We start from the raw sequence: 142,218 nt of genomic DNA, 5'->3' as shown, positions 1-142,218 counted from the left end.
TCATTCCTTGTTCCTCTTCCGGCCTCCAGAGGGCGCTGTACTCTCGGAAGGTCATTCCTTGTTCCTCTTCCGGCCTCCAGAGGGCGCTGTACTCTCGGAAGGTCATTCCTTGTTCCTCTTCCGGCCTCCAGAGGGCGCTGTACTCTCGGAAGGTCATTCCTTGTTCCTCTTCCGGCCTCCAGAGGGCGCTGTACTCTCAGAAGGTCATTCCTTGTTCCTCTTCCGGCCTCCAGAGGGCGCTGTACTCTCAGAAGGTCATTCCTTGTTCCTCTTCCGGCCTCCAGAGGGCGCTGTACTCTCAGAAGGTCATTCCTTGTTCCTCTTCCGGCCTCCAGAGGGCGCTGTACTCTCGGCAGGTCATTCCTTGTTCCTCTTCCGGCCTCCAGAGGGCGCTGTACTCTTGGAAGGTCATTCCTTGTTCCTCCTCCGGCCTCCAGAGGGCGCTGTACTCTCAGAAGGTCATTCCTTGTTCCTCTTCCGGCCTCCAGAGGGCGCTGTACTCTCAGAAGGTCATTCCTTTTTCCTCTTCCGGCCTCCAGGGGGCGCTGTACTCTCAGAAGGTCATTCCTTGTTCCTCTTCCGGCCTCCAGAGGGCGCTGTACTCTCAGAAGGTCATTCCTTGTTCCTCTTCCGGACTCCAGAGGGCGCTGTACTCTCAGAAGGTCATTCCTTGTTCCTCTTCCGGCCTCCAGAGGGCGCTGTACTCTTGGAAAGTCATTCCTTGTTCCTCCTCCGGCCTCCAGAGGGCGCTGTACTCTCAGAAGGTCATTCCTTGTTCCTCCTCCGGCCTCCAGAGGGCGCTGTACTCTCAGAAGGTCATTCCTTGTTCCTCTTCCGGCCTCCAGAGGGCGCTGTACTCTCGGAAGGTCATTCCTTGTTCCTCTTCCGGCCTCCAGAGGGCGCTGTACTCTCAGGTCATTCCTTGTTCCTCTTCCAGCCTCCAGAGGGCGCTGTACTCTCAGAAGGTCATTCCTTGTTCCTCTTCCGGCCTCCAGAGGGCGCTGTACTCTCAGAAGGTCATTCCTTGTTCCTCTTCCGGCCTCCAGAGGGCGCTGTACTCTCAGAAGGTCATTCCTTGTTCCTCTTCCGGCCTCCAGAGGGCGCTGTACTCTCAGAAGGTCATTCCTTGTTCCTCTTCCGGCCTCCAGAGGGCGCTGTACTCTCAGAAGGTCATTCCTTGTTCCTCTTCCGGCCTCCAGAGGGCGCTGTACTCTCAGAAGGTCATTCCTTGTTCCTCTTCCGGCCTCCAGAGGGCGCTGTACTCTCAGAAGGTCATTCCTTGTTCCTCTTCCGGCCTCCAGAGGGCGCTGTACTCTTGGAAGGTCATTCCTTGTTCCTCCTCCGGCCTCCAGAGGGCGCTGTACTCTCAGAAGGTCATTCCTTGTTCCTCCTCCGGCCTCCAGAGGGCGCTGTACTCTCAGAAGGTCATTCCTTGTTCCTCTTCCGGCCTCCAGAGGGCGCTGTACTCTCGGAAGGTCATTCCTTGTTCCTCTTCCGGCCTCCAGAGGGCGCTGTACTCTCAGGTCATTCCTTGTTCCTCTTCCAGCCTCCAGAGGGCGCTGTACTCTCAGAAGGTCATTCCTTCTTCCTCTTCCGGCGTCCAGAGGGCGCTGTACTCTCAGAAGGTCATTCCTTGTTCCTCTTCCGGCCTCCAGAGGGCGCTGTACTCTCAGAACGTCATTCCTTGTTCCTCTTCCGGCCTCCAGAGGGCGCTGTACTCTCAGAAGGTCATTCCTTGTTCCTCTTCCGGCCTCCAGAGGGCGCTGTACTCTTGGAAGGTCATTCCTTGTTCCTCCTCCGGCCTCCAGAGGGCGCTGTACTCTCAGAAGGTCATTCCTTGTTCCTCCTCCGGCCTCCAGAGGGCGCTGTACTCTCAGAAGGTCATTTCTTGTTCTTCTTCCGGCCTCCAGAGGGCGCTGTACTCTCGGAAGGTCATTCCTTGTTCCTCTTCCGGCCTCCAGAGGGCGCTGTACTCTCAGGTCATTCCTTGTTCCTCTTCCGGCCTCCAGAGGGCGCTGTACTCTCAGAAGGTCATTCCTTGTTCCTCTTCCGGCCTCCAGAGGGTGCTGTACTCTCAGAAGGTCATTCCTTGTTCCTCTTCCGGCCTCCAGAGGGCGCTGTACTCTCGGAAGGTCATTCCTTGTTCCTCTTCCGGCCTCCAGAGGGCGCTGTACTCTCAGAAGGTCATTCCTTGTTCCTTTTCCGGCCTCCAGAGGGCGCTGTACTCTCAGAAGGTCATTCCTTGTTCCTCTTCCGGCCTCCAGAGGGCGCTGTACTCTCGGAAGGTCATTCCTTGTTCCTCTTCCGGCCTCCAGAGGGCGCTGTACTCTCAGAAGGTCATTCCTTGTTTCTTTTGCGGCCTCCAGAGGGCGCTGTACTCTCAGAAGGCCATTCCTTGTTCCTCTTCCGGCCTCCAGAGGGCGCTGTACTCTCAGAAGGTCATTCGTCCTATGGCCTCCAGAGGGCGCTGTACTCTCAGAAGGTCATTCCTTGTTCCTCTTCCGGCCTCCAGAGGGCGCTGTACTCTCGGAAGGTCATTCCTTGTTCCTCTTCCGGCCTCCAGAGGGCGCTGTACTCTCAGAAGGTCATTCCTTGTTCCTCTTCCGGCCTCCAGAGGGCGCTGTACTCTCAGAAGGTCATTCCTTGTTCCTCTTCCGGCCTCCAGAGGGCACTGTACTCTCAGAAGGCCATTCCTTGTTCCTCTTCCGGCCTCCAGAGGGCGCTGTACTCTCAGAAGGTCATTCTTTGTTCCTCTTCCGGCCTCCAGGGGGCGCTGTACTCTCGGAAGGTCATTCCTTGTTCCTCTTCCGGCCTCCAGAGGGCGCTGTACTCTCAGAAGGTCATTCCTTGTTCCTCCTCCGGCCTCCAGAGGGCGCTGTACTCTCAGAAGGTCATTCCTTGTTCCTCTTCCGGCCTCCAGAGGGCGCTGTACTCTCAGAAGGCCATTCCTTGTTCCTCTTCCGGCCTCCAGAGGGCGCTGTACTCTCAGAAGGTCATTCTTTGTTCCCCTTCCGGCCTCCAGGGGGCGCTGTACTCTCAGAAGGTCATTCCTTGTTCCTCTTCCGGCCTCCAGAGGGCGCTGTACTCTCAGAAGGTCATTCCTTGTTCCTCTTCCGGCCTCCAGAGGGCGCTGTACTCTCGGCAGGTCATTCCTTGTTCCTCTTCCGGCCTCCAGAGGGCGCTGTACTCTCGGAAGGTCATTCCTTGTTCCTCTTCCGGCCTCCAGAGGGCGCTGTACTCTCAGAAGGTCATTCCTTGTTCCTCTTCCGGCCTCCAGAGGGCGCTGTACTCTCAGAAGGTCATTCCTTGTTCCTCTTCCGGCCTCCAGAGGGCGCTGTACTCTCAGAAGGTCATTCCTTGTTCCTCTTCCGGCCTCCAGAGGGCGCTGTACTCTCAGAAGGTCATTCCTTGTTCCTCTTCCGGCCTCCAGAGGGCGCTGTACTCTCAGAAGGTCATTCCTTGTTCCTCTTCCGGACTCCAGAGGGCGCTGTACTCTTGGAAAGTCATTCCTTGTTCCTCCTCCGGCCTCCAGAGGGCGCTGTACTCTCAGAAGGTCATTCCTTGTTCCTCCTCCGGCCTCCAGAGTGCGCTGTACTCTCAGAAGGTCATTCCTTGTTCCTCTTCCGGCCTCCAGAGGGCGCTGTACTCTCGGAAGGTCATTCCTTGTTCCTCTTCCGGCCTCCAGAGGGCGCTGTACTCTCAGGTCATTCCTTGTTCCTCTTCCAGCCTCCAGAGGGCGCTGTACTCTCAGAAGGTCATTCCTTGTTCCTCTTCCGGCCTCCAGAGGGCGCTGTACTCTCAGAAGGTCATTCCTTGTTCCTCTTCCGGCCTCCAGAGGGCGCTGTACTCTCAGAAGGTCATTCCTTGTTCCTCTTCCGGCCTCCAGAGGGCGCTGTACTCTCAGAAGGTCATTCCTTGTTCCTCTTCCGGCCTCCAGAGGGCGCTGTACTCTCAGAAGGTCATTCCTTGTTCCTCTTCCGGCCTCCAGAGGGCGCTGTACTCTCAGAAGGTCATTCCTTGTTCCTCTTCCGGCCTCCAGAGGGCGCTGTACTCTTGGAAGGTCATTCCTTGTTCCTCCTCCGGCCTCCAGAGGGCGCTGTACTCTCAGAAGGTCATTCCTTGTTCCTCCTCCGGCCTCCAGAGGGCGCTGTACTCTCAGAAGGTCATTCCTTGTTCCTCTTCCGGCCTCCAGAGGGCGCTGTACTCTCGGAAGGTCATTCCTTGTTCCTCTTCCGGCCTCCAGAGGGCGCTGTACTCTCAGGTCATTCCTTGTTCCTCTTCCAGCCTCCAGAGGGCGCTGTACTCTCAGAAGGTCATTCCTTGTTCCTCTTCCGGCCTCCAGAGGGCGCTGTACTCTCAGAAGGTCATTCCTTGTTCCTCTTCCGGCCTCCAGAGGGCGCTGTACTCTCAGAAGGTCATTCCTTGTTCCTCTTCCGGCCTCCAGAGGGCGCTGTACTCTCAGAAGGTCATTCCTTGTTCCTCTTCCGGCCTCCAGAGGGCGCTGTACTCTTGGAAGGTCATTCCTTGTTCCTCCTCCGGCCTCCAGAGGGCGCTGTACTCTCAGAAGGTCATTCCTTGTTCCTCCTCCGGCCTCCAGAGGGCGCTGTACTCTCAGAAGGTCATTTCTTGTTCTTCTTCCGGCCTCCAGAGGGCGCTGTACTCTCGGAAGGTCATTCCTTGTTCCTCTTCCGGCCTCCAGAGGGCGCTGTACTCTCAGGTCATTTCTTGTTCCTCTTCCGGCCTCCAGAGGGCGCTGTACTCTCAGAAGGTCATTCCTTGTTCCTCTTCCGGCCTCCAGAGGGTGCTGTACTCTCAGAAGGTCATTCCTTGTTCCTCTTCCGGCCTCCAGAGGGCGCTGTACTCTCGGAAGGTCATTCCTTGTTCCTCTTCCGGCCTCCAGAGGGCGCTGTACTCTCAGAAGGTCATTCCTTGTTCCTTTTCCGGCCTCCAGAGGGCGCTGTACTCTCAGAAGGTCATTCCTTGTTCCTCTTCCGGCCTCCAGAGGGCGCTGTACTCTCGGAAGGTCATTCCTTGTTCCTCTTCCGGCCTCCAGAGGGCGCTGTACTCTCAGAAGGTCATTCCTTGTTTCTTTTGCGGCCTCCAGAGGGCGCTGTACTCTCAGAAGGCCATTCCTTGTTCCTCTTCCGGCCTCCAGAGGGCGCTGTACTCTCAGGTCATTCCTTGTTCCTCTTCCGGCCTCCAGAGGGCGCTGTACTCTCAGAAGGTCATTCGTCCTATGGCCTCCAGAGGGCGCTGTACTCTCAGAAGGTCATTCCTTGTTCCTCTTCCGGCCTCCCGAGGGCGCTGTACTCTCGGAAGGTCATTCCTTGTTCCTCTTCCGGCCTCCAGAGGGCGCTGTACTCTCAGAAGGTCATTCCTTGTTCCTCTTCCGGCCTCCAGAGGGCGCTGTACTCTCAGGTCATTCGTCCTATGGCCTCCAGAGGGCGCTGTACTCTCGGAAGGTCATTCCTTGTTCCTTTTCCGGCCTCCAGAGGGCGCTGTACTCTCGGAAGGTCATTCCTTGTTCCTTTTCCGGCCTCCAGAGGGCGCTGTACTCTCAGAAGGTCATTCCTTGTTCCTCTTCCGGCCTCCAGAGGGCGCTGTACTCTCAGAAGGTCATTCCTTGTTCCTCTTCCGGCCTCCAGAGGGCGCTGTACTCTCAGAAGGTCATTTCTTGTTCCTCTTCCGGCCTCCAGAGGGTGCTGTACTCTCAGGTCATTCCTTGTTCCTCTTCTGGCCTCCAGAGGGCGCTGTACTCTCAGGTCATTCCTTGTTCCTCTTCCGGCCTCCAGAGGGCGCTGTACTCTTAGAAGGTCATTCCTTGTTCCTCTTCCGGCCTCCAGAGGGCGCAGAACTCTCAGAAGGTCATTCCTTGTTCCTCTTCCGGCCTCCAGAGGGTGCTGTACTCTCAGAAGGTCATTCCTTGTTCCTCTTCCGGCCTCCAGAGGGTGCTGTACTCTCAGAAGGTCATTCCTTGTTCCTCTTCCGGCCTCCAGAGGGCGCTGTACTCTCAGCTCATTCGTCCTATGGCCTCCAGAGGGCGCTGTACTCTCAGGTCATTTGTCCTATGGCCTCCAGAGGGCGCTGTACTCTCAGGTCATTCGTCCTATGGCCTCCAGAGGGCGCTGTACTCTCAGAAGGTCATTCCTTGTTCCTCTTCCGGCCTCCAGAGGGCGCTGTACTCTCAGAAGGTCATTCCTTGTTCCTCTTCCGGCCTCCAGAGGGCGCTGTACTCTCAGGTCATTCGTCCTATGGCCTCCAGAGGGCGCTGTACTCTCAGGTCATTCGTCCTATGGCCTCCAGAGGGCGCTGTACTCTCAGGTCATTCCTTGTTCCTCTTCTGGCCTCCAGAGGGCGCTGTACTCTCAGGTCTTTTTTTGTCCCTCTTCCGGCCTCCAGAGGGCGCTGTACTCTTAGAAGGTCATTCCTTGTTCCTCTTCCGGCCTCCAGAGGGCGCTGTACTCTCAGAAGGTCATTCCTTGTTCCTCTTCCGGCCTCCAGAGGGTGCTGTACTCTCAGAAGGTCATTCCTTGTTCCTCTTCCGGCCTCCAGAGGGTGCTGTACTCTCAGAAGGTCATTCCTTGTTCCTCTTCCGGCCTCCAGAGGGTGCTGTACTCTCAGAAGGTCATTCCTTGTTCCTCTTCCGGCCTCCAGAGGGCGCTGTACTCTCAGGTCATTTGTCCTATGGCCTCCAGAGGGCGCTGTACTCTCAGGTCATTCGTCCTATGGCCTCTAGAGGGCGCTGTACTCTCAGAAGGTCATTCCTTGTTCCTCTTCCGGCCTCCAGAGGGCGCTGTACTCTCAGAAGGTCATTCCTTGTTCCTCTTCCGGCCTCCAGAGGGCGCTGTACTCTCAGGTCATTCGTCCTATGGCCTCCAGAGGGCGCTGTACTCTCGGAAGGTCATTCCTTGTTCCTTTTCCGGCCTCCAGAGGGCGCTGTACTCTCGGAAGGTCATTCCTTGTTCCTTTTCCGGCCTCCAGAGGGCGCTGTACTCTCAGAAGGTCATTCCTTGTTCCTCTTCCGGCCTCCAGAGGGCGCTGTACTCTCAGAAGGTCATTCCTTGTTCCTCTTCCGGCCTCCAGAGGGCGCTGTACTCTCAGAAGGTCATTTCTTGTTCCTCTTCCGGCCTCCAGAGGGTGCTGTACTCTCAGGTCATTCCTTGTTCCTCTTCCGGCCTCCAGAGGGCGCTATACTCTCAGAAGGTCATTCCTTGTTCCTCTTCCGGCCTCCAGAGGGCGCTGTACTCTCAGGTCATTCGTCCTATGGCCTCCAGAGGGTGCTGTACTCTCAGGTCATTCCTTGTTCCTCTTTCGGCCTCCAGAGGGTGCTGTACTCTCAGAAGGTCATTCCTTGTTCCTCTTCCGGCCTCCAGAGGGCGCTGTACTCTCAGGTCATTCGTCCTATGGCGTCCAGAGGGCGCTGTACTCTCAGAAGGTCATTAGTCCTATGTCCTACAGAGGGTGCTGTACTCTCAGAAGGTCATTCGTCCTATGGCCTACAGAGGGTGCTGTACTCTCGGAAGGTCATTCCTTGTTCCTCTTCCGGCCTCCAGAGGGTGCTGTACTCTCAGAAGGTCATTCCTTGTTCCTCTTCCGGCCTCCAGAGGGCGCTGTACTCTCGGAAGGTCATTCCTTGTTCCTCTTCCGGCCTCCAGAGGGCGCTGTACTCTCAGGTCATTCCTTGTTCCTCTTCCGGCCTCCAGAGGGCGCTGTACTCTCAGAAGGTCATTCCTTGTTCCTCTTCCGGCGTCCAGAGGGCGCTGTACTCTCAGAAGGTCATTCCTTGTTCCTCTTCCGGCCTCCAGAGGGCGCTGTACTCTCAGAAGGTCATTCCTTGTTCCTCTTCCGGCCTCCAGAGGGCGCTGTACTCTCAGGTCATTCGTCCTATGGCCTCCAGAGGGCGCTGTACTCTCAGGTCATTCGTCCTATAGCCTGCAGAGGGCGCTGTACTCTCGGAAGGTCATTCCTTGTTCCTCTTCCGGCCTCCAGAGGGCGCTGTACTCTCAGAAGGTCATTCCTTGTTCCTCTTCCGGCCTCCAGAGGGCGCTGTACTCTTGGAAGGTCATTCCTTGTTCCTCTTCTGGCCTACAGAGGGCGCTGTACTCTCAGAAGGTCATTCCTTGTTCCTCTTCCGGCCACCAGAGGGCGCTGTACTCTCAAGTCATTCGTCCTATGGCCTCCAGAGGGCGCTGTACTTTCAGAAGGTCATTCCTTGTTCCTCTTCCGGCCTCCAGAGGGCGCTGTACTCTCAGAAGGTCATTCCTTGTTCCTCTTCCGGCCTCCAGAGGGCGCTGTACTCTCAGAAGCTCATTCCTTGTTCCTCTTTCGGCCTCCAGAGGGTGCTGTACTCTCAGAAGGTCATTCCTTGTTCCTCTTCCGGCCACCAGAGGGCGCTGTACTCTCAAGTCATTCGTCCTATGGCCTCCAGAGGGCGCTGTACTCTCAGAAGGTCATTCCTTGTTCCTCTTCCGGCCTCCAGAGGGCGCTGTACTCTCAGAAGGTCATTCCTTGTTCCTCTTCCGGCCTCCAGAGGGTGCTGTACTCTCAGAAGCTCATTCCTTGTTCCTCTTTCGGCCTCCAGAGGGCGCTGTACTCTCAGAAGGTCATTCCTTATTCCTCTTCCGGCCTCCAGAGGGCGCTGTACTCTCAGGTCATTCGTCCTATGGCCTCCAGAGGGCGCTGTACTCTCAGGTCATTCGTCCTATGGCCTCCAGAGGGCGCTGTACTCTCAGGCCATTCCTTGTTCCTCTTCCGGCCTCCAGAGGGCGCTGTACTCTTAGAAGGTCATTCCTTGTTCCTCTTCCGGCCTCCAGAGGGCGCTGTACTCTCAGAAGGTCATTCCTTGTTCCTCTTCCGGCCTCCAGAGGGTGCTGTACTCTCAGAAGGTCATTCCTTGTTCCTCTTCCGGCCTCCAGAGGGTGCTGTACTCTCAGAAGGTCATTCCTTGTTCCTCTTCCGGCCTCCAGAGGGCGCTGTACTCTCAGGTCATTCGTCCTATGGCCTCCAGAGGGCGCTGTACTCTCAGGTCATTTGTCCTATGGCCTCCAGAGGGCGCTGTACTCTCAGGTCATTCGTCCTATGGCCTCCAGAGGGCGCTGTACTCTCAGAAGGTCATTCCTTGTTCCTCTTCCGGCTTCCAGAGGGCGCTGTACTCTCAGAAGGTCATTCCTTGTTCCTCTTCCGGCCTCCAGAGGGCGCTGTACTCTCAGGTCATTCGTCCTATGGCCTCCAGAGGGCGCTGTACTCTCAGAAGGTCATTCCTTGTTCCTTTTCCGGCCTCCAGAGGGCGCTGTACTCTCAGAAGGTCATTCCTTGTTCCTCTTCCGGCCTCCAGAGGGCGCTGTACTCTAAGAAGGTCATTCCTTGTTCCTCTTCCGGCCTCCAGAGGGCGCTGTACTCTCAGAAGGTCATTCCTTGTTCCTCTTTCGGCCTCCAGAGGGCGCTATACTCTCAGGTCATTCCTTGTTCCTCTTCCGGCCTCCAGAGGGCGCTGTACTCTCAGAAGGTCATTCCTTGTTCCTCTTCCGGCCTCCAGAGGGCGCTGTACTCTCAGAAGGTCATTCCTTGTTCCTCTTCCGGCCTCCAGAGGGCGCTGTACTCTCAGAAGGTCATTCCTTGTTCCTCTTCCGGCCTCCAGAGGGCGCTTTACTCTCAGAAGGTCATTCCTTGTTCCTCTTCCGGCCTCCAGAGGGCGGTGTACTCTCAGGTCATTCGTCCTATGGCCTCCAGAGGGCACTGTACTCTCAGATGGTCATTCCTTGTTCCTCTTCCGGCCTCCAGAGGGCGCTGTACTCTCAGAAGGTCATTCCTTGTTCCTCTTCCGGCCTCCAGAGGGCGCTGTACTCTCGGAAGGTCATTCCTTGTTCCTCTTCCGGCCTCCAGAGGGCGCTGTACTCTCGGAAGGTCATTCCTTGTTCCTCTTCCGGTCTCCAGAGGGCGCTGTACTCTCAGAAGGTCATTCCTTGTTCCTCTTCCGGCCTCCAGAGGTTGCTGTACTCTCGGAAGGTCATTCCTTGTTCCTCTTCCGGCCTCCAGAGGGCGCTGTACTCTCAGAAGGTCATTCCTTGTTCCTCTTCCGGCCTCCAGAGGGCGCTGTACTCTCAGAAGGTCATTCCTTGTTCCTCTTCCGGCCTCCAGAGGGCGCTGTACTCTCAGAAGGTCATTCCTTGTTCCTCTTCCGGCCTCCAGAGGGCGCTGTACTCTCGGAAGGTCATTCCTTGTTCCTCTTCCGGCCTCCAGAGGGCGCTGTACTCTCGGAAGGTCATTCCTTGTTCCTCTTTCTGCCTCCAGAGGGCGCTGTACTCTCGGAAGGTCATTCCTTGTTCCTCTTCCGGCCTCCAGAGGGCGCTGTACTCTCAGAAGGTCATTCCTTGTTCCTCTTCCGGCCTCCAGAGGGCGCTGTACTCTCAGAAGGTCATTCCTTCTGCCTCTTCCGGCCTCCAGAGGGCGCTGTACTCTCAGAAGGTCATTCCTTGTTCCTCTTCCGGCCTCCAGAGGGCGCCGTACTCTCAGAAGGTCATTCCTTGTTCCTCTTCCGGCCTCCAGAGGGCGCTGTACTCTCAGAAGGTCATTCCTTGTTTCTCTTCCGGCCTCCAGAGGGCGCTGTACTCTTGGAAGGTCATTCCTTGTTCCTCCTCCGGCCTCCAGAGGGCGCTGTACTCTCAGAAGGTCATTCCTTGTTCCTCCTCCGGCCTCCAGAGGGCGCTGTACTCTCAGAAAGTCATTCCTTGTTCCTCTTCCGGCCTCCAGAGGGCGCTGTACTCTCAGAAGGTCATTCCTTGTTCCTCTTCCGGCCTCCAGATGGCGCTGTACTCTCAGAAGGTCATTCCTTGTTCCTCTTCCGGCCTCCAGAGGGCGCTGTACTCTCAGGTCATTTGTCCTATGGCCTCCAGAGGGCGCTGTACTCTCAGAAGGTCATTCCTTGTTCCTCTTCCGGCCTCCAGAGGGCGCTGTTCTCTCGGAAGGTCATTCCTTGTTCCTCTTCCGGCCTCCAGAGGGCGCTGTACTCTCAGAAGGTCATTCCTTGTTCCTCTTCCGGCCTCCAGAGGGCGCTGTACTCTCAGAAGGTCATTCCTTGTTCCTCTTCCGGCCTCCAGAGGGCGCTGTACTCTCAGAAGGTCATTCCTTGTTCCTCTTCCGGCCTCCAGAGGGTGCTGTACTCTCAGGTCATTCCTTGTTCCTCTTCCGGCCTCCAGAGGGCGCTATACTCTCAGAAGGTCATTCCTTGTTCCTCTTCCGGCCTCCAGAGGGCGCTGTACTGTCAGGTCATTCGTCCTATGGCCTCCAGAGGGCGCTGTACTCTCAGGTCATTCCTTGTTCCTCTTCCGGCCTCCAGAGGGCGCTGTACTCTCAGAAGGACATTCCTTGTTCCTCTTCCGGCCTCCAGAGGGCGCTGTACTCTCAGGTCATTCGTCCTATGGCCTCCAGAGGGCGCTGTACTCTCAGAAGGTCATTCGTCCTATGGCCTACAGAGGGTGCTGTACTCTCAGAAGGTCATTCGTCCTATGGCCTACAGAGGGTGCTGTACTCTCGGAAGGTCATTCCTTGTTCCTCTTCCGGCCTCCAGAGGGCGCTGTACTCTCAGAAGGTCATTCCTTGTTCCTCTTCCGGCCTCCAGAGGGCGCTGTACTCTCAGAAGGTCATTCCTTGTTCCTCTTCCGGCCTCCAGAGGGCGCTGTACTCTCAGGTCATTCCTTGTTCCTCTTCCGGCCTCCAGAGGGCGCTGTACTCTCAGAAGGTCATTCCTTGTTCCTCTTCCGGCCTCCAGAGGGCGCTGTACTCTCAGAAGGTCATTCCTTGTTCCTCTTCCGGCCTCCAGAGGGCGCTGTACTCTCAGAAGGTCATTCCTTGTTCCTCTTCCGGCCTCCAGAGGGCGCTGTACTCTCAGAAGGTCATTCCTTGTTCCTCTTCCGGCCTCCAGAGGGCGCTGTACTCTCAGGTCATTCGTCCTATGGCCTCCAGAGGCCACTGTACTCTCAGAAGGTCATTCCTTGTTCCTCTTCCGGCCTCCAGAGGGCGCTGTACTCTCAGAAGGTCATTCCTTGTTCCTCTTCCGGCCTCCAGAGGGCGCTGTACTCTCGGAAGGTCATTCCTTGTTCCTCTTCCGGCCTCCAGAGGGCGCTGTACTCTAGGAAGGTCATTCCTTGTTCCTCTTCCGGCCTCCAGAGGGCGCTGTACTCTCAGAAGGTCATTCCTTGTTCCTCTTCCGGCCTCCAGAGGGCGCTGTACTCTCGGAAGGTCATTCCTTGTTCCTCTTCCGGCCTCCAGAGGGCGCTGTACTCTCGGAAGGTCATTCCTTGTTCCTCTTCCGGCCTCCAGAGGGCGCTGTACTCTCGGAAGGTCATTCCTTGTTCCTCTTCCGGCCTCCAGAGGGCGCTGTACTCTCAGAAGGTCATTCCTTGTTCCTCTTCCGGCCTCCAGAGGGCGCTGTACTCTCAGAAGGTCATTCCTTGTTCCTCTTCCGGCCTCCAGAGGGCGCTGTACTCTCAGAAGGTCATTCCTTGTTCCTCTTCCGGCCTCCAGAGGGCGCTGTACTCTCGGCAGGTCATTCCTTGTTCCTCTTCCGGCCTCCAGAGGGCGCTGTACTCTTGGAAGGTCATTCCTTGTTCCTCCTCCGGCCTCCAGAGGGCGCTGTACTCTCAGAAGGTCATTCCTTGTTCCTCTTCCGGCCTCCAGAGGGCGCTGTACTCTCAGAAGGTCATTCCTTTTTCCTCTTCCGGCCTCCAGGGGGCGCTGTACTCTCAGAAGGTCATTCCTTGTTCCTCTTCCGGCCTCCAGAGGGCGCTGTACTCTCAGAAGGTCATTCCTTGTTCCTCTTCCGGACTCCAGAGGGCGCTGTACTCTCAGAAGGTCATTCCTTGTTCCTCTTCCGGCCTCCAGAGGGCGCTGTACTCTTGGAAAGTCATTCCTTGTTCCTCCTCCGGCCTCCAGAGGGCGCTGTACTCTCAGAAGGTCATTCCTTGTTCCTCCTCCGGCCTCCAGAGGGCGCTGTACTCTCAGAAGGTCATTCCTTGTTCCTCTTCCGGCCTCCAGAGGGCGCTGTACTCTCGGAAGGTCATTCCTTGTTCCTCTTCCGGCCTCCAGAGGGCGCTGTACTCTCAGGTCATTCCTTGTTCCTCTTCCAGCCTCCAGAGGGCGCTGTACTCTCAGAAGGTCATTCCTTGTTCCTCTTCCGGCCTCCAGAGGGCGCTGTACTCTCAGAAGGTCATTCCTTGTTCCTCTTCCGGCCTCCAGAGGGCGCTGTACTCTCAGAAGGTCATTCCTTGTTCCTCTTCCGGCCTCCAGAGGGCGCTGTACTCTCAGAAGGTCATTCCTTGTTCCTCTTCCGGCCTCCAGAGGGCGCTGTACTCTCAGAAGGTCATTCCTTGTTCCTCTTCCGGCCTCCAGAGGGCGCTGTACTCTCAGAAGGTCATTCCTTGTTCCTCTTCCGGCCTCCAGAGGGCGCTGTACTCTCAGAAGGTCATTCCTTGTTCCTCTTCCGGCCTCCAGAGGGCGCTGTACTCTTGGAAGGTCATTCCTTGTTCCTCCTCCGGCCTCCAGAGGGCGCTGTACTCTCAGAAGGTCATTCCTTGTTCCTCCTCCGGCCTCCAGAGGGCGCTGTACTCTCAGAAGGTCATTCCTTGTTCCTCTTCCGGCCTCCAGAGGGCGCTGTACTCTCGGAAGGTCATTCCTTGTTCCTCTTCCGGCCTCCAGAGGGCGCTGTACTCTCAGGTCATTCCTTGTTCCTCTTCCAGCCTCCAGAGGGCGCTGTACTCTCAGAAGGTCATTCCTTCTTCCTCTTCCGGCGTCCAGAGGGCGCTGTACTCTCAGAAGGTCATTCCTTGTTCCTCTTCCGGCCTCCAGAGGGCGCTGTACTCTCAGAACGTCATTCCTTGTTCCTCTTCCGGCCTCCAGAGGGCGCTGTACTCTCAGAAGGTCATTCCTTGTTCCTCTTCCGGCCTCCAGAGGGCGCTGTACTCTTGGAAGGTCATTCCTTGTTCCTCCTCCGGCCTCCAGAGGGCGCTGTACTCTCAGAAGGTCATTCCTTGTTCCTCCTCCGGCCTCCAGAGGGCGCTGTACTCTCAGAAGGTCATTTCTTGTTCTTCTTCCGGCCTCCAGAGGGCGCTGTACTCTCGGAAGGTCATTCCTTGTTCCTCTTCCGGCCTCCAGAGGGCGCTGTACTCTCAGGTCATTCCTTGTTCCTCTTCCGGCCTCCAGAGGGCGCTGTACTCTCAGAAGGTCATTCCTTGTTCCTCTTCCGGCCTCCAGAGGGTGCTGTACTCTCAGAAGGTCATTCCTTGTTCCTCTTCCGGCCTCCAGAGGGCGCTGTACTCTCGGAAGGTCATTCCTTGTTCCTCTTCCGGCCTCCAGAGGGCGCTGTACTCTCAGAAGGTCATTCCTTGTTCCTTTTCCGGCCTCCAGAGGGCGCTGTACTCTCAGAAGGTCATTCCTTGTTCCTCTTCCGGCCTCCAGAGGGCGCTGTACTCTCGGAAGGTCATTCCTTGTTCCTCTTCCGGCCTCCAGAGGGCGCTGTACTCTCAGAAGGTCATTCCTTGTTTCTTTTGCGGCCTCCAGAGGGCGCTGTACTCTCAGAAGGCCATTCCTTGTTCCTCTTCCGGCCTCCAGAGGGCGCTGTACTCTCAGAAGGTCATTCGTCCTATGGCCTCCAGAGGGCGCTGTACTCTCAGAAGGTCATTCCTTGTTCCTCTTCCGGCCTCCAGAGGGCGCTGTACTCTCGGAAGGTCATTCCTTGTTCCTCTTCCGGCCTCCAGAGGGCGCTGTACTCTCAGAAGGTCATTCCTTGTTCCTCTTCCGGCCTCCAGAGGGCGCTGTACTCTCAGAAGGTCATTCCTTGTTCCTCTTCCGGCCTCCAGAGGGCACTGTACTCTCAGAAGGCCATTCCTTGTTCCTCTTCCGGCCTCCAGAGGGCGCTGTACTCTCAGAAGGTCATTCTTTGTTCCTCTTCCGGCCTCCAGGGGGCGCTGTACTCTCGGAAGGTCATTCCTTGTTCCTCTTCCGGCCTCCAGAGGGCGCTGTACTCTCAGAAGGTCATTCCTTGTTCCTCCTCCGGCCTCCAGAGGGCGCTGTAGTCTCAGAAGGTCATTCCTTGTTCCTCTTCCGGCCTCCAGAGGGCGCTGTACTCTCAGAAGGCCATTCCTTGTTCCTCTTCCGGCCTCCAGAGGGCGCTGTACTCTCAGAAGGTCATTCTTTGTTCCCCTTCCGGCCTCCAGGGGGCGCTGTACTCTCAGAAGGTCATTCCTTGTTCCTCTTCCGGCCTCCAGAGGGCGCTGTACTCTCAGAAGGTCATTCCTTGTTCCTCTTCCGGCCTCCAGAGGGCGCTGTACTCTCGGCAGGTCATTCCTTGTTCCTCTTCCGGCCTCCAGAGGGCGCTGTACTCTCGGAAGGTCATTCCTTGTTCCTCTTCCGGCCTCCAGAGGGCGCTGTACTCTCAGAAGGTCATTCCTTGTTCCTCTTCCGGCCTCCAGAGGGCGCTGTACTCTCAGAAGGTCATTCCTTGTTCCTCTTCCGGCCTCCAGAGGGCGCTGTACTCTCAGAAGGTCATTCCTTGTTCCTCTTCCGGCCTCCAGAGGGCGCTGTACTCTCAGAAGGTCATTCCTTGTTCCTCTTCCGGCCTCCAGAGGGCGCTGTACTCTCAGAAGGTCATTCCTTGTTCCTCTTCCGGACTCCAGAGGGCGCTGTACTCTTGGAAAGTCATTCCTTGTTCCTCCTCCGGCCTCCAGAGGGCGCTGTACTCTCAGAAGGTCATTCCTTGTTCCTCCTCCGGCCTCCAGAGTGCGCTGTACTCTCAGAAGGTCATTCCTTGTTCCTCTTCCGGCCTCCAGAGGGCGCTGTACTCTCGGAAGGTCATTCCTTGTTCCTCTTCCGGCCTCCAGAGGGCGCTGTACTCTCAGGTCATTCCTTGTTCCTCTTCCAGCCTCCAGAGGGCGCTGTACTCTCAGAAGGTCATTCCTTGTTCCTCTTCCGGCCTCCAGAGGGCGCTGTACTCTCAGAAGGTCATTCCTTGTTCCTCTTCCGGCCTCCAGAGGGCGCTGTACTCTCAGAAGGTCATTCCTTGTTCCTCTTCCGGCCTCCAGAGGGCGCTGTACTCTCAGAAGGTCATTCCTTGTTCCTCTTCCGGCCTCCAGAGGGCGCTGTACTCTCAGAAGGTCATTCCTTGTTCCTCTTCCGGCCTCCAGAGGGCGCTGTACTCTCAGAAGGTCATTCCTTGTTCCTCTTCCGGCCTCCAGAGGGCGCTGTACTCTTGGAAGGTCATTCCTTGTTCCTCCTCCGGCCTCCAGAGGGCGCTGTACTCTCAGAAGGTCATTCCTTGTTCCTCCTCCGGCCTCCAGAGGGCGCTGTACTCTCAGAAGGTCATTCCTTGTTCCTCTTCCGGCCTCCAGAGGGCGCTGTACTCTCGGAAGGTCATTCCTTGTTCCTCTTCCGGCCTCCAGAGGGCGCTGTACTCTCAGGTCATTCCTTGTTCCTCTTCCAGCCTCCAGAGGGCGCTGTACTCTCAGAAGGTCATTCCTTGTTCCTCTTCCGGCCTCCAGAGGGCGCTGTACTCTCAGAAGGTCATTCCTTGTTCCTCTTCCGGCCTCCAGAGGGCGCTGTACTCTCAGAAGGTCATTCCTTGTTCCTCTTCCGGCCTCCAGAGGGCGCTGTACTCTCAGAAGGTCATTCCTTGTTCCTCTTCCGGCCTCCAGAGGGCGCTGTACTCTTGGAAGGTCATTCCTTGTTCCTCCTCCGGCCTCCAGAGGGCGCTGTACTCTCAGAAGGTCATTCCTTGTTCCTCCTCCGGCCTCCAGAGGGCGCTGTACTCTCAGAAGGTCATTTCTTGTTCTTCTTCCGGCCTCCAGAGGGCGCTGTACTCTCGGAAGGTCATTCCTTGTTCCTCTTCCGGCCTCCAGAGGGCGCTGTACTCTCAGGTCATTTCTTGTTCCTCTTCCGGCCTCCAGAGGGCGCTGTACTCTCAGAAGGTCATTCCTTGTTCCTCTTCCGGCCTCCAGAGGGTGCTGTACTCTCAGAAGGTCATTCCTTGTTCCTCTTCCGGCCTCCAGAGGGCGCTGTACTCTCGGAAGGTCATTCCTTGTTCCTCTTCCGGCCTCCAGAGGGCGCTGTACTCTCAGAAGGTCATTCCTTGTTCCTTTTCCGGCCTCCAGAGGGCGCTGTACTCTCAGAAGGTCATTCCTTGTTCCTCTTCCGGCCTCCAGAGGGCGCTGTACTCTCGGAAGGTCATTCCTTGTTCCTCTTCCGGCCTCCAGAGGGCGCTGTACTCTCAGAAGGTCATTCCTTGTTTCTTTTGCGGCCTCCAGAGGGCGCTGTACTCTCAGAAGGCCATTCCTTGTTCCTCTTCCGGCCTCCAGAGGGCGCTGTACTCTCAGGTCATTCCTTGTTCCTCTTCCGGCCTCCAGAGGGCGCTGTACTCTCAGAAGGTCATTCGTCCTATGGCCTCCAGAGGGCGCTGTACTCTCAGAAGGTCATTCCTTGTTCCTCTTCCGGCCTCCCGAGGGCGCTGTACTCTCGGAAGGTCATTCCTTGTTCCTCTTCCGGCCTCCAGAGGGCGCTGTACTCTCAGAAGGTCATTCCTTGTTCCTCTTCCGGCCTCCAGAGGGCGCTGTACTCTCAGAAGGTCATTCCTTGTTCCTCTTCCGGCCTCCAGAGGGCACTGTACTCTCAGAAGGCCATTCCTTGTTCCTCTTCCGGCCTCCAGAGGGCGCTGTACTCTCAGAAGGTCATTCTTTGTTCCTCTTCCGGCCTCCAGGGGGCGCTGTACTCTCGGAAGGTCATTCCTTGTTCCTCTTCCGGCCTCCAGAGGGCGCTGTACTCTCAGAAGGTCATTCCTTGTTCCTCCTCCGGCCTCCAGAGGGCGCTGTACTCTCAGAAGGTCATTCCTTGTTCCTCTTCCGGCCTCCAGAGGGCGCTGTACTCTCAGAAGCTCATTCCTTGTTCCTCTTCCGGCCTCCAGAGGGCGCTGTACTCTCGGAAGGTCATTCCTTGTTCCTCTTCCGGCCTCCAGAGGGCGCTGTACTCTCAGAAGGTCATTCCTTGTTCCTCTTCCGGCCTCCAGAGGGTGCTGTACTCTCAGAAGGTCATTCCTTGTTCCTCTTCCGGCCTCCAGAGGGCACTGTACTCTCAGAAGGCCATTCCTTGTTCCTCTTCCGGCCTCCAGAGGGCGCTGTACTCTCAGAAGGTCATTCTTTGTTCCCCTTCCGGCCTCCAGGGGGCGCTGTACTCTCGGAAGGTCATTCCTTGTTCCTCTTCCGGCCTCCAGAGGGCGCTGTACTCTCAGAAGCTCATTCCTTGTTCCTCTTCCGGCCTCCAGAGGGCGCTGTACTCTCGGAAGGTCATTCCTTGTTCCTCTTCCGGCCTCCAGAGGGCGCTGTACTCTCAGAAGGTCATTCTTTGTTCCCCTTCCGGCCTCCAGGGGGCGCTGTACTCTCAGAAGGTCATTCCTTGTTCCTCTTCCGGCCTCCAGAGGGCGCTGTACTCTCAGAAGCTCATTCCTTGTTCCTCTTCCGGCCTCCAGAGGGCGCTGTACTCTCGGAAGGTCATTCCTTGTTCCTCTTCCGGCCTCCAGAGGGCGCTGTACTCTCAGAAGGTCATTCCTTGTTCCTCTTCCGGCCTCCAGAGGGTGCTGTACTCTCAGAAGGTCATTCCTTGTTCCTCTTCCGGCCTCCAGAGGGCGCTGTACTCTCAGAAGCTCATTCCTTGTTCCTCTTCCGGCCTCCAGAGGGCGCTGTACTCTCAGAAGGTCATTCCTTGTTCCTCTTCCGGCCTCCAGAGGGCGCTGTACTCTCAGAAGGTCATTCCTTGTTCCTCTTCCGGCCTCCAGAGGGCGCTGTACTTTCAGAAGGTCATTCCTTGTTCCTCTTCCGGCCTCCAGAGGGCGCTGTACTCTCGGAAGGTCATTCCTTGTTCCTCTTCCGGCCTCCAGAGGGCGCTGTACTCTTAGAAGGTCATTCCTTGTTCCTCTTCCGGCCTCCAGAGGGCGCTGTACTCTCAGAAGGTCATTCCTTGTTCCTCTTCCGGCCTCCAGAGGGCGCTGTACTCTCAGAAGGTCATTCCTTGTTCCTCTTCCGGCCTCCAGAGGGTGCTGTACTCTCAGGTCATTCCTTGTTCCTCTTCCGGCCTCCAGAGGGCGCTATACTCTCAGAAGGTCATTCCTTGTTCCTCTTCCGGCCTCCAGAGGGCGCTGTACTGTCAGGTCATTCGTCCTATGGCCTCCAGAGGGCGCTGTACTCTCAGGTCATTCCTTGTTCCTCTTCCGGCCTCCAGAGGGCGCTGTACTCTCAGAAGGTCATTCCTTGTTCCTCTTCCGGCCTCCAGAGGGCGCTGTACTCTCAGGTCATTCGTCCTATGGCCTCCAGAGGGCGCTGTACTCTCAGAAGGTCATTCGTCCTATGGCCTACAGAGGGTGCTGTACTCTCAGAAGGTCATTCGTCCTATGGCCTACAGAGGGTGCTGTACTCTCGGAAGGTCATTCCTTGTTCCTCTTCCGGCCTCCAGAGGGCGCTGTACTCTCAGAAGGTCATTCCTTGTTCCTCTTCCGGCCTCCAGAGGGCGCTGTACTCTCAGAAGGTCATTCCTTGTTCCTCTTCCGGCCTCCAGAGGGCGCTGTACTCTCAGGTCATTCCTTGTTCCTCTTCCGGCCTCCAGAGGGCGCTGTACTCTCAGAAGGTCATTCCTTGTTCCTCTTCCGGCCTCCAGAGGGCGCTGTACTCTCAGAAGGTCATTCCTTGTTCCTCTTCCGGCCTCCAGAGGGCGCTGTACTCTCAGAAGGTCATTCCTTGTTCCTCTTCCGGCCTCCAGAGGGCGCTGTACTCTCAGAAGGTCATTCCTTGTTCCTCTTCCGGCCTCCAGAGGGCGCTGTACTCTCAGGTCATTCGTCCTATGGCCTCCAGAGGGCACTGTACTCTCAGAAGGTCATTCCTTGTTCCACTTCCGGCCTCCAGAGGGCGCTGTACTCTCAGGTCATTCGTCCTATGGCCTCCAGAGGGCGCTGTACTCTCAGAAGGTCATTCGTCCTATGGCCTACAGAGGGTGCTGTACTCTCAGAAGGTCATTCGTCCTATGGCCTACAGAGGGTGCTGTACTCTCGGAAGGTCATTCCTTGTTCCTCTTCCGGCCTCCAGAGGGCGCTGTACTCTCAGAAGGTCATTCCTTGTTCCTCTTCCGGCCTCCAGAGGGCGCTGTACTCTCAGAAGGTCATTCCTTGTTCCTCTTCCGGCCTCCAGAGGGCGCTGTACTCTCAGGTCATTCCTTGTTCCTCTTCCGGCCTCCAGAGGGCGCTGTACTCTCAGAAGGTCATTCCTTGTTCCTCTTCCGGCCTCCAGAGGGCGCTGTACTCTCAGAAGGTCATTCCTTGTTCCTCTTCCGGCCTCCAGAGGGCGCTGTACTCTCAGAAGGTCATTCCTTGTTCCTCTTCCGGCCTCCAGAGGGCGCTGTACTCTCAGAAGGTCATTCCTTGTTCCTCTTCCGGCCTCCAGAGGGCGCTGTACTCTCAGGTCATTCGTCCTATGGCCTCCAGAGGGCACTGTACTCTCAGAAGGTCATTCCTTGTTCCTCTTCCGGCCTCCAGAGGGCGCTGTACTCTCAGAAGGTCATTCCTTGTTCCTCTTCCGGCCTCCAGAGGGCGCTGTACTCTCGGAAGGTCATTCCTTGTTCCTCTTCCGGCCTCCAGAGGGCGCTGTACTCTCGGAAGGTCATTCCTTGTTCCTCTTCCGGCCTCCAGAGGGCGCTGTACTCTCGGAAGGTCATTCCTTGTTCCTCTTCCGGCCTCCAGAGGGCGCTGTACTCTCGGAAGGTCATTCCTTGTTCCTCTTCCGGCCTCCAGAGGGCGCTGTACTCTCGGAAGGTCATTCCTTGTTCCTCTTCCGGCCTCCAGAGGGCGCTGTACTCTCGGAAGGTCATTCCTTGTTCCTCTTCCGGCCTCCAGAGGGCGCTGTACTCTCAGAAGGTCATTCCTTGTTCCTCTTCCGGCCTCCAGAGGGCGCTGTACTCTCAGAAGGTCATTCCTTGTTCCTCTTCCGGCCTCCAGAGGGCGCTGTACTCTCGGAAGGTCATTCCTTGTTCCTCTTCCGGCCTCCAGAGGGCGCTGTACTCTTGGCAGGTCATTCCTTGTTCCTCTTCCGGCCTCCAGAGGGCGCTGTACTCTCGGCAGGTCATTCCTTGTTCCTCTTCCGGCCTCCAGAGGGCGCTGTACTCTCGGAAGGTCATTCCTTGTTCCTCTTCCGGCCTCCAGAGGGCGCTGTACTCTCAGAAGGTCATTCCTTGTTCCTCTTCCGGCCTCCAGAGGGCGCTGTACTCTCAGAAGGTCATTCCTTGTTCCTCTTCCGGCCTCCAGAGGGCGCTGTACTCTCAGAAGGTCATTCCTTGTTCCTCTTCCGGCCTCCAGAGGGCGCTGTACTCTCAGAAGGTCATTCCTTGTTCCTCTTCCGGACTCCAGAGGGCGCTGTACTCTTGGAAAGTCATTCCTTGTTCCTCTTCCGGACTCCAGAGGGCGCTGTACTCTTGGAAAGTCATTCCTTGTTCCTCCTCCGGCCTCCAGAGGGCGCTGTACTCTCAGAAGGTCATTCCTTGTTCCTCCTCCGGCCTCCAGAGGGCGCTGTACTCTCAGAAGGTCATTCCTTGTTCCTCTTCCGGCCTCCAGAGGGCGCTGTACTCTCGGAAGGTCATTCCTTGTTCCTCTTCCGGCCTCCAGAGGGCGCTGTACTCTCAGGTCATTCCTTGTTCCTCTTCCAGCCTCCAGAGGGCGCTGTACTCTCAGAAGGTCATTCCTTGTTCCTCTTCCGGCCTCCAGAGGGCGCTGTACTCTCAGAAGGTCATTCCTTGTTCCTCTTCCGGCCTCCAGAGGGCGCTGTACTCTCAGAAGGTCATTCCTTGTTCCTCTTCCGGCCTCCAGAGGGCGCTGTACTCTCAGAAGGTCATTCCTTGTTCCTCTTCCGGCCTCCAGAGGGCGCTGTACTCTCAGAAGGTCATTCCTTGTTCCTCTTCCGGCCTCCAGAGGGCGCTGTACTCTCAGAAGGTCATTCCTTGTTCCTCTTCCGGCCTCCAGAGGGCGCTGTACTCTTGGAAGGTCATTCCTTGTTCCTCCTCCGGCCTCCAGAGGGCGCTGTACTCTCAGAAGGTCATTCCTTGTTCCTCCTCCGGCCTCCAGAGGGCGCTGTACTCTCGGAAGGTCATTCCTTGTTCCTCTTCCGGCCTCCAGAGGGCGCTGTACTCTCAGGTCATTCCTTGTTCCTCTTCCAGCCTCCAGAGGGCGCTGTACTCTCAGAAGGTCATTCCTTGTTCCTCTTCCGGCCTCCAGAGGGCGCTGTACTCTCAGAAGGTCATTCCTTGTTCCTCTTCCGGCCTCCAGAGGGCGCTGTACTCTCAGAAGGTCATTCCTTGTTCCTCTTCCGGCCTCCAGAGGGCGCTGTACTCTCAGAAGGTCATTCCTTGTTCCTCTTCCGGCCTCCAGAGGGCGCTGTACTCTTGGAAGGTCATTCCTTGTATCTCCTCCGGCCTCCAGAGGGCGCTGTACTCTCAGAAGGTCATTCCTTGTTCCTCCTCCGGCCTCCAGAGGGCGCTGTACTCTCAGAAGGTCATTTCTTGTTCTTCTTCCGGCCTCCAGAGGGCGCTGTACTCTCGGAAGGTCATTCCTTGTTCCTCTTCCGGCCTCCAGAGGGCGCTGTACTCTCAGGTCATTCCTTGTTCCTCTTCCGGCCTCCAGAGGGCGCTGTACTCTCAGAAGGTCATTCCTTGTTCCTCTTCCGGCCTCCAGAGGGTGCTGTACTCTCAGAAGGTCATTCCTTGTTCCTCTTCCGGCCTCCAGAGGGCGCTGTACTCTCGGAAGGTCATTCCTTGTTCCTCTTCCGGCCTCCAGAGGGCGCTGTACTCTCAGAAGGTCATTCCTTGTTCCTTTTCCGGCCTCCAGAGGGCGCTGTACTCTCAGAAGGTCATTCCTTGTTCCTCTTCCGGCCTCCAGAGGGCGCTGTACTCTCAGAAGGTCATTCGTCCTATGGCCTCCAGAGGGCGCTGTACTCTCAGAAGGTCATTCCTTGTTCCTCTTCCGGCCTCCAGAGGGCGCTGTACTCTCGGAAGGTCATTCCTTGTTCCTCTTCCGGCCTCCAGAGGGCGCTGTACTCTCGGAAGGTCATTCCTTGTTCCTCTTCCGGCCTCCAGAGGGCGCTGTACTCTCAGAAGGTCATTCCTTGTTCCTCTTCCGGCCTCCAGAGGGCGCTGTACTCTCAGAAGGTCATTCCTTGTTCCTCTTCCGGCCTCCAGAGGGCACTGTACTCTCAGAAGGCCATTCCTTGTTCCTCTTCCGGCCTCCAGAGGGCGCTGTACTCTCAGAAGGTCATTCTTTGTTCCTCTTCCGGCCTCCAGGGGGCGCTGTACTCTCGGAAGGTCATTCCTTGTTCCTCTTCCGGCCTCCAGAGGGCGCTGTACTCTCAGAAGGTCATTCCTTGTTCCTCCTCCGGCCTCCAGAGGGCGCTGTACTCTCAGAAGGTCATTCCTTGTTCCTCTTCCGGCCTCCAGAGGGCGCTGTACTCTCAGAAGGCCATTCCTTGTTCCTCTTCCGGCCTCCAGAGGGCGCTGTACTCTCAGAAGGTCATTCTTTGTTCCCCTTCCGGCCTCCAGGGGGCGCTGTACTCTCAGAAGGTCATTCCTTGTTCCTCTTCCGGCCTCCAGAGGGCGCTGTACTCTCAGAAGGTCATTCCTTGTTCCTCTTCCGGCCTCCAGAGGGCGCTGTACTCTCGGCAGGTCATTCCTTGTTCCTCTTCCGGCCTCCAGAGGGCGCTGTACTCTCGGAAGGTCATTCCTTGTTCCTCTTCCGGCCTCCAGAGGGCGCTGTACTCTCAGAAGGTCATTCCTTGTTCCTCTTCCGGCCTCCAGAGGGCGCTGTACTCTCAGAAGATCATTCCTTGTTCCTCTTCCGGCCTCCAGAGGGCGCTGTACTCTCAGAAGGTCATTCCTTGTTCCTCTTCCGGCCTCCAGAGGGCGCTGTACTCTCAGAAGGTCATTCCTTGTTCCTCTTCCGGCCTCCAGAGGGCGCTGTACTCTCAGAAGGTCATTCCTTGTTCCTCTTCCGGACTCCAGAGGGCGCTGTACTCTTGGAAAGTCATTCCTTGTTCCTCCTCCGGCCTCCAGAGGGCGCTGTACTCTCAGAAGGTCATTCCTTGTTCCTCCTCCGGCCTCCAGAGTGCGCTGTACTCTCAGAAGGTCATTCCTTGTTCCTCTTCCGGCCTCCAGAGGGCGCTGTACTCTCGGAAGGTCATTCCTTGTTCCTCTTCCGGCCTCCAGAGGGCGCTGTACTCTCAGGTCATTCCTTGTTCCTCTTCCAGCCTCCAGAGGGCGCTGTACTCTCAGAAGGTCATTCCTTGTTCCTCTTCCGGCCTCCAGAGGGCGCTGTACTCTCAGAAGGTCATTCCTTGTTCCTCTTCCGGCCTCCAGAGGGCGCTGTACTCTCAGAAGGTCATTCCTTGTTCCTCTTCCGGCCTCCAGAGGGCGCTGTACTCTCAGAAGGTCATTCCTTGTTCCTCTTCCGGCCTCCAGAGGGCGCTCTACTCTCAGAAGGTCATTCCTTGTTCCTCTTCCGGCCTCCAGAGGGCGCTGTACTCTCAGAAGGTCATTCCTTGTTCCTCTTCCGGCCTCCAGAGGGCGCTGTACTCTTGGAAGGTCATTCCTTGTTCCTCCTCCGGCCTCCAGAGGGCGCTGTACTCTCAGAAGGTCATTCCTTGTTCCTCCTCCGGCCTCCAGAGGGCGCTGTACTCTCAGAAGGTCATTCCTTGTTCCTCTTCCGGCCTCCAGAGGGCGCTGTACTCTCGGAAGGTCATTCCTTGTTCCTCTTCCGGCCTCCAGAGGGCGCTGTACTCTCAGGTCATTCCTTGTTCCTCTTCCAGCCTCCAGAGGGCGCTGTACTCTCAGAAGGTCATTCCTTGTTCCTCTTCCGGCCTCCAGAGGGCGCTGTACTCTCAGAAGGTCATTCCTTGTTCCTCTTCCGGCCTCCAGAGGGCGCTGTACTCTCAGAAGGTCATTCCTTGTTCCTCTTCCGGCCTCCAGAGGGCGCTGTACTCTCAGAAGGTCATTCCTTGTTCCTCTTCCGGCCTCCAGAGGGCGCTGTACTCTTGGAAGGTCATTCCTTGTTCCTCCTCCGGCCTCCAGAGGGCGCTGTACTCTCAGAAGGTCATTCCTTGTTCCTCCTCCGGCCTCCAGAGGGCGCTGTACTCTCAGAAGGTCATTTCTTGTTCTTCTTCCGGCCTCCAGAGGGCGCTGTACTCTCGGAAGGTCATTCCTTGTTCCTCTTCCGGCCTCCAGAGGGCGCTGTACTCTCAGGTCATTTCTTGTTCCTCTTCCGGCCTCCAGAGGGCGCTGTACTCTCAGAAGGTCATTCCTTGTTCCTCTTCCGGCCTCCAGAGGGTGCTGTACTCTCAGAAGGTCATTCCTTGTTCCTCTTCCGGCCTCCAGAGGGCGCTGTACTCTCGGAAGGTCATTCCTTGTTCCTCTTCCGGCCTCCAGAGGGCGCTGTACTCTCAGAAGGTCATTCCTTGTTCCTTTTCCGGCCTCCAGAGGGCGCTGTACTCTCAGAAGGTCATTCCTTGTTCCTCTTCCGGCCTCCAGAGGGCGCTGTACTCTCGGAAGGTCATTCCTTGTTCCTCTTCCGGCCTCCAGAGGGCGCTGTACTCTCAGAAGGTCATTCCTTGTTTCTTTTGCGGCCTCCAGAGGGCGCTGTACTCTCAGAAGGCCATTCCTTGTTCCTCTTCCGGCCTCCAGAGGGCGCTGTACTCTCAGGTCATTCCTTGTTCCTCTTCCGGCCTCCAGAGGGCGCTGTACTCTCAGAAGGTCATTCGTCCTATGGCCTCCAGAGGGCGCTGTACTCTCAGAAGGTCATTCCTTGTTCCTCTTCCGGCCTCCCGAGGGCGCTGTACTCTCGGAAGGTCATTCCTTGTTCCTCTTCCGGCCTCCAGAGGGCGCTGTACTCTCAGAAGGTCATTCCTTGTTCCTCTTCCGGCCTCCAGAGGGCGCTGTACTCTCAGAAGGTCATTCCTTGTTCCTCTTCCGGCCTCCAGAGGGCACTGTACTCTCAGAAGGCCATTCCTTGTTCCTCTTCCGGCCTCCAGAGGGCGCTGTACTCTCAGAAGGTCATTCTTTGTTCCTCTTCCGGCCTCCAGGGGGCGCTGTACTCTCGGAAGGTCATTCCTTGTTCCTCTTCCGGCCTCCAGAGGGCGCTGTACTCTCAGAAGGTCATTCCTTGTTCCTCCTCCGGCCTCCAGAGGGCGCTGTACTCTCAGAAGGTCATTCCTTGTTCCTCTTCCGGCCTCCAGAGGGCGCTGTACTCTCAGAAGCTCATTCCTTGTTCCTCTTCCGGCCTCCAGAGGGCGCTGTACTCTCGGAAGGTCATTCCTTGTTCCTCTTCCGGCCTCCAGAGGGCGCTGTACTCTCAGAAGGTCATTCCTTGTTCCTCTTCCGGCCTCCAGAGGGTGCTGTACTCTCAGAAGGTCATTCCTTGTTCCTCTTCCGGCCTCCAGAGGGCACTGTACTCTCAGAAGGCCATTCCTTGTTCCTCTTCCGGCCTCCAGAGGGCGCTGTACTCTCAGAAGGTCATTCCTTGTTCCTCTTCCGGCCTCCAGAGGGCGCTGTACTCTCAGAAGGTCATTCCTTGTTCCTCTTCCGGCCTCCAGAGGGTGCTGTACTCTCAGAAGGTCATTCCTTGTTCCTCTTCCGGCCTCCAGAGGGCACTGTACTCTCAGAAGGCCATTCCTTGTTCCTCTTCCGGCCTCCAGAGGGCGCTGTACTCTCAGAAGGTCATTCCTTGTTCCTCTTCCGGCCTCCAGAGGGCACTGTACTCTCAGAAGGCCATTCCTTGTTCCTCTTCCGGCCTCCAGAGGGCGCTGTACTCTCAGAAGGTCATTCTTTGTTCCCCTTCCGGCCTCCAGGGGGCGCTGTACTCTCGGAAGGTCATTCCTTGTTCCTCTTCCGGCCTCCAGAGGGCGCTGTACTCTCAGAAGCTCATTCCTTGTTCCTCTTCCGGCCTCCAGAGGGCGCTGTACTCTCGGAAGGTCATTCCTTGTTCCTCTTCCGGCCTCCAGAGGGCGCTGTACTCTCAGAAGGTCATTCTTTGTTCCCCTTCCGGCCTCCAGGGGGCGCTGTACTCTCAGAAGGTCATTCCTTGTTCCTCTTCCGGCCTCCAGAGGGCGCTGTACTCTCAGAAGCTCATTCCTTGTTCCTCTTCCGGCCTCCAGAGGGCGCTGTACTCTCGGAAGGTCATTCCTTGTTCCTCTTCCGGCCTCCAGAGGGCGCTGTACTCTCAGAAGGTCATTCCTTGTTCCTCTTCCGGCCTCCAGAGGGTGCTGTACTCTCAGAAGGTCATTCCTTGTTCCTCTTCCGGCCTCCAGAGGGCGCTGTACTCTCAGAAGCTCATTCCTTGTTCCTCTTCCGGCCTCCAGAGGGCGCTGTACTCTCAGAAGGTCATTCCTTGTTCCTCTTCCGGCCTCCAGAGGGCGCTGTACTCTCAGAAGGTCATTCCTTGTTCCTCTTCCGGCCTCCAGAGGGCGCTGTACTTTCAGAAGGTCATTCCTTGTTCCTCTTCCGGCCTCCAGAGGGCGCTGTACTCTCGGAAGGTCATTCCTTGTTCCTCTTCCGGCCTCCAGAGGGCGCTGTACTCTTAGAAGGTCATTCCTTGTTCCTCTTCCGGCCTCCAGAGGGCGCTGTACTCTCAGAAGGTCATTCCTTGTTCCTCTTCCGGCCTCCAGAGGGCGCTGTACTCTCAGAAGGTCATTCCTTGTTCCTCTTCCGGCCTCCAGAGGGTGCTGTACTCTCAGGTCATTCCTTGTTCCTCTTCCGGCCTCCAGAGGGCGCTATACTCTCAGAAGGTCATTCCTTGTTCCTCTTCCGGCCTCCAGAGGGCGCTGTACTGTCAGGTCATTCGTCCTATGGCCTCCAGAGGGCGCTGTACTCTCAGGTCATTCCTTGTTCCTCTTCCGGCCTCCAGAGGGCGCTGTACTCTCAGAAGGTCATTCCTTGTTCCTCTTCCGGCCTCCAGAGGGCGCTGTACTCTCAGGTCATTCGTCCTATGGCCTCCAGAGGGCGCTGTACTCTCAGAAGGTCATTCGTCCTATGGCCTACAGAGGGTGCTGTACTCTCAGAAGGTCATTCGTCCTATGGCCTACAGAGGGTGCTGTACTCTCGGAAGGTCATTCCTTGTTCCTCTTCCGGCCTCCAGAGGGCGCTGTACTCTCAGAAGGTCATTCCTTGTTCCTCTTCCGGCCTCCAGAGGGCGCTGTACTCTCAGAAGGTCATTCCTTGTTCCTCTTCCGGCCTCCAGAGGGAGCTGTACTCTCAGGTCATTCCTTGTTCCTCTTCCGGCCTCCAGAGGGCGCTGTACTCTCAGAAGGTCATTCCTTGTTCCTCTTCCGGCCTCCAGAGGGCGCTGTACTCTCAGAAGGTCATTCCTTGTTCCTCTTCCGGCCTCCAGAGGGCGCTGTACTCTCAGAAGGTCATTCCTTGTTCCTCTTCCGGCCTCCAGAGGGCGCTGTACTCTCAGAAGGTCATTCCTTGTTCCTCTTCCGGCCTCCAGAGGGCGCTGTACTCTCAGGTCATTCGTCCTATGGCCTCCAGAGGGCACTGTACTCTCAGAAGGTCATTCCTTGTTCCACTTCCGGCCTCCAGAGGGCGCTGTACTCTCAGGTCATTCGTCCTATGGCCTCCAGAGGGCGCTGTACTCTCAGAAGGTCATTCGTCCTATGGCCTACAGAGGGTGCTGTACTCTCAGAAGGTCATTCGTCCTATGGCCTACAGAGGGTGCTGTACTCTCGGAAGGTCATTCCTTGTTCCTCTTCCGGCCTCCAGAGGGCGCTGTACTCTCAGAAGGTCATTCCTTGTTCCTCTTCCGGCCTCCAGAGGGCGCTGTACTCTCAGAAGGTCATTCCTTGTTCCTCTTCCGGCCTCCAGAGGGCGCTGTACTCTCAGAAGCTCATTCCTTGTTCCTCTTCCGGCCTCCAGAGGGCGCTGTACTCTCAGAAGGTCATTCCTTGTTCCTCTTCCGGCCTCCAGAGGGCGCTGTACTCTCAGAAGGTCATTCCTTGTTCCTCTTCCGGCCTCCAGAGGGCGCTGTACTTTCAGAAGGTCATTCCTTGTTCCTCTTCCGGCCTCCAGAGGGCGCTGTACTCTCGGAAGGTCATTCCTTGTTCCTCTTCCGGCCTCCAGAGGGCGCTGTACTCTTAGAAGGTCATTCCTTGTTCCTCTTCCGGCCTCCAGAGGGCGCTGTACTCTCAGAAGGTCATTCCTTGTTCCTCTTCCGGCCTCCAGAGGGCGCTGTACTCTCAGAAGGTCATTCCTTGTTCCTCTTCCGGCCTCCAGAGGGCGCTGTACTCTCAGGTCATTCGTCCTATGGCCTCCAGAGGGCACTGTACTCTCAGAAGGTCATTCCTTGTTCCACTTCCGGCCTCCAGAGGGCGCTGTACTCTCAGGTCATTCGTCCTATGGCCTCCAGAGGGCGCTGTACTCTCAGAAGGTCATTCGTCCTATGGCCTACAGAGGGTGCTGTACTCTCAGAAGGTCATTCGTCCTATGGCCTACAGAGGGTGCTGTACTCTCGGAAGGTCATTCCTTGTTCCTCTTCCGGCCTCCAGAGGGCGCTGTACTCTCAGAAGGTCATTCCTTGTTCCTCTTCCGGCCTCCAGAGGGCGCTGTACTCTCAGAAGGTCATTCCTTGTTCCTCTTCCGGCCTCCAGAGGGCGCTGTACTCTCAGAAGCTCATTCCTTGTTCCTCTTCCGGCCTCCAGAGGGCGCTGTACTCTCAGAAGGTCATTCCTTGTTCCTCTTCCGGCCTCCAGAGGGCGCTGTACTCTCAGAAGGTCATTCCTTGTTCCTCTTCCGGCCTCCAGAGGGCGCTGTACTTTCAGAAGGTCATTCCTTGTTCCTCTTCCGGCCTCCAGAGGGCGCTGTACTCTCGGAAGGTCATTCCTTGTTCCTCTTCCGGCCTCCAGAGGGCGCTGTACTCTTAGAAGGTCATTCCTTGTTCCTCTTCCGGCCTCCAGAGGGCGCTGTACTCTCAGAAGGTCATTCCTTGTTCCTCTTCCGGCCTCCAGAGGGCGCTGTACTCTCAGAAGGTCATTCCTTGTTCCTCTTCCGGCCTCCAGAGGGTGCTGTACTCTCAGGTCATTCCTTGTTCCTCTTCCGGCCTCCAGAGGGCGCTATACTCTCAGAAGGTCATTCCTTGTTCCTCTTCCGGCCTCCAGAGGGCGCTGTACTGTCAGGTCATTCGTCCTATGGCCTCCAGAGGGCGCTGTACTCTCAGGTCATTCCTTGTTCCTCTTCCGGCCTCCAGAGGGCGCTGTACTCTCAGAAGGTCATTCCTTGTTCCTCTTCCGGCCTCCAGAGGGCGCTGTACTCTCAGGTCATTCGTCCTATGGCCTCCAGAGGGCGCTGTACTCTCAGAAGGTCATTCGTCCTATGGCCTACAGAGGGTGCTGTACTCTCAGAAGGTCATTCGTCCTATGGCCTACAGAGGGTGCTGTACTCTCGGAAGGTCATTCCTTGTTCCTCTTCCGGCCTCCAGAGGGCGCTGTACTCTCAGAAGGTCATTCCTTGTTCCTCTTCCGGCCTCCAGAGGGCGCTGTACTCTCAGAAGGTCATTCCTTGTTCCTCTTCCGGCCTCCAGAGGGCGCTGTACTCTCAGGTCATTCCTTGTTCCTCTTCCGGCCTCCAGAGGGCGCTGTACTCTCAGAAGGTCATTCCTTGTTCCTCTTCCGGCCTCCAGAGGGCGCTGTACTCTCAGAAGGTCATTCCTTGTTCCTCTTCCGGCCTCCAGAGGGCGCTGTACTCTCAGAAGGTCATTCCTTGTTCCTCTTCCGGCCTCCAGAGGGCGCTGTACTCTCAGAAGGTCATTCCTTGTTCCTCTTCCGGCCTCCAGAGGGCGCTGTACTCTCAGGTCATTCGTCCTATGGCCTCCAGAGGGCACTGTACTCTCAGAAGGTCATTCCTTGTTCCACTTCCGGCCTCCAGAGGGCGCTGTACTCTCAGGTCATTCGTCCTATGGCCTCCAGAGGGCGCTGTACTCTCAGAAGGTCATTCGTCCTATGGCCTACAGAGGGTGCTGTACTCTCAGAAGGTCATTCGTCCTATGGCCTACAGAGGGTGCTGTACTCTCGGAAGGTCATTCCTTGTTCCTCTTCCGGCCTCCAGAGGGCGCTGTACTCTCAGAAGGTCATTCCTTGTTCCTCTTCCGGCCTCCAGAGGGCGCTGTACTCTCAGAAGGTCATTCCTTGTTCCTCTTCCGGCCTCCAGAGGGCGCTGTACTCTCAGGTCATTCCTTGTTCCTCTTCCGGCCTCCAGAGGGCGCTGTACTCTCAGAAGGTCATTCCTTGTTCCTCTTCCGGCCTCCAGAGGGCGCTGTACTCTCAGAAGGTCATTCCTTGTTCCTCTTCCGGCCTCCAGAGGGCGCTGTACTCTCAGAAGGTCATTCCTTGTTCCTCTTCCGGCCTCCAGAGGGCGCTGTACTCTCAGAAGGTCATTCCTTGTTCCTCTTCCGGCCTCCAGAGGGCGCTGTACTCTCAGGTCATTCGTCCTATGGCCTCCAGAGGGCACTGTACTCTCAGAAGGTCATTCCTTGTTCCTCTTCCGGCCTCCAGAGGGCGCTGTACTCTCAGAAGGTCATTCCTTGTTCCTCTTCCGGCCTCCAGAGGGCGCTGTACTCTCGGAAGGTCATTCCTTGTTCCTCTTCCGGCCTCCAGAGGGCGCTGTACTCTCGGAAGGTCATTCCTTGTTCCTCTTCCGGCCTCCAGAGGGCGCTGTACTCTCGGAAGGTCATTCCTTGTTCCTCTTCCGGCCTCCAGAGGGCGCTGTACTCTCGGAAGGTCATTCCTTGTTCCTCTTCCGGCCTCCAGAGGGCGCTGTACTCTCGGAAGGTCATTCCTTGTTCCTCTTCCGGCCTCCAGAGGGCGCTGTACTCTCGGAAGGTCATTCCTTGTTCCTCTTCCGGCCTCCAGAGGGCGCTGTACTCTCAGAAGGTCATTCCTTGTTCCTCTTCCGGCCTCCAGAGGGCGCTGTACTCTCAGAAGGTCATTCCTTGTTCCTCTTCCGGCCTCCAGAGGGCGCTGTACTCTCGGAAGGTCATTCCTTGTTCCTCTTCCGGCCTCCAGAGGGCGCTGTACTCTTGGCAGGTCATTCCTTGTTCCTCTTCCGGCCTCCAGAGGGCGCTGTACTCTCGGCAGGTCATTCCTTGTTCCTCTTCCGGCCTCCAGAGGGCGCTGTACTCTCGGAAGGTCATTCCTTGTTCCTCTTCCGGCCTCCAGAGGGCGCTGTACTCTCAGAAGGTCATTCCTTGTTCCTCTTCCGGCCTCCAGAGGGCGCTGTACTCTCAGAAGGTCATTCCTTGTTCCTCTTCCGGCCTCCAGAGGGCGCTGTACTCTCAGAAGGTCATTCCTTGTTCCTCTTCCGGCCTCCAGAGGGCGCTGTACTCTCAGAAGGTCATTCCTTGTTCCTCTTCCGGACTCCAGAGGGCGCTGTACTCTTGGAAAGTCATTCCTTGTTCCTCTTCCGGACTCCAGAGGGCGCTGTACTCTTGGAAAGTCATTCCTTGTTCCTCCTCCGGCCTCCAGAGGGCGCTGTACTCTCAGAAGGTCATTCCTTGTTCCTCCTCCGGCCTCCAGAGGGCGCTGTACTCTCAGAAGGTCATTCCTTGTTCCTCTTCCGGCCTCCAGAGGGCGCTGTACTCTCGGAAGGTCATTCCTTGTTCCTCTTCCGGCCTCCAGAGGGCGCTGTACTCTCAGGTCATTCCTTGTTCCTCTTCCAGCCTCCAGAGGGCGCTGTACTCTCAGAAGGTCATTCCTTGTTCCTCTTCCGGCCTCCAGAGGGCGCTGTACTCTCAGAAGGTCATTCCTTGTTCCTCTTCCGGCCTCCAGAGGGCGCTGTACTCTCAGAAGGTCATTCCTTGTTCCTCTTCCGGCCTCCAGAGGGCGCTGTACTCTCAGAAGGTCATTCCTTGTTCCTCTTCCGGCCTCCAGAGGGCGCTGTACTCTCAGAAGGTCATTCCTTGTTCCTCTTCCGGCCTCCAGAGGGCGCTGTACTCTCAGAAGGTCATTCCTTGTTCCTCTTCCGGCCTCCAGAGGGCGCTGTACTCTTGGAAGGTCATTCCTTGTTCCTCCTCCGGCCTCCAGAGGGCGCTGTACTCTCAGAAGGTCATTCCTTGTTCCTCCTCCGGCCTCCAGAGGGCGCTGTACTCTCGGAAGGTCATTCCTTGTTCCTCTTCCGGCCTCCAGAGGGCGCTGTACTCTCAGGTCATTCCTTGTTCCTCTTCCAGCCTCCAGAGGGCGCTGTACTCTCAGAAGGTCATTCCTTGTTCCTCTTCCGGCCTCCAGAGGGCGCTGTACTCTCAGAAGGTCATTCCTTGTTCCTCTTCCGGCCTCCAGAGGGCGCTGTACTCTCAGAAGGTCATTCCTTGTTCCTCTTCCGGCCTCCAGAGGGCGCTGTACTCTCAGAAGGTCATTCCTTGTTCCTCTTCCGGCCTCCAGAGGGCGCTGTACTCTTGGAAGGTCATTCCTTGTATCTCCTCCGGCCTCCAGAGGGCGCTGTACTCTCAGAAGGTCATTCCTTGTTCCTCCTCCGGCCTCCAGAGGGCGCTGTACTCTCAGAAGGTCATTTCTTGTTCTTCTTCCGGCCTCCAGAGGGCGCTGTACTCTCGGAAGGTCATTCCTTGTTCCTCTTCCGGCCTCCAGAGGGCGCTGTACTCTCAGGTCATTCCTTGTTCCTCTTCCGGCCTCCAGAGGGCGCTGTACTCTCAGAAGGTCATTCCTTGTTCCTCTTCCGGCCTCCAGAGGGTGCTGTACTCTCAGAAGGTCATTCCTTGTTCCTCTTCCGGCCTCCAGAGGGCGCTGTACTCTCGGAAGGTCATTCCTTGTTCCTCTTCCGGCCTCCAGAGGGCGCTGTACTCTCAGAAGGTCATTCCTTGTTCCTTTTCCGGCCTCCAGAGGGCGCTGTACTCTCAGAAGGTCATTCCTTGTTCCTCTTCCGGCCTCCAGAGGGCGCTGTACTCTCAGAAGGTCATTCGTCCTATGGCCTCCAGAGGGCGCTGTACTCTCAGAAGGTCATTCCTTGTTCCTCTTCCGGCCTCCAGAGGGCGCTGTACTCTCGGAAGGTCATTCCTTGTTCCTCTTCCGGCCTCCAGAGGGCGCTGTACTCTCGGAAGGTCATTCCTTGTTCCTCTTCCGGCCTCCAGAGGGCGCTGTACTCTCAGAAGGTCATTCCTTGTTCCTCTTCCGGCCTCCAGAGGGCGCTGTACTCTCAGAAGGTCATTCCTTGTTCCTCTTCCGGCCTCCAGAGGGCACTGTACTCTCAGAAGGCCATTCCTTGTTCCTCTTCCGGCCTCCAGAGGGCGCTGTACTCTCAGAAGGTCATTCTTTGTTCCTCTTCCGGCCTCCAGGGGGCGCTGTACTCTCGGAAGGTCATTCCTTGTTCCTCTTCCGGCCTCCAGAGGGCGCTGTACTCTCAGAAGGTCATTCCTTGTTCCTCCTCCGGCCTCCAGAGGGCGCTGTACTCTCAGAAGGTCATTCCTTGTTCCTCTTCCGGCCTCCAGAGGGCGCTGTACTCTCAGAAGGCCATTCCTTGTTCCTCTTCCGGCCTCCAGAGGGCGCTGTACTCTCAGAAGGTCATTCTTTGTTCCCCTTCCGGCCTCCAGGGGGCGCTGTACTCTCAGAAGGTCATTCCTTGTTCCTCTTCCGGCCTCCAGAGGGCGCTGTACTCTCAGAAGGTCATTCCTTGTTCCTCTTCCGGCCTCCAGAGGGCGCTGTACTCTCGGCAGGTCATTCCTTGTTCCTCTTCCGGCCTCCAGAGGGCGCTGTACTCTCGGAAGGTCATTCCTTGTTCCTCTTCCGGCCTCCAGAGGGCGCTGTACTCTCAGAAGGTCATTCCTTGTTCCTCTTCCGGCCTCCAGAGGGCGCTGTACTCTCAGAAGATCATTCCTTGTTCCTCTTCCGGCCTCCAGAGGGCGCTGTACTCTCAGAAGGTCATTCCTTGTTCCTCTTCCGGCCTCCAGAGGGCGCTGTACTCTCAGAAGGTCATTCCTTGTTCCTCTTCCGGCCTCCAGAGGGCGCTGTACTCTCAGAAGGTCATTCCTTGTTCCTCTTCCGGACTCCAGAGGGCGCTGTACTCTTGGAAAGTCATTCCTTGTTCCTCCTCCGGCCTCCAGAGGGCGCTGTACTCTCAGAAGGTCATTCCTTGTTCCTCCTCCGGCCTCCAGAGTGCGCTGTACTCTCAGAAGGTCATTCCTTGTTCCTCTTCCGGCCTCCAGAGGGCGCTGTACTCTCGGAAGGTCATTCCTTGTTCCTCTTCCGGCCTCCAGAGGGCGCTGTACTCTCAGGTCATTCCTTGTTCCTCTTCCAGCCTCCAGAGGGCGCTGTACTCTCAGAAGGTCATTCCTTGTTCCTCTTCCGGCCTCCAGAGGGCGCTGTACTCTCAGAAGGTCATTCCTTGTTCCTCTTCCGGCCTCCAGAGGGCGCTGTACTCTCAGAAGGTCATTCCTTGTTCCTCTTCCGGCCTCCAGAGGGCGCTGTACTCTCAGAAGGTCATTCCTTGTTCCTCTTCCGGCCTCCAGAGGGCGCTCTACTCTCAGAAGGTCATTCCTTGTTCCTCTTCCGGCCTCCAGAGGGCGCTGTACTCTCAGAAGGTCATTCCTTGTTCCTCTTCCGGCCTCCAGAGGGCGCTGTACTCTTGGAAGGTCATTCCTTGTTCCTCCTCCGGCCTCCAGAGGGCGCTGTACTCTCAGAAGGTCATTCCTTGTTCCTCCTCCGGCCTCCAGAGGGCGCTGTACTCTCAGAAGGTCATTCCTTGTTCCTCTTCCGGCCTCCAGAGGGCGCTGTACTCTCGGAAGGTCATTCCTTGTTCCTCTTCCGGCCTCCAGAGGGCGCTGTACTCTCAGGTCATTCCTTGTTCCTCTTCCAGCCTCCAGAGGGCGCTGTACTCTCAGAAGGTCATTCCTTGTTCCTCTTCCGGCCTCCAGAGGGCGCTGTACTCTCAGAAGGTCATTCCTTGTTCCTCTTCCGGCCTCCAGAGGGCGCTGTACTCTCAGAAGGTCATTCCTTGTTCCTCTTCCGGCCTCCAGAGGGCGCTGTACTCTCAGAAGGTCATTCCTTGTTCCTCTTCCGGCCTCCAGAGGGCGCTGTACTCTTGGAAGGTCATTCCTTGTTCCTCCTCCGGCCTCCAGAGGGCGCTGTACTCTCAGAAGGTCATTCCTTGTTCCTCCTCCGGCCTCCAGAGGGCGCTGTACTCTCAGAAGGTCATTTCTTGTTCTTCTTCCGGCCTCCAGAGGGCGCTGTACTCTCGGAAGGTCATTCCTTGTTCCTCTTCCGGCCTCCAGAGGGCGCTGTACTCTCAGGTCATTTCTTGTTCCTCTTCCGGCCTCCAGAGGGCGCTGTACTCTCAGAAGGTCATTCCTTGTTCCTCTTCCGGCCTCCAGAGGGTGCTGTACTCTCAGAAGGTCATTCCTTGTTCCTCTTCCGGCCTCCAGAGGGCGCTGTACTCTCGGAAGGTCATTCCTTGTTCCTCTTCCGGCCTCCAGAGGGCGCTGTACTCTCAGAAGGTCATTCCTTGTTCCTTTTCCGGCCTCCAGAGGGCGCTGTACTCTCAGAAGGTCATTCCTTGTTCCTCTTCCGGCCTCCAGAGGGCGCTGTACTCTCGGAAGGTCATTCCTTGTTCCTCTTCCGGCCTCCAGAGGGCGCTGTACTCTCAGAAGGTCATTCCTTGTTTCTTTTGCGGCCTCCAGAGGGCGCTGTACTCTCAGAAGGCCATTCCTTGTTCCTCTTCCGGCCTCCAGAGGGCGCTGTACTCTCAGGTCATTCCTTGTTCCTCTTCCGGCCTCCAGAGGGCGCTGTACTCTCAGAAGGTCATTCGTCCTATGGCCTCCAGAGGGCGCTGTACTCTCAGAAGGTCATTCCTTGTTCCTCTTCCGGCCTCCCGAGGGCGCTGTACTCTCGGAAGGTCATTCCTTGTTCCTCTTCCGGCCTCCAGAGGGCGCTGTACTCTCAGAAGGTCATTCCTTGTTCCTCTTCCGGCCTCCAGAGGGCGCTGTACTCTCAGAAGGTCATTCCTTGTTCCTCTTCCGGCCTCCAGAGGGCACTGTACTCTCAGAAGGCCATTCCTTGTTCCTCTTCCGGCCTCCAGAGGGCGCTGTACTCTCAGAAGGTCATTCTTTGTTCCTCTTCCGGCCTCCAGGGGGCGCTGTACTCTCGGAAGGTCATTCCTTGTTCCTCTTCCGGCCTCCAGAGGGCGCTGTACTCTCAGAAGGTCATTCCTTGTTCCTCCTCCGGCCTCCAGAGGGCGCTGTACTCTCAGAAGGTCATTCCTTGTTCCTCTTCCGGCCTCCAGAGGGCGCTGTACTCTCAGAAGCTCATTCCTTGTTCCTCTTCCGGCCTCCAGAGGGCGCTGTACTCTCGGAAGGTCATTCCTTGTTCCTCTTCCGGCCTCCAGAGGGCGCTGTACTCTCAGAAGGTCATTCCTTGTTCCTCTTCCGGCCTCCAGAGGGTGCTGTACTCTCAGAAGGTCATTCCTTGTTCCTCTTCCGGCCTCCAGAGGGCACTGTACTCTCAGAAGGCCATTCCTTGTTCCTCTTCCGGCCTCCAGAGGGCGCTGTACTCTCAGAAGGTCATTCCTTGTTCCTCTTCCGGCCTCCAGAGGGCGCTGTACTCTCAGAAGGTCATTCCTTGTTCCTCTTCCGGCCTCCAGAGGGTGCTGTACTCTCAGAAGGTCATTCCTTGTTCCTCTTCCGGCCTCCAGAGGGCACTGTACTCTCAGAAGGCCATTCCTTGTTCCTCTTCCGGCCTCCAGAGGGCGCTGTACTCTCAGAAGGTCATTCCTTGTTCCTCTTCCGGCCTCCAGAGGGCACTGTACTCTCAGAAGGCCATTCCTTGTTCCTCTTCCGGCCTCCAGAGGGCGCTGTACTCTCAGAAGGTCATTCTTTGTTCCCCTTCCGGCCTCCAGGGGGCGCTGTACTCTCGGAAGGTCATTCCTTGTTCCTCTTCCGGCCTCCAGAGGGCGCTGTACTCTCAGAAGCTCATTCCTTGTTCCTCTTCCGGCCTCCAGAGGGCGCTGTACTCTCGGAAGGTCATTCCTTGTTCCTCTTCCGGCCTCCAGAGGGCGCTGTACTCTCAGAAGGTCATTCTTTGTTCCCCTTCCGGCCTCCAGGGGGCGCTGTACTCTCAGAAGGTCATTCCTTGTTCCTCTTCCGGCCTCCAGAGGGCGCTGTACTCTCAGAAGCTCATTCCTTGTTCCTCTTCCGGCCTCCAGAGGGCGCTGTACTCTCGGAAGGTCATTCCTTGTTCCTCTTCCGGCCTCCAGAGGGCGCTGTACTCTCAGAAGGTCATTCCTTGTTCCTCTTCCGGCCTCCAGAGGGTGCTGTACTCTCAGAAGGTCATTCCTTGTTCCTCTTCCGGCCTCCAGAGGGCGCTGTACTCTCAGAAGCTCATTCCTTGTTCCTCTTCCGGCCTCCAGAGGGCGCTGTACTCTCAGAAGGTCATTCCTTGTTCCTCTTCCGGCCTCCAGAGGGCGCTGTACTCTCAGAAGGTCATTCCTTGTTCCTCTTCCGGCCTCCAGAGGGCGCTGTACTTTCAGAAGGTCATTCCTTGTTCCTCTTCCGGCCTCCAGAGGGCGCTGTACTCTCGGAAGGTCATTCCTTGTTCCTCTTCCGGCCTCCAGAGGGCGCTGTACTCTTAGAAGGTCATTCCTTGTTCCTCTTCCGGCCTCCAGAGGGCGCTGTACTCTCAGAAGGTCATTCCTTGTTCCTCTTCCGGCCTCCAGAGGGCGCTGTACTCTCAGAAGGTCATTCCTTGTTCCTCTTCCGGCCTCCAGAGGGTGCTGTACTCTCAGGTCATTCCTTGTTCCTCTTCCGGCCTCCAGAGGGCGCTATACTCTCAGAAGGTCATTCCTTGTTCCTCTTCCGGCCTCCAGAGGGCGCTGTACTGTCAGGTCATTCGTCCTATGGCCTCCAGAGGGCGCTGTACTCTCAGGTCATTCCTTGTTCCTCTTCCGGCCTCCAGAGGGCGCTGTACTCTCAGAAGGTCATTCCTTGTTCCTCTTCCGGCCTCCAGAGGGCGCTGTACTCTCAGGTCATTCGTCCTATGGCCTCCAGAGGGCGCTGTACTCTCAGAAGGTCATTCGTCCTATGGCCTACAGAGGGTGCTGTACTCTCAGAAGGTCATTCGTCCTATGGCCTACAGAGGGTGCTGTACTCTCGGAAGGTCATTCCTTGTTCCTCTTCCGGCCTCCAGAGGGCGCTGTACTCTCAGAAGGTCATTCCTTGTTCCTCTTCCGGCCTCCAGAGGGCGCTGTACTCTCAGAAGGTCATTCCTTGTTCCTCTTCCGGCCTCCAGAGGGCGCTGTACTCTCAGGTCATTCCTTGTTCCTCTTCCGGCCTCCAGAGGGCGCTGTACTCTCAGAAGGTCATTCCTTGTTCCTCTTCCGGCCTCCAGAGGGCGCTGTACTCTCAGAAGGTCATTCCTTGTTCCTCTTCCGGCCTCCAGAGGGCGCTGTACTCTCAGAAGGTCATTCCTTGTTCCTCTTCCGGCCTCCAGAGGGCGCTGTACTCTCAGAAGGTCATTCCTTGTTCCTCTTCCGGCCTCCAGAGGGCGCTGTACTCTCAGGTCATTCGTCCTATGGCCTCCAGAGGGCACTGTACTCTCAGAAGGTCATTCCTTGTTCCACTTCCGGCCTCCAGAGGGCGCTGTACTCTCAGGTCATTCGTCCTATGGCCTCCAGAGGGCGCTGTACTCTCAGAAGGTCATTCGTCCTATGGCCTACAGAGGGTGCTGTACTCTCAGAAGGTCATTCGTCCTATGGCCTACAGAGGGTGCTGTACTCTCGGAAGGTCATTCCTTGTTCCTCTTCCGGCCTCCAGAGGGCGCTGTACTCTCTGAAGGTCATTCCTTGTTCCTCTTCCGGCCTCCAGAGGGCGCTGTACTCTCAGAAGGTCATTCCTTGTTCCTCTTCCGGCCTCCAGAGGGCGCTGTACTCTCAGGTCATTCCTTGTTCCTCTTCCGGCCTCCAGAGGGCGCTGTACTCTCAGAAGGTCATTCCTTGTTCCTCTTCCGGCCTCCAGAGGGCGCTGTACTCTCAGAAGGTCATTCCTTGTTCCTCTTCCGGCCTCCAGAGGGCGCTGTACTCTCAGAAGGTCATTCCTTGTTCCTCTTCCGGCCTCCAGAGGGCGCTGTACTCTCAGAAGGTCATTCCTTGTTCCTCTTCCGGCCTCCAGAGGGCGCTGTACTCTCAGGTCATTCGTCCTATGGCCTCCAGAGGGCACTGTACTCTCAGAAGGTCATTCCTTGTTCCTCTTCCGGCCTCCAGAGGGCGCTGTACTCTCAGAAGGTCATTCCTTGTTCCTCTTCCGGCCTCCAGAGGGCGCTGTACTCTCGGAAGGTCATTCCTTGTTCCTCTTCCGGCCTCCAGAGGGCGCTGTACTCTCGGAAGGTCATTCCTTGTTCCTCTTCCGGCCTCGAGAGGGCGCTGTACTCTCGGAAGGTCATTCCTTGTTCCTCTTCCGGCCTCCAGAGGGCGCTGTACTCTCGGAAGGTCATTCCTTGTTCCTCTTCCGGCCTCCAGAGGGCGCTGTACTCTCGGAAGGTCATTCCTTGTTCCTCTTCCGGCCTCCAGAGGGCGCTGTACTCTCGGAAGGTCATTCCTTGTTCCTCTTCCGGCCTCCAGAGGGCGCTGTACTCTCAGAAGGTCATTCCTTGTTCCTCTTCCGGCCTCCAGAGGGCGCTGTACTCTCAGAAGGTCATTCCTTGTTCCTCTTCCGGCCTCCAGAGGGCGCTGTACTCTCGGAAGGTCATTCCTTGTTCCTCTTCCGGCCTCCAGAGGGCGCTGTACTCTCGGCAGGTCATTCCTTGTTCCTCTTCCGGCCTCCAGAGGGCGCTGTACTCTCGGCAGGTCATTCCTTGTTCCTCTTCCGGCCTCCAGAGGGCGCTGTACTCTCGGAAGGTCATTCCTTGTTCCTCTTCCGGCCTCCAGAGGGCGCTGTACTCTCAGAAGGTCATTCCTTGTTCCTCTTCCGGCCTCCAGAGGGCGCTGTACTCTCAGAAGGTCATTCCTTGTTCCTCTTCCGGCCTCCAGAGGGCGCTGTACTCTCAGAAGGTCATTCCTTGTTCCTCTTCCGGCCTCCAGAGGGCGCTGTACTCTCAGAAGGTCATTCCTTGTTCCTCTTCCGGACTCCAGAGGGCGCTGTACTCTTGGAAAGTCATTCCTTGTTCCTCTTCCGGACTCCAGAGGGCGCTGTACTCTTGGAAAGTCATTCCTTGTTCCTCCTCCGGCCTCCAGAGGGCGCTGTACTCTCAGAAGGTCATTCCTTGTTCCTCCTCCGGCCTCCAGAGGGCGCTGTACTCTCAGAAGGTCATTCCTTGTTCCTCTTCCGGCCTCCAGAGGGCGCTGTACTCTCGGAAGGTCATTCCTTGTTCCTCTTCCGGCCTCCAGAGGGCGCTGTACTCTCAGGTCATTCCTTGTTCCTCTTCCAGCCTCCAGAGGGCGCTGTACTCTCAGAAGGTCATTCCTTGTTCCTCTTCCGGCCTCCAGAGGGCGCTGTACTCTCAGAAGGTCATTCCTTGTTCCTCTTCCGGCCTCCAGAGGGCGCTGTACTCTCAGAAGGTCATTCCTTGTTCCTCTTCCGGCCTCCAGAGGGCGCTGTACTCTCAGAAGGTCATTCCTTGTTCCTCTTCCGGCCTCCAGAGGGCGCTGTACTCTCAGAAGGTCATTCCTTGTTCCTCTTCCGGCCTCCAGAGGGCGCTGTACTCTCAGAAGGTCATTCCTTGTTCCTCTTCCGGCCTCCAGAGGGCGCTGTACTCTTGGAAGGTCATTCCTTGTTCCTCCTCCGGCCTCCAGAGGGTGCTGTACTCTCAGAAGGTCATTCCTTGTTCCTCCTCCGGCCTCCAGAGGGCGCTGTACTCTCGGAAGGTCATTCCTTGTTCCTCTTCCGGCCTCCAGAGGGCGCTGTACTCTCAGGTCATTCCTTGTTCCTCTTCCAGCCTCCAGAGGGCGCTGTACTCTCAGAAGGTCATTCCTTGTTCCTCTTCCGGCCTCCAGAGGGCGCTGTACTCTCAGAAGGTCATTCCTTGTTCCTCTTCCGGCCTCCAGAGGGCGCTGTACTCTCAGAAGGTCATTCCTTGTTCCTCTTCCGGCCTCCAGAGGGCGCTGTACTCTCAGAAGGTCATTCCTTGTTCCTCTTCCGGCCTCCAGAGGGCGCTGTACTCTTGGAAGGTCATTCCTTGTATCTACTCCGGCCTCCAGAGGGCGCTGTACTCTCAGAAGGTCATTCCTTGTTCCTCCTCCGGCCTCCAGAGGGCGCTGTACTCTCAGAAGGTCATTTCTTGTTCTTCTTCCGGCCTCCAGAGGGCGCTGTACTCTCGGAAGGTCATTCCTTGTTCCTCTTCCGGCCTCCAGAGGGCGCTGTACTCTCAGGTCATTCCTTGTTCCTCTTCCGGCCTCCAGAGGGCGCTGTACTCTCAGAAGGTCATTCCTTGTTCCTCTTCCGGCCTCCAGAGGTTGCTGTACTCTCAGAAGGTCATTCCTTGTTCCTCTTCCGGCCTCCAGAGGGCGCTGTACTCTCGGAAGGTCATTCCTTGTTCCTCTTCCGGCCTCCAGAGGGCGCTGTACTCTCAGAAGGTCATTCCTTGTTCCTTTTCCGGCCTCCAGAGGGCGCTGTACTCTCAGAAGGTCATTCCTTGTTCCTCTTCCGGCCTCCAGAGGGCGCTGTACTCTCGGAAGGTCATTCCTTGTTCCTCTTCCGGCCTCCAGAGGGCGCTGTACTCTCAGAAGGTCATTCCTTGTTTCTTTTCCGGCCTCCAGAGGGCGCTGTACTCTCAGAAGGCCATTCCTTGTTCCTCTTCCGGCCTCCAGAGGGCGCTGTACTCTCAGAAGGTCATTCGTCCTATGGCCTCCAGAGGGCGCTGTACTCTCAGAAGGTCATTCCTTGTTCCTCTTCCGGCCTCCAGAGGGCGCTGTACTCTCGGAAGGTCATTCCTTGTTCCTCTTCCGGCCTCCAGAGGGCGCTGTACTCTCAGAAGGTCATTCCTTGTTCCTCTTCCGGCCTCCAGAGGGCGCTGTACTCTCAGAAGGCCATTCCTTGTTCCTCTTCCGGCCTCCAGAGGGCGCTGTACTCTCAGAAGGTCATTCTTTGTTCCTCTTCCGGCCTCCAGGGGGCGCTGTACTCTCGGAAGGTCATTCCTTGTTCCTCTTCCGGCCTCCAGAGGGCGCTGTACTCTCAGAAGGTCATTCCTTGTTCCTCCTCCGGCCTCCAGAGGGCGCTGTACTCTCAGAAGGTCATTCCTTGTTCCTCTTCCGGCCTCCAGAGGGCGCTGTACTCTCAGAAGCTCATTCCTTGTTCCTCTTCCGGCCTCCAGAGGGCGCTGTACTCTCGGAAGGTCATTCCTTGTTCCTCTTCCGGCCTCCAGAGGGCGCTGTACTCTCAGAAGGTCATTCCTTGTTCCTCTTCCGGCCTCCAGAGGGTGCTGTACTCTCAGAAGGTCATTCCTTGTTCCTCTTCCGGCCTCCAGAGGGCACTGTACTCTCAGAAGGCCATTCCTTGTTCCTCTTCCGGCCTCCAGAGGGCGCTGTACTCTCAGAAGGTCATTCTTTGTTCCCCTTCTGGCTTCCAGGGGGCGCTGTACTCTCGGAAGGTCATTCCTTGTTCCTCTTCCGGCCTCCAGAGGGCGCTGTACTCTCAGAAGCTCATTCCTTGTTCCTCTTCTGGCCTCCAGAGGGCACTGTACTCTCGGAAGGTCATTCCTTGTTCCTCTTCCGGCCTCCAGAGGGCGCTGTACTCTCAGAAGGTCATTCCTTGTTCCTCTTCCGGCCTCCAGAGGGCGCTGTACTCTCAGAAGGTCATTCCTTGTTCCTCTTCCGGCCTCCAGAGGGTGCTGTACTCTCAGAAGGTCATTCCTTGTTCCTCTTCCGGCCTCCAGAGGGCGCTGTACTCTCAGAAGGTCATTCCTTGTTCCTCTTCCGGCCTCCAGAGGGCGCTGTACTCTCAGAAGGTCATTCCTTGTTCCTCTTCTGGCCTCCAGAGGGCGCTGTACTCTCGGAAGGTCATTCCTTGTTCCTCTTCCGGCCTCCAGAGGGCGCTGTACTCTCAGAAGGTCATTCCTTGTTCCTCTTCCGGCCTCCAGAGGGCGCTGTACTCTCAGAAGGTCATTCCTTGTTCCTCTTCCGGCCTCCAGAGGGCGCTGTACTCTCAGAAGGTCATTCCTTGTTCCTCTTCCGGCCTCCAGAGGGCGCTGTACTCTCAGGTCATTCTTTGTTCCTCTTCCGGCCTCCAGGGGGTGCTGTACTCTCAGAAGGTCATTCCTTGTTCCTCTTCCGGCCTCCAGAGGGCGCTGTACTCTCAGAAGGTCATTCTTTGTTCCCCTTCCGGCCTCCAGGGGGCGCTGTACTCTCAGGAGGTCATTCCTTGTGCCTCTTCCGGCCTCCAGAGGGCGCTGTACTCTCAGAAGGTCATTCCTTGTTCCTCTTCCGGCCTCCAGGGGGTGCTGTACTCTCAGAAGGTCATTCCTTGTTCCTCTTCCGGCCTCCAGAGGGCGCTGTACTCTCAGAAGGTCATTCTTTGTTCCCCTTCCGGCCTCCAGGGGGCGCTGTACTCTCAGGAGGTCATTCCTTGTGCCTCTTCCGGCCTCCAGAGGGCGCTGTACTCTCAGAAGGTCATTCCTTGTTCCTCTTCCGGCCTCCAGAGGGCGCTGTACTCTCAGAAGGTCATTCCTTGTTCCTCTTCCGGCCTCCAGAGGGCGCTGTACTCTCAGAAGGTCATTCCTTGTTCCTCTACCGGCCTCCAGAGGGCGCTGTACTCTCAGGAGGTCATTCCTTGTGCCTCTTCCGGCCTCCAGAGGGCACTGTACTCTCAGAAGGTCAGTCCTTGTTCCTCTTCCGGCCTCCAGAGGGCGCTGTACTCTCAGAAGGTCATTCCTTGTTCCTCTTCCGGCCTCCAGAGGGCGCTGTACTCTCAGAAGGTCATTCCTTGTTCCTCTACCGGCCTCCAGAGGGCGCTGTACTCTCAGGAGGTCATTCCTTGTGCCTCTTCCGGCCTCCAGAGGGCGCTGTACTCTCGGAAGGTCAGTCCTTGTTCCTCTTCCGGCCTCCAGAGGGCGCTGTACTCTCGGAAGGTCATTCCTTGTTCCTCTTCCGGCCTCCAGAGGGTGCTGTACTTTCGGAAGGTCATTCCTTGTTCCTCTTCCGGCCTCCAGAGAGCGCTGTACTCTCAGAAGGTCATTCCTTGTTCCTCTTCCGGCCTCCAGAGGGCGCTGTACTCTCAGAAGGTCATTCTTTGTTCCCCTTCCGGCCTCCAGGGGGCGCTGTACTCTCAGAAGGTCATTCCTTGTTCCTCTTCCGGCCTCCAGAGGGCGCTGTACTCTCGGAAGGTCATTCCTTGTTCCTCTTCCGGCCTCCAGAGGGCGCTGTACTCTCAGAAGGTCAGTCCTTGTTCCTCTTCCGGCCTCCAGAGGGCGCTGTACTCTCAGAAGGTCAGTCCTTGTTCCTCTTCCGGCCTCCAGAGGGCGCTGTACTCTCAGAAGGTCATTCTTTGTTCCCCTTCCGGCCTCCAGGGGGCGCTGTACTCTCAGAAGGTCATTCCTTGTTCCTCTTCCGGCCTCCAGAGGGCGCTGTACTCTCGGAAGGTCATTCCTTGTTCCTCTTCCGGCCTCCAGAGGGCGCTGTACTCTCAGAAGGTCAGTCCTTGTTCCTCTTCCGGCCTCCAGAGGGCGCTGTACTCTCAGAAGGTCATTCCTTGTGCCTCTTCCGGCCTCCAGAGGGCGCTGTACTCTCAGAAGGTCAGTCCTTGTTCCTCTTCCGGCCTCCAGAGGGCGCTGTACTCTCAGAAGGTCAGTCCTTGTTCCTCTTCCGGCTTCCAGAGGGCGCTGTACTCTCAGAAGGTCAGTCCTTGTTCCTCTTCCGGCCTCCAGAGGGCGCTGTACTCTCGGAAGGTCATTCCTTGTTCCTCTTCCGGCCTCCAGAGGGCGCTGTACTCTCAGAAGGTCAGTCCTTGTTCCTCTTCCGGCCTCCAGAGGGCGCTGTACTCTCAGAAGGTCAGTCCTTGTTCCTCCTCCGGCCTCCAGAGGGCGCTGTACTCTCAGAAGGTCATTCCTTGTTCCTCTTCCGGCCTCCAGAGGGCGCTGTACTGTCAGAAGGTCATTCCTTGTTCCTCTTCCGGCCTCCAGAGGGCGCTGTACTCTCAGGAGGTCATTCCTTGTTCCTCTTCCGGCCTCCAGAGGGCGCTGTACTCTCAGAAGGTCATTCCTTGTTCCTCTTCCGGCCTCCAGAGGGCGCTGTACTCTCAGAAGGTCAGTCCTTGTTCCTCTTCCGGCCTCCAGGGGGCGCTGTACTCTCGGAAGGTCATTCCTTGTTCCTCTTCCGGCCTCCAGGGGGCGCTGTACTCTCGGAAGGTCATTCCTTGTTCCTCTTCCGGCCTCCAGAGGGCGCTGTACTCTCAGAAGGTCATTCCTTGTTCCTCTTCCGGCCTCCAGAGGGCGCTGTACTCTCAGAAGGTCATTCCTTGTTCCTCTTCCGGCCTCCAGAGGGCGCTGTACTCTCGGAAGGTCATTCCTTGTTCCTCTTCCGGCCTCCAGAGGGCGCTGTACTCTCGGAAGGTCATTCCTTGTTCCTCTTCCGGCCTCCAGAGGGCGCTGTACTCTCGGAAGGTCATTCCTTGTGCCTCTTCCGGCCTCCAGAGGGCGCTGTACTCTCGGAAGGTCATTCCTTGTTCCTCTTCCGGCCTCCAGAGGGCGCCTTGTTGTTTCGCTGCCTGTGTATGGGGTGTGGGTGATTTCAGCATGTGAGGTGTGACGTCACAGGGAGATGTGAGCGCTCATTGCTGTGCCTGTGGGTGTGTCTCCCTCTAGTGGTCGTTCTGAGTTTTGCAGGATTGGCTTTTTCTTATCTGTGCAGGTGGAGCAGACCTTGGTGGGGCGACATTCTTCAGATTCATACTTTTCTACAGGCCAGATCCGCGGCGTGATGTGTGTAATTGGGGGAAAGTCCCTTCCCTGACACATTGTACCGAAGTCTGAACAGAAAAGCCAGGATCCTCCCGCCCGTAACTAGGAAAACATTAATCATGGAGACTTCCTGAAAGTCAGGTATATAGCGCTGAGTGACAGCGCACGGTATACGCGGACATGTGACGCCTGTCCTTATGTAAGATCCATAGAAGAGCGGAGAACACGAGGACGGGAAGCAGCGGTGACTGGAAGCAGCGGTGACAGGAAGCAGCGGTGACAGGTAACCAGACGCACCTGTATATGTATACAATATATGTGGACAAACCAAGGCAGGGCGCCGCCACCTACATGCACACAGTGACTTTGTAACATGTGACCTGTATTACCGCCATATAAAGTGCACATGTATGTATTACCGCCATATACACTGCACATGTATCCTGTATTACCGCCATATACACTGCACATGTATCCTGTATTACCGCAATATACACTGCACATGTATCCTGTATTACCGCCATATACACTGCACATGTATCCTGTATTACCGCCATATAAACTGCACATGTATCCTGTATTACCGCCATATACACTGCACATGTATCCTGTATTACCGCCATATACACTGCACATGTATCCTGTATTACCGCCATATACACTGCACATGTATCCTGTATTACCGCCATATACACTGCACATGTATCCTGTATTACCGCCATATACACTGCACATGTATCCTGTATTACCGCCATATACACTGCACATGTATCCTGTATTACCGCAATATACACTGCACATGTATCCTGTATTACCGCCATATAAACTGCACATGTATCCTGTATTACCGCCATATACACTGCACATGTATCCTGTATTACCGCCATATACACTGCACATGTATCCTGTATTACCGCCATATACACTGCACATGTATCCTGTATTACCGCCATATACACTGCACATGTATCCTGTATTACCGCCATATACACTGCACATGTATCCTGTATTACCGCCATATACACTGCACATGTATCCTGTATTACCGCAATATACACTGCACATGTATCCTGTATTACCGCAATATACACTGCACATGTATCCTGTATTACCGCCATATACACTGCACATGTATCCTGTATTACCGCCATATAAACTGCACATGTATCCTGTATTACCGCCATATACACTGCACATGTATCCTGTATTACCGCCATATACACTGCACATGTATCCTGTATTACCGTCATATACACTGCACATGTATTTTGTATTACCGCCATATACACTGCACATGTATCCTGTATTACCGCCATATACACTGCACATGTATCCTGTATTACCGCAATATACACTGCACATGTATCCTGTATTACCGCCATATACACTGCACATGTATCCTGTATTACCGCCATATACACTGCACATGTATCCTGTATTACCACCATATAAAGTGCACATGTATGTATTACCGCCATATACACTGCACATGTATCCTGTATTACCGCCATATACACTGCACATGTATCCTGTATTACCGCAATATACACTGCACATGTATCCTGTATTACCGCCATATACACTGCACATGTATCCTGTATTACCGCCATATAAACTGCACATGTATCCTGTATTACCGCCATATACACTGCACATGTATCCTGTATTACCGCCATATACACTGCACATGTATCCTGTATTACCGTCATATACACTGCACATGTATTTTGTATTACCGCCATATACACTGCACATGTATCCTGTATTACCGCCATATACACTGCACATGTATCCTGTATTACCGCAATATACACTGCACATGTATCCTGTATTACCGCAATATACACTGCACATGTATCCTGTATTACCGCCATATACACTGCACATGTATCCTGTATTACCGCCATATACACTGCACATGTATCCTGTATTACCGCCATATACACTGCACATGTATCCTGTATTACCGCCATATACACTGCACATGTATCCTGTATTACCGCAATATAAAGTGCACATGTATCCTGTATTACCGCCATATACACTGCACATGTATCCTGTATTACCGCCATATACACTGCACATGTATCCTGTATTACCGCCATATACACTGCACATGTATCCTGTATTACCGCAATATACACTGCACATGTATCCTGTATTACCGCCATATAAAGTGCACATGTATCCTGTATTACCGCCATATACACTGCACACGTATCCTGTATTACCGCCATATACTCTGCACATGTATCCTGTATTACCGCCATATAAAATGCACATGTATCCTGTATTACCGCCATATACACTGCACACGTATCCTGTATTACCGCCATATAAAATGCACATGTGTCCTGTATTACCACCATATACACTGCACATGTATCCTGTATTACCGCCATATACACTGCACATGTATCCTGTATTACCGCCATATACACTGCACATGTATCCTGTATTACCGTCATATACACTGCACATGTATCTTGTATTACCGCCATATACACTGCACATGTATCCTGTATTACCGCCATATACACTGCACATGTATCTTGTATTACCGCCATATACACTGCACATGTATCCTGTATTACCGCCATATACACTGCACATGTATCCTGTATTACCGTCATATACACTGCACATGTATCTTGTATTACCGCCATATACACTGCACATGTATCCTGTATTACCGCCATATACACTGCACACGTATCCTGTATTACCGCCATATACACTGCACATGTATCCTGTATTACCGCCATATACACTGCACATGTATCCTGTATTACCGCCATATACACTGCACATGTATCCTGTATTACCGTCATATACACTGCACATGTATCTTGTATTACCGTCATATACACTGCACATGTATCCTGTATTACCGTCATATACACTGCACATGTATCTTGTATTACCGCCATATACACTGCACATGTATCCTGTATTACCGTCATATACACTGCACATGTATCCTGTATTACCGCCATATACGCTGCACACGTATCCTGTATTACCGCCATATACACTGCACATGTATCCTGTATTACCGTCATATACGCTGCACATGTATCTTGTATTACCGCCATATACACTGCTCACGTATCCTGTATTACCGCCATATACGCTGCACACGTATCCTGTATTACCGCAATATACACTGCACATGTATCCTGTATTACCGCCATATCCACTGCACATGTATCCTGTATTACCGCCATATACACTGCATACGTATCCTGTATTACCGCAATATACACTGCACACGTATCCTGTATTACCGCCATATACACTGCACACGTATCCTGTATTACCGCCATATACACTGCACATGTATCCTGTATTACCGCCATATACACTGCACATGTATCCTGTATTACCGCCATATACACTGCACATGTATCCTGTATTACCGCCATATACACTGCACATGTATCCTGTATTACCGTCATATACACTGCACATGTATTTTGTATTACCGCCATATACGCTGCACACGTATACTGTATTACCGCCATATACGCTGCACATGTATCCTGTATTACCGCCATATACACTGCACATGTATCCTGTATTACCGTCATATACACTGCACATGTATTTTGTATTACCGCCATATACACTGCACATGTATCCTGTATTACCGCCATATACACTGCTCATGTATCCTGTATTACCGCAATATACACTGCACATGTATCCTGTATTACCGCCATATACACTGCACATGTATCCTGTATTACCGTCATATACACTGCACATGTATTTTGTATTACCGCCATATACTCTGCACACGTATACTGTATTACCGCCATATACACTGCACATGTATCCTGTATTACCCCCATATACACTGCACATGTATCCTGTATTACCGTCATATACACTGCACATGTATTTTGTATTACCGCCATATACACTGCACATGTATCCTGTATTACCGCCATATACACTGCTCATGTATCCTGTATTACCGCAATATACACTGCACATGTATCCTGTATTACCGCAATATACACTGCACATGTATTCTATATTACCGCCATATACACTCTACATGTATCCTGTATTACCGTCATGTACACTGCACATGTATCTTTTATTACCGCCATATACACTGCTCACGTATACTGTATTACCGCAATATACACTGCACATGTATCCTGTATTACCGCCATATACACTGCACATGTATCCTGTATTACCGCAATATACACTGCACATGTATCCTGTATTACCGCCATATACGTTGCACACGTATCCTGTATTACCGCCATATACGCTGCACACGTATACTGTATTACCGCCATATACACTGCACATGTATCCTGTATTACCGCAATATACACTGCACATGAATCCTGTATTACCGCCATATACACTGCACATGTATCTTGTATTACCGTCATATACGCTGCAAACGTATCCTGTATTACCGCAATATACACTGCACATGTATCCTGTATTATCGCCATATACTCTGCAAACGTATCCTGTATTACCGCAATATACACTGCACATGTATCCTGTATTACCGCCATATACACTGCACATGTATCCTGTATTACTGCCATATACGCTGCACATGTATCCTGTATTACCGCCATATAAAGTGCACACATATCCTGTATTACCGCCATATACACTGCACATGTATCCTGTATTACCGCCATATACGCTGCACCAGTAATGGCTGATAACAGGGAGGAATAGATTGTAGTCACCTGTCCTACAGTCTCCTCCCCCAGTAATGGCTGATAACAGGGAGTAATAGATTGTAGTCACCTGTCCTACAGTCTCCTCCCCCAGTAATGGCTGATAACAGGGAGTAATAGATTGTAGTCACCTGTCCTATAGTCTCCTCCCCCAGTAATGGCTGATGACAGGGAGTAATAGATTGTACTCACCTGTCCTACAGTCTCCTCCCCCAGTAATGGCTGATAACAGGGAGCAGTTGCCTGTGCACGTCCTACAGACTCCTCCCCCAGTAATGGCTGATAACAGGGAGCAGTAGCCTGTGCACGTCCTACAGACTCCTCCCCCAGTAATGGCTGATAACAGGGAGCAGTAGCCTGTGCACGTCTGGTCACTCTCTTGGATATTTTGGGAGATCACATATCTGAATTCTCATGTGACTTTCTTAAAATAACCCGAGGCAGAGACTTCGAAGGAGGATGTGGGAGGACAAGAAAGACAAGGAGGTCAGGAGGAGGACAAGAAGGTGAGGAGGAGGACGAGGTAATGGGGAGGAGGAGGAGGACGAGGTGGTGGGGGGGAAGAGGAGGAGGACGATGTGGTGGGGAGGAGGAGGACGATGTGGTGGGGAGGAGGAGGACAAGGTGGTGGGGAGGAGGAGGACGAGGTGGTGGGGAGGAGGAGGACGAGGTGGTGGGGAGGAGGAGGTTGAGGTGGTGGGGAGGAGGAGGACAAGGTGGTGGGGAGGATGAGGTGGTGGGGAGGAGGAGGACGAGGTGGTGGGGAGGAGGAGGACGAGCTTGTGGGAAGGAGGAGGATGAGGTGGTGGGAAGGATTAGGTGGTGGGGAGGAGGACGAGGTGGTGGGGGGGAGGAGGAGGAGGACGAGGTGGTGGGGGGGAAGAGGAGGAGGACGATGTGGTGGGGAGGAGGAGGACAAGGTGGTGGGGAGGAGGAGGAGGACAAGGTGGTGGGGAGGAGGAGGAGGACGAGGTGGTGGGGAGGAGGAGGACGAGGTGGTGGGGAGGAGGAGGATGAGGTGGTGGGGAGGAGGAGGACAAGGTGGTGGGGAGGATGAGGTGGTGGGGAGGAGGAGGACGAGGTGGTGGGGTGGAGGAGGACGAGGTGGTGGGGAGGAGGAGGACGAGCTTGTGGGAAGGAGGAGGATGAGGTGGTGGGAAGGAGGATGAGGTGGTGGGGAGGAAGAGGACGAGGTGGTGGGGGGGAAGAGGAGGAGGACGAGGTGGTGGGGGGGAAGAGGAGGAGGACGAGGTGGTGGGGGGGAAGAGGAGGAGGACGAAGTGGTGGGGAGAAGGAGGACAAGATAGTGGGGAGGAGGAGGAGGACGAGGTGGGGGGGAGGAGGAGGATGAGGTGGGGGGGAGGAGGAGGATGAGGTGGTGGGGAGGAGGAGGACAAGGTGGTGGGGAGGAGGAGGAGGATGAGGTGGTGGGGAGGAGGAGGACAAGGTGGTGGGGGAGGAGGAGGAGGACGAGGTGGTGGGGAGGAGGAGGACGAGGGTGGTGGGGAGGAGGAGGACGAGGTGGTGGGGAGGAGGAGGACGAGGTGGTGGGAAGGAGAAGGATGAGGTGGTGGGAAGGAGGATGAGGTGGTGGGGAGGAGGAGGACGAGGTGGTGGGGGGGAAGAAGAGGAGGACGATGTGGTGGGGGGGCAGAGGAGGAGGACGAGGTGGTGGGGAGGAGGAGGACAATATGGTGGGGAGGAGGACGAGGTGGTGGGGAGGAGGAGGATGAGGTGGGGGGAGGAGGAGGATGAGGTGGGGGGGAGGAGGAGGATGAGGTGGTGGGGAGGAGGAGGACAAGGTGGTGGGGAGGAGGAGGAGGATGAGGTGGTGGGGTGGAGGAGGACGAGGTGGTGGGGAGGAGGAGGACAAGGTGGTGGGGAGGAGGAGGAGGACGAGGTGGTGGGGAGGAGGACGAGGTGGTGGGGAGGAGGAGGAGGATGAGGTGGTGGGGAGGAGGAGGACGAGGTGGTGGGGAGGAGGAGGAGGATGAGGTGGTGGGGAGGAGGAGGACAAGGTGGTGGGGAGGAGGAGGAGGATGAGGTGGTGGGGAGGAGGAGGACGAGGTGGTGGGGTGGAGGAGGAGGATGAGGTGGTGGGGAGGAGGAGGACGAGGTGGTGGGGAGGAGCAGGACGAGGTGGTGGGGAGGAGGAGGACGAGGTGGTGGGGTGGAGGAGGACGAGGTGGTGGGGAGGAGGAGGACGAGGTGGTGGGGAGGAGGAGGACGAGGTGGTGGGGAGGAGGACGAGGTGGTGGGGAGGAGGAGGACAAGGTGGTGGGGAGGAGGAGGATGAGGTGGTGGGGAGGAGGAGGACGAGGTGGTGGGGTGGAAGAGGACGAAGTGATGGGGAGGAGGGGGACGAGGTGGTGGGGAGGAGGAGGACGAGGTGGTGGAGAGGAGGACGAGGTGGTGGGGAGGAGGAGGACGAGGTGGTGGGGTGGAGGAGGACGAGGTGGTGGGGAGGAGGAGGATGAGGTGGTGGGAAGGAGGATGAGGTGATGGGGAGGAGGATGAGGTGATGGGGAGGAGGACGAGGTGGTGGGGAGGAGGAGGACGAGGTGGTGGGTGGGGAGGACGAGGTGGTGGGGAGGAGGAGGACGAGGTGGTGGGGAGGAGGACGAGGTGGTGGGGAGGAGGAGGACGAGGTGGTGGGTGGGGAGGACGAGGTGGTGGGGAGGAGGAGGACGAGGTGGTGGGGAGGAGGACGAGGTGGTGGGGAGGAGGAGGACGAGGTGGTGGGTGGGGAGGAGGAGGACGAGGTGGTGGGGAGCAGGTAGGGACTGTCTGCAGCTCCCGGGTCACTTGACACCTTAATCACCGCATAGATTTACAACACTATATGGTGCCTGCAGTTTCCACAGCGCAGTACAGCGCAGGTGATATACGGGGTCCGGTCCCGCTGTTTACAGGCTGCTGCTCATCCCCTCCCCGGCCATGCTGCTTGTATAGACCGCTGCTGCCTGTCCGTGTTTGTAGCTCTGCTGGAGTCGGTGCTGGGGCTCGCGGTGGTGTGGAGTTCACGTGTCTGCTCCGGCCCTGGCGGTCTGGTTGGCGGAGCGCTGCGTTATTCTGGGAGTGTAGAGGTGTTCGGGCGGGGAGCCTGTCACTTGGGATGCTCGCTGGCTCCACATGGCCCCCAATTGTGTGCGTCCTCCCTTATAAAGATGAGATTTCCTGTAACTGACCTTAGAAATGACCACAACTAGGAGAGACACAATGAGAAGATCCAGGAGATCCCCGCCTCTGATCCAGGAGATCCCCGCCTCTGATCTGGAAGATTTTTATTGCACATTCTGGTGGAAAATAAGCATTTAGTCACCTATAAACCTGCGAGATTTCCGTCTCTCACAGACCTGTAGCTTCTTCTGTAAGAGGCTCCTCTGTCCTCCGCTCATTACCTGCAGTAATGGCTCCTGTGTGACCTTATCAGTATAAGAGACTCCTCTGTCCTCCACTCATTACCTGTAGTAATGGCCCCTGTGTGACCTTATCAGTATAAGAGGCTCCTCTGTCCTCCACTCATTACCTGCAGTAATGGCCCCTGTGTGACCTTATCAGTATAAGAGACTCCTCTGTCCTCCACTCATTACCTGCAGTAATGGCCCCTGTGTGACCTTATCAGTATAAGAGACTCCTCTGTCCTCCACTCATTACCTGCAGTAATGGCTCCTGTGTGACCTTATCAGTATAAGAGACTCCTCTGTCCTCCACTCATTACCTGCAGTAATGGCCCCTGTGTGACCTTATCAGTATAAGAGGCTCCTCTGTCCTCCACTCATTACCTGTAGTAATGGCTCCTGTGTGACCTTATCAGTATAAGAGGCTCCTCTGTCCTCCGCTCATTACCTGTAGTAATGGCCCCTGTGTGACCTTATCAGTATAAGAGACTCCTCTGTCCTCCACTCATTACCTGTAGTAATGGCCCCTGTGTGACCTTATCAGTATAAGAGACTCCTCTGTCCTCCACTCATTACCTGTAGTAATGGCTCCTGTGTGACCTTATCAGTATAAGAGACTCCTCTGTCCTCCACTCATTACCTGCAGTAATGGCTCCTGTGTGACCTTATCAGTATAAGAGGCTCCTCTGTCCTCCGCTCATTACCTGTAGTAATGGCTCCTGTGTGACCTTATCAGTATAAGAGGCTCCTCTGTCCTCCGCTCATTACCTGTAGTAATGGCTCCTGTGTGACCTTATCAGTATAAGAGGCTCCTCTGTCCTCCACTCATTACCTGTAGTAATGGCTCCTGTGTGACCTTATCAGTATAAGAGGCTCCTCTGTCCTCCACTCATTAACTGTAGTAATGGCCCCTGTGTGACCTTATCAGTATAAGAGACTCCTCTGTCCTCCGCTCATTACCTGTAGTAATGGCCCCTGTGTGACCTTATCAGTATAAGAGGCTCCTCTGTCCTCCACTCATTACCTGTAGTAATGGCTCCTGTGTGACCTTATCAGTATAAGAGGCTCCTCTGTCCTCCGCTCATTACCTGTAGTAATGGCCCCTGTGTGACCTTATCAGTATAAGAGGCTCCTCTGTCCTCCACTCATTACCTGCAGTAATGGCTCCTGTGTGACCTTATCAGTATAAGAGGCTCCTCTGTCCTCCACTCATTACCTGTAGTAATGGCTCCTGTGTGACCTTATCAGTGTAAGAGGCTCCTCTGTCCTCCGCTCATTACCTGTAGTAATGGCTCCTGTGTGACCTTATCAGTGTAAGAGGCTCCTCTGTCCTCCGCTCATTACCAGTAGTAATGGCTCCTGTGTGACCTTATCAGTATAAGAAGCTCCTCTGTCCTCCACTCATTACCTGCAGTAATGGCCCCTGTGTGACCTTATCAGTATAAGAGGCTCCTCTGTCCTCCGCTCATTACCTGTAGTAATGGCCCCTGTGTGACCTTATCAGTATAAGAGGCTCCTCTGTCCTCCACTTATTACCTGCAGTAATGGCCCCTGTGTGACCTTATCAGTATAAGAGGCTCCTCTGTCCTCCGCTCATTACCTGTAGTAATGGCTCCTGTGTGACCTTATCAGTATAAGAGGCTCCTCTGTCCTCCACTCATTACCTGCAGTAATGGCCCCTGTGTAACCTTATCAGTATAAGAGGCTCCTCTGTCCTCCACTCATTACCTGCAGTAATGGCCCCTGTGTAACCTTATCAGTATAAGAGGCTCCTCTGTCCTCCACTCATTACCTGCAGTAATGGCTCCTGTGTGACCTTATCAGTATAAGAGGCTCCTCTGTCCTCCACTCATTACCTGCAGTAATGGCCCCTGTGTGACCTTATCAGTATAAGAGACTCCTCTGTCCTCCGCTCATTACCTGTAGTAATGGCTCCTGTGTGACCTTATCAGTATAAGAGACTCCTCTGTCCTCCACTCATTACCTGCAGTAATGGCCCCTGTGTGACCTTATCAGTATAAGAGGCTCCTCTGTCCTCCGCTCATTACCTGTAGTAATGGCCCCTGTGTGACCTTATCAGTATAAGAAGCTCCTCTGTCCTCCACTCATTACCTGTAGTAATGGCTCCTGTGTGACCTTATCAGTATAAGAGGCTCCTCTGTCCTCCACTCATTACCTGCAGTAATGGCTCCTGTGTGACCTTATCAGTATAAGAGGCTCCTCTGTCCTCCGCTCATTACCTGTAGTAATGGCTCCTGTGTGACCTTATCAGTATAAGAGGCTCCTCTGTCCTCCGCTCATTACCTGTAGTAATGGCCCCTGTGTGACCTTATCAGTATAAGAGACTCCTCTGTCCTCCACTCATTACCTGTAGGAATGGCCCCTGTGTGACCTTATCAGTATAAGAGACTCCTCTGTCCTCCGCTCATTACCTGTAGTAATGGCTCCTGTGTGACCTTATCAGTATAAGAGGCTTCTCTGTCCTCCGCTCATTACCTGTAGTAATGGCCCCTGTGTGACCTTATCAGTATAAGAGGCTCCTCTGTCCTCCACTCATTACCTGTAGTAATGGCCCCTGTGTGACCTTATCAGTATAAGAGGCTCCTCTGTCCTCCACTCATTACCTGTAGTAATGGCCCCTGTGTGACCTTATCAGTATAAGAGGCTCCTCTGTCCTCCACTCATTACCTGTAGTAATGGCCCCTGTGTGACCTTATCAGTATAAGAGACTCCTCTGTCCTCCACTCATTACCTGTAGTAATGGCTCCTGTGTGACCTTATCAGTATAAGAGGCTCCTCTGTCCTCCGCTCATTACCTGCAGTAATGGCCCCTGTGTGACCTTATCAGTATAAGAGACTCCTCTGTCCTCCACTCATTACCTGCAGTAATGGCCCCTGTGTGACCTTATCAGTATAAGAGGCTCCTCTGTCCTCCACTCATTACCTGTAGTAATGGCTCCTGTGTGACCTTATCAGTGTAAGAGGCTCCTCTGTCCTCCGCTCATTACCTGTAGTAATGGCCCCTGTGTGACCTTATCAGTATAAGAGACTCCTCTGTCCTCCACTCATTACCTGCAGTAATGGCTCCTGTGTGACCTTATCAGTATAAGAAGCTCCTCTGTCCTCCGCTCATTACCTGCAGTAATGGCTCCTGTGTGACCTTATCAGTATAAGAGGCTCCTCTGTCCTCCGCTCATTACCTGCAGTAATGGCTCCTGTGTGACCTTATCAGTATAAGAGGCTCCTCTGTCCTCCACTCATTACCTGTAGTAATGGCTCCTGTGTGAGCTTATCAGTATAAGAGGCTCCTCTGTCCTCCGCTCATTACCTGCAGTAATGGCCCCTGTGTGACCTTATCAGTATAAGAGACTCCTCTGTCCTCCACTCATTACCTGTAGTAATGGCCCCTGTGTGACCTTATCAGTGTAAGAGGCTCCTCTGTCCTCCACTCATTACCTGCAGTAATGGCCCCTGTGTGACCTTATCAGTATAAGAGACTCCTCTGTCCTCCACTCATTACCTGCAGTAATGGCCCCTGTGTGACCTTATCAGTATAAGAGACTCCTCTGTCCTCCACTCATTACCTGTAGTAATGGCCCCTGTGTGACCTTATCAGTATAAGAGGCTCCTCTGTCCTCCGCTCATTACCTGTAGTAATGGCTCCTGTGTGACCTTATCAGTATAAGAGACTCCTCTGTCCTCCGCTCATTACCTGCAGTAATGGCTCCTGTGTGACCTTATCAGTATAAGAGGCTCCTCTGTCCTCCACTCATTACCTGTAGTAATGGCCCCTGTGTTACCTTATCAGTATAAGAGGCTCCTCTGTCCTCCACTCATTACCTGCAGTAATGGCTCCTGTGTGACCTTATCAGTATAAGAGACTCCTCTGTCCTCCGCTCATTACCTGTAGTAATGGCTCCTGTGTGACCTTATCAGTATAAGAAGCTCCTCTGTCCTCCACTCATTGCCTGTAGTAATGGCTCCTGTGTGACCTTATCAGTATAAGAGGCTCCTCTGTCCTCCGCTCATTACCTGCAGTAATGGCTCCTGTGTGACCTTATCAGTATAAGAGGCTCCTCTGTCCTCCGCTCATTACCTGCAGTAATGGCTCCTGTGTGACCTTATCAGTATAAGAGGCTCCTCTGTCCTCCACTCATTACCTGTAGTAATGGCTCCTGTGTGACCTTATCAGTATAAGAGACTCCTCTGTCTTCCACTCATTACCTGTAGTAATGGCCCCTGTGTGACCTTATCAGTATAAGAGACTCCTCTGTCCTCCGCTCATTACCTGTAGTAATGGCCCCTGTGTGACCTTATCAGTATAAGAGACTCCTCTGTCCTTTGCTCATTACCTGTAGTAATGGCCCCTGTGTGACCTTATCAGTATAAGAGACTCCTCTGTCCTCCGCTCACGGCCTGTAGTAATGGCCCCTGTGTGACCTTATCAGTATAAGAGGCTCCTCTGTCCTCCACTCATTACCTGCAGTAATGGCCCCTGTGTGACCTTATCAGTATAAGAGGCTCCTCTGTCCTCCACTCATTACCTGCAGTAATGGCCCCTGTGTGACCTTATCAGTATAAGAGACTCCTCTGTCCTCCGCTCATTACCTGTAGTAATGGCTCCTGTGTGACCTTATCAGTGTAAGAGGCTCCTCTGTCCTCCGCTCATTACCTGTAGTAATGGCTCCTGTGTGACCTTATCAGTATAAGAGGCTCCTCTGTCCTCCGCTCATTACCTGTAGTAATGGCTCCTGTGTGACCTTATCAGTGTAAGAGGCTCCTCTGTCCTCCGCTCATTACCTGTAGTAATGGCCCCTGTGTGACCTTATCAGTATAAGAGGCTCCTCTGTCCTCCGCTCATTACCTGCAGTAATGGCTCCTGTGTGACCTTATCAGTATAAGAGACTCCTCTGTCCTCCGCTCATTACCTGTAGTAATGGCTCCTGTGTGACCTTATCAGTATAAGAGACTCCTCTGTCCTCCGCTCATTACCTGTAGTAATGGCTCCTGTGTGACCTTATCAGTGTAAGAGGCTCCTCTGTCCTCCGCTCATTACCTGTAGTAATGGCTCCTGTGTGACCTTATCAGTGTAAGAGGCTCCTCTGTCCTCCGCTCATTACCTGTAGTAATGGCCCCTGTGTGACCTTATCAGTGTAAGAGGCTCCTCTGTCCTCCGCTCATTACCTGCAGTAATGGCTCCTGTGTGACCTTATCAGTATAAGAGGCTCCTCTGTCCTCCGCTCATTACCTGCAGTAATGGCTCCTGTGTGACCTTATCAGTATAAGAGGCTCCTCTGTCCTCCGCTCATTACCTGTAGTAATGGCTCCTGTGTGACCTTATCAGTATAAGAGGCTCCTCTGTCCTCCGCTCATTACCTGTAGTAATGGCCCCTGTGTGACCTTATCAGTATAAGAGGCTCCTCTGTCCTCCGCTCATTACCTGCAGTAATGGCTCCTGTGTGACCTTATCAGTATAAGAGGCTCCTCTGTCCTCCGCTCATTACCTGTAGTAATGGCTCCTGTGTGACCTTATCAGTATACGAGGCTCCTCTGTCCTCCGCTCATTACCTGTAGTAATGGCTCCTGTGTGACCTTATCAGTATAAGAGGCTCCTCTGTCCTCCACTCATTACCTGTAGTAATGGCCCCTGTGTGACCTTATCAGTATAAGAGGCTCCTCTGTCCTCCACTCATTACCTGCAGTAATGGCCCCTGTGTGACCTTCTCAGTATAAGAGGCTCCTCTGTCCTCCACTCATTACCTGTAGTAATGGCTCCTGTGTGACCTTATCAGTATAAGAGACTCCTGTCCACAACCTCAGTCACACTCCAAACTCCACTATAGCCCTGCTCAACGCTGGGAAGACTGAATCTGCATTAGGCAAGCAGCTTGGTGTGATGACATCAACTGTGGGACAATAATAAGAAAATGGAAGACACAAGACCACTGATAATCTCCCTGATCTTTCGCCGTGGGGTCAAAATGATCACAAGAACGGTGAGCAAAAATCCCAGAACCACACGGGGGGACCTAGTGAATGACCTGCATAGAGCTGGGGCCACCGTAACAAAGGCTACCATCAGTAACACACTCCGCTGTACAGTGCCAGGGACTCAGATCCTGCAGTGCCAGACGTGTCCCCTGCTTAAGCCAGTACATTGCCAGGCCCTTCTGACGTTTGCTAGAGAGCATTTGTATTATCCAGAGGAGTATTGGGAGAATGTCATATGGTCTGATGACACCAAAGCAGAACTGTTTGGTAGAAACACAACTCATTGTGTTTGAAGGAGACAGAATGCTGAGGTGCATCCACAGAACACCATACCTACTGTGAAGCATGCGGGTGGCAACATCCTGCTTTGGGGCTTTTTCTCTGCAAAGGGACCAGGACGACTGATCTGTGTACATGAAAGAATGAATGGGGCCATGTACCAAGAGATTTTGAATGCAAACCTCCTTCCATCAGTGAGGGCATTGCAGATGAGACGTGGCTGGGTCTTCAGCATCATAATGATCCCAAGCACACAACCAGGGCAACAAAGGACTGGCTTCATAAGAAGCATATGAAGGTCCTGGAGTGGCCTAGCCAGTCTCCAGATCTCAACCCCATGGAGAACCTTTTGGAGGAAGTTGAAAGTCCGTGTTGGCCAGCGACAGGCCCAAAACATCACTGCTGTAGAGGAGATCTGCATGGAGGAATGGGCCAACACACCCCCAACAGTGTGTGCCAACCGGAGGAATGGGCCAACATACCCCCAACAGTGTGTGCCAACCAGAGGAATGGGCCAACATACCCCCAACAGTGTGTGCCAACCGGAGGAATGGGCCAACATACCACCAACAGTGTGTACCAACCGGAGGAATGGGCCAACATACCACCAACAGTGTGTGCCAACGGGAGGAATGGGCCAACATACCACCAACAGTGTGTGCCAACCGGAGGAATGGACCAACATACCACCAACAGTGTGTGCCAACGGGAGGAATGGGCCAACATACCACCAACAGTGTGTGCCAAGCAGAGGAATGGACCAACATACCACCAACAGTGTGTGCCAACGGGAGGAATGGGCCAACATACCCCTAACAGTGTGTGCCAAGCAGAGGAATGGACCAACATACCCCCAACAGTGTGTGCCAACCGGAGGAATGGGCCAACATACCACCAACAGTGTGTGCCAACCGGAGGAATGGGCCAACATACCACCAACAGTGTGTGCCAACCGGAGGAATGGGCCAACATACCCCCAACAGTGTGTGCCAACCGGAGGAATGGGCCAACATACCCCCAACAGTGTGTGCCAACCGGAGGAATGGGCCAACATACCCCCAACAGTGTGTGCCAACCGGAGGAATGGGCCAACATACCCCCAACAGTGTGTGCCAACCGGAGGAATGGGCCAACATACCACCAACAGTGTGTACCAACCGGAGGAATGGGCCAACATACCACCAACAGTGTGTGCCAACCGGAGGAATGGGCGAACATATCACCAACAGTGTGTGCCTTGCAGAGGAATGGATTAACATACCCCCAACAGTGTGTGCCAACTGGAGGAATGGGCCAACATACCACCAACAGTGTGTGCCAACCGGAGGAATGGGCCAACATACCACCAACAGTGTGTGCCAACCGGAGGAATGGGCCAACATACCACCAACAGTGTGTGCCAACGGGAGGAATGGGCCAACATACCCCCAACAGTGTGTGCCAAGCAGAGGAATGGACCAACATACCCCCAACAGTGTGTGCCAACCGGAGGAATGGGCCAACATACCCCCAACAGTGTGTGCCAACCAGAGGAATGGACCAACATACCCCCAACAGTGTGTGCCAACCGGAGGAATGGACCCACATACCCCCAACAGTGTGTGCCAACCGGAGGAATGGGCCAACATACCACCAACAGTGTGTGCCAACCGCAGGAATGGGTCAACACACCCCCAACAGTGTGTGCCAACCGGAGGAATGGGCCAACATACCACCAACAGTGTGTGCCAACCAGAGGAATGGGCCAACATACCACCAACAGTGTGTGCCAACTGGAGGAATGGGCCAACATACCACCAACAGTGTGTGTCAACCGGAGGAATGGGCAACATACCCCCAACAGTGTGTGCCAACCGGAGGAATGGGCCAACATACCACCAACAGTGTGCGCCAACCGGAGGAATGGGCCAACATACCACCAACAGTGTGTGCCAACCGGAGGAATGGGCCAACATACCCCCAACAGTGTGTGCCAACTGGAGGAATGGGCCAACATACCACCAACAGTGTGTGCCAACCGGAGGAATGGGCAACATACCCCCAACAGTGTGTGCCAACCGGAGGAATGGGCCAACATACCACCAACAGTGTGTGCCAACCGAAGGAATGGGCCAACATACCCCCAACAGTGTGTGCCAACCGGAGGAATGGGCCAACATACCCCCAACAGTGTGTGCCAACCGGAGGAATGGGCCAACACACCACCAACAGTGTGTGCCAACCGGAGGAATGGGCCAACATACCCCCAACAGTGTGTGCCGACCGGAGGAATGGGCCAACATACCACCAACAGTGTGTGCCAACCAGAGGAATGGGCCAACATACCACCAACAGTGTGTGCCAACCGGAGGAATGGGCCAACATACCACCAACAGTGTGTGCCAACCGGAGGAATGGACCAACACACCCCCAACAGTGTGTGCCAACCGGAGGAATGGGCCAACATACCACCAACAGTGTGTGCCAACCGGAGGAATGGGCCAACATACCACCAACAGTGTGTGCCAACCGGAGGAATGGGCCAACATACCCCCAACAGTGTGTGCCAACCGGAGGAATGGGCCAACATACCACCAACAGTGTGTGCCAACCGGAGGAATGGGCCAACATACCCCAACAGTGTGTGCCAACCGGAGGAATGGGCCAACACACCCCCAACAGTGTGTGCCAACCGGAGGAATGGGCCAACATACCACCAACAGTGTGTGCCAACCTTGTGAAGACAGAAAACGTCTGATCTCTGTCATTGCCAACAAAGGATAGAACAAAATATTGAGAGGAACTTTTGTTATTGACCAAAAACTTATTTTCTACCAAAATTTGCAAAACAAATCTTCCAGATCAGACGCGGGGATCTCCTGGATCAGAGGCAGGGATCTCCTGGGTCAGAGGCGGGGATCTCCTGGATCAGAGGCGGGGATCTCCTGGATCAGAGGCGGGGATCTCCTGGATCAGAGGCGGGGATCTCCTGGATCAGAGGCGGGGATCTCCTGGATCAGAGGCGGGGATCTCCTGGATCTTCTCATTTTCCCTCTCCTAGCTGTGGTCACCTCTGAGGTCAGTTATTGGCAAATCTCCTCTTTATAAGGGGGGACGCGCACAATTGGGGGCTGGATAATGACTTTTTTTTCCCCACTGTAAAGGGTACTTTACATGCTGCGACGTCGCTAACGATCTGATCTCGTTAGCGATGTGAAATTCTAGATCGCAAGTGCGATCTTTCGAGATCACACATAGGACATTTTACGCATTGCGATCTAGAATTTCACATCGCTAACGAGATCAGATCGTTAGCGATGTCGCAGCATGTAAAGTACCCTTTAGAACTGAAGATCTGCACCCGCGTTATCAAATTGGTCTTAAATTTTCCAGATGGACTGAAGGTTGATCCGGAGTCATCCGCAGGTGGCCGGCCCTGTGCTGCATAATATAGGGGTCACCAACGTTAGTGACGACCCAAACAAAGAGGAGGCGACTACTATGCATCTGACAGAGTATGACCATGTGTGGTGTTCACACCGGGCCGCTCAATCTCTGGTCTTCACGCTGGGCCGCTTGCTGTCTGGTCTTCATGCTGGGCCGCTTGCTGTCTGGTCTTCATGCTGGGCCGCTTGCTGTCTGGTCTTCATGCTGGGCCGCTTGCTGTCTGGTCTTCATGCTGGGCCGCTTGCTGTCTGGTCTTCACACCGGGCCGCTTGCTGTCTGGTCTTCACACCGGGCCGCTTGCTGTCTGGTCTTCACACCGGGCCGCTCAATCTCTTATACCACCAGGCTGTGTGCTGTCTGGTCTTCATGTTGGGCCACATGCTGTCTAGTCGTCGGGCCGGGCCGCGTGCTGTCTGGTCTTCACGCCGGGCCGCGTGCTGTCTGGTCTTCACGTCGGGCCGCGTGCTGTCTGGTCTTCACGTCGGGCCGCGTGCTGTCTGGTCTTCACGTCGGGCCGCTCAATCTCTGATATCACCAGGCCGTGTGCTGTCTAGTCTTCATGCTGGGCTGCGTGCTGTCTGGTCATCGGGCTGGGCCACGTACTGTCTGGTCATCGGGCTGGGCCGCGTACTGTCTGGTCATCGGGCCGGGCCGCGTACTGTCTGGTCATCGGGCTGGGCCGCGTACTGTCTGGTCTTCACGCTGGGCCGAGTGCTGTCTGGTCTTCACGCTGGGCCGCGTGCTGTCTGGTCTTCACGCTGGGCCGCTTGCTGTCTGGTCTTCACGCTGGGCCGCTTGCTGTCTGGTCTTCACGCTGGGCCGCTTGCTGTCTGGTCTTCACGCTGGGCCGCTTGCTGTCTGGTCTTCACGCTGGGCCGCTTGCTGTCTGGTCTTCACGCTGGGCCGCTTGCTGTCTGGTCTTCACGCTGGGCCGCTTGCTGTCTGGTCTTCACGCTGGGCCGCTTGCTGTCTGGTCTTCACGCTGGGCCGCTTGCTGTCTGGTCTTCACGCTGGGCCGCTTGCTGTCTGGTCTTCACGCTGGGCAGCTCAATCTCTGGTATCACCAGGCTGTGTGCTGTCTGGTCTTCATGTTGGGCCGCGTGCTGTCTGGTCGTCGGGCTGGGCCGCATGTTGTCTGGTCGTCGGGCGGGGCCGCGTGCTGTCTGGTCGTCGGTCTGGGCCGCGTGCTGTCTGGTCGTCGGGCTGGGCCGCATGCTGTCTGGTCGTCGGGCCGGGCCGCGTGCTGTCTGTGAAGACACAAGGGTCAATGGGTGCTCTCCTCCACTGGCCTGGCTGTCTTCAGAAACTCCACACAAACTAGGACTCATCCCACTGAACACTCGCACTCCTTCTGGGCAGAACACTACTCAGATAACACAGGGTGAGGGAACCACACATTGGTAAGAATTTATTGGTCACCCACAGGCAAAAACATATTGTACATTCCCAGCAAGAACAGAAGATGGTACAAGCTACATTTTCACCCTTCTGCTGGCCCACCAGGGATTAGAGGCTTTGTGACTTACAGGCTTCGAAGGCCTACTATCCCAGGATGCAAGCTTAGGAAGCTGACTGATCACAGCAAGGTATGTGGCCAAGTGACCGAATTGTCCCAACCTGAGTTTTCCAAGTGGATTTGTATGCTCAGCATTAAGCATTGAAGCAGGGATCCTCCAGCTGGACCATGAATCCTACTCTGAAGTCCTATAGAATGAATCTGGTGACATGAGTAAGGCCCATTTTATACCCTTCAGTTTTAATTTAAGGGACTGGTGTCTTACAGGATTAGTTCTCTCGTTGGTCGCAAGTTCAATCCAATTGCATAATTTTCCTCTAAATTATGTAGTCAAAAGGGCTGAGATAATCCACATTTATCAGACATTGGGTTTCCAGGCAGTCTGACATGAAACAATGTCTAATGTCTCTTGGTTTACAGAATAAAGGACCAATATGTCTGGCCTACTCAAGAACAGTTCACCCCACACACAAGTGACACTGAGTCATCAAACTATCTTTTTGTCAAGCCAGAATGTGTGTGTGGTCTGGTTGTCACACCGGACAGCGCACACCCTTATCTTACTGGGTCGTGTGCTGTCTTCTTGTCACACCGGACCCAGTATGCTTTAGTCATGACACCAGGCCGTGTGCGGTCTTCTTGTCACCCTAAACTGCGCACTCTCTGGTCATCACACCGGGCCATCACTGTATGGTGGTCACACCGGGCCATCACTGTATGGTGGTCACACCGGGCCATCACTGTATGGTGGTCACACTGGGCCATCACTGTATGGTGGTCACACCGGACCCAGTATGCTTTAGTCATGACACCAGGCCGTGTGCGGTCTTCTTGTCACCCTGAACTGCGCACTCTCTGGTCATCACACCGGGCCATCACTGTATGGTGGTCACACTGGGCAGCACACTCTCTGGTGGTCACACCGGGCCATCACTGTATGGTGGTCACACCGGGCCATCACTGTGTATGGTGGTCACACCGGGCCATCACTGTATGGTGGTCACACCGGGCCATCACTGTATGGTGGTCACACTGGGCCATCACTGTATGGTGGTCACACCGGGCCATCACTGTATGGTGGTCACACCGGGCCATCACTGTATGGTGGTCACACTGGGCCATCACTGTATGGTGGTCACACCGGGCCATCACTGTATGGTGGTCACACCGGGCCATCACTGTATGGTGGTCACACTGGGCAGCACACTCTCTGGTGGTCACTTCTGAGTGGGCTGCATACTCTCTTTTCTCACTTGGCCATATGCTGTGTAGTTGTCGCACTGGGCCATTTGCTATCTTCTTGTCACACCGGGCTGTGTGCTGTTTGGTCATCACATCGGGCCACGAACTTTCTTCTTCCTTGAGGCATAAGATAGGCGGAGGTGTTACCTGTGCTGTCCGGGGCTGGGGATGGTGGAGGTGTTACCTGTGCTGTCTGGGGCTGGGATGGTGGAGGTGTTACCTGTGCTGTCCGGGGCTGGGGATGGTGGAGGTGTTACCTGTGCTGTCTGGGGCTGGGATGGTGGAGGTGTTACCTGTGCTGTCCGGGGCCGGGGATGGTGGAGGTGTTACCTGTGCTGTCTGGGGCTGGGAATGGTGAAGGTGTTACCTGTGCTGTCCGGGGCCGGGGATGGTGGAGGTGTTACCTGTGCTGTCCGGGGCCGGGGATGGTGGAGGTGTTACCTGTGGTGTCTGGGGCCGGGGATGGTGGAGGTGTTACCTGTGCTGTCCGGGGCCGGGGATGGTGGAGGTGTTACCTGTGCTGTCCGGGGCCGGGGATGGTGGAGGTGTTACCTGTGCTGTCTGGGGTCTGGGATGGTGGAGGAGTTACCTGTGCTGTCTGGGGCCGGGGATGGTGGAGGTTTTACCTGTGCTGTCTGGGGCTGGGATGGTGGAGGTGTTACCTGTGCTGTCTGGGGCTGGGATGGTGGAGGTGTTACCTGTGCTGTCTGGGGCTGGGGATGGTGGAGGTGTTACCTGTGCTGTCCGGGGCTGGGATGGTGGAGGTGTTACCTGTGCTGTCCGGGGCCGGGGATGGTGGAGGTGTTACCTGTGCTGTCTGGGGCTGGGGATGGTGGAGGTGTTACCTGTGCTGTCTGGGGCTGGGGATGGTGGAGGTGTTACCTGTGCTGTCCGGGGTCGGGGATGGTGGAGGTGTTACCTGTGCTGTCCGGGGTCGGGGATGGTGGAGGTGTTACCTGTGCTGTCCGGGGCCGGGGATGGTGGAGGTGTTACCTGTGCTGTCCGGGGCTGGTGATGGTGGAGGTGTTACCTGTGCTGTCTGGGGCTGGGGATGGTGGAGGTGTTACCTGTGCTGTCTGGGGCTGGGGATGGTGGAGGTGTTACCTGTGCTGTCCGGGGCCGGGGATGGCGGAGGTGTTACCTGTGCTGTCTGGGGCTGGGGATGGTGGAGGTGTTACCTGTGGTGTCTGGGGCTGGGGATGGTGGAGGTGTTACCTGTGCTGTCCGGGGCCGGGGATGGTGGAGGTGTTACCTGTGCTGTCTGGGGCCGGGGATGGTGGAGGTGTTACCTGTGCTGTCTGGGGCCGGGGATGGTGGAGGTGTTACCTGTGCTGTCTGGGGCCGGGGATGGTGGAGGTGTTACCTGGGCTGTCTGGGGCCGGGGATGGTGGAGGTGTTACCTGTGCTGTCTGGGGCTGGGGATGGCGGAGGTGTTACCTGTGCTGTCTGGGGCCGGGGATGGTGGAGGTGTTACCTGTGCTGTCTGGGGCCGGTGGAGGTGTTACCTGGGCTGTCTGGGGCCGGGGATGGTGGAGGTGTTACCTGTGCTGTCTGGGGCCGGTGGAGGTGTTACCTGTGCTGTCTGGGGCTGGGGATGGTGGAGGTGTTACCTGGGCTGTCTGGGGCCGGGGATGGTGGAGGTGTTACCTGTGCTGTCTGGGGCTGGGGATGGCGGAGGTGTTACCTGTGCTGTCTGGGGCTGGGGAGGGTGGAGGTGTTACCTGGGCTGTCTGGGGCCGGGGATGGTGGAGGTGTTACCTGTGCTGTCTGGGGCCGGTGGAGGTGTTACCTGTGCTGTCTGGGGCTGGGGATGGTGGAGGTGTTACCTGGGCTGTCTGGGGCCGGGGATGGTGGAGGTGTTACCTGTGCTGTCTGGGGCTGGGGATGGCGGAGGTGTTACCTGTGCTGTCTGGGGCTGGGGAGGGTGGAGGTGTTACCTGTGCTGTCTGGGGCTGGGGATGGTGGAGGTGTTACCTGTGCTGTCCGGGGCCGGGGATGGTGGAGGTGTTACCTGTGCTGTCTGAGGCCGGGGATGGTGGAGGTGTTACCTGTGCTGTCTGGGGCCGGGGATGGTGGAGGTGTTACCTGTGCTGTCTGGGGCCGGGGATGGTGGAGGAGTTACCTGTGCTGTCTGGGGCCGGGGATGGCGGAGGTGTTACCTGTGCTGTCTGGGGCCGGGGATGGCGGAGGTGTTACCTGTGCTGTCTGGGGCTGGGGATGGTGGAGGTGTTACCTGTGCTGTCTGGGGCTGGGGATGGTGGAGGTGTTACCTGTGCTGTCTGGGGCTGGGGAGGGTGGAGGTGTTACCTGTGCTGTCTGGGGCTGGGGATGGTGGAGGTGTTACCTGTGCTGTCCGGGGCCGGGGATGGTGGAGGTGTTACCTGTGCTGTCTGGGGCCGGGGATGGTGGAGGTGTTACCTGTGCTGTCTGGGGCTGGGGATGGTGGAGGTGTTACCTGTGCTGTCTGGGGCCGGGGATGGTGGAGGTGTTACCTGTGCTGTCTGGGGCTGGGGATGGTGGAGGTGTTACCTGTGCTGTCTGGGGCTGGGGATGGTGGAGGTGTTACCTGTGCTGTCTGGGGCCGGGGATGGCGGAGGTGTTACCTGTGCTGTCTGGGGCCGGGGATGGTGGAGGTGTTACCTGTGCTGTCTGGGGCTGGGGATGGTGGAGGTGTTACCTGTGCTGTCTGGGGCTGGGGATGGTGGAGGTGTTACCTGGGCTGTCTGGGGCTGGGGATGGTGGAGGTGTTACCTGTGCTGTCTGGGGCTGGGGATGGTGGAGGTGTTACCTGTGCTGTCTGGGGCTGGGGATGGTGGAGGTGTTACCTGGGCTGTCTGGGGCTGGGGATGGTGGAGGTGTTACCTGTGCTGTCTGGGGCCGGGGATGGTGGAGGTGTTACCTGTGCTGTCTGGGGCCGGGGATGGTGGAGGTGTTACCTGTGCTGTCCGGGGCCGGGGATGGTGGAGGTGTTACCTGTGCTGTCCGGGGCTGGGGATGGTGGAGGTGTTACCTGTGCTGTCTGGGGCTGGGGATGGTGGAGGTGTTACCTGTGCTGTCTGGGGCTGGGGATGGTGGAGGTGTTACCTGTGCTGTCTGGGGCTGGGGATGGTGGAGGTGTTACCTGGGCTGTCTGGGGCCGGGGATGGTGGAGGTGTTACCTGTGCTGTCTGGGGCCGGGGATGGTGGAGGTGTTACCTGTGCTGTCTGGGGCCGGGGATGGTGGAGGTGTTACCTGTGCTGTCTGGGGCTGGGGATGGTGGAGGTGTTACCTGGGCTGTCTGGGGCCGGGGATGGTGGAGGTGTTACCTGGGCTGTCTGGGGCCGGGGATGGTGGAGGTGTTACCTGTGCTGTCTGGGGCCGGGGATGGTGGAGGTGTTACCTGTGCTGTCTGGGGCCGGGGATGGTGGAGGTGTTACCTGTGCTGTCTGGGGCCGGGGATGGTGGAGGTGTTACCTGTGCTGTCTGGGGCCGGGGATGGTGGAGGTGTTACCTGTGCTGTCTGGGGCTGGGGATGGCGGAGGTGTTACCTGTGCTGTCTGGGGCTGGGGATGGTGGAGGTGTTACCTGTGCTGTCTGGGGCCGGGGATGGTGGAGGTGTTACCTGTGCTGTCCGGGGCCGGGGATGGTGGAGGTGTTACCTGTGCTGTCCGGGGCCGGGGATGGTGGAGGTGTTACCTGTGCTGTCCGGGGCTGGGGATGGTGGAGGTGTTACCTGTGCTGTCTGGGGCTGGGGATGGTGGAGGTGTTACCTGTGCTGTCTGGGGCTGGGGATGGTGGAGGTGTTACCTGTGCTGTCTGGGGCTGGGGATGGTGGAGGTGTTACCTGTGCTGTCTGGGGCCGGGGATGGTGGAGGTGTTACCTGTGCTGTCTGGGGCCGGGGATGGCGGAGGTGTTACCTGTGCTGTCCGGGGCTGGGGATGGTGGAGGTGTTACCTGTGCTGTCTGGGGCCGGGGATGGTGGAGGTTTTACCTGTGCTGTCTGGGGCTGGGGATGGTGGAGGTGTTACCTGTGCTGTCTGGGGCTGGGGATGGTGGAGGTGTTACCTGTGCTGTCTGGGGCCGGGGATGGTGGAGGTGTTACCTGTGCTGTCTGGGGCTGGGGATGGTGGAGGTGTTACCTGTGCTGTCCGGGGCCGGGGATGGCGGAGGTGTTACCTGTGCTGTCCGGGGCTGGGGATGGCGGAGGTGTTACCTGTGCTGTCTGGGGCTGGGGATGGTGGAGGTGTTACCTGTGCTGTCTGGGGCTGGGGATGGTGGAGGTGTTACCTGTGCTGTCCGGGGCCGGGGATGGCGGAGGTGTTACCTGTGCTGTCTGGGGCTGGGGATGGTGGAGGTGTTACCTGTGCTGTCTGGGGCTGGGGATGGTGGAGGTGTTACCTGTGCTGTCTGGGGTCGGGGATGGTGGAGGTGTTACCTGTGCTGTCTGGGGCTGGGGATGGTGGAGGTGTTACCTGGGCTGTCTGGGGCCGGGGATGGTGGAGGTGTTACCTGTGCTGTCTGGGGCTGGGGATGGTGGAGGTGTTACCTGTGCTGTCTGGGGCCGGGGATGGTGGAGGTGTTACCTGTGCTGTCTGGGGCTGGGGATGGTGGAGGTGTTACCTGTGCTGTCTGGGGCTGGGGATGGTGGAGGTGTTACCTGTGGTGTCTGGGGTCGGGGATGGTGGAGGTGTTACCTGTGCTGTCCGGGGCCGGGGATGGCGGAGGTGTTACCTGTGCTGTCTGGGGCTGGGGATGGTGGAGGTGTTACCTGTGCTGTCTGGGGCCGGGGATGGTGGAGGTGTTACCTGTGCTGTCTGGGGCTGGGGATGGTGGAGGTGTTACCTGTGCTGTCCGGGGCCGGGGATGGCGGAGGTGTTACCTGTGCTGTCCGGGGCTGGGGATGGTGGAGGTGTTACCTGTGCTGTCTGGGGCCGGGGATGGTGGAGGTTTTACCTGTGCTGTCTGGGGCTGGGGATGGTGGAGGTGTTACCTGTGCTGTCTGGGGCTGGGGATGGTGGAGGTGTTACCTGTGCTGTCTGGGGTCGGGGATGGTGGAGGTGTTACCTGTGCTGTCTGGGGCTGGGGATGGTGGAGGTGTTACCTGTGCTGTCTGGGGCCGGGGATGGTGGAGGTGTTACCTGTGCTGTCTGGGGCTGGGGATGGTGGAGGTGTTACCTGTGGTGTCTGGGGTCGGGGATGGTGGAGGTGTTACCTGTGCTGTCCGGGGCTGGGGATGGTGGAGGTGTTACCTGTGCTGTCTGGGGTCGGGGATGGTGGAGGTGTTACCTGTGCTGTCCGGGGCTGGGGATGGTGGCGGTGTCGTTCTGAGTTGTGACGCCACCTGTGGTATGCGGCCACATAGGTGCCGCCGTTGCTGCTATTCAGTTCCCCTGGGGTCGGTGGTGATGCAGCTGAGTTGGTATAGCTCTCCACAGGTAGAGCTGGGCCCCAGGGCTGTCGATGGGGACAGAGTCTATGGTGTTGAGATGTAATGGCGGGGTGCGGGGCCAGAGGCAACACAGGGATGCAGTCACAAGGTCTTTACTCACAGTTGATAGTTCCAGGTTAGCACGAGTAGAGGCTGCCCTCTGAGTGCCGGGTCCTGCTGTGATGGGCTCCGGCCGATCCCGGTGCACCCCCCTGTGTTCCTTCCCTGGTCGTCTTCCTGCGCTGGCCTCTCCCGCCTGTCCCACGCCTGCACACACAGTACCCCGAGCCGGTGTCTGCGGATCCCTGTTATGGGTGGCTTTCCTGCCTTGTCCCGTGGCCCTATGTGGTCACCTTTTCACTGGCTGTGTGTGGATGTGGCTTCTGTGCCTCCCCTGTGCCAGCAGCCTCTCGCTGCTCGGGTCCGGACCTTCCGGTGGGTGGCTCGAGGGTCTCCGGACCCGGGGGATCCCGCGGACACTCCGAATGAAAAGGGTCGGGGGTGGTGGACGTATATGTACGGGCTGGGCCGTATTAGGTTCGTGACGCCACCCATGGTATGTGGTGAGGTTGGACACCACCACTGCAGTTACGGGGCACCCGGGGGAGATGTTATGCAGCAAGTTGTTAGCCCCTCCGTGGGCAGGGATGGTGGCCACGGGACCCGTTGGGGGGTTGTTTGGCGGTGCGAGGAGATGGGCGACTGCAAGGTACTGGTGTACACACGAGTCTCTGGTAAACCAAGGTGATGGTGGTCGGTGCCCGCAGCCAGCTGTTTTCTGGTTCCCCCACCCGGCTGGTGGTCTCTGTCTTTCTCCTGCACCTTTTAGAATGGTGGACTCCCTGTGCTTGCAACTTCAGATGTCCGCTCCCGGCTGGATGTGGCCTAAGGAGCCCTTGCCCGCAGACGCTGGCCCGTGGGATCTCTGAGCCCTGGCGGTGGCCTATTATCCCCCTCGGTGGGCTGTTGCCTTCAATCGGGACTTTGGGTGGGACAGGACCTCTAGTCCTTGCCGCAATTAGTTAATTAACCAGTTCCAGTCACTTCTGGACTTAGCTTCAGGGTCGGAGTACCCCCCTGTGTGCTCCGGTTTCCGAGTCGGTTCCCCGGGTCGGTACCGGCGGGCTACTACCCTGTACCGGTCAGTTCCACCGAGCCGTCTTCCCGGCTCCTGCATACGGAGACCGCCGTCTGCCTCCTAGCCAAAGGCACCAGGGCTCCTACCCTGGCACCTGTCAGTCTGCTTCAGGCCCAGACACAGACCTGACCTCCACTCACCTTGAACTCTACCACTGAACCGTCGTTTTCCCCGCCCCGGGCTGTCTACAACTCCTAGGTGGGCGTCTTCCAACCGCCTGGTTCCACCCCCTGGTGTGTCTATCAAGCCCTGAGGGGGTGACTAGGGTTTTAAGGTTGGCTGATGTCACCTGTGAGGGAGGGGTGTTGTGCAGGGGCCTATCTGTGACTACCTGGCCCGGCCAGGGCGTCACACTTCGGTATTTGAAGTTACCTCAGCCTCTGGTTTACTAGCTGAGCCTTGTAGTTCTCCACTAGTTGAGGGGCGGTTCCCTGCTGCGGTCAAGTCCCTCAGCACGGGTACACCGGCTGTGGATGTGCCGCCCCAGCAGTGGATCGAACCGCTCGGATCCGGGAGTTGTGCCCGTTCGAGGGTCTCCGGACTCGGGGGCTTAGGGGCCCCACTCTAAAGTAAAAGGGGGGTATTTACAGGGGAGTTATAGTTCGTAATGCCACCCGTGGTGTGCGGTAACTGGGAGTACCGCCGCTGCTGTTGGGAGTACCCGGGGTGATGAAGTGGGGCAGCAAGATGACGTTATCCTCCACAGGTAGGGGAAGACCCCGGGACTCTGGATGGTGATGTGGGGATACAGTGCCGGGGGGGGAGTCACTCAGGTACTCACTCAGCCAGTAAACAGACGCTGACAACCGGGTACACCAAGTCTCTGACTACAGTTGCCTCTCGAGGGGAGCTCGTTCGGGTCCCGTCCCCAATGGTGCTGACGGTGGTCCATAACCTGCCTCCTGGCACAAAGTTTAGATTCTCCGTAGTGGCCCGGTAGCTTGAAACTTACCGGGCCCCGCTCCCCACTGTGGCTAAGTCAAGGAACCTGCTCTCAGGGGCTCACGCTTGGGATTTCAGTGGGCAGCTTGTGTGGAAAGCCCTATCCCCCTCGTTGTGCTAATGCCCCCGATCTCTGAGCTTCATGGGAACAGTCCATAAAGGCTCTGTTCTCTACAGGTTAATTGCCGGGTCGCCTGAAGCTTCTCCCCGACCTAGGGTCAATGTACCCTGCCATGCCTTCTGTGCCGGACCGGTGATAGGACCAGGCTGCTGACTGTCCTCTTTGACAGGTCCCAGGCACCTAGCCTCAATCCCCTGCGACCGGGGGTCCGACTCCTCTAGGTCTAGACCACCGTCTGCAACCTAGATAGCTTCTCCTGGGAGCCACTACTCCTGAGCTCCTCTCAGATCGAGGGTTACCATGGTTGTCTTTTCACACTCCCCACCTCCCCTCCCTGACCCCCCAGGTGGGTGACTCTATTCCGCTTAAGCCGCCCACTGGTGTGTCTGGTGGGTGCGGGGCAGGGTGGATCTAGATTTGATTCGCTGAAATCCGAGAGCCATGAGGGACTTGAATACTGCACTGTAGAGAAAGAGCATGCAGTACCCTGTGACCACCTGAATAGTCCAGGGGCGTCACATGGATAAGAGCCCATGGGTGTATGGTGCACTACCCGCGGCTCAAGGACCCCTTCGGTTCTGATCCTGGGACGAACTGGACCAGCTCCAGACCACAGGACCTTGTCCTCCACGTTCACTTCCTGACTGACTACCGTTCTACAGTCTGCTCCCACTAACTATACTCCACCTCCCGACTGGCTTTGGGCCTGTGCTTTTGTAGCGCCCCTAAGCCACTCAGGGCACTACAGGGAACTGCATCCTCACGGGGATGCAGGACCTACCCCCAGGACCTGGAACAGCAGTGCCAGCAACACCAACACACACCAAAATCCTAGTTTCCACTCCACACCAGGGGGCACTGGCTAGTCAGATACAAGGGGATGGCCACCTAGAGGGCAGAGCCAGACCAGGGGACTAGACAGCCTGGTGGGGGGGGACGGCAGTCAGTAAGAGTCAGTCTGGAGTGGTGTACAGTGAGGTGCACAGACGTGCCTAGAGCTGGGTCGTGTAACGATGACCCGGGGGTACAGGAGAGGGGTCGCCAGGGCGGGTATACCTGAGTACCGCTGGGACAAGAGCACGCACGGGGCACAGGGCCCTAGGTCAGGCGTCAGTTTCATACGGTCTGGCAAATACCTGCACAGTGAGGGGACCTTCACGGACCTCACTGACCCACAAATCCGGGGGCATCAGCAGAAAAGCGAGGATCAGGGTTCGAACACATACCTGCCCTACTGGGTCCACACTGCCCCCCATACGGACGAGGAGACTGCCACTAAAAGGGACAGTCAGGCCCCAAACTGCTCCCCGCTACAGGGACCCAACCACACTGAGTGTGCCGGGGACAGAGCAACCGAGTCATCAAACTGGCAAAACAGAGACCTGAACCAGCCGTCCAAGGGTTAAGAGTGAATAGAGACTGTTAACTACAACCCACGGTGTTACTCCACCATACATCTCCCGGGCTCAGCCCTACCTGCGGAGGGCCTACCACCACAGCTGCCATTACCACCAGCCCTGGGAGTACCCACTTCAGCAGCGGTGGTTCATCAACATTAACTGCAACCCGCAGGTGGCGTCAGGGCCGGCTCCAGGTTTTTGTGGGCCCCATCCACACACAGACATGCACAGATACACACACACACAGGCATACGTACACATACTTATTTAAAGAGAAATTCACAAAAACACATAAATAGACATAAATCTAGACACAGTCATATACACTGCCATACATAGATACACACACACATTATTTTTATATATTTATACTGTATATATATTTCTAATATTGGGAAGCCGGCAATAGCCTCATTCACCTCCCAGCTTGTCTAACAGACATGGCCGCACATAGGGCACACTAAGGCTATGTGTCCACGCTGCGGATTTTGCGCGGATTTGCCGTGGATTTACCGCGGATTTTCCAAAAATCTGCAGCAGCGGCACTTCCAAGCCATTTCAATGGCATTTTGGAAATGCTGTGTCCATGCTGCGGATTTTTCCACGGCGGATTTGCCGCGGATTTTGATCCGGAAAAATCTGCAGCATGTCAATTATTGTTGCGGATTTTGGTGCGGATTTTGGGTATAGAAGGGGAAAAAAAAAAAATCCGCATCAAAATCCGCAGCAAATCCGCGGCAAAAATAAGGTGCGGATTTGCCGCGAAAGTCGCGGATTTTCATGCAGAAAAATCCGCAGGTACATTCTACCATGGACACATAGCCTAACACTGCTGTATATACATCACAAGAGAGGCTGCGGACAAACACAATACTGGGGGGGAGTACATATTACTGAGGAAAGGGGTATACAGCTCTAGAGGAGGGCAGTGACTGAGGTGGGGGGGGGACAGCTGTGAGGTGGGGGGGGTGACATGCAGCTCTGGGTGTATACAGCTCTGGGGTGGGGGGGGACATACAGCACCTGGGTGGAGGGAACATACAACTCTGGGGGTATAGTAGTATGCAGCCCCCATATTGTGTTATGAAGCCCCCATTGTCCTCCATATAGTATTATGTAGCCCCCATATGCACTATGCAGCCCCCATATAGCACAATGCAGACCCAGATAGCATTAGGCACCTTCATGTAGTATACAGCACACATATAGCACAATGCAGACCCAGATAGCAATAGGCACCCTCATGTAGTAGACAGCACACATATAGCACAATGCAGACCCAGATAGCAATAGGCACCCTCATGTAGTACACAGCCCCTAAATACCACAGTGTAGAGCCAGATAGCATTAGGCACCCTCATGTAGTATACAGCCTGCATATAGCACAGTGTAGAGCCAGATAGCATTAGGCACCCTCATGTAGTACACAGACCTATATAGTACAGTGCAGACCCAGACAGCACAGTGCAGAGCCAGATAGCATTAGGTATCCTCATGTAGTACACAGACCTATATAGTACAGTGCAGACCCAGACAGCACAGTGCAGAGCCAGATAGCATTAGGCACCCTCATGTAGCATACAGCTTGTATATAGCATAGCCTGTATATTGCACAGTGCAGAGCCAGATAGCAGTAGGCACCCTCATATAGAATACAGTGATTAATACTCAGTGGCGTAACTAGAGTTTGATGGGCCCTGGTGCAAAATTTGGACCGGGGCCCCCTCCACGTACACCGACACTTAAGGTGCGGGATAATGACACTGACACTCGGGGTACAGGATAATGACGCTGACACTTGGCTCTTACCCTCAGCACCCAGGTTTCCCATGATCTGAAATCCCTCTATCAGTACCCTGCTTTCCCATGTTCTGATATCCATCTTGTCCTCAGCACCCAGCTTTCCCATGCTCTGCTATACATCTCTCAGCACCCAGCTTCCCCATGCTCTGCTATACATATTTCCCTCAGCACCCAGCTTTTCCATAACAGAGTAAAGCTGGGTGCTGAGAGATGTATAGCAGAGCATGGGAAAGCTGGGTGCTGATAGATGTATAGCAGAGCATGGGAAAGCTGGGTGCTGAGAGATGTATAGCAGAGCATGGGAAAGCTGGGTGCTGAGAGATGTATAGCAGAGCATGGGAAAGCTGGGTGCTGAGAGATGTATAGCAGAGCATGGGAAAGCTGGGTGCTGAGAGATGTATAGCAGAGCATGGGAAAGCTGGGTGCTGAGAGATGTACAGCAGAGCATGGGAAAGCTGGGTGCTGAGAGAAGATGTAAAGCAGAGCATGGGAAAGCTGGGTGCTGAGAGAAGATGTACAGCAGAGCATTGGGAAAGCTGGGTGCTGAGAGATGTACAGCAGAGCATGGGAAAGCTGGGTGCTGAGAGATGTATAGCAGAGCATGGGAAAGCTGGGTGCTGAGAGATGTATATCAGAGCATGGGAAAGCTGGGTGCTGAGAGATGTATATCAGAGCATGGGAAAGCTGGGTGCTGAGAGATGTATATCAGAGCATGGGAAAGCTGGGTGCTGAGAGATGTATATCAGAACATGGGAAAGCTGGGTGCTGAGAGATGTATAGCAGAGCATGGGAAAGCTGGGTGCTGAGAGAAGATGTATAGCAGAGCATGGGAAAGCTGGGTGCTGAGAGATGTATAGCAGAGCATGGGAAAGCTGGGTGCTGAGAGATGTACAGCAGAGCATGGGAAAGCTGGGTGCTGAGAGATGTATATCAGAGCATGGGAAAGCTGGGTGCTGAGAGATGTATATCAGAACATGGGAAAGCTGGGTGCTGAGAGATGTATAGCAGAGCATGGGAAAGCTGGGTGCTGAGAGAAGATGTATAGCAGAGCATGGGAAAGCTGGGTGCTGAGAGATGTATAGCAGAGCATGGGAAAGCTGGGTGCTGAGAGATGTATAGCAGAGCATGGGAAAGCTGGGTGCTGAGAGATGTATATCAGAACATGGGAAAGCTGGGTGCTGAGAGATGTATATCAGAACATGGGAAAGCTGGGTGCTGAGAGATGTATAGCAGAGCATGGGAAAGCTGGGTGCTGAGAGATGTATAGCAGAGCATGGGAAAGCTGGGTGCTGAGAGAAGATGTATAGCAGAGCATGGGAAAGCTGGGTGCTGAGAGATGTATAGCAGAGCATGGGAAAGCTGGGTGCTGAGGGAAAGAGCCTTTTTCCCTCAGCACAAAACATCCCCATCCCATACTTGTATCTTTGTCCTCCTTGTATATAGATCTCCAAATACTATAATGGCCCCCACATAGCCTTCCGTAAATTATAAAGGGTCCCACATAACCCGTCATATATTATAATGCACCCCCATAGTTCTCCATGTATTATAATTCACCCCATAGTACTCCATATATTATACTGCACCACAGTCCTCCATGTTTTATAACGCACACCCATGTGTGTCCATGTGTAAGGTAGCCTCCATATTCCTCCATATATTATAATGTAGCCCCCATAGTGCTATATGTATTATAATGTAGCGCCATAAACCATCATATTGCATTATGCAGCCCTATACTCCTCCATGTATAATGCACCTCTAGTCCATGTATAAGGTGTCCTTCATGTTTATTATGCAGTCCCATAGACCTCCATGTATCATGCAGCCAGGCCCCTCCAGGCCTCCATGTGTCATGCAGCCAGCAAAATAAAAAACAAGTACCTCTCTTCTCCTTCCGACCCCTGCGACTGCGGTAGTTACGCCCCTGCCCCCATATGTCACACACCCTGCACCCCCATATCACACACACTACACCCCCATATCTCACACACCCTGCACCCCCCAGATCTCACACACTACACCCCCATATCTCTCACACCCTGCTCCCCATACAGCCTGCACCCCCATATCACACACACTACACCCCCATATGTCACATACCCTGCTCCCCATACAGCCTGCACCCCCCATATCACACACACTACACCCCCATATCTCTCACACCCTGCTTCCCATACAGCCTGCACCCCTAGATCTCACACACTACACCCCCATATCACACACCCTGCTCCCCATACAGCCTGCACCCCCCAGATCACACACACTACACCCCCATATCACACACAGCCTGCACCCCCATATCACACACACTACACCCCCATATCTCACACCCTGCTTCCCATACAGCCTGCACCCCCAGATCACACACACTACACCCCCATATGTCACATACCCTGCTCCCCATACAGCCTGCACCCCCCAGATCACACACACTACACCCCCATATCACACACAGCCTGCACCCCCATATCACACACACTACACCCCCATATCTCTCACACCCTGCTTCCCATACAGCCTGCACCCCCAGATCACACACACTACACCCCCATATGTCACATACCCTGCTCCCCATACAGCCTGCACCCCCCAGATCACACACACTACACCCCCATATCACACACACTACACCCCCATATCTCTCACACCCTGCTTCCCATACAGCCTGCACCCCCAGATCACACACACTACACCCCCATATGTCACATACCCTGCTCCCCATACAGCCTGCACCCCCCAGATCACACACACTACACCCCCATATCACACACAGCCTGCACCCCCATATCACACACACTACACCCCCATATCTCTCACACCCTGCTTCCCATACAGCCTGCACCCCCAGATCACACACACTACACCCCCATATGTCACATACCCTGCTCCCCATACAGCCTGCACCCCCATATCACACACACTACACCCCCATATCTCACACACCCTGCTTCCCATACAGCCTACACCCCCATATCTCTCACACCCTGCTTCCCATACAGCCTGCACCCCCCATATCACACACACACACACACACACTGCTCCCCATACAGCCTGCACCCCCCATATCCCACACACACACACACTGCTTCCCATACAGCCTGCACCCCCCATATCCCACACACACACACACTGCTTCCCATACAGCCTGCACCCCCAGATCACACAGACTACACCCCCATATGTCACATACCCTGCTTCCCATACAGCCTGCACCCCCCATATCACACACACACACACTGCTCCCCATACGGCCTGCACCCCCCATATCCCATACACACACACACTGCTTCCCATACAGCCTGCACCCCCAGATCACACACACTACACCCCCATATGTCACATACCCTGCTCCCCATACAGCCTGCACCCCCAGATCACACACACTACACCCCCATATCTCACACACCCTGCTTCCCATACAGCCTGCACCCCCATATCTCTCACACCCTGCTTCCCATACAGCCTGCACCCCCCATATCACACACACACACACTGCTCCCCATACGGCCTGCACCCCCCATATCCCACACACACTGCTTCCCATACAGCCTGCACCCCCATATCTCTCACACCCTGCTTCCCATACAGCCTGCACCCCCCATATCACACACACACACACACACTGCTCCCCATACGGCCTGCACCCCCCATATCCCACACACACTGCTTCCCATACAGCCTGCACCCCCATATCTCTCACACCCTGCTTCCCATACGGCCTGCACCCCCCATATCTCACACACCCTGCTTCCCATACAGCCTGCACCCCCATATCTCTCACACCCTGCTTCCCATACAGCCTGCACCCCCCATATCACACACACACACACACACTGCTCCCCATACGGCCTGCACCCCCCATATCCCACACACACACACACTGCTCCCCATATGGCCTGCACCCCCCATATCCCACACACACACACACTGCTTCCCATACGGCCTGCACCCCCCATATCCCACACACACACACACTGCTCCCCATACGGCCTGCACCCCCCATATCCCACACACACACACACTGCTCCCCATATGGCCTGCACCCCCCATATCCCACACACACTGCTTCCCATACAGCCTGCACCCCCATATCTCTCACACCCTGCTTCCCATACGGCCTGCACCCCCCATATCTCACACACCCTGCTTCCCATACAGCCTGCACCCCCATATCTCTCACACCCTGCTTCCCATACAGCCTGCACCCCCCATATCACACACACACACACACTGCTCCCCATACGGCCTGCACCCCCCATATCCCACACACACTGCTTCCCATACAGCCTGCACCCCCATATCTCTCACACCCTGCTTCCCATACAGCCTGCACCCCCCATATCACACACACACACACACTGCTCCCCATACGGCCTGCACCCCCCATATCCCACACACACACACTGCTCCCCATACGGCCTGCACCCCCCATATCCCACACACACACACACTGCTTCCCATACGGCCTGCACCCCCCATATCCCACACACACACACACTGCTCCCCATACGGCCTGCACCCCCCATATCCCACACACACACACACTGCTCCCCATATGGCCTGCACCCCCCATATCCCACACACACACACACTGCTCCCCATATGGCCTGCACCCCCCATATCACACACACACACACACACACTGCTCCCCATACGGCCTGCACCCCCCATATCCCACACACACACACACTGCTCCCCATATGGCCTGCACCCCCCATATCCCACACACACACACACTGCTCCCCATATGGCCTGCACCCCCCATATCCCACACACACACACACTGCTCCCCATATGGCCTGCACCCCCCATATCCCACACACACACACACTGCTCCCCATATGGCCTGCACCCCCCATATCACACACACACACACACTGCTCCCCATATGGCCTGCACCCCCCATATCACACACACACACACTGCTCCCCATACGGCCTGCACCCCCCATATCCCACACACACACACACTGCTCCCCATATGGCCTGCACCCCCCATATCCCACACACACACACACTGCTCCCCATATGGCCTGCACCCCCCATATCACACACACACACACACACTGCTCCCCATACGGCCTGCACCCCCCATATCCCACACACACACACACTGCTCCCCATATGGCCTGCACCCCCCATATCCCACACACACACACACTGCTCCCCATATGGCCTGCACCCCCCATATCCCACACACACACACACTGCTCCCCATACAGCCTGCACCCCCCATATCACACACACACACACACACTGCTCCCCATATGGCCTGCACCCCCCATATCCCACACACACACACACTGCTCCCCATACAGCCTGCACCCCCCATATCCCACACACACACACACTGCTCCCCATATGGCCTGCACCCCCCATATCCCACACACACACACACTGCTCCCCATACAGCCTGCACCCCCCAGATCTCACACACACACACACTGCTCCCCATATGGCCTGCACCCCCCATATCCCACACACACTGCTCCCCATATGGCCTGCACCCCCCATATCCCACACACACACACTGCTCCCCATACAGCCTGCACCCCCCAGATCTCACACACACACACACTGCTCCCCATATGGCCTGCACCCCCCATATCCCACACACACACACACTGCTCCCCATACAGCCTGCACCCCCCATATCCCACACACACACACACTGCTTCCCATACAGCCTGCACCCCCCATATCCCACACACACACACACACTGCTCCCCATATGGCCTGCACCCCCCATATCCCACACACACACACACTGCTCCCCATATGGCCTGCACCCCCCATATCCCCCACACACACACACTGCTCCCCATATGGCCTGCACCCCCCATATCCCACACACACACACACTGCTCCCCATATGGCCTGCACCCCCCATATCACACACACACACACACTGCTCCCCATATGGCCTGCACCCCCCATATCCCACACACACACACACACACACTGCTCCCCATATGGCCTGCACCCCCCATATCCCACACACACACACACTGCTCCCCATATGGCCTGCACCCCCCATATCCCACACACACACACACTGCTCCCCATATGGCCTGCACCCCCCAGATCTCACACACACACACACTGCTCCCCATATGGCCTGCACCCCCCATATCCCACACACACACACACTGCTCCCCATATGGCCTGCACCCCCCATATCCCACACACACACACACTGCTCCCCATATGGCCTGCACCCCCCATATCCCACACACACACACACTGCTCCCCATATGGCCTGCACCCCCCATATCCCACACACACACACACTGCTCCCCATACAGCCTGCACCCCCCATATCCCACACACACACACACTGCTCCCCATATGGCCTGCACCCCCCATATCCCACACACACACACACACACACTGCTCCCCATATGGCCTGCACCCCCCATATCCCACACACACACACACTGCTCCCCATATGGCCTGCACCCCCCATATCCCACACACACACACACTGCTCCCCATATGGCCTGCACCCCCCAGATCTCACACACACACACACTGCTCCCCATATGGCCTGCACCCCCCAGATCTCACACACTACACCCCCATATGTCACACACCCTGCTCACATATCTCACCCTGCCTGTACCCCAACTTACCCCTCTCAAACACTCTGCACCCCTGCACATGCTTCTGTCAGTCTGCAGCCCTCATATGCCACTCACCCTGTAGCTCCATCTTCCCTCATATGCACTCACCCTGCAGCCCCCCTCCCCCTCATGTCCCCTCTTTTCTTATTACCAGTCATCATGTGTCTCTTGCTTTCTGCCGGCCTCCTGTGTCTCCTCCCACACAGTCACATGGGCGTGACATCATCGCAGGTCCTGCAGGATGGAGATCCCGTCTGCTGTGCAGGTCAGGAGCACTCCTGCAGCTCAGACATGGCTGGTGGCCTCTCCAGGTCAGGGGCCCCTCTACTGACACTGGGCTCCCCTGACTCACAGGCCGGCCACTACACATAGACGCAGAGCGGCTGCCGGGCCCCTATGTGTACTAGTGCCGGTCTCCTCGGCGCATCGTGCATTGCTGTCGCTCGCTCGGACCTCTCAGCAGGCGCGCAGTGATGACGTCACCGCGCTCGCTGCAGAGCTGTCAGAAGAACGCCGACAGTCACAGCGGGGAGAATGATAAGAGAGCGCCGCTCACTCTCATCATTGCTCTCACCTGTATCCGCACCTGCGATGCCGATGCAATTGAAAGCGCGATCCTCGGCAGGGGGCGGTGACAGCACGGCCACCGGGCCCCCCCTGAGTAGCGGTGCCACACTCCTGCCACCGCGAGTGGCCCCCCCGGCAGCTCAGGGCCCCGGCATTTGACCGGGTTTGCCGGGTGCTGGCGCCGGCTCTGGGTGGCGTCACACAAATGACTCTTATCTCCCCTGTAAATACTCATTAAAAAGCCCCCAGGACACGGGACCGGGCAACGGGCATCAGTGACATTCCCCAGTTATACACTGCCCGGGACCGAGTACCCCATAACCCTGGGTGACACACTTTCCCTAAGTGCAACTCGCCCTAACCACGGCCTAATGGAGTGTCGCTAAATTAACAGTGTGCGCAACGAGTTGTGGCCTCCTCCTTACCCGGGAATGGGATACCACACCTCTGGCTGAGGTGCTTTACCTCTGTGGCAACAGGAGCCTCAGGGGCGCCACAGTTACATTGGGTCTTATCCTCCAGTCACCTCCAGAGCTGCAGTCACTATTCTGCTGTTACATTGTGTCTTATCCTCTAGTCACCTCCAGAGCTGCACTCACTGATCTGCTGTTACATTGTGTCTTATGCTCCAGTCACCTCCAGAGCTGCGGTCACTATTCTGCTGTTACATTGTGTCTTATCCTCCAGTCACCTCCAGAGCTGCGGTCACTATTCTGCTGTTACATGATGTCTTATCCTCCAGTCACCTCCAGAGCTGCACTCACTATTCTGCTGTTACATTGTGTCTTATCCTCCAGTCACCTCCAGAGCTGCACTCACTATTCTGCTGTTACATTGTGTCTTATCCTCCAGTCACCTCCAGAGCTGCTCTCACTATTCTGCTGTTACATTGTGTCTTATCCTCCAGTCACCTCCAGAGCTGCAGTCACTATTCTGCTGTTACATCATCTCTTATCCTCAGTCACCTCCAGAGCTGCAGTCACTATTCTGCTGTTACATTGTGTCTTATCCTCCAGTCACCTCCAGAGCTGCAGTCACTATTCTGCTGTTACATTGTGTCTTATCCTCAGTCACCTCCAGAGCTGCAGTCACTATTCTGCTGTTACATTGTGTCTTATCCTCCAGTCACCTCCAGAGCTGCAGTCACTATTCTGCTATTACATCATGTCTTATCCTCAGTCACCTCCAGAGCTGCACTCACTAATCTGCTGTTATATCATGTCTTATCCTCCAGTCACCTCCAGAGCTGCAGTCACTATTCTGCTGTTACATCATGTCTTATCCTCCAGTCACCTCCAGAGCTGCAGTCACTATTCTGCTGTTACATTGTGTCTTATCCTCAGTCACCTCCAGAGCTGCAGTCACTATTCTGCTGTTACATCATGTCTTATCCTCAGTCACCTCCAGAGCTGCAGTCACTATTCTGCTATTACATTGTGTCTTATCCTCCAGTCACCTCCAGAGCTGCAGTCACTATTCTGCTGTTACATTGTGTCTTATCCTCCAGTCACCTCCAGAGCTGCAGTCACTATTCTGCTGTTACATCATGTCTTATCCTCCAGTCACCTCCAGAGCTGCAGTCACTATTCTGCTGTTACATTGTGTCTTATCCTCAGTCACCTCCAGAGCTGCAGTCACTATTCTGCTGTTACATCATGTCTTATCCTCAGTCACCTCCAGAGCTGCAGTCACTATTCTGCTGTTACATTGTGTCTTATCCTCCAGTCACCTCCAGAGCTGCAGTCACTATTCTGCTGTTACATTGTGTCTTATCCTCAGTCACCTCCAGAGCTGCAGTCACTATTCTGCTGTTACATTGTGTCTTATCCTCCAGTCACCTCCAGAGCTGCAGTCACTATTCTGCTGTTACATCATGTCTTATCCTCCAGTCACCTCCAGAGCTGCAGTCACTATTCTGCTGTTACATCATGTCTTATCATCCAGTCACCTCCAGAGCTGCACTCACTATTCTCCTGTTACATCATGTCTTATCCTCCAGTCACCTCCAGAGCTGCAGTCACTATTCTGCTGTTACATCATGTCTTATCCTCCAGTCACCTCCAGAGCTGCAGTCACTATTCTGCTGTTACATCGTGTCTTATCCTCCAGTCACCTCCAGAGCTGCAGTCACTATTCTGCTGTTACATTGTGTCTTATCCTCCAGTCACCTCCAGAGCTGCAGTCACTATTCTGCTGTTACATTGTGTCTTATCCTCTAGTCACCTCCAGAGCTGCAGTCACTGTTCTGCTGTTACATTGTGTCTTATCCTCCAGTCACCTCCAGAGCTGCAGTCACTATTCTGCTGTTACATTGTGTCTTATCCTCCAGTCACCTCCAGAGCTGCAGTCACTATTCTGCTGTTACATTGTGTCTTATCTTCTAGTCACCTCCAGAGCTGCAGTCACTGTTCTGCTGTTACATTGTGTCTTATCCTCCAGTCACCTCCAGAGCTGCAGTCACTATTCTGCTGTTACATTGTGTCTTATCCTCCAGTCACCTCCAGAGCTGCAGTCACTATTCTGCTGTTACATTGTGTCTTATCCTCCAGTCACCTCCAGAGCTGCAGTCACTGTTCTGCTGTTACATTGTGTCTTATCCTCCAGTCACCTCCAGAGCTGCACTCACTATTCTGCTGTTACATTGTGTCTTATCCTCCAGTCACCTCCAGAGCTGCAGTCACTATGCTACTGTTACATTGTGTCTTATCCTCTAGTCACCTCCAGAGCTGCAGTCACTATTCTGCTGTTACATTGTGTCTTATCCTCCAGTCACCTCCAGAGCTGCAGTCACTATTCTGCTGTTACATTGTGTCTTATCCTCCAGTCACCTCCAGAGCTGCAGTCACTATTCTGCTGTTACATTGTGTCTTATTCTCCAGTCACCTCCAGAGCTGCAGTCACTATGCTACTGTTACATTGTGTCTTATCCTCTAGTCACCTCCAGAGCTGCAGTCCCTATTCTGCTGTTACATTGTGTCTTATCCTCTAGTCACCTCCAGAGCTGCAGTCAGTGTTTTCCTGGCCAGTGATGTAGGCACGTGACAGTATTTTCTGATCCTTGTGACTCCTCATTGTTTCTCTTTTTTTGCAGAATATTTGCTGTATCTATGGGATCGGCCAATGAACATTGGTTTTTCGGATCATGTGATGAACTTCTGTTCGGTTGATGAAGCCTCAATATTCCCTGCTCCTTCGAGTTTTCAGAGTGCACCTGTGAAGAAGTTTTTGAATGAAGCTGCCCCTCCTGATGTGTTTGGCCCCTCCCCTCCTGATGTGTTTGGCCCCTCCCCTCCTGATGTGTTTGGCCCCCTCCCCCTCCTGATGTGTTTGGCTCCTCCCCTCCTGATGTGTTTGGCCCCTCCCCTCCTGATGTGTTTGGCCCCTCCCCTCCTGATGTGTTTGGCCCCTCCCCTCCTGATGTGTTTGGCCCCATCCATTCTGATGTTTTTCCCTCCGCTCCTCCTTATGTATTTTCCTCCGCCCCTCCTGTGTTTGGCCCCTCCCCGCCTGATGTGTTTGTCCCCGTCTATCCTGATGTTTTTCCCTCCACCCTTCCTAATATTTTTGCCTCTGCCCCTCCTGATGTGTTTGGCCCCCCTCATCCTAATGTTTATGCCTTTGCCCCTCCTGGTGTTTCTGGTCATGCCCCTCCTGGGGTGCCTGGCCCCGCCCCTCCTGGGGTGCCTGGCCCCGCCCCTCCTGGTGTGTCTGGCCCCGCCTCTCCTGTTGTTTCGGGGGTGCCTGGCCCCGCCCCTCCTGGGGTGCCTGGCTCCGCCCCTCCTGGGGTGCCTGGCCCGGACCCTCCTGGGGTGCCTGGCCCCGCCCCTCCTGGTGTGTCTGGCCCCGCCCCTCCTGGTGTGTCTGGCCCCGCCCCTCCTGGTGTGTCTGGCCCCGCCCCTCCTGGTGTGTCTGGCCACGCCTTTCCTGGTGTGTCTGGCCCCGCCTCTCCTGTTTCGGGGTTGCCTGGCCCCGCCCCTCCTGGGGTGCCTGGCCCCGCCCATCCTGGGGTGCCTGGCCCCGCCCCTCCTGGTGTGTCTGGCCCCGCCCCCTCCCAGGAGACACTTTCTTATGGATTCATCACTGGCAGTTGGCTGGAGGAGCGGTTGTCGTGGTTTCCCCAGCCGCCGTCTCTTCACGGCGAGGACACTGATGAGGACGAGCCGGCGGCACCGATTACCGGAGGCTTGTGGATTGGGTTTGAGAATTTGGGTGACGTGAGTGCTCCGACCATCCATCATATCCACAGTATTGGGGAGCGCGGCTCCGCGGGGGGCTATACCTGGAGCCGCGAGAGGAGCCGCACGCTGGATGTCCCCGCCTGGCCGGGGGATGGGCCATACACAGACCCCAATGCCATGAGACGCCGCTCCTTGTATGATGCTCACATGGGTGCAGCACACGGACACCGTCATGAGCCTCCGGACACGGTCAGTATCATGGAACACTCTGCTTTCTCTGGGGTTGCCATGGTAATAGCCTTGCTACAGAGAGTTCCTGTCATGTGACCTCTCCTCATCAGAGTGCACAGTCACATGACAGGAAGTTCATACTAATGTTACCATGGTAACCCAAGAGCAACTGCGTCCCACAGAGAGTGTGGGGATTTGGCAGCGCCTGGTCACGTGAGCACCTTCTTTTTCTTCCTCAGTTGAGTGGCTGGAGAATAAAGCTGCGAGAGGCTCCGGGGAGGCGGGAGCCGGAGGTCGCTGCATTCTGCGCTGCCGTCTGCCGGTACGTCTATTATTGTGCGGGGGCGGAGCTCTCCCAGTCACATGACGGCTGTTGCCCCGCTTTCTCTTCCAGTATACGGCAGGGGTTTTCCGCCTCTGACCCATCCTGCAATGCTGGGAGAATCTGGAGCATGGCCGTCCCCTTTCCAGAAAACGTCCGAGACTCCGAGGTGGAAATCTCCATCGCTGGCGCCGAACTCCACCATCCAATGCACATGGTCCAGAGAGGTGAGAGCGGCTCCTGGGGGGCACTGCGGACGCTGTATACAGGGGGGGCACTGCGGACGCTGTATACAGGGGGGGCACTGCAGACGCTGTATACAGGGGGGGCACTGCGGACGCTGTATACAGGGGGGGCACTGCAGACGCTGTATACAGGGGGGGCACTGCGGACGCTATATACAGGGGGGGCACTGCGGACGCTGTATACAGGGGGGGCACTGCGGACGCTGTATACAGGGGGGGCACTGCGGACGCTGTATACAGGGGGGGCACTGCGGACGCTATATACAGGGGGGGCACTGCGGACGCTGTATACAGGGGGGGCACTGCGGACGCTGTATACAGGGGGGGCACTGCGGACGCTGTATACAGGGGGGGCACTGCGGACGCTGTATACAGGGGGGGCACTGCAGACGCTGTATACAGGGGGGACACTGCGGACGCTGTATACAGGGGGGGCACTGCGGACGCTGTATACAGGGGGGGCACTGCGGACGCTGTATACAGGGGGGCACTGCGGACGCTGTATACAGGGGGGGCACTGCGGACGCTGTATACAGGGGGGGCACTGCGGACGCTGTATACAGGGGGGGCACTGCGGACGCTGTATACAGGGGGGGCACTGCAGACGCTGTATACAGGGGGGGCACTGCAGACGCTGTATACAGGGGGGGCACTGCAGACGCTGTATACAGGGGGGGCACTGCGGACGCTGTATACAGGGGGGGCACTGCGGACGCTGTATACAGGGGGGGCACTGCGGACGCTGTATACAGGGGGGGCACTGCGGACGCTGTATACAGGGGGGGCACTGCGGACGCTGTATACAGGGGGGGCACTGCGGACGCTGTATACGGGGGGGGCACTGCGGACGCTGTATACAGGGGGGGCACTGCGGACGCTGTATACAGGGGGGGCACTGCGGACGCTGTATACAGGGGGGGCACTGCGGACGCTGTATACGGGGGGGGCACTGCGGACGCTGTATACGGGGGGGGCACTGCGGACGCTATATACAGGGGGGGCACTGCGGACGCTGTATACAGGGGGGGCACTGCGGACGCTGTATACAGGGGGGGCACTGCGGACGCTGTATACAGGGGGGGCACTGCGGACGCTGTATACAGGGGGGGCACTGCGGACGCTGTATACAGGGGGGGCACTGCGGACGCTGTATACGGGGGGGGCACTGCGGACGCTGTATACGGGGGGGGCACTGCGGACGCTATATACAGGGGGGGCACTGCGGACGCTGTATACAGGGGGGGCACTGCGGACGCTGTATACAGGGGGGGCACTGCAGACGCTATATACAGGGGGGGCACTGCAGACGCTATATACAGGGGGGGCACTGCAGACGCTATATACAGGGGGGGCACTGCAGACGCTATATACAGGGGGGGCACTGCGGACGCTATATACAGGGGGGGCACTGCGGACGCTGTATACAGGGGGGGCACTGCGGACGCTGTATACAGGGGGGGCACTGCGGACGCTGTATACAGGGGGGGCACTGCGGACGCTGTATACAGGGGGGGCACTGCGGACGCTGTATACAGGGGGGGCACTGCAGACGCTGTATACAGGGGGGACACTGCGGACGCTGTATACAGGGGGGGCACTGCAGACGCTGTATACAGGGGGGGCACTGCAGACGCTGTATACAGGGGGGGCACTGCAGACGCTATATACAGGGGGGGCACTGCAGACGCTGTATACAGGGGGGACACTGCGGACGCTGTATACAGGGGGGACACTGCGGACGCTGTATACAGGGGGGGCACTGCGGACGCTGTATACAGGGGGGGCACTGCAGACGCTATATACAGGGGGGGCACTGCGGACGCTGTATACAGGGGGGACACTGCGGACGCTGTATACAGGGGGGACACTGCGGACGCTGTATACAGGGGGGGCACTGCGGACGCTGTATACAGGGGGGGCACTGCGGACGCTGTATACAGGGGGGGCACTGCGGACGCTGTATACAGGGGGGGCACTGCGGACGCTGTATACAGGGGGGGCACTGCAGACGCTGTATACAGGGGGGGCACTGCGGACGCTGTATACAGGGGGGGCACTGCAGACGCTGTATACAGGGGGGGCACTGCAGACGCTATATACAGGGGGGGCACTGCAGACGCTATATACAGGGGGGGCACTGCGGACGCTGTATACAGGGGGGGCACTGCAGACGCTATATACAGGGGGGGCACTGCGGACGCTGTATACAGGGGGGGCACTGCGGACGCTGTATACAGGGGGGGCACTGCAGACGCTGTATACAGGGGGGGCACTGCAGACGCTGTATACAGGGGGGGCACTGCGGACGCTGTATACAGGGGGGGCACTGCGGACGCTATATACAGGGGGGGCACTGCAGACGCTGTATACAGGGGGGGCACTGCGGACGCTGTATACAGGGGGGGCACTGCAGACGCTGTATACAGGGGGGCACTGCGGACACTGTATACAGGGGGGGCACTGCGGACGCTGTATACAGGGGGGGCACTGCAGACGCTGTATACAGGGGGGGCACTGCGGACGCTGTATACAGGGGGGGGCACTGCAGACGCTGTATACAGGGGGGGCACTGCAGACGCTATATACAGGGGGGGCACTGCAGACGCTATATACAGGGGGGGCACTGCGGACGCTGTATACAGGGGGGGCACTGCGGACGCTGTATACAGGGGGGGCACTGCGGACGCTGTATACAGGGGGGGCACTGCAGACGCTGTATACAGGGGGGGCACTGCAGACGCTATATACAGGGGGGGCACTGCGGACGCTGTATACAGGGGGGGCACTGCGGACGCTGTATACAGGGGGGGCACTGCGGACGCTGTATACAGGGGGGGCACTGCGGACGCTGTATACAGGGGGGGCACTGCGGACGCTGTATACAGGGGGGGCACTGCGGACGCTGTATACAGGGGGGGCACTGCGGACGCTGTATACAGGGGGGGCACTGCAGACGCTGTATACAGGGGGGGCACTGCGGACGCTGTATACAGGGGGGGCACTGCGGACGCTGTATACAGGGGGGACACTGCGGACGCTGTATACAGGGGGGACACTGCGGACGCTGTATACAGGGGGGGCACTGCGGACGCTATATACAGGGGGGGCACTGCAGACGCTATATACAGGGGGGGCACTGCGGACGCTGTATACAGGGGGGGCACTGCGGACGCTGTATACAGGGGGGGCACTGCGGACGCTGTATACAGGGGGGGCACTGCGGACGCTATATACAGGGGGGGCACTGCGGACGCTGTATACAGGGGGGGCACTGCGGACGCTGTATACAGGGGGGGCACTGCGGACGCTATATACAGGGGGGGCACTGCGGACGCTATAGCAACTTTGAAGCTAATTAAAGAACATGAGGACTTCTTGGACGAGGCAGAAGCAACAATTCAGGATATGGAAAGTGAGAAAAGCTTCAGAACACATACAGAGGCTGAAAAGTGGACACATGTGACCAAAAGAAGCCAGCGGATCAAGTGGTCGGCACCACCCACACAGCTTAGCAACCAATATGAAGCCCTCATGCTGGAGAACGAAAATGGCACAGCTCAGGATGATACCGTCTCTACAGGAGAAGACACAGTATCATCAAAAGAAGTTACTTTGTCAACAAAAGCAGAAACAAAAGACACTCAAAAGCACTCAGGAGCAACAAGCCGTGCATCCAGAAAGAAAAGAAGAGTGGTAGTTATGGGCGACTCACTACTAAGAGGCACGGAGGCAACTATCTGCAGGCCGGACATAACCGCACGAGAAGTATGCTGCCTCCCTGGAGCAAAAATCAAGGATGTGGCCAACAGGATACCAACTATCCTCGGATCCAAGGACGAATACCCATTCCTATTGATACATGTAGGAACAAACGACACGGCAAGAAATGATCTGCCAACTATTTGTGAAGACTTTGAAATTCTGGGGAAGAAAATAAAGGAACGGAACGTACAGGTTGTTTTCTCATCAATCCTCCCAGTCGATGGCCATGGTGTCAGAAGATGGAATAGGATACTAAATTTGAACAACTGGCTACGACGGTGGTGCAGGCAGCAAGGATTTGGATTCTTAGACCATGGAGTGAATTACCTCTACGATGGACTTCTCGCAAGAGACGGGATACACCTCACAAAACCTGGGAAACACACGTTCGCCAGAAGGCTTGCCACACTCATCAGGAGGGCTTTAAACTAGAAGAAGAGGGGATGGGAGAAAAAACAGCAGACAAGAACATGCAGCAGAAGGACAAACTAATCAAGGATACTAGATGCCGTAAAGAGGACCCAAGACAGGGTAATCAGAAGGAAGCTGAGAAAAGGGGAGCAAAACTTCTTTCCTGCATGCTGACCAATGCAAGAAGCCTGACCAATAAGATGGAGGAACTGGAGCTGGTAATGTATGAGGAGAAATACGACATAGTAGGAATAACTGAGACATGGTTAGATGATAGTTATGACTGGGCGGCTAACCTGCAAGGATATGAATTGTTTAGGAGGGATCGTAAAAAAAGGAAAGGGGGTGGAGTCTGTCTATATATAAAGTCCAGGGGGTGGAGTCTGTCTATATATAAAGCCCAGGGGGTGGAGTCTGTCTATATATAAAGTCCAGTTTAAAGCCCAGACTAAGAGAAGATATTCAAGAGGGAAATGAAGAGGTGGAGTCTCTATGGGTGGAGATACAAGGAGGGAAAACTAATAAAATCCTCATAGGGGTTTGTTATAAGCCACCAAATATAACAGAAACCACTGAAAATGTATTATTGAAACAAATAGACAAAGCAGCAAATCACAATGAGGTGATTATTATGGGGGACTTCAATTACCCCGATATAGACTGGGAAACTGAAACCTGCGTATCTCAGAAAGGAAACCGGTTTCTGTCAGTAACTAAGGACAATTATCTGTCCCAACTTGTGCCGGGCCCAACTAGAGGGTCAGCCCTTCTGGACTTAATTTTAACCAACAGGCCAGATAGAATAACAGACGTACGAGTGGATGGGCACCTAGGGAATAGTGACCACAATATAATACAATTCCACTTGTCCTTCAGTAAGGTGCCTTGGAGGGGGGTTACAAAAACGCTGAATTTCAGGAAAGCAAAGTTTGATCAGCTTAGAGAAGACCTTCGCCAAATTGATTGGGACAATGTCCTCAAAAATGGGAGCACAGAAAATAAGTGGGAAATTTTTAAATCAGTATTAAACACCCACTGCGAGCTAGCCATACCATACAGAAATAAAAGGGCTAGGAACAGGAGAAAACCAATGTGGCTAAATAAGGAGGTAAAAGGGGCAATGAATAATAAGAAAAAGGCATTTAAAAAGCTAAAACAAGAAGGCAGCGAGGAAGCATTAAAAATATATAGAGAAAAAAATAAAATGTGTAAAAAACAAATATATTTAGCAAAAGTAGAAACTGAGAGACTCATTGCTAAGGAAAGCAAAACAAATCCCAAACTATTCTTTAATTATATAAACAGAAAAAAGATTAAAATTGATGGTGTTGGCCCTTTAAAGAATAATGAGGGTAAAATCATAGAAAGCGATGTGGGAAAAGCAAATGTTTTAAATACTTTTTTCTCAACTGTGTTCACACAGGAAAAGCATATGCCAGGGGAAATGCAGAGTGATCATGTAAATGCCCCATTAAGTATGACCTGCCTAACCCAGGAAGAAGTGCAGAACCGACTTAGTAACATTAAAATTGACAAATCACCAGGCCCTGATGGCATTCACCCTCGGGTATTAAGGGAGTTAAGTAATGTGATAGACAGGCCTCTATTCCTTTTATTTAAAGACTCTATAGAAACTGGGTCTGTTCCACTGGATTGGCGGCTAGCAAATGTGGTACCAATATTCAAAAAAGGGTGCAAAAGGGAACCTGGAAACTATAGGCCGGTAAGCTTAACATCTGTTGTGGGTAAAATGTTTGAAGGGTTTTTAAGGGATACTATTATGGAATGTCTCAATGTTAATAACTGTTTAACTCCATATCAACATGGATTTATGAAGGATCGCTCCTGTCAAACTAACCTGATCAGCTTCTATGAGGATGTAAGCTCTCACATGGACCGAGGAGAATCATTGGATGTCATTTATCTCGACTTCGGTAAAGCATTTGACACTGTCCCACATAAAAGACTGCTAAGTAAAATGAGAAAGCTTGGGCTCGGGGAAAATGTGTGTAGATGGGTAGGTAGCTGGCTTAGTGGTAGAAAACAAAGAGTGGTTATTAATGGTGCATACTCAGATTGGGCCAGGGTTACTAGTGGGGTGCCACAGGGGTCTGTATTGGGCCCCCTACTATTTAATATATTTATTAATGATCTGGTGGATGGTTTACAGAGTAAAATATCAGTATTTGCAGATGATACAAAACTATGTAAGGTAGTTAACACAAAGGAGGACAGTTTGCAACTACAGATGGACTTGAGTAAATTGGAGAATTGGGCTGAAAAATGGCAAATGAGGTTTAACACAGATAAGTGTAAGGTTATGCACATGGGAAGGAGAAACAGATGCTACGATTACTTACTAAATGGGAAACTGCTGGGGAAATCAGACATGGAAAAAGACTTAGGCATCTTAGTGAATAAGAATCTAAATTGGAGTGCCCAGTGTCAGGCAGCAGCCACCAAAGCAAATAGGGTGATGGGATGCATTAGAAGAGGTCTGGGGGCACGAGATGAAAACATCATTCTCCCTCTGTACAAATCACTAGTTAGACCACACTTGGAGTATTGTGTGCAATTTTGGGCGCCGGTGCTGAAGAAAGACATTACTGAACTTGAAAGTGTTCAGAGGCGGGCTACTAAAATAATAAATGGAATGGGTGCATTACAATACACGGAAAGGTTATCAAAATTAGGTCTATTTACTCTAGAAAAGAGAAGACTTAGGGGAGACCTAATAAATATGTACAAATATATCAGAGGGCCATATAGAGATCTCTCCCATGATCTGTTTGTACCAAGGACTATGACAAGAACAAGGGGGCATTCTTTTCGATTGGAGGAAAGAAAATTCCTACATCAGCATAGAAAAGGGTTCTTCACGGTAAGAGCAGTGAGGCTCTGGAACTCTCTTCCTGAGGAAGTGGTGATGGCCAACTCACTGAATGAATTTAAGAGAGGAATGGATGCATTTCTTGTTAGCAAAAGTATAGAAGGTTATAAATAGCATAATCTTACAGGTAGATAGAAGAGCGACCTAGATTATTAGAGGAATGGGTGGGCTGCAACACAAAGACAGGTTATTAAACTTGGGGTTAGTTAGTTAGGAAAAACAAAGGCTTAGGGGGATCTAATCACAATGTATAAATATATGAGGGGACAGTACAGAGACCTTTCCAAAGATCTCTTTACACCTAGGCCTGCGACTGGAACACGGGGGCATCCGCTACGTCTTGAGGAAAGAATGTTTAATCATAATCACAGATGAGGATTCTTTACTGTACGAGCAGTGAGACTATGGAGCTCTCTGCCGTATGATGTTGTATTGAGGGATTCACAAGTAAAATTTAAGCAGAGCCTGATCGCATTAATTGAAAAATATAATATTACCAGTTATGTATATTGGATTTTATGACAGGGTGTTGATCCAGGGAACTAGTCTGATTGCCGTATGTGGAGTCAGGAAGGAATTTTTTTCCCCATTGGAGCTTATTTGACACATTGGGGTTTTTTTGCCTTCCTCTGGATCAACATGTTAGGCTACAGGTTGAACTAGATGGACTTAGAGTCTCCCTTCAACCTTAAAAACTATGAAACTATGAAACTATGAAACTATGAAACTATATACAGGGGGGGCACTGCGGACGCTGTATACAGGGGGGGCACTGCGGACGCTGTATACAGGGGGGGCACTGCGGACGCTGTATACAGGGGGGGCACTGCGGACGCTGTATACAGGGGGGGCACTGCGGACGCTGTATACAGGGGGGGGCACTGCGGACGCTGTATACAGGGGGGGCACTGCGGACGCTGTATACAGGGGGGCACTGCGGACGCTGTATACAGGGGGGGCACTGCGGACGCTGTATACAGGGGGGGGCACTGCGGACGCTGTATACAGGGGGGGCACTGCGGACGCTGTATACAGGGGGGGCACTGCGGACGCTGTATACAGGGGGGGCACTGCGGACGCTGTATACAGGGGGGGCACTGCGGACGCTGTATACAGGGGGGGCACTGCGGACGCTGTATACAGGGGGGGCACTGCGGACGCTGTATACAGGGGGGGCACTGCGGACGCTGTATACAGGGGGGGCACTGCGGACGCTGTATACGGGGGGGCACTGCGGACGCTGTATACAGGGGGGGCACTGCGGACGCTGTATACAGGGGGGGCACTGCGGACGCTGTATACAGGGGGGGCACTGCGGACGCTGTATACAGGGGGGGCACTGCGGACGCTGTATACAGGGGGGGCACTGCGGACGCTGTATACAGGGGGGGCACTGCGGACGCTGTATACAGGGGGGGCACTGCGGACGCTGTATACAGGGGGGGCACTGCGGACGCTGTATACAGGGGGGGCACTGCGGACGCTGTATACAGGGGGGGCACTGCGGACGCTGTATACAGGGGGGGCACTGCGGACGCTGTATACAGGGGGGGCACTGCGGACGCTGTATACAGGGGGGGCACTGCGGACGCTGTATACAGGGGGGGGCACTGCGGACGCTGTATACAGGGGGGGCACTGCGGACGCTGTATACAGGGGGGGCACTGCGGACGCTGTATACAGGGGGGGGCACTGCGGACGCTGTATACAGGGGGGGCACTGCGGACACTGTATACAGGGGGGGCACTGCGGACGCTGTATACAGGGGGGGCACTTCAGACACTGCATATGGGGCGGTGTATGATGACACTGTATACGTGGGGGGCACTGCGGACGCTGTATATGGGGCAGTGTATGATGACATTGTATACAGGGAAGTGCACTGCGGACGCCATATACAGAGGGTTGTATGATAACACTATATACGGGGGGGCACTGCGGACAATTTGCATGGGGGGTTGTATGGTGACGCTGAGGGGTGCACAACGGACACTGTGTTGTCATGCCAGTGACGGTTAGATAGCAATGACAATGTGCACCTGAGCTGTCCCTCAAGCTAAGGGACCCTAGGCTATCTCTATCCCCAGGATTACCCCTGAAGGTAGAGATGCCTGAGTCTTGTACCTTGCTAAGCTCCTGGATATGACTCAACTAAATATCCCCCCTCAAGGGAGTAAAGCGTCAAGAGAGTAAGCATGACAGGGCTCTAATATCTTCTCCAATTGGAAGCTGCGCTGCAGCTAAAGGAATGAACCCCTCTGCTTAACAGAAACAAGCTCCTTCACCATGGTCAGAGTAGAAATTCTATATCCAGTATGGAGTGAAGCCAGGGGTGGGTAGATATAGCAGAGGAGAAATATAGTCTCAAGCTGCATCTGAAGTCTAGTAGAATTCTCAGCCAGCAGGGAAAGGGTCCTTAACACCTTCATAGCATAGAAGGAAAAATAAATCGACAATACAGCAGTCAAGTGAGCTCTACAGAAGGCCTGCAGATTGAACGCTGTGACCTCCTGACCACAGGCTACCCAGAGGTGAAACCAGGACGTAACACACTCTTGACAGTGTCACCCTTCTACAAAATTCCTCCTGACCCTCAGGAGCGGATAAGATGCATGGAAGGAGCATATCAACCTACTAGCGTTCACTTCCAATGCTGGGACCCACCGACTTTCTCCAGGACCATAACCCTTCTAGTGCACGAAATATTGGAGGGAGCGACAAACAAAATGAGTATTCACGATCCTTGCCACCTGAAACTGTAAATTACCATCACCAATAACTGGAGGCGGTGGTGAGGCTGGCGGTGGTGAGGCTGGCGGTGGTGAGGCTGGCGGTGGTGAGGCTGGCGGTGGTGAGGGTGGCGTCTCTGGAGAACATATTTCTTGAGCAATGACCTGTGAAAAACATTGTGGATTTTAAGTGCTTAAGATGAGAGGACACCGGATTAATAACGGCGATTACTTTGTACTGACCAATGAAACAAGGGCCTAATTGCAAAGAAGGAATCTTAAACTCTATTTTTGGTGGTCAGCTATACGTAATCATTCACACACAGGTCCGGACCTGATGAACGTCTGTTATCAGCCGTGCATTTGTGTCTGTCCCCCATAACCTTTAGGTTGCTTTGGACGCCATGTCTTATAGAAGAGAACAAAGAAGAAAATCGTTTGTCCCCAGGAACCCAAGAAGACCCATGTCTACTGAAAACACCGAATTGAGGGTGAAAGCCGCGTGCACCAGACTATCGCGACCTAACAGAGGTCTCATTGCGATGATTGTTTAATACAAATTCAGTCAAGAGTAGGTAAGACGACCAATCCTCCTGATTATCAGACTCAAAACCCCTTGGGTAAATCTCTAGCCTTTGGTTCTTAGATTGAGGATGGGACAACGAAGAAAATGTAAGATGAACGCCCAGACGAGTACAAAACACTTTCCAAAATGTAGATACAAACGGAGTTCCCCGATCTGACACCGCATCGGAGGGAACCTGGTGAAGCTTCACAATCTCAGTAATGAACACTTGAGATAAAGTTTTAGCGCTGGGGAGCGTGGGTAAGGCGCCATTTTACTAAAATCACCACCGCCTCTAAAATCACAGTCATTCCAGCGGATGAAGTTGTATCCATGGTCTGTAAGGTATAGCCGACGGTAAGAGAGATCCGGAAGGACGAGTATGCAGGGTACAAACATTACAAGGTGAGCACACATTCAACCACATCCTGACTCAACCTCGGCCACCAAAAACAATGAGAAAGGCCATCCAAGGTCGCTTTACTACCTGGGTGACCCACAAGAGCCAGGTTATGATGCCCTCCTAAAAGCTTGAGAATGTAAAGGCACAAACAATCTCCCTGACGGACAAGCAGCAGGGGGTCCCCTGAGCCTTCAATACCTCACCCTCAAGATCAGATCACAATGGTGAAAACCACCACTGCTTCCTGTAGAATAGGAACAGAGTCTTCAGAACTACCTCCCCCTATGAAACTCCGGGACTAATCATCTCCTTTACCGTTTTTAACCCCAGGACGGTAAGTGACAACAAAATTAAACCTGGTAAACAACAAAGGCCACCTGGCTTGTCTAGAATTAAGATATTAAGAGGATTCAAGATAAGGCAGATTTTATAATTGGTAATCACAATGACAAGGTGAACTGCCCCCTCTAAAAGATGACGCCACTCCTCAAAAGCCAACCTAATGGCTAAAAGTTCTCTATTGCCAATATCATAATTCTTTTAGGCTAACGACACATTTTTTAGAGAAAAAGATGCATGAATGCCACTTACTAGGGGATGACCACTGAGACAACACAGCCCCAACCCCCACCTCAAATGCATCAACCTCAACAATAAATGGTTGAAAAACATTGGGTTGAGTGATAAGAGGAGCCTTGGAAAAACATTTCTTCAAGAAAGAAAATGCCTAGAGAGAGGGGTCGGACCACCTCAAAAAGTCTGCACCTTTTTTGTCATATCACTGAGAGGATTGACAAACGACGAGAAGTTCCAAAACCCCAAAATTGAACTTCTTGAATGGCAAAAACACATTTTTCCAGTTTGACATACAGTTTATTATCCTGTAATATCATGACAATCATTTGTCGCGGGCAGGGGGTGACTGACCATGTCAGGGAAGGCTACCCGAGGCGCTCGGATCCGGGATCGTGGCTGGGGCTCGAGTGGCAGCCAGATCTGGGGCTCGTGCAGCGGCCCGTCGCCCACAACAATAAAAAGGGGGGTATTTACAGGGGAAGAGTTTGTCAGTGACGCCACCCGTGGGTTGCGGTGATTATTGGTGACACTGCCGCTGCCTTGGTTTGAGGGTGCCCAGGGCTGATGGAGTGGGGCAGCAAGGTGGAATTCCCTCCACAGGTAGGGGAGGTGTAGTCCCGGGGCCCAGAGGATGATGAGGGGGGTTGCAGGGAGCAGTCTTTAAAAGGGACCGGATGGTACCGGTGTACTCACTGTGGAAATAAATCACACAAAGTCCGTATTGTAAACCAAGGCCGGATGCCGGGAGCCTCTGGAGGGGTGTGCTAGGTCCCGCACATGGCTGACAGGGCAGGGGCCCTTCCTCCTGCACTTGTAGTTTCTTGTGTGGTGACTTAATCCGCATAAAACGGGAGAAGTCCGCTCCCTGTGTTATGTACTGTGGGAGCCACTGACTGCAAAAATCTGACCCGTGGGTTCAGGCGGACACCCTATCCCCCTCGTTGGGCTTCCATTTCGCTCTCTGGGCTACTTGTGGGACAGGATCTGGAATCTTGTCCCCTGCTGGCTAATCGGTAAGGTGCTTGAAGCGGTCCTTGCCCTGAGGTCCAGGTACCCCGACTGTGCACGGCCTCCAGACCGGATTCCCGCTGTCGGCACCGGCGAGCTACAACCCTGCCCTGGTCCACTTAAGGTCTCCCGTGATGGGATCTCCGTCGCCTGTGACCCTACTCTGTCGTCTGCCACCTAGTCCGCTCAGGTAGTCTGGTAGTCCAGAGGCTCCAACCCCTGACCCCACTTCACTCCACGCTCCTCTCACTTTCTCTCTCCTGACTAATCTGCTGTGTTTCCTCCCTCAGGACCCCTAGGTGGGCGTTCCTATCTGCCTGGCCATGCCCACTGGTGTGTCTCTATTGTCCCGGGGGGGTGACTAGGCTTTTGTGGTTGGTGTTACCTGTGTGTGGTGTTTTGTTGGAAGGCCAAGGAGGATGGAGGTCTGCACCTGGTAGATTTGTGCAGTCTCTGTGACAACGTGGTTTTGCCAGGGCGTCACACATGCACAATGTGGAGGCAGATCCTCGCACCCTTTTCAGAGAAAACATCCATGAAATTGGACAGAAAAGGGTCACAGTTTTAGTGGAGATGGTAGAGATGGTCATACTGAGGCAATTATCCTTGCAGAAATCACTCTACCTATCTCCCTATTCTACCAATAACAGGATTGTGCACAACCAAGCGGGGAAGACCAAGTCCAATAGAAGTAGGGAGACCTTTGAAGACATAAGCGGAGAGGGGCTCCTTCTGAAGAGCCCCCATGTGAAGGTTCACATTATGCAATATTTGCAATAAACTTCCCTGGCCAAGAGGTGCAAAATCAATAGCGAATATGGAGGTGGACCTCACCAACTCACTGCGGTAGACCATGGATCAGAGCAAGCCAAGACTCAGCCATATTGGCTCCAAGCCCACTATCCAGAAGGACGGAAATAGGATCGGTCTTCATACCAAAAACAACTTCAGCGGATAAGATAAACTAAGACGCGCATGCGGAGGAAATATATATGCCCATGTTCTAATCCTCTACACAACCCGGTGTCAACAGTATACTGACGGTCTCTTTTGTTTAGGTACTGAAGGACACACCCCAATAAAATGACCCCTACCACCACAACAAGAAACCAAACCCCCATCTTACAGCGAACCACAAGAGGCCCAGTCTCAGGAGAGGCCCCCCTGACAGCAAGGGTTCATCAGAGCTTACAGGAGGAACTTCAGCCCTTGGGAGCACAAATGGAGGTGGGGTCATCCCAGGTCTATGTCTGAGTCCTCTATCGATCCGTGTGGCCATATCGGCCTCTAATGTCTCAGGAGTTTCATATAGTACCAGTGCATCTGTGTCGCCCCGGGACAAGGGGTACTCAGATCCGGGCCAAGGGGTCACTTCTGTGGGTATCACGGTGGCGTGACCCGGTCTGTGATCCCAGGCTCCACAGTAAGAAGGGGATTAGGTAAGGGAGATTGTCCGTGACGCCACCCGTGGTGTGCGGTGAGGTAACGGAGCACCGTCGCTGCCGGTTAATCGATCCCGGGGATGGTGGTGGGCAGCAAGGTGGTGATTTCCCTCCACGGGTAGGGTGTTGGTGTCCCGGGACCCCGGTGAGGTGGTGCAGGGAGGAGATGGAGACGGTCTGAGAGCTGTGCGTCCGGTTGGACCGGGGGATGTTTTTACTCACAGTTCGCTTTGCAAGAAAATTCACACAGAGTCAGGAATTAATCAGAAACTGCCGGAGTCCGCAGCCTTCGGTACGGGGGTGTTAGTGTCCCACACACGGTGCAGCAGCCCCTGTTCTTTCCCTGCAGCCAGGTGACTCTCTCTCCACTCTCTTTCTCTTTCTCCTCAGCCGGGAACGGGGAGTCCACTCCCCTGCAGTGATCCGGGTCACCCTTGGTACCGGCGGGCCGCTACCCTGCCCCGGCTACCTCTGGCCCCTTCCTCACTAACAGCCTGTCCCGGCCCTTTTGGAGCACGCTTCTGTAGCAGCTCGGGAGCTACAACTCCGGGCTCCTCTCCTGTCTCTCTCTCCACACACTCTCTCCAGCCCCTCCCCTCCTGCTCTGTTTTGCTCTTACACTGGGGGAGGTGGTTTGTCCTGCTGCACTGGTGTGGGATCAGGTTACCAAGGAGGATTAACTCTTTCTGTGACAACCTGGCTTTGCCAGGGCGTCACACACCCCCTTGGTAAAACACAGCCCGTCCTCGGGCTGTCTGGGCACCAACATTTATTGAAACTGGAAAAAAGGAAAAATCAACACATTACAATCATACATCTTCCCACATCAGGAGGTACGTTTTCTTAAACTCTAAATATCCTGCCACCACCCCACCTGCTGTGCAGATGGCCTCCTCCTGAACTTAAAGACGCTGAACAGGCGTGACAGTCCATAAAACAGTCAACTTTAAACTTTCGGGTAGCCGTCCATGCTCCGCTACCACTGCTGCTGCTGCCGCCACTCCCAGTACGGGGCACGGGTTCCGTGCTCTGCCTCCTGCTCAGGAGCCAGGCACACTCGGATGCCCTCGGCGCCGGCTACAACCGGCCTCGCTAACTGCCGAGGGCCCCATCGCTCAGTGGCCTGCTCCTCCTCTTTGCAGGTGCACTCCGGCTGCTCCACAGCTGGGACGGGGTACCTGGGAGCGGCCAGCGCCGCATCTGGGGCAGACTTCTGGCCGGGTGTCGCCTCTGCTGCGGCCGTGCGGACTGCCGGGGCCGACGTCATCACCGTTGCGGCTGGGCGGACTGCTGGAGCCGGGTGAGATGTCATCGGGGTTGCGGCTACTGCTTGTCCAGGAGCGGAATTAGGCAAAGCCCTGGCGTCCCTGCCTTTACAGTCCTGGTCACATGAACTGCAGTTCCTTCCTACTGCTCCCCCTTGGTACTCGGGAGCAGTCCTACTAGCAACTTTTTAAAGTCAGGCTTCTTCTCTGTTCTGCTGGTGCATGCGATGGTGAAACAATGTGTCCTACAGGCCTATACATTGCTGCGGGCTGTTGAGCTGCTGATGTTTGTGTTGAAGACGTGACGTTCCCGTGGTGGGATTCTAGACCTGACACCGCGCTGTGCGCCTCCTGCTGTCTACAAGCGCGTTTCCATACTCCACATCCGCGCCTCCCTCTCCAGGGGGGAGGCATCTGGCTACAACCCCTGGCTCTGAGGATGTTCATTCTGTTGTTTACTTTTGTTTATAAAAGCAGATCACTGACAGCACAAAACTAAAGTCATGTCAGATGGCGACTTTCTGGCTTTAAGAAACACTAAAAAATCCAGAAAACAAAATGTGAAGCCAGTAACGGTTATTGTTCAAGACCAAAGGGGGGGGGGATTATGGAATCACTCAATTATGAGAAAAAAATCATGGAATCATGAAAAACAAACAAACAAAAGAAGACTCCAGTACATCACTAGTATTTTGTTGCACCAACTCTGGCTTTTATAACAGCTTGCAGTCTCTGGGGCATGGACTTAATGAGTGACAAACAGGACTCTTCATCAGTCTGCCTCCAGCTTTCTATGATGGCTGCTGCAGATCTGCTTTGCAGGTCGGATCTTGTCATGGAGCATTTTCTTCAACTTCCACCAAAGATTTTCTTTTGTATTGAGATCCGGACTATTTTCAGGCCATGACATTGACCTTATGCGTCTTCTTTCAAGGAATGTTTTCACAGTTTGTGCTGTATGGCACTATGCATTATCATCTTGATAAATGATTTCATCATCCCCAAACATCCTTTCAATTGATGGGATGAGAAAAGTGTCTAAAATTTCAATGTAAACTTGGGCATTTCTTGAAGATGTAATGACAGCCATCGCCCCAGTGCCTTTACCTGACATGCAGCCCCAGATCATCAATGACTGTAATAATTTACATCTTCTCTTCAGGCAGTCATCTTTTTATTGTTTAGCTTTTCTGTTTGTAAATCCCATTTCCTTTAGGCGGTTTCTTACAGTTCGGTCACAGACATTGACTCCAGTTTCCTCCCATTCGTTCCTCATTTATTTTGTTGGGCATTTCCTGTTTTAGAGACATATTGCTCTGAGTTTCCTGTTTTGATGCTTTGATGTCTTCCTTGGTCTACCAGTATGTTTGCCTTTAACAACCTTCCCATGTTGTTTGTATTTGGTCCAGATTTTAGACACAGCTGTGAACAGCCAACATCTTTTGCAACATTGCGTGATGATTTACCCTCTTTTAAGAGTTTGATAATCCTCTCCTTTGTTTCATTTGACATCTCTCATGTTGGAGCCATGATTCATGTCAGTCCACTTGGTGCAACAGCTCTCCAAGGTGTGAACACTCCTTTTTAGATGCAGACTAACGAACAGATCTTATTTGATGCAGATGTTAGTTTTGGGAATGAAAATTTACAGGGTGATTCCATAATTTTTACCTCAGAATTGAGTGATTCCATAATTTTTCCCCCTGTTTGGTCTTGAAAAGTAACCGCTACGTTACACATTATGTATTCATGACTTTTTTAGTGTTTCTTAAAGCCTGAAAGCTGACATTTGAAATTGTGATGCCCCTGGCCTATCAGGTCGTCACAAGGTATTGCGCAATCTGCCCTCCCGTACAGTATCCACCTCCTTCTTGGTTATGGGTCCCCAACTACATGGTGTTGCCCACATCAGCGAATCAAAATCCTAGGTACACTCTGCACCACACCCACCAAACACACCAGTGGGTAACATGAGTGGAAAAGAGTCGCCCACCTGGGGGGTTGGAGAGGGGAGGTCAGGAGTGTCAGGAGAGAGGAGTTGAGCTTGAGAGGTGAAGGAGAGAGGAGGTCAGGAGCAGGGCTCCCCGGAAGCCATCTAGATAGCAGACGGTGGTCTGGGCCTAGAGGAGCTGGACCCCTGGTTGCAGGGGATTGTGGCAAGGGGCTTGGGTCTGTCGAGTAGGACAGTTGGCGGCCTTGCACCATCATCGGGCTGGGACCAGGGCACGACTGGTACGTGGACCCTTGGTCAGGGAATAGCTTCAGGCAACCTGACAATTTACCCGAAGAGAACGGAGCCTTCAAGATCCGCTCTCCACCCGCTCCAAAATCGGGGCACTAGCACAACGAGGGGGATAGGACTTTCCACTAAAAACAGTCCAGAAAATCCCAAGCGTGAACCCTGAGAGCAAGCTCCCACAGTTAGCCACAGTGGGGAGCGGGACCCGGCAAGTTCCATACTATTGGGACCACCAAAGAAGTAAACTTAGTGCCAGGAGGCAGGTCACGGATCACCAGGCAGTACCCTTGGGGACGGGACCCGATCTAGCTCCCCTCAGCGGCAGCGGTGTTTAGAACTTTGGTTTATCCAGTTGTCAGTGTCAGCTTAATGGACTAAGTGAGTACGCAAGTGACCCCTTCACTAACCACGGCACTCCGCCACACCATCACCGAGTCCCGGGGTATTCCCCTACCCGTGTAGGGTTCTAACACCTGGCTGCCCCATTCCATCATCCCCGGGTACTCCCAACTGCAGCGGTGGTACTCCAAATAACGCTCAAGCCCGTCTCCTCCGGACCCTCACACCCACCACGGACAGGACCAACATATTCATCGTCTCCGGAGTTCTCTGCCCCCATCACCTCTTCCTCCTCCCTTTATCCTCGGCTCCTGCACCTTCACTAACATTTCTCTGTTACCATGAGCCCCCCTCGGTCCATGGACTCCCTAGACACTCACCAGTGCGACGACTGTCCGGACCTCACATGAAATGGTATCCCTTCCTCATCCTCCTCTGCTTCCTCATCCTCCTCTGGGACCTCCTCCCGCAGATTATACAGCGTGCTCTCCAGCATGTAGATGAGTGGATAGTGATGATGATGACGGCATCCTTCCTCCTCTGCTTCCTCCTTCCTCATCCTCCTCTGCTTCCTCCTTCCTCATCCTCCTCTGCTTCCTCCTCTTGCTCTGGGACCTCCTCCTGCAGATTATACAGCGTGCTCTCCAGCATGTAGATGAGTGAATAGTGATGATGATGACGGCATCCTTCCTCCTCTGCTTCCTCCTTCCTCATCCTCCTCTGCTTCCTCCTTCCTCTTCCTCTGCTTCCTCCTTCCTCCTCTGCTTCCTCCTCTTGCTCTGGGACCTCCTCCTGCAGATTATACAGCGTGCTCTCCAGCATGTAGATGAGTGAATAGTGATGATGATGACGGCATCCTTCCTCCTCTGCTTCCTCCTTCCTCATCCTCCTCTGCTTCCTCCTTCCTCTTCCTCTGCTTCCTCCTTCCTCCTCTGCTTCCTCCTCTTGCTCTGGGACTTCCTCCTGCAGATTATACAGCGTGCTCTCCAGCATGTAGATGAGTGGATAGTGATGATGATGACAGCATTCTTCCTCCTCCTCTGCTTCCTCCTCTGCTTCCTCCTTCCTCCTCTGCTTCCTCCTTCCTCCTCTGCTTCCTCCTTCCTCCTCTGCTTCCTCCTTCCTCCTCTGCTTCCTCCTTCCTGCTCTGGGACTTCCTCCTGCAGATTATACAGAGTGATCTCCAGCATGTAGATGAGTGGATAGTGATGATGATGGTGACATCCTCAGTGATAACCATCTTTGTAGCCATTTCTAACAAGTGCAGGAGAGTGCAGAGGTCCTTCATCTGTGCCCACTCCACATTCGGGATTTGCCCACCTCTGTACTGCATTGTTCAAGGTTAGGTGTCATAGCATAGTGCGCCAGGGCTCGCTGCTGCTGCCACAATCGCTGCCACATGCGCAGAGGGGAATTCCACCGTGTCGGCACATCGCATACCAACCGGTTAGTCGGTAGGCCGAAAGACCTTTGTATGGTTGCAGGTCAGTTAGCCGATACACACCAACCGCCTCTTATGCAGCAGCGCATCCAGCCCAGGAGACTGGGATAGAAATGTCTGTACACCCAGGTTCAGGACGTGAGCCATGCACGGCACATGTGTGATGTCGCCAGGCGTAGGGCCGCCAACAGGTCAGCACCATTATCGCACACGGCCTTCCCTGGCTCCAGTGGAGACAACCATTGATGACACTTGTCCTGGATATCGTCCACAACTCTGCCGCTGTGACTGCGGTCTCCGGTGCAGATTAATATCAGGGCTGCCTGATTGTGAGCCCCGGCCGAGCTGTGCGGAGGTCGGGGGATTCTCTCTGCAGTAGTCTTACATTAATGGAAAGGTTGAGGACGCAAGTGGAGGCCCTAGAGGAGGTGGAGGCCCTAGAGGAGGTGGAGGCCCTAGAGGAGGTGGAGGACCTAGAGGAGGTGGAGGCCCTAGAGGAGGTGGAGGCCCTAGAGGAGGTGGAGGCCCTAGAGGAGGTGGAGGCCCTAGAGGAGGTGGAGGCCCTAGAGGAGGTGGAGGCCCTAGAGGAGGTGGAGGAAGTGATGCATCCAGAATTTTGGCCCACAAGCCTTGGGGATTTCAACACTTGAGAAGCAGCTCCTTCCCCGCCTGTCCCCGCAGCCACCAGAGTCGACACTGCCCTCAGCACAGATCCCTGCGGTCCCTGCTGCTCCCAGTACAGTTCCCTGCGGTCCCTGATGCTCCCAGTACAGATCCCTGCGGCCCCCACTGCTCCCAGTACAGATCCCTGCAGTCCACACTCCTCCCAGTACAGATCACTGCGGTCCCCACTGCTCCCAGTACAGATCCCTGCGGCCCCCACTGCTCCTAGTACAGATCCCTGCGGCCCCCACTGCTCCCAGTACAGATCCCTGCGGCCCCCACTGCTCCCAGTACAGAATCCTGCGGCCCCCACTGCTCCCAGTACAGATCCCTGCGGTCCCCACTGCTCCCAGTACAGATCCCTGCAGCCCCCACTGCTCCCAGTACAGATCCCTGCGGCCCCCACTGCTCCCAGTACAGATCCCTGCGGCCCCCACTGCTCCCAGTACAGATCACTGCGGCCCCCACTGCTCCCAGTACAGATCCCTGCGGCCCCCACTGCTCCCAGTACAGATCCCTGCGGTCCCCACTGCTCCCAGTACAGATCACTGCGGTCCCCACTGCTCCCAGTACAGATCCCTGCGGCCCCCACTGCTCCCAGTACAGATCCCTGCGGTCCCCACTGCTCCCAGTACAGATCCCTGCGGTCCCCACTGCTCCCAGTACAGATCCCTGCGGTCCCCACTGCTCCCAGTACAGATCCCTGCGGCCCCCACTGCTCCCAGTACAGATCCCTGCGGTCCCCACTGCTCCCAGTACAGATCACTGCGGTCCCCACTGCTCCCAGTACAGATCCCTGCGGCCCCCACTGCTCCCAGTACAGATCCCTGCAGTCTCCACTGCTCCCAGTACAGATCCCTGCGGCCCCCACTGCTCCCAGTACAGATCCCTGCGGCCCCCACTGCTCCCAGTACAGATCCCTGCGGCCCCCACTGCTCCCAGTACAGATCCCTGCGCTCCCCACTGCTCCCAGTACAGATCCCTGCTGCCCCCACTGCTCCCAGTACAGATCCCTGCGGCCCCCACTGCTCCCAGTACAGATCCCTGCGCTCCCCACTGCTCCCAGTACAGATCCCTGCGGCCCCCACTGCTCCCAGTACAGATCCCTGCGGCCCCCACTGCTCCCAGTACAGATCCCTGCGGCCCCCACTGCTCCCAGTACAGACCCCTGCGGCCCCCACTGCTCCCAGTACAGATCCCTGCGGTCCCCACTGCTCCCAGTACAGATCCCTGCGGCCCCCACTGCTCCCAGTACAGATCCCTGCGGCACCCCACTGCTCCCAGTACAGATCCCTGCGGCCCCCACTGCTCCCAGTACAGATCCCTGCAGTCCCCACTGCTCCCAGTACAGATCCCTGCGGCCCCCACTGCTCCCAGTACAGATCCCTGCGTCCCCCACTGCTCCCAGTACAGATCCCTGCGTCCCCCACTGCTCCCAGTACAGATCCCTGCGGTCCCCACTGCTCCCAGTACAGATCCCTGCGGCCCCCACTGCTCCCAGTACAGATCCCTGCGGTCCCCACTGCTCCCAGTACAGATCCCTGCGGCCCCCACTGCTCCCAGTACAGATCCCTGCGGCCCCCACTGCTCCCAGTACAGATCCCTGCGGCCCCCACTGCTCCCAGTACAGATCCCTGCGGCCCCCACTGCTCCCAGTACAGATCCCTGCGGCCCCCACTGCTCCCAGTACAGATCCCTGCGGCCCCCACTGCTCCCAGTACAGATCCCTGCGGCCCCCCTGCTCCCAGTACAGATCCCTGCGGTCCCCACTGCTCCCAGTACAGATCCCCGCGGCCCCCACTGCTCCCAGTACAGATCCCTGCGGCCCCCACTGCTCCCAGCACAGATCCCTGCGACCCCCCCCCACTGCTCCCAGTACAGATCCCTGCTGCCCCCACTGCTCCCAGTACAGATCTCTGCGGCCCCCCCTGCTCCCAGTACAGATCCCTGCGGTCCCCACTGCTCCCAGTACAGATCCCTGCGGCCCCCACTGCTCCCAGTACAGATCCCTGCGGCCCCCACTGCTCCCAGTACAGATCCCTGCGGCCCCCACTGCTCCCAGTACAGATCCCTGCGGCCCCCACTGCTCCCAGTACAGATCCCTGCGGTCCCCACTGCTCCCAGTACAGATCCCTGCGGCCCCCACTGCTCCCAGTACAGATCCCTGCGGCCCCCACTGCTCCCAGTACAGATCCCTGCGGCCCACACTGCTCCCAGTACAGATCCCTGCGGTCCCCACTGCTCCCAGTACAGATCCCTGCGGCCCCCACTGCTCCCAGTACAGATCCCTGCGGCCCCCACTGCTCCCAGTACAGATCCCTGCGGTCCCCACTGCTCCCAGTACAGATCCCTGCGCTCCCCACTGCTCCCAGTACAGATCCCTGCGGCCCCCCTGCTCCCAGTACAGATCCCTGCGTCCCCCACTGCTCCCAGTACAGATCCCTGCGGCCCCCACTGCTCCCAGTACAGATCCCTGCGGCCCCCACTGCTCCCAGTACAGATCCCTGCGGTCCCCACTGCTCCCAGTACAGATCCCTGCGGCCCCCACTGCTCCCAGTACAGATCCCTGCGGCCCCCCACTGCTCCCAGTACAGATCCCTGCGGCCCCCACTGCTCCCAGTACAGATCCCTGCGGCCCCCACTGCTCCCAGTACAGATCCCTGCGGCCCCCACTGCTCCCAGTACAGATCCCTGCGGCCCCCACTGCTCCCAGTACAGATCCCTGCGGCCCCCACTGCTCCCAGTACAGATCCCTGCGGCCCCCACTGCTCCCAGTACAGATCCCTGCAGCCCCCACTGCTCCCAGTACAGATCCCTGCGGCCCCCACTGCTCCCAGTACAGATCCCTGCGGCCCCCACTGCTCCAGTACAGATCCCTGCGGCCCCCACTGCTCCCAGTACAGATCCCTGCGGTCCCCACTGCTCCCAGTACAGATCCCTGCGGCCCCCACTGCTCCCAGTACAGATCCCTGCGGCCCCCACTGCTCCCAGTACAGATCCCTGCGGCCCCCACTGCTCCCAGTACAGATCCCTGCGGCCCCCACTGCTCCCAGTACAGATCCCTGCGGCCCCCACTGCTCCCAGTACAGATCCCTGCGGCCCCCACTGCTCCCAGTACAGATCCCTGCGGCCCCCACTGCTCCCAGTACAGATCCCTGCGGTCCCCACTGCTCCCAGTACAGATCCCTGCGGCCCCCACTGCTCCCAGTACAGATCCCTGCGGTCCCCACTGCTCCCAGTACAGATCCCTGCAGCCCCCACTGCTCCCAGTACAGATCCTGCGGCCCCCACTGCTCCCAGTACAGATCCCTGCGGTCCCCACTGCCCCCAGTACAGATCCCTGCGGTCCCCACTGCTCCCAGTACAGATCCCTGCGGCCCCCACTGCTCCCAGTACAGATCCCTGCGGCCCCCCACTGCTCCCAGCACAGATCCCTGCGACCCCCCCACTGCTCCCAGTACATATCCTGCGGCCCCCACTGCTCCCAGTACAGATCCCTGCAGCCCCCACTGCTTCCAGTACAGATCCCCTGCGGTCCCCACTGCTCCCAGTACAGATCCCTGCGGTCCCCACTGCTCCCAGTACAGATCCCTGCGGTCCCCACTGCTCCCAGTACAGATCCCTGCGGCCCCCACTGCTCCCAGTACAGATCCCTGCGGCCCCCCACTGCTCCCAGTACAGATCCCTGCAGTCCCCCACTGCTCCCAGTACAGATCCCCTGCGGTATCCCACTGCTCCCAGTACAGATCCCTGCTGTCCCCACTGCTCCCAGTACAGATCCCTGCAGCCCCCACTGCTCCAGTACAGATCCCTGCGGCCCCCACTGCTCCAGTACAGATCCCTGCGGTCCCCACTGCTCCCAGTACAGATCCTGCGGCCCCACTGCTCCCAGTACAGATCCCTGCGGCCCCCCACTGCTCCCAGTACAGATCCCTGCGGCTCCCCCACTGCTCCCCAGTACAGATCCCTGCGGCCCCCACTGCTCCCAGTACAGATCCCTGCGGCCCCCACTGCTCCCAGTACAGATCCCTGCGGCCCCCACTGCTCCCAGTACAGATCCCTGCGGCCCCCACTGCTCCCAGTACAGATCCCTGCGGCCCCCACTGCTCCCAGTACAGATCCCTGCAGGTCCCCTACTGCTCCCAGTACAGATCCCTGCAGTCCCCACTGCCTCCCAGTACAGATCCCTGCGACCCCCCCACTGCTTCCAGTACAGATCCCTGCGACCCCCCCACTGCTTCCAGTACAGATCCCTGCGGCCCCCACTGCTCCCAGTACAGATCCCTGCGGTCCCCACTGCTCCCAGTACAGATCCCTGCGGCCCCCACTGCTTCCAGTACAGATCCCTGCGGTCCCCACTGCTCCCAGTACAGATCCCTGCGACCCCCCCACTGCTTCCAGTACAGATCCCTGCGGCCCCACTGCTCCCAGTACAGATCCCTGCGGCCCCCACTGCTCCAGTACAGATCCCTGCAGTCCCCACTGCTCCCAGTACAGATCCCTGCGGTATCCCACTGCTCCCAGTACAGATCCCTGCGACCCCCCCCACTGCTTCCAGTACAGATCCCTGCGGTCCCCACTGCTCCCAGTACAGATCCTGCGGTCCCCACTGCTCCCAGTACAGATCCCTGCGGCCCCCACTGCTCCCAGTACAGATCCCTGCGGCCCCCACTGCTCCCAGTACAGATCCCTGCGGCCCCCACTGCTCCCAGTACAGATCCCTGCAGTCCCCTACTGCTCCCAGTACAGATCCCTGCCCGGCCCCCACTGCTCCCAGTACAGATCCCTGCGGCCCCACTGCTCCCAGTACAGATCCCTGCGGCCCCACTGCTCCCAGTACAGATCCCTGCGGTCCCCACTGCTCCCAGTACAGATCCCTGCGGTCCCCACTGCTCCAGTACAGATCCCTGCGGCCCCCACTGCTCCCAGTACAGATCCCTGCGGCCCCCACTGCTCCCAGTACAGATCCCTGCGGCCCCCACTGCTCCCAGTACAGATCCCCTGCGGCCCCCACTGCTCCCAGTACAGATCCCTGCGGCCCCCACTGCTCCCAGTACAGATCCCTGCGGCCCCCACTGCTCCCAGTACAGATCCCTGCAGTCCCCACTGCTCCCAGTACAGATCCCTGCGACCCCCCCACTGCTTCCAGTACAGATCCCTGCGACCCCCCCACTGCTCCCAGTACAGATCCCTGCGGCCCCCACTGCTCCCAGTACAGATCCCTGCGGTCCCCACTGCTCCCAGTACAGATCCCTGCGGCCCCCACTGCTTCCAGTACAGATCCCTGCGGTCCCCACTGCTCCCAGTACAGATCCCTGCGACCCCCCCACTGCTTCCAGTACAGATCCCTGCGGTCCCCACTGCTCCCAGTACAGATCCCTGCGGCCCCCACTGCTCCCAGTACAGATCCCTGCGCTCCCCACTGCTCCCAGTACAGATCTTTGCGGCCCCCACTGCTCCCAGTACAGATCCCTGCGGACTCCACTGCTCCCAGTACAGATCCCTGCGGTCCCCACTGCTCCCAGTACAGATCCCTGCGGCCCCCACTGCTCCCAGTACAGATCCCTGCGGCCCCCACTGCCCCCAGTACAGATCCCTGCGGTCCCCACTGCTCCCAGTACAGATCCCTGCGGCCCCCACTGCTCCCAGTACAGATCCCTGCGGCCCCCACTGCTCCCAGTACAGATCCCTGCAGTCCCCACTGCTCCCAGTACAGATCCCTGCAGTCCCCACTGCTCCCAGTACAGATCCCTGCGACCCCCACTGCCCCCAGTACAGATCCCTGCGGCCCCCACTGCCCCCAGTACAGATCCCTGCAGTCCCCACTGCTCCCAGTACAGATCCCTGCAGTCCCCACTGCTCCCAGTACAGATCCCTGCGACCCCCACTGCCCCCAGTACAGATCCCTGCGGCCCCCACTGCTCCCAGTACAGATCCCTGCAGTCCCCACTGCTTCCAGTACAGATCCCTGCGGTCCCCACTGCTCCCAGTACAGATCCCTGCGACCCCCCCACTGCTTCCAGTACAGATCCCTGCGCTCCCCACTGCTCCCAGTACAGATCCCTGCGACCCCCCCACTGCTCCCAGTACAGATCCCTGCGCTCCCCACTGCTCCCAGTACAGATCCCTGCGCTCCCCACTGCTCCCAGTACAGATCCCTGCGGCCCCCACTGCTCCCAGTACAGATCCCTGCGGCCCCCACTGCTTCCAGTACAGATCCCTGCGGTCCCCACTGCTCCCAGTACAGATCCCTGCGGTCCCCACTGCTCCCAGTACAGATCCCTGCGGTCCCCACTGCTCCCAGTACAGATCCCTGCGGCCCCCACTGCTCCCAGTACAGATCCCTGCGCTCCCCACTGCTCCCAGTACAGATCCCTGCGGTCCCCACTGCTCCCAGTACAGATCCCTGTGCTCCCCACTGCTCCCAGTACAGATCCCTGCGGTCCCCACTGCTTCCAGTACAGATCCCTGCGGCCCCCACTGCTCCCAGTACAGATCCCTGCAGTCCCCACTACTCCCAGTACAGATCCCTGCGGCCCCCACTGCTCCCAGTACAGATCCCTGCGGTCCCCACTGCTCCCAGTACAGTTCCCTGCAGTCCCCACTACTCCCAGTACAGATCCCTGCGGCCCCCACTGCTCCCAGTACAGATCCCTGCGGCCCCCACTGCTCACAGTACAGATCCCTGCGGCCCCCACTGCTCCCAGTACAGATCCCTGCGGCCCCCACTGCTCCCAGTACAGATCCCTGCGGCCCCCACTGCTCACAGTACAGATCCCTGCGGCCCCCACTGCTCCCAGTACAGATCCCTGCGGCCCCCACTGCTCCCAGTACAGATCCCTGCGGCCCCCACTGCTCCCAGTACAGATCCCTGCGGCCCCCACTGCTCCCAGTACAGATCCCTGCGGCCCCCACTGCTAACAAAAGTCCATTTAGAGAATGTACCATTTATGACTGCTCTTTGTTTCCTATCTTTTAGCCAGTTCCTTACCCTTCTGCTTTTATAGGTTCACCTGGTCGTGGCTTCTGGAGCTTCAGTATAAGATTGTTAATGTCACAGGATCAAATGCCTTTACAAAGTCCAGACAAATCAGCAACAGTTTTTGTTTTCTCCTGGTTGCAGCTGCTGATTGTTGTTGCAGCTGCTGATTGTTGTTGCAGCTGCAGGGCTTGTTGTTGCTGTTGCTTGGCTTGTTGTTGCTGCTGCTGGGCTTGTTGTTGCTGGGCTTAGCTGTTGCTGGGCTTGCTGTTGTTGCTGTTTCTAAGCTTGCTGTTGCTGGGCTTGCTGTTGGTGCTGTTGCTGGGCTTAGCTGGTGCTGAGCTTGCTGTTGTTGCTGTTGCTGGGCTTAGCTGGTGCTGAGCTTGCTGTTGTTGCTGTTGCTGGGCTTAGCTGTTGCTGGGCTTAGCTGTTGCTGAGCTTGCTGTTGCTGGGCTTAGCTGTTGCTGAGCTTGCTGTTGCTGAGCTTGCTGTTGTTGCTGTTGCTGGGCTTAGCTGTTGCTGGTGTTGTTGTTGCTGAGCTTGCTGTTGCTGGGCTTAGCTGTTGCTGTGCTTAGCTGTTGCTGGGCTTGCTGTTGTTGCTGTTGTTGCTGTTAATGGGCTTGCTGCTGTTGCTGGGCTTACTGTTGCTGGGCTTGTTGTTGTTGCTATTGCTGGGCTTGCTGTTGCTGAACTTGCTGTTCCAGGGCTTGCTTCTGTTCCTGAGCTTGCTGTTGCTGAGCTTGCTGCTTTTGCTGGGCTTGCTGTTGCTGGGCTTAGCTGTTGCTGAGCTTGCTGTTGTTGCTGTTGCTGGGCTTAGCTGTTGTTGCTGTTGCTGGGCTTAGCTGTTCTTGCTGTTGCTGGGCTTAGCTGTTGCTGCTGTTGCTGGGCTTGCTGTTGCTGGGCTTGCTGTTGCTGGGCTTGCTGTTGCTGGGCTTGCTGTTGTTGCTGAGCTTGCTGTTGTTGCTGTTGCTGGGCTTGCTGTTGTTCCTGTTGCTGAGCTTAGCTGTTACTGAGCTTGCTGTTGTTGCTGGGCTTGCTGTTGCTGAGCTTGCTGTTGTTGGTGTTGCTGGGCTTAGCTGTTGCTGAGCTTGCTGTTGTTGCTGTTGCTGGGCTTAGCTGTTGCTGCTGTTGCTGAGCTTGCTGTTGTTGCTGTTGCTGGGCGTATCTGTTGCTGGGCGTAGCTGTTGCTGGGCGTAGCTGTTGCTGGGCTTAGCTGTTGCTGGGCGTAGCTGTTGCTGGGCGTAGCTGTTGCTGGGCTTAGCTGTTGCTGAGCTTGCTGTTGTTGCTGTTGCTGGGCTTAGCTGTTGCTGAGCTTGCTATTGTTGCTGTTGCTGGGCTTAGCTGTTGCTGCTGTTGCTGAGCTTGCTGTTGTTGCTGTTGCTGGGCGTAGCTGTTGCTGGGCTTAGCTGTTGCTGGGCTTGCTGTTGTTGCTGTTGTTGCTGTTGCTGGGCTTGCTGCTGTTGCTGGGCTTGTTGTTGTTGCTATTGCTGGGCTTGCTGTTGCTGAGCTTGCTGCTTTTGCTGGGCTTGCTGTTGCTGGGCTTGCTGCTGGTGCTGTTGTTGCTGTTCCTAGATGTTCACCTAGACCAGCTGCTTTATCAGCTCCTCTCTTTTGTACGCCCGCACTCCCACACGTATGGCCGCCTTCACCCAGGACATGCTAATTGTTCCTGGGAATCTTGCTTGCGCTTCTAGCCCCGGCTGTAAGGTTCTGACCCGCTCGGCTGCGTGTTGAGGTAGATACAGGACCCGTTTACATGTAAATGTCCGGCTGGTGAATTCAGGCTCCATAAACCAATCAGTGGCACAAACTAAAAACATCCTTTTTACGACAGAAGGTAAAAAGTCCATGTGTGAGTGCGGGCTGTCCCCGCTGGAGGTCTGCACACCTCCACACACCGACGTCTGAAGGAGACTACTGGTCTCCATGTTCCCTGATGCACCACGCCTGTCTAATGACTGCTCAAAATACCCGGCCCTGACCCCCCCAATAACCCAGCATTAACCCTGCCGGAGCCTTCCAGGCTTACACCCCCGAGGCTCAACCTCGATGATACATGTCTCCCCTCAAGGACACCCCCGAGGCTCAACCTCGATGATACATATCTCCCCTCATGGACACCCCCGAGGCTCAACCTCAATGATACATATCTCCCATCAAGGACACCCCCGAGGCTCAGCCTCGATGATACATATCTCCCCTCAAGGACACCCCTGAGGCTCAACCTCGATGATACATATCTCCCCTCATGGACACCCCCGAGGCTCAACCTCAATGATACATATCTCCCATCAAGGACACCCCCGAGGCTCAACCTCGATGATACATATCTCCCATCAAGGACACCCCCGAGGCTCAACCTCGATGATGCATATCTCCCCTCAAGGACACCCCCGAGGCTCAACCTCGATGATACATATCTCCCCTCAAGGACAACCCCGAGGCTCAGCCTCGATGATACATATCTCCCCTCAAGGACACCCCCGAGGCTCAGCCTCGATGATACATATCTCCCCTCAAGGACACCCCTGAGGCTCAGCCTCGATGATACATATCTCCCCTCAAGGACACCCCCGAGGCTCAACCTCGATGATACATATCTCCCCTCAAGGACACCCCCGAGGCTCAACCTCGATGATACATATCTCCCATCAAGGACACCCCCGAGGTTCAACCTCGATGATACATATCTCCCCTCAAGGACACCCCCGAGGCTCAACCTCGATGATACATATCTCCCCTCAAGGACACCCCCGAGGCTCAACCTCGATGATACATATCTCCCCTCAAGGACAACCCCGAGGCTCAGCCTCGATGATACATATCTCCCCTCAAGGACACCCCCGAGGCTCAGCCTCGATGATACATATCTCCCCTCAAGGACACCCCTGAGGCTCAGCCTCGATGATACATATCTCCCCTCAAGGACACCCCCGAGGCTCAACCTCGATGATACATATCTCCCCTCAAGGACACCCCCGAGGCTATACGGGGAGGCGCTGCTATGGCACTGTGTATGGGGAGGCGCTGTGATGGCACTGTGTACGGGGAGGCGCTGTGATGGCACTGTGTACGGGAAGGCGCTGTGATGGCACTGTGTACGGGGAGGCGCTGTGATGGCACTGTGTACGGGGAGGCGCTGTTATGACACTGTGTACGGAGAGGCGCTGTGATGGCACTGTGTATGGGGAGGCGCTGTTATGACACTGTGTACGGGGAGGCGCTGTGATGGCATTGTGTACGGGAAGGCGCTGTGATGGCACTGTGTACGGGGAGGCACTGTGATGGCATTGTGTACGGGGAGGCGCTGTGATGACACTGTGTACGGGGAGGCGCTGTGATGGCACTGTGTACGGGGAGGCGCTGTTATGGCATTGTGTACGGGGAGGCGCTGCTATGGCATTGTGTACGGGGAGGCGCTGTTATGGCATTGTGTATGGGGAGGCGCTGTGATGGCACTGTGTACGGGGAGGCGCTGTTATGGCATTGTGTACGGGGAGGCGCTGTGATGGCACTGTGTACGGGGAGGCGCTGTTATGGCATTGTGTACGGGGAGGCGCTGTGATGGCACTGTGTATGGGAAGGCGCTGTGATGGCATTGTGTACGGGGAGGCGCTGTGATGGCACTGTGTACGGGGAGGCGCTGTGATGACACTGTGTACGGGGAGGCGCTGTGATGACACTGTGTACGGGGAGGCGCTGTGATGACACTGTGTACTGGGAGGTGCTGTGATGGCACTGTGTACGGGGAGGTGCTGTGATGGCACTGTGTACGGGGAGGCGCTGTGATGGCACTGTGTACGGGGAGGCGCTGTTATGGCATTGTGTACGGGGAGGCGCTGTGATGGCACTGTGTACTGGGAGGTGCTGTGATGGCACTGTGTATGGGGAGGCGCTGTGATGGCACTGTGTACGGGGAGGCGCTGTGATGGCACTGTGTACGGGGAGGCGCTGTCATGGCATTGTGTACGGGGAGGCGCTGTGATGGCACTGTGTATGGGAAGGCGCTGTGATGGCATTGTGTACGGGGAGGCGCTGTGATGGCACTGTGTACGGGGAGGCGCTGTGATGACACTGTGTACGGGGAGGCGCTGTGATGACACTGTGTACGGGGAGGCGCTGTGATGGCACTGTGTACGGGGAGGCGCTGTGATAGCACTGTGTACGGGGAGGCGCTGTGATGACACTGTGTACTGGGAGGTGCTGTGATGGCACTGTGTACGGGGAGGCGCTGTGATGGCACTGTGTACGGGGAGGCGCTGTGATGGCACTGTGTACGGGGAGGTGCTGTGATGGCACTGTGTACGGGGAGGCGCTGTGATGGCACTGTGTACTGGGAGGTGCTGTGATGGCACTGTGTACGGGGAGGCGCTGTGATGGCACTGTGTACGGGGAGGCGCTGTGATGGCACTGTGTACGGGGAGGCGCTGTGATGGCACTGTGTACGGGGAGGTGCTGTGATGGCACTGTGTACTGGGAGGTGCTGTGATGGCACTGTGTACGGGGAGGCGCTGTGATGGCACTGTGAACGGGGAGGTGCTGTGATACACTGTGTACGGGGAGGTACTGTGATGGCACTGTGTACGGGGAGGTACTGTGTACGGGGAGGCGCTGTGATGACACTGTATACAGGGAGGCGCTGTGATGGCACTGTGTACGGGGAGGCGCTGTGATGGCACTGTGTACGGGGAGGTGCTGTGATGGCACTGTGTACTGGGAGGTGCTGTGATGGCACTGTGTACGGGGAGGCGCTGTGATGGCACTGTGAACGGGGAGGCGCTGTGATACACTGTGTACGGGGAGGTACTGTGATGGCACTGTGTACGTGGAGGTACTGTGTACGGGGAGGCGCTGTGATGACACTGTATACAGGGAGGCGCTGTGATGGCACTGTGTACGGGGAGGCGCTGTGATGGCACTGTGTACGGGGAGGCACTGTATGACACTGTATACAAGGAGGCGCTGGTATGGCACTGTATATGGGGAGTGGCTCTGTGATGACACTATATACGGGGAGGCGCTGTGATGGCACTGTGTACGGGGAGGCGCTGTGATGGCACTGTGTACGGGGAGGCGCTGTGATGACACTGTGTACGGGGAGGCGCTGTGATGGCACTGTGTACGGGGAGGTGCTGTGATGGCACTGTGTACGGGGAGGCGCTGTAATGGCACTGTGTACGGGGAGGTGCTGTGATGGCACTGTGTACGGGGAGGCGCTGTGATGGCACTGTGTACGGGGAGGCGCTGTGATGGCACCGTGTACTGGGAGGTGCTGTGATGGCACTGTGTACGGGGAGGCGCTGTAATGGCACTGTGTACGGGGAGGTGCTGTGATGGCACTGTGTACGGGGAGGTGCTGTGATGGCACTGTGTACGGGGAGGCGCTGTGATGGCACTGTGTACGGGGAGGCGCTGTGATGGCACCGTGTACGGGGAGGTGCTGTGATGGCACTGTGTACGGGGAGGCGCTGTAATGGCACTGTGTACGGGGAGGTGCTGTGATGGCACTGTGTATGGGGAGGCGCTGTGATGGCACTGTGTACGGGGAGGCGCTGTGATGGCACTGTGTACGGGGAGGTGCTGTGATGGCACTGTGTACGGGGAGGCGCTGTGATGGCACTGTATATGGGGAGTGGCTCTGTGATGACACTATATACGGGGAGGCGCTGTGATGGCACTGTATATGGGGAGTGGCTCTGTGATGACACTATATACGGGGAGGCGCTGTGATGGCACTGTATATGGGGAGTGGCTCTGTGATGACACTATATACGGGGAGGCGCTGTGATGGCACTGTATATGGGGAGTGGCTCTGTGATGGCACTGTGTACGGGGAGGCGCTGTGATGGCACTGTATATGGGGAGTGGCTCTGTGATGACACTATATACGGGGAGGCGCTGTGATGGCACTGTATATGGGGAGTGGCTCTGTGATGACACTATATACGGGGAGGCGCTGTGATGGCACTGTATATGGGGAGTGGCTCTGTGATGACACTATATACGGGGAGGCGCTGTGATGGCACTGTATATGGGGAGTGGCTCTGTGATGACACTATATACGGGGAGGCGCTGTGATGGCACTGTGTACGGGGAGGTGCTGTGATGGCACTGTGTACGGGGAGGTGCTGTGATGGCACTGTGTACGGGGAGGCGCTGTGATGGCACTGTGTACGGGGAGGAGCTGTGATGGCACTGTGTACGGGGAGGCGCTGTGATGGCACTGTGTACGGGGAGGCGCTGGCATGACACTGCATACGGGGGTGAGTGGACCCAGTAGTGCTGCAGTTTTGGTGTTATCTGCTATATCGGGGTCCAGCTGTGGGGGGCTTCCTTAATTCTACGGTTGCTGCGGGGGTCTCGGGGGGGGGGGGGGGGGGGGTCTCAGGGGTCTCGGGGTGGGATTTCTGGTGATTTTCCTGTAACCTTCTCTTTTTTGCCTCCAGATTCCGTCCTTGTAGAAGATTTATTCGTTGCCATTCTGCAGCAGATCAATGATCCTCCATATCCTCCGTCACTTCAGCCGCCCTCGGTCCCTGTGCAGCACCTGTACCCGTCCCTGCCGCCGGCTGTGCCAAAGAGAATGCTCGGGCTGGAGGCGGAGCCTGCACTGAGTATCTGCGGTCTGGATGAGTATCTGCAGCCGTGAGTATCCGCCATGTGTGCGTATTGATGCCTTCACCCCGCGACTCTCAGCATTCAGTGATATCGAGTGCTGGAGTCTGCAGTCAGAGATGTCATTATGTTTCGCCGGCTGCTCGGCTTCATCAGGGGCATCTGTCTGATCCATGGATCTATCATTTCTGGAGCCAATCAGAGGCAGAGACACATCCGCATGTCTGGCATGGTGGGTGTGTCCTTACTGATCACATGACCCCAGAGCACACATGTTGCGCAATGCTCCAATGATCATCTGCAGGATGTTCCCGCTCTGCACCACAGAGCAGTGACAGGCCGGAGGTAGTGCCCACCGGACTCCTGCCATTGGCCCTGATTATACCAACCAGACGGTGCTCAGCACTGCGCTACAAGCTCGACACTGCGGTACAATCTCGGCACTGCGGTACAATCTCGGCACTGCGGTACAAGCTCGGCACTGCGGTACAAGCTCGGCACTGCGGTACAAGCTCGGCACTGCGGTACAAGCTCGGCACTGCGGAACAAGCTCGGCACTGCGGAACAAGCTCGGCACTGCGATACAAGCTCGGCAGTGTGGTACAAGCTCGGCACTGTGGAAGAAGCTCGGCACTGCGGTAAAAGCTCGGCACTGCGCTACAAGATCGACACTGTGCTACAAGCTCGGCACTGGGCTACAAGCTCAGCACTGCAGTACAAGCTCGAAACTGCGGTACAAGCTCGACACTGTGGTACAAGCTCGACACTGCGGTACAAGCTCGACACTGTGGTACAAGCTCGAAACTGCGGTACAAGCTCGACACTGCGGTACAAGCTCGACACTGCGGTACAAGCTCGACACTGCGGTACAAGATCGACACTGCGCTACAAGCTCGGCACTGCGCTACAAGCTCGGCACTGCGCTACAAGCTCGGCACTGCGCTACAAGTTTGGCACTGTGGGACAAGCTCTGCACTGCACTACAAGATCAATGTTGCGGTACAAGTTCGGCACTGTGGTACAAGCTTGGCACTGCGGAACAAGCTCGGCACTGTGGTACAAGCTCAGCACTGCGCTACAAGATCGACACTCTGGTACAAGCTTGGCACTGTGCTACAAGCTCTGCACTGGGTTACAAGCTCAGCACTGCGCTACAAGATCGACACTGCGATACAAGCTTGGCACTGTGCTACAAGCTCGGCACTGGGTTACAAGCTCAGCACTGCGCTACAAGATCGACACTGCGATACAAGCTTGGCACTGCGATACAAGCTTGGCACTGCGGTACAAGCTCTGCACTGCGGTACAAGATCGGCACTGCGGTACAAGATCGGCACTGCGGTACCCTTCACAGCCGTGATTAAACTGTGCCCAGGGATTGGCTGCAGGGAGAATCGTGTCCAGCAGGAGGTGCAGCCAATCACACAGCTTAGATACACTACACTAGTGCTGAGCTTAGATACTCTGCCCTAGTGATGAGCCTAGATACACTGCCTTAGTGATGAGCTTAGATACTCTGCCCCTAGTGATGAGCTTAGATACTCTGCCCCTAGTGATGAGCTTAGATACTCTACCCTAGCGATGAGATTAGATACACTGCTCCTAGTGATGAGACTAGATACACTGCCCCTAGTGATGAGCTTAGATACTCTGCCCCTAGTGATGAGCTTAGATACTCTACGCTAGTGATGAGTTTAGATACACTGCTCCTAGTGATGAGACTAGATACACTGCCCCTAATGATGAGCTTAGATACACTGTCATGAACAGCCAGGAGGGTCACGCAGACATGGAACCGCTGTCACCAATCTGTGATGAAACCGCACCTCGCAGCCCCACCCTGACGTCTCTAATGTGTCCGGGCCACGCGATACCATCTTGTTACTTCCCCCAACACCTGACGCTCCGCACTCCAAGGGGTACATAAGGTCGGCTTGGTGCAGTGTTACACATCCACATAGGCACGGGGGCGACCCCCAGACAGACCCTTTTCACTAGCCCTAGTGAAACCGGGCCGGCCAGCCGGGTAGTCTGCCAGCAGGTGCTCGTCAGATATAGGCCTGGTCCATTAGCAGGATTATATCGGGCCAGAAACCAGTCCAGGTAGCCTGTAATATAATACAGAGCTCACAGACATGGGGTTCAGGGATCGAGATAACAGAAACAGCCCAAGAATAAATTATATATTTAATCGCCTTCAGGGCACACCAGATAATACACTGTATACACAAGAAATTTACAGAGATTATGGTCAGAAATGCAGATACAGGTAAGATATAGGAGCGGGCAGATATATAGATGGATCAGTTACCAGTTTCCTTGTGACTAGGCCTGGTGCTGGCTCGGCACAGGGGAGGCGCTGTGGAGTCACTGGTTTCCTTGTGACTAGGCCTGGTGCTGGCTCGGCACAGGGGAGGCGCTGTGGAGTCACTGGTTTCCTTGTGACTAGGCCTGGTGCTGGCTCGGCACAGGGGAAGTGCTGTGGAGACAATGGTTTTCTTGTGACTAGGCCTGGTGTTGGCTCGGCACAGGGGAGGCGCTGTGGAGTCACTGGTTTCCTTGTGACTAGGCCTGGTGCTGGTTCGGCACAGGGGAGGTGCTGTAGAGCCAATGGTTTCCTTGTGACTAGGCCTGGTGTTGGCTCCGCACAGGGGAGGCGCTGTGGAGTCACTGATTTCCTTGTGACTGGGCCTGGTGCTGGCTCAGCACAGGGGAGGCGCTGTGGAGTCACTGGTTTCCTTGTGACTAGGCCTGGTGCTGGCTCGGCACAGGGGAGGCGCTGTGGAGCCACTGATTTCCTTGTGACTAGGCCTGGTGTTGGCTCGGCACAGGGGACGCGCTGTGGAGTCACTGGTTTCCTTGTGACTAGGCCTGGTGCTGGCTCGGCACAGGGGAGGCACTGTGGAGTCACTGGTTTCCTTGTGACTAGGCCTGGTGTTGGCTAGGCACAGGATATGCGCTGTGGAGTCACTGGTTTCCTTGTGACTAGGCCTGGTGCTGGCTCGGCACAGGAGAGGCGCTGTGGAGTCACTGGTTTCCTTGTGACTAGGCCTGGTGCTGGCTCAGCACAGGGGAGGCGCTGTAGAGACAATGGTTTCCTTGTGACTAGGCCTGGTGTTGGCTCGGCACAGGGGAGGCGCTGTGGAGTCACTGATTTCCTTGTGACTGGGCCTGGTGTTGGCTCAGCACAGGGGAGGCGCTGTGGAGTCACTGGTTTCCTTGTGACTAGGCCTGGTGTTGGCTCGGCACAGGGGAGGCGCTGTGGAGCCACTGATTTCCTTGTGACTAGGCCTGGTGCTGGCTCGGCACAGGGGAGGCGCTGTGGAGTCACTGGTTTCCTTGTGACTAGGCCTGGTGCTGGCTCAGCACAGGGGAGGCGCTGTGGAGTCACTGGTTTCCTTGTGACTAGGCCTGGTGTTGGCTCGGCACAGGGGAGGCGCTGTGGAGCCACTGATTTCCTTGTGACTAGGCCTGGTGCTGGCTCGGCACAGGGGAGGCGCTGTGGAGCCACTGATTTCCTTGTGACTAGGCGTGGTGCTGGCTCGGCACAGGGGAGGCGCTGTGGAGCCAATGGTTTCCTTGTGACTAGGCGTGGTGCTGGCTCCGCACAGGGGAGGCGCTGTAGAGCCAATGGTTTCCTTGTGACTAGGCGTGGTGCTGGCTCCGCACAGGGGAGGCGCTGTGGAGTCACTGGTTTCCTTGTGACTAGGCCTGGTGCTGGTTCGGCACAGGGGAGGCGCTGTGGAGACAATGGTTTCCTTGTGACTAGGCCTGGTGCTGGCTCGGCACAGGGGAGGCGCTGTGGAGCCAATGGTTTGCTTGTGACTAGACCTGGTGTTGGCTCGGCACAGGGGAGGCGCTGTAGAGCCATTGGTTTCCTTGTGACTAGGCCTGGTGCTGGTTCGGCACAGGGGAGGCGCTGTGGAGACAATGGTTTCCTTGTGACTAGGCCTGGTGTTGGCTCGGCACAGGGGAGGCGCTGTGGAGCCACTGGTTTCCTTGTGACTAGGCCTGGTGTTGGCTCGGCACAGGGGAGGCGCTGTGGAGTCACTGGTTTCCTTGTGACTAGGCCTGGTGCTGGCTCGGCACAGGGGAGGCGCTGTGGAGTCACTGGTTTCCTTGTGACTAGGCCTGGTGTTGGCTCGGCACAGGGGAGGTGCTGTGGAGACAATGGTTTCCTTGTGACTAGGCCTGGTGCTGGCTCAGCACAGGGGAGGCGCTGTGGAGTCACTGGTTTCCTTGTGACTAGGCCTGGTGTTGGCTCGGCACAGGGGAGGTGCTGTGGAGACAATGGTTTCCTTGTGACTAGGCCTGGTGCTGGTTCGGCACAGGGGAGGTGCTGTGGAGTCAATGGTTTCCTTGTGACTGGGCCTGGTACTGGCTCAGCACAGGGGAGGCGCTGTGGAGTCACTGGTTTCCTTGTGACTAGGCCTGGTGCTGGCTCGGCACAGGGGAGGCGCTGTGGAGACAATGGTTTCCTTGTGACTAGGCCTGGTGCTGGCTCGGCACAGGGGAGGCGCTGTGGAGCCAATGGTTTCCTTGTGACTAGGCCTGGTGTTGGCTCGGCATAGGGGAGGTGCTGTGGAGACAATGGTTTCCTTGTGACTAGGCCTGGTGCTGGCTCGGCACAGGGGAGGCGCTGTGGAGTCACTGGTTTCCTTGTGACTAGGCCTGGTGCTGGCTCGGCACAGGATATGCGCTGTGGAGTCACTGGTTTCCTTGTGACTAGGCCTGGTGCTGGCTCGGCACAGGGGAGGCGCTGTGGAGTCACTGGTTTCCTTGTGACTAGGCCTGGTGTTGGCTCAGCACAGGGGAGGCGCTGTGGAGTCACTGGTTTGCTTGTGACTAGGCCTGGTGTTGGCTCGGCACAGGGGAGGTGCTGTGGAGACAATGGTTTCCTTGTGACTAGGCCTGGTGCTGGCTCGGCACAGGGGAGGCGCTGTGGAGTCACTGGTTTCCTTGTGACTAGGCCTGGTGCTGGCTCGGCACAGGGGAGGCGCTGTGGAGTCACTGGTTTCCTTGTGACTAGACCTGGTGCTGGCTCCGCACAGGGGAGGCGCTGTGGAGTCACTGGTTTCCTTGTGACAAGGCCTGGTGCTGGCTCGGCACAGGGGAGGCGCTGTGGAGCCACTGATTTCCTTGTGACTAGGCCTGGTGCTGGCTCGGCACAGGGGAGGCGCTAAGGAGTCACTGGTTTCCTTGGGACACCCCACACGTTTACTGGACGTGACCTCTCAGAGAACGATCCCCTCCAAAATGTCCACTTTGGTTTTTAATAACCCAAGTACTCCCATAAACCCCCCAACTGGTGACCTATGACAGGGCTTCACATGACATGTGCCTTCAGGTTCCAGAGAATTGTGAATTGGCAGCTTTCCCTATATCTCCACCTCTGAGCATCCCACATGGAAGAGGTTTCCTATTATGATTTTATCTATCCATAGCTAGGAAACATGATGGGTCTATTGTCTTTCCTCGGCTAAATATGGGCTGATACACACTGACCTGAGGCTGAAAATATGCCTGGTATATTTGTGGGAGCTACAAACACCTCAATTTTATACTTTTTATCCGGGAGCCTCTGTCTGGCAGGTCACCCTATGAAGCTTCTCAGAAACTAGCAATCTCCTGCTAACTTCCCTAGCTGCATTACTTTTGTCACCAGGGGGTCTGCTCTGGTCGGGGGCTTCCTCCTTTCTATGATTATCTGTGTCACCTGCCATTTATTCCAGGGTCTTAGTATTGGATGTGTGGAAATACATATGATTGGCAGGTACGGATCTGCCATATTCCTCACACACTGCCCCTACTGATGAGCTTAGATGCTCTGCCCCTACTGATGAGCTTAGATGCTCTGCCCCTACTGATGAGCTTAGATGCTCTGCCCCTAGAGACGAGCCTAGATACACTGCCCCTAGAGACGAGCCTAGATACACTGCCCCTAGAGACGAGCCTAGATACACTGCCCCTAGTGATGAGCCTAGATACACTGCCCCTAGTGATGAGCCTAGATACACTGCCCCTAGTGATGAGCCTAGATACACTGCCCCTAGTGATGAGCCTAGATACACTGCCCCTAGTGATGAGCCTAGATACACTGCCCCTAGTGATGAGCCTAGATACACTGCCCCTAGTGATGAGCCTAGATACACTGCCCCTAGTGATGAGCTTAGATACACTGCCCCTACTGATGAGCTTAGATGCTCTGCCCCTAGTGATGAGCCTAGATACACTGCCCCTAGAGACGAGCCTAGATACACTGCCCCTAGTGATGAGCCTAGATACACTGCCCCTAGTGATGAGCCTAGATACACTGCCCCTAGTGATGAGCTTAGATGCTCTGCCCCTACTGATGAGCTTAGATGCTCTGCCCCTACTGATGAGCTTAGATGCTCTGCCCCTAGAGACGAGCCTAGATACACTGCCCCTAGTGATGAGCCTAGATACACTGCTCTTAGTGATGAGCCTAGATACACTGCTCCTAGTGATGAGCCTAGATACACTGCCCCTAGTGATGAGCCTAGATACACTGCCTCTACTGATGAGCTTAGATGCTCTGCCCTACTGATGAGCTTAGATGCTCTGCCCCTAGAGACGAGCCTAGATACACTGCCCCTAGTGATAAGCCTAGATACATTGCCCCTAGTGATAAGCCTAGATACATTGCCCCTAGTGATAAGCCTAGATACACTGCCCTAGTGATGAGCCTAGATACACTGCCCCTAGTGATGAGCCTAGATACACTGCCCCTAGTGATGAGCCTAGATACACTGCCCCTAGTGATGAGCCTAGATACACTGCCCCTAGTGATGAGCCTAGATACACTGCCCCTAGTGATGAGCCTAGATACACTGCCCCTAGTGATGAGCTTAGATACACTGCCCCTACTGATGAGCTTAGATGCTCTGCCCCTAGTGATGAGCCTAGATACACTGCCCCTAGAGACGAGCCTAGATACACTGCCCCTAGTGATGAGCCCTAGATACACTGCCCCTTAGTGATGAGCCTAGATACACTGCCCCTAGTGATGAGCCTAGATACACTGCCCCTACTGATGAGCTTAGATGCTCTGCCCCTACTGATGAGCTTAGATGCTCTGCCCCTACTGATGAGCTTAGATGCTCTGCCCCTAGAGACGAGCCTAGATACACTGCCCCTAGTGATGAGCCTAGATACACTGCCCCTAGTGATGAGCCTAGATACACTGCCCCTAGTGAGGAGCCTAGATACACTGCTCTTAGTGAGGAGCCTAGATACACTGCCCCTAGTGATGAGCCTAGATACACTGCCCCTAGTGATGAGCCTAGATACACTGCCCCTAGTGAGGAGCCTAGATACACTGCCCCTAGTGATGAGCCTAGATACACTGCCCCTAGTGATGAGCCTAGATACACTGCCCCTAGTGATGAGCCTAGATACACTGCCCCTAGTGATGAGCCTAGATACACTGCCCTAGTGATGAGCCTAGATACACTGCCCCTAGTGATGAGCCTAGATACACTGCCCCTAGTGAGGAGCCTAGATACACTGCTCTTAGTGATGAGCCTAGATACACTGCCCCTAGTGATGAGCCTAGATACACTGCCCTAGTGATGAGCCTAGATACACTGCCTCTAGTGATGAGCCTGGATACACTGCCCCTAGTGATGAGCCTAGATACACTGCCCTTAGTGATGAGCCTAGATACACTGCCCCTAGTGATGAGCCTAGATACACTGCTCTTAGTGATGAGCCTGGATACACTGCCCCTAGTGATGAGCCTAGATACACTGCTCTTAGTGATGAGCCTGGATACACTGCCCCTAGTGATGAGCCTAGATACACTGCCCTTAGTGATGAGCCTAGATACACTGCCCCTAGTGATGAGCCTAGATACACTGCCCCTAGTGATGAGCCTAGATACACTGCCCCTAGTGATGAGCCTAGATACACTGCCCCTAGTGATGAGCCTAGATACACTGCCCCTAGTGATGAGCCTAGATACACTGGCCCTAGTGAGGAGCCTAGATACACTGCTCTTACTGATGAGCCTAGATACACTGCCCCTAGTGATGAGCCTAGATACACTGCCCCTAGTGATGAGCCTAGATACACTGCCCCTAGTGATGAGCCTAGATACACTGCTCTTACTGATGAGCTAGATACACTGCCCCTAGTGATGAGCCTAGATACACTGCTCCTAGTGATGAGCCTAGATACACTGCCCCTAGTGATGAGCCTAGATACACTGCTCTTAGTGATGAGCCTAGATACACTGCTCTAGTGATGAGCCTAGATACACTGCCCTAGTGATGAGCCTAGATACACTGCCCCTAGTGATGAGCCTAGATACACTGCTCTTAGTGATGAGCCTAGATACACTGCCCCTAGTGATGAGCCTAGATACACTGCCCCTAGTGATGAGCCTAGATACACTGCTCTTAGTGATGAGCCTAGATACACTGCCCCTAGTGATGAGCCTAGATACACTGCCCCTACTGATGAGCCTAGATACACTGCCCTTAGTGATGAGGTTAGACACACTGCCATCCATGAGCTTAGATACGCTGTTCTCGGGGCTGGGATACTTTCTCTTCTCCCTGTATCTCAGCTCTGGTCTGTGTTGCAGGAGTCACAGTCTGCGCAGTCACTCTGCTCTACAAAGGAGACGCAGTCTGCAGCTCCGCCTGCACCTCGGAGGAGACCACCGGCCCCCGCTGGCCCGAACGGTGAGTCCTCCACCTCCCAGACAATATATATAATCATATGTAGAACAGCTGAGGGTTTGTTACAATGTGTCCTGTCAGAACCACCGCTGCCATCGCCACCAATCGCCAGGGAGAGCAGGAATATACCCCACCACTGCCACCAATCGTCAAGGAGAGAAGAAATATACCCCACCACTGCCACCAATCATCAAGGAGAGAAGAAATATACCCCACCACTGCCACCAATCATCAAGGAGAGAAGAAATATACCCCACCACTGCCACCAATCATCAAGGAGAGAAGAAATATACCCCACCACTGCCACCAATCATCAGGGAGATCGGGAAGAGATCCCACCAGTGCCACTAATTCTCCTCTTGCCCTCACTGCCCGTCGTTCCCTCTGTGTCCGTACTCTGGTCGCCCTCCACCTGCTTCTCCTTTTCTCCTCACTGACCCTATTTCCCCCTGTGTCCGGACCCCGGCCGCCCTCCACCTGCTTCTCCTCTTCCCCTCACTGCCCCTATTTCCCTCTGTGTCCGGACTCCGGCCGCCCTCCACCTGCTTCTCCTTTTCTCCTCACTGCCCCTATTTCCCTCTGTGTCTGGACTCCGGCCACCCTCCACCTGCTTCTCCTCTTCCCCTCACTGCCCCTATTTCCCCCTGTGTCCGGACTCCGGCCACCCTCCACCTGCTTCTCCTCTTCCCCTCACTGCCCCTATTTCCCTCTGTGTCCGGACTCCGGCCACCCTCCACCTGCTTCTCCTCTTCCCCTCACTGCTCCTATTTCCCTCTGTGTCCGGACCCCGGCCGCCCTCCACCTGCTTCTCCTTTTCTCCTCACTGCCCCTATTTCCCTCTGTGTCCGGACTCCGGCCACCCTCCACCTGCTTCTCCTCTTCCCCTCACTGCCCCTATTTCCCCCTGTGTCCGGACTCTGGTCGCCCTCCACCTGCTTCTCCTCTTCTCCTCACTGCCCCTATTTCCCTCTGTGTCCGGACTCTGGTCGCCCTCCACCTGCTTCTCCTCTTCCCCTCACTGCCCCTATTTCCCCCTGTGTCCGGACTCCGGCCGCCCTCCACCTGCTTCTCCTCTTCCCCTCACTGCCCCTATTTCCCCCTGTGTCCGGACTCTGGTCACCCTCCACCTGCTTCTCCTCTTCCCCTCACTGCCTCTATTTCCCTCTGTGTCCGGACTCCGGCCACCCTCCACCTGCTTCTCCTCTTCCCCTCACTGCCCCTATTTCCCTCTGTGTCCGGACTCTGGTCACCCTCCACCTGCTTCTCCTCTTCCCCTCACTGCCCCTATTTCCCTCTGTGTCTGGACTCCGGCCACCCTCCACCTGCTTCTCCTCTTCCCCTCACTGCCCCTATTTCCCCCTGTGTCCGGACTCTGGCCGCCCTCCACCTGCTTCTCCTCTTCCCCTCACTGCCCCTATTTCCCTCTCTGTCCGGACCCCGGCCGCCCTCCACCTGCTTCTCCTCTTCCCCTCACTGCCCCTATTTCCCCCTGTGTCCGGACCCCGGCCGCCCTCCACCTGCTTCTCCTCTTCCCCTCACTGCCTCTATTTCCCTCTGTGTCTGGACTCCGGCCACCCTCCACCTGCTTCTCCTCTTCCCCTCACTGCCCCTATTTCCCCCTGTGTCCGGACTCTGGCCGCCCTCCACCTGCTTCTCCTCTTCCCCTCACTGCCCCTATTTCCCTCTCTGTCCGGACCCCGGCCGCCCTCCACCTGCTTCTCCTTTTCTCCTCACTGCCCCTATTTCCCTCTGTGTCCGGACTCCGGCCGCCCTCCCCTGCTTCTCCTTTTCTCCTCACTGCCCCTATTTCCCCCTGTGTCCGGACCCCGGCCGCCCTCCACCTGCTTCTCCTCTTCCCCTCACTGCCCCTATTTCCCCCTGTGTCCGGACTCTGGTCGCTCTCCACCTGCTTCTCCTTTTCTCCTCACTGCCCCTATTTCCCTCTGTGTCTGGACTCCGGCCACCCTCCACCTGCTTCTCCTCTTCCCCTCACTGCCCCTATTTCCCCCTGTGTCCGGACTCTGGTCACCCTCCACCTGCTTCTCCTCTTCCCCTCACTGCCTCTATTTCCCTCTGTGTCCGGACTCCGGCCACCCTCCACCTGCTTCTCCTCTTCCCCTCACTGCCCCTATTTCCCTCTGTGTCCGGACTCTGGTCACCCTCCACCTGCTTCTCCTCTTCCCCTCACTGCCCCTATTTCCCCCTGTGTCCGGACCCCGGCCGCCCTCCACCTGCTTCTCCTCTTCCCCTCACTGCCTCTATTTCCCTCTGTGTCCGGACTCTGGCCGCCCTCCACCTGCTTCTCCTCTTCCCCTCACTGCCCCTATTTCCCTCTGTGTCTGGACTCCGGCCACCCTCCACCTGCTTCTCCTCTTCCCCTCACTGCCCCTATTTCCCCCTGTGTCCGGACTCTGGCCGCCCTCCACCTGCTTCTCCTCTTCTCCTCACTGCCCCTATTTCCCTCTCTGTCCGGACCCCGGCCGCCCTCCACCTGCTTCTCCTTTTCTCCTCACTGCCCCTATTTCCCTCTGTGTCTGGACTCCGGCCGCCCTCCACCTGCTTCTCCTCTTCCCCTCACTGCCTCTATTTCCCTCTGTGTCCGGACTCCGGCCGCCCTCCACCTGCTTCTCCTCTTCCCCTCACTGCCTCTATTTCCCCCTGTGTCCGGACTCCGGCCGCCCTCCACCTGCTTCTCCTTTTCTCCTCACTGCCCCTATTTTACTCTGTGTCCGGACTCCGGCCGCCCTCCACCTGCTTCTCCTCTTCTCCTCACTGCCCCTATTTCCCCCTGTGTCTGGACCCCGGCCGCCCTCCACCTGCTTCTCCTTTTCTCCTCACTGCCCCTATTTCCCTCTGTGTCCGGACCCCGGCCGCCCTCCACCTGCTTCTCCTTTTCTCCTCACTGCCCCTATTTCCCTCTGTGTCTGGACTCTGGTCGCCCTCCACCTGCTTCTCCTTTTCTCCTCACTGCCCCTATTTCCCTCTGTGTCCGGACCCCGGCCGCCCTCCACCTGCTTCTCCTTTTCTCCTCACTGCCCCTATTTTCCTCTGTGTCCGGACCCCGGCCGCCATCCACCTTATTCTCCTATTTCCCTCACTGCCTCTATTTCCCCCTGTGTCCGGACTCCGGCCGCCCTCCATCTGCTTCTCCTCTTCCCCTCACTGCCCCTATTTCCCTCTGTGTCCGGACTCCGGCCACCCTCCACCTGCTTCTCCTTTTCTCCTCACTGCCTCTATTTCCCCCTGTGTCCGGACCCCGGCCGCCCTCCACCTGCTTCTCCTTTTCTCCTCACTGCCTCTATTTCCCCCTGTGTCCGGACCCCGGCCGCCATCCACCTCCTTCTCCTCTTCCCCTCACTGCCCCTATTTCCCTCTGTGTCCGGACTCCGGCCGCCCTCCACCTGCTTTTGCTTTTCACCTCACTGCCCTCCACATGCTTCACCCATTCACAATAGGGGGTGCAGGCAGAACGCCATGGCCCCCCAGCGCCAGAGCTGCACAATATAACCACATTCATAGTAATTCTGGATTCCAGACAGATACATTGTAACAAACCTGCAGCTCAGCAGGCAATGTGCCTTGTGATCCGTTTGCAGAGGATTCTGCACTGACACATTGTAACCACCTCTCATGTGTGGAGCATGAGCTCCGTATGAGTGTGAGATAAGCGGTGCTCTCACAGTGACGCCATCTTGTCTGTCACAGACTGAAGACGATCAGATGGAGCTGAGTCTCGGAGATCGCCTGGAGCACGCTGAGTACTGGGACCAGCTGAGGTGAGAAATGTGGGACATACTGCACTTAAATGAAGAAAAGGAATAAATACAAATAATGAACATAACGTCTTGGTCCAAAATTACAGAGATGAATAATCGTACACATCATAGACATGGAATGAATGAGGCATATAAGGAGAGTACAGGGGAATGAGCACTGTGGTGCTGTGATATTGTGGGTTGTGTATCATTTTATGTAGGTTCGTATTTTAGGTGTGGTTCTCTGTCCATTCTCCTGTCTGCAGGTTAATCACCCCCTGCAGTGCTGCTGTCCCTAGGTCTGGGGGAGGGGGGCCTGGAATCCACCCAAACTCTCTGCTTACCTGGGGGATTATTCAGTCCAGCTGGGAAGCACAAGAGAGAAGCAGGAAGATTCATATATGGCCGCCACTCTGGGGTGAGGGAAAGCTGGGTGATTACATATATGGCCACCACTCTGGGGTGAGGGAAAGCTGGGTGATGACATATATGGCCACCACTCTGGGGTGTGGGAAAGCTGGGTGATTACATATATGGCCACCACTCTGGGGTGAGGGAAAGCTGGGTGATTACATATATGGCCACCACTCTGGGGTGAGGGAAAGCTGGGTGATTACATATATGGCCACCACTCTGGGGTGTGGGAAAGCTGGGTGATTACATATATGGCCACCACTCTGGGGTGTGGGAAAGCTGGGTGATGACATATATGGCCACCACTCTGGGGTGTGGGAAAGCTGGGTGATGACATATATGGCCACCACTCTGGGGTGAGGGAAAACTGGGTGATGACATATATGGCCACCACTCTGGGGTGTGGGAAGTCTGGGTGATGACATATATGGCCACCACTCTGGGGTGTGGGAAGGCTGGGTGATTACATATATGGCCACCACTCTGGGGTGAGGGAAAGCTGGGTGATTACATATATGGCCACCACTCTGGGGTGAGGGAAAGCTAGGTGATTACATATATGGCCACCACTCTGGGGTGTGGGAAAGCTGGGTGATTACATATATGGCCACCACTCTGGGGTGAGGGAAAGCTGGGTGATTACATATATGGCCACCACTCTGGGGTGAGGGAAAGCTGGGTGATTACATATATGGCTACCACTCTGGGGTGAGGGAAAGCTGGGTGATTACATATATGGCCACCACTCTGGGATGTGGGAAAGCTGGGTGATGACATATATGGCCACCACTCTGGGGTGTGGGAAAGCTGGGTGATTACATATATGGCCACCACTCTGGGGTGAGGGAAAGCTGGGTCATGACATATATGGCCACCACTCTGGGGTGAGGGAAAGCTGGGTGATTACATATATGGCCACCACTCTGGGATGTGGGAAAGCTGGGTGATGACATATATGGCCACCACTCTGGGGTGAGGGAAAGCTGGGTGATTACATATATGGCCACCACTCTGGGGTGAGGGAAAGCTGGGTGATTACATATATGGCTACCACTCTGGGGTGAGGGAAAGCTGGGTGATTACATATATGGCCACCACTCTGGGATGTGGGAAAGCTGGGTGATGACATATATGGCCACCACTCTGGGGTGTGGGAAAGCTGGGTGATTACATATATGGCCACCACTCTGGGGTGAGGGAAAGCTGGGTCATGACATATATGGCCACCACTCTGGGGTGAGGGAAAGCTGGGTGATTACATATATGGCCACCACTCTGGGATGTGGGAAAGCTGGGTGATGACATATATGGCCACCACTCTGGGGTGTGGGAAAGCTGGGTGATTACATATATGGCCGCCACTCTGGGGTGTGGGAAAGCTGGGTGATGACATATATGGCCACCACTCTGGGGTGTGGGAAAGCTGGGTGATGACATATATGGCCACCACTCTGGGGTGAGGGAAAGCTGGGTGATTACATATATGGCCACCACTCTGGGATGTGGGAAAGCTGGGTGATTACATATATGGCCACCACTCGGGTGTGGGAAAGCTGGGTGATTACATATATGGCCACCACTCTGGGGTGTGGGAAAGCTGGGTGATGACATATATGGCCACCACTCTGGGGTGAGGGAAAGCTGGGTGATTACATATATGGCCACCACTCTGGGGTGAGGGAAAGCTGGGTGATTACATATATGGCCACCACTCTGGGGTGAGGGAAAGCTGGGTGATGACATATATGGCCACCACTCTGGGGTGTGGGAAAGCTGGGTGATGACATATATGGCCACCACTCTGGGGTGAGGGAAAGCTGGGTGATTACATATATGGCCACCACTCTGGGGTGTGGGAAAGCTGGGTGATGACATATATGGCCACCACTCTGGGGTGAGGGAAAGCTGGGTGATTACATATATGGCCACCATTCTGGGGTGAGGGAAAGCTGGGTGATTACATATATGGCCACCACTCTGGGGTGAGGGAAAGCTGGGTGATGACATATATGGCCACCACTCTGGGGTGTGGGAAAGCTGGGTGATGACGTATATGGCCACCACTCTGGGGTGTGGGAAAGCTGGGTGATTACATATATGGCCACCTCTCTGGGGTGAGGGAAAGCTGGGTGATTACATATATGGCCACCACTCTGGGGTGTGGGAAAGCTGGGTGATTACATATATGGCCACCTCTCTGGGGTGAGGGAAAGCTGGGTGATGACATATATGGCCACCACTCTGGGGTGTGGGAAAGCTGGGTGATTACATATATGGCCACCTCTCTGGGGTGTGGGAAAGCTGGGTGATTACATATATGGCCACCACTCTGGGGTGTGGGAAAGCTGGGTGATGACATATATGGCCACCACTCTGGGGTGTGGGAAAGCTGGGTGATGACATATATGGCCACCACTCTGGGGTGAGGGAAAGCTGGGTGATTACATATATGGCCACCACTCTGGGGTGAGGGAAAGCTGGGTGATTACATATATGGCCACCACTCTGGGGTGAGGGAAAGCTGGGTGATGACATATATGGCCACCACTCTGGGGTGAGGGAAAGCTGGGTGATGACATATATGGACACCACTCTGAGGTGAGGGAAAGCTGGGTGATTACATATATGGCCACCACTCTGGGGTGTGGGAAAGCTGGGTGATTACATATATGGCCACCACTCTGGGGTGAGGGAAAGCTGGGTGATGACATATATGGCCACCACTCTGGGGTGAGGGAAAGCTGGGTGATGACATATATGGCCACCACTCTGGGGTGAGGGAAAGCTGGGTGATGACATATATGGCCACCACTCTGGGGTGTGGGAAAGCTGGGTGATTACATATATGGCCACCACTCTGGGGTGAGGGAAAGCTGGGTGATGACATATATGGCCACCACTCTGGGGTGTGGGAAAGCTGGGTGATTACATATATGGCCACCACTCTGGGGTGATGGAAAGCTGGGTGATGACATATATGGCCACCACTCTGGGGTGAGGGAAAGCTGGGTGATGACATATATGGCCACCACTCTGGGGTGAGGGAAAGCTGGGTGATGACATATATGGCCACCACTCTGGGGTGAGGGAAAGCTGGATGATTACATATATGGCTACCACTCTGGGGTGAGGGAAAGCTGGGTTATTACATATATGGCCACCACTCTGGGGTGAGGGAAAGCTGGGTGATGACATATATGGCCACCACTCTGGGGTGTGGGAAAGCTGGGTGATGACATATATGGCCACCACTCTGGGGTGTGGGAAAGCTGGGTGATGACATATATGGCCACCACTCTGGGGTGTGGGAAAGCTGGGTGATGACATATATGGCCACCACTCTGGGGTGTGGGAAAGCTGGGTGATGACATATATGGCCACCACTCTGGGGTGTGGGAAAGCTGGGTGATGACATATATGGCCACCACTCTGGGGTGAGGGAAAGCTGGGTGATGACATATATGGCCACCACTCTGGGGTGTGGGAAAGCTGGGTGATTACATATATGGCTACCACTCTGGGGTGTGGGAAAGCTGGGTGATGACATATATGGCCACCACTCTGGGGTGAGGGAAAGCTGGGTGATTACATATATGGCCACCACTCTGGGGTGTGGGAAAGCTGGGTGATTACATATATGGCCACCACTCTGGGGTGTGGGAAAGCTGGGTTTATGTTTCCTAGCACTGTTACCTGCTGTTATGTCTTGCAGACGTCGGCTGTTCGGCGCTGTGTCGCACTACGAGAAGCAAGCCCAGGATTTCCTGTATAACCAGGTAACGTCGCCCCCTGCAGACAGCGGCCAGATCTGTCAGCTACAGGGACGATCGCTAGTGGGTGGCATAATGGCAGGGGCGTTATAAGGGGAGGAGCGTTATACGGGGAGGGGCGTTATAAGGGGAGGGTGTTACGAGGGGGACCCGGGGAAGCGTGCCAAGATGGTATATGGACTGCTTCCGCCGGTCAAGGTCCACTGTGCGGTGTAAGGGACCGCCGCTATGGTGGGTGAAGAGTGAGCGGGTTGCTGCTAGCGATCGCCTGGAATGTCACAGACGATCTATGTACACCGATCTGCCCTAACCCGTGAGGGTTGTATGGCACAGATCTCACGGCTCGGTGTACCTGTTGCACGGGGACGCACAGAGGTGCCTACGCACGTGTGCCAGTGGAAGTCACGAGAATATGGCACGAGGGTAGCACAGAGGTGCCCACGCACGTGTGCTTTCAATAACCAGGTGAGTCCAATGGAGACTTGAGGAGCTCACCTGGGACAGGAACACGGCCTGCAAACGAGGTACTGCCGGAGCAGCAAGGGCCAAGCCCACAAGAGACAGTAATGCCTGAGCAGTGGCGTGGCAGCACGCTGCCAGACATCCAAACATAGAAGGACGGTCGCGCGCCGCCATGATGGCAGGGGGAGCTTTTAAGGAGGTGTAGCTCCACCCAAGGGCGGGCGCGAGACGGGCGTGACCCAATCAGGGTTCGTGACGTCCTGGCCCAGCCAGTCAGGATTCAGCACATCACCAGCCTCGTCATGGGGCCGTGTGATATCAGTGAGCGAATCAGAAGACGTCACATGGGGCACATGCTCATCTTCCTGCCTCTGGGTCATAAAGGCGGGATCCCCGGTTTCACAATGTGCAGAGACATGGGAAGTCTTGCTGCTTCCCTGAGCATCTATTCTTTGCACACTGCGCAACCTCCCAGAGCCTCTGTGATGCTGAGCAGGAGAGCTCGTGGCAGGCAAGGGATGGGAGACTGCTCCATTCCTTGCAAGGGGAGAACCACTAGGTGTCACCCTTCTGCCGTGTCTCTGAGGAGGCAACTCCTGCAGACTGCGCAGTCTCCCAGACCTTTGGCGCTGCTGAGCAGGAGGGCTCGTGGCAGACAAGGAATGGGGGACCACCTCATTCCTTGCAACAAGAGAGCCACGACGTGTAACGGGAGGGGCATTATATGGGGAGGGGCGTTATATGGGGAGGGGCATTATAAAGGCAGGAGCGTTATAAGGGGAGGGGCATTATAAGGGGAGGAGTATTATATGGAGAGGAGCGTTATAAGGGGAGGCATTGTAAGGGGAGGGGTGTTATAAGGGGAAGCGCATTATATGGGGAGGAGCGTTATAAGGGGAAGCGCGTTATAAGGGGAGGGGCGTTATAAGGGGAGGGGCGTTATAAGGGGAGGAGTATTATAATGGGAGGGGCATTATAATGGGAGGGGCGTTATAAGGGGAGGGGTGTTATAAGGGGAGGACAGTTATAAGGGGAGGGGCATTATAATAGGAGGGGCGTTATAAGGGGAGGAGTATTATATGGGGAGGAGTGTTATAAGGGGAGGGGCATTATAATGGGAGCGGCGTTATAAGGGGAGGAGTATTATAATGGGAGGGGCGTTATAAGGGGAGGGGCGTTATAAGGGGAGGGGTATTATAAGGGGAGGACAGTTATAAGGGGAGGGGCGTTATAAGGGGAGGAGTATTATAATGGGAGGGGCGTTATAAGGGGAGGGGCGTTATAAGGGGAGGGGTATTATAAGGGGAGGACAGTT

General features: G+C 55.8%; 1 protein-coding gene and 1 pseudogene across 1 annotated transcript; one reads left to right on the top strand and one right to left on the bottom strand.

Annotated features, from left to right (window-relative positions):
• Window positions 1-88,812: 88,812 nt before the first annotated feature.
• LOC142284800 (phosphatidylinositol 3-kinase C2 domain-containing subunit gamma-like) lies at window positions 88,813-140,534 on the top strand. Its single transcript, XM_075333223.1, has 7 exons — window positions 88,813-89,921; window positions 90,143-90,225; window positions 90,298-90,452; window positions 123,629-123,827; window positions 132,406-132,505; window positions 136,208-136,278; window positions 140,384-140,534. Exons 1-7 carry the CDS (start codon window positions 89,850-89,852, stop codon window positions 140,532-140,534), a joined length of 831 nt encoding a protein of 276 aa, XP_075189338.1. The 5' UTR covers window positions 88,813-89,849.
• On the bottom strand, window positions 117,266-119,110 carry LOC142284801 (uncharacterized; annotated as a pseudogene).
• Window positions 140,535-142,218: the final 1,684 nt, after the last annotated feature.

This window comes from Anomaloglossus baeobatrachus, unplaced genomic scaffold (genome assembly GCF_048569485.1).
Source record: "Anomaloglossus baeobatrachus isolate aAnoBae1 unplaced genomic scaffold, aAnoBae1.hap1 Scaffold_574, whole genome shotgun sequence".
In the NCBI taxonomy this organism is placed as follows: Eukaryota; Metazoa; Chordata; class Amphibia; order Anura; family Aromobatidae; genus Anomaloglossus; species Anomaloglossus baeobatrachus.
Note: the sequence above shows the minus strand (reverse complement) of the source record. Positions and strands in the feature narration are given on the sequence as shown.

Bases quoted from the DNA above. Each gene is read 5' to 3' on its own strand.
- LOC142284800 (XM_075333223.1), top strand. From the start codon at position 89,850: ATGAGACGCCGCTCCTTGTATGATGCTCACATGGGTGCAGCACACGGA. The intron at 123,828-132,405 runs GTGAGTATCCGC...TCTGTGTTGCAG, and splicing joins CTGGATGAGTATCTGCAGCC to GAGTCACAGTCTGCGCAGTC. The intron at 136,279-140,383 runs GTGAGAAATGTG...TATGTCTTGCAG, and splicing joins GAGTACTGGGACCAGCTGAG to ACGTCGGCTGTTCGGCGCTG.